Source organism: Thunnus albacares, chromosome 23 (assembly GCF_914725855.1).
Source record: "Thunnus albacares chromosome 23, fThuAlb1.1, whole genome shotgun sequence".
NCBI classification, from domain to species: domain Eukaryota; kingdom Metazoa; phylum Chordata; class Actinopteri; order Scombriformes; family Scombridae; genus Thunnus; species Thunnus albacares.
In genome coordinates, this window is record NC_058128.1 from 946,438 (window position 1) to 1,085,000 (window position 138,563).

Here is a 138,563-nt window from a genome sequence, read left to right on the forward strand (position 1 = left end):
TAATGACTGCAGCTCTATTTACAACCAACATTCATGTTCCTCAGAGGATGAATTCCTGCTAATGATCCTCTGACTCTTCATCTAGCGCCACCATCTGGTCGAAATACACTTTGACTTATTAATCCAGACATTCATTGATCCAGTTGACCTGAATATATTATGGGATGCAAACACCTGCATAACTAATGACGTTTCCTTCCACTGTATGAATGAATGAATCGTTTATTATTACGACTTTCTTTCCAGTAATATGTCGTTGGACATGCCCATAAACAGCCATCTGTTCTGTTGCCTTGGTTGGTAAGATTGCTGCTACGGTGGTTGCTAAGGTGGTTGCTAAGGCGGTTGCTAAGGTGTTTCCATGTGTTGATCAGCTCCAACATGTACGGATGGATTTGAGAAGTTGACATTTGGAGTAAAGAAGGAGAAAAAGAAGTGAAATCCTGCTACTATAGTTTGTTTACGTAACCTCCGGAGCCCGAGGAAGCTTCCTGAAGCTGACCAATCAGAACAGAGCGGGCTCATCAGGAGGCGGGGCCTTAAAGAGACAGGAGCTAAAACGGCCTGTTTCAGACAGAGGCTGAACTGAGGGGCTGCATAAAGGACCAGTAGAAGATAAATAAGGAGTTTTTAACTGGAAATCATGTGAAGATATTCCAGTAGAGCCCCAGAATATAAATATAGAGCTGGAAATGTGCAGAATATGTCCTTCATAAGTGTCCAGTCATACGATGAACCATCCCTCATGGGATTATAAGACACCAAACATCATCATCCCATCAGCCTCAGCTGTACTTTGTGTTTAATGCTAATTAGCAAATGTTAGCATGCTAACAAGCATAAACCGACATGGTGAACATAGTAGACATTACTGTCCTGGTCGGCCCTTTGTCAGCACGCCGCTCAGAATGAAGATTTAATGCAGATTTCAGATAGATTTGATGGAGCAGAGGCTCTAGTGTCAGGTCTTTGTTGGAGCAGCTGATAAAAAGTCCAACCTGGAATATTTAATTTGTAGATTAGAACCTTTATTTATGTGTTACTGCAGACATCAGGGAGTTAGACGCAGGTTTACAGTGACGGAGGTTTGTTTACTGCCACCGACGACGATTCATCTGTATGTTGAATTTGTAATAAATATATTAATAAGTAGCAGCAAAAATCTAAAAATAGCTACAAAAATGTGGCGTGTATGAATCTCCTTTTGTGATCAGACAACCCAAATATCAACACCAGTATCGACCTCTGTATTCCAGTATCGGTGGAGCTGTGTTGCTGTCGCAGTTCCCTCTCTGACCCCCCCCCCCCCCCCCCCCCCTCCTCTGTTTCCTCCTCTCCTCGTCTCTCGTCTCTCAGCTCCAGGATGATGAAGGGGCTGCAGCGGCTCAGTCTGCCCGGAGCGTGAGGAGCCTTCCTGGGCTGCGTGTGCCTCGTCCTCCCCCCCTCCCTCACCGCTCTGTGTGGAGCTTTTGATCCTGCGTCTGTGTCTCTGCAGCAGATCCTCCTTCCCTATCAGCAGGAACATGGACGGACTCCGCCTGCCGCCCGTCATAGAGGAGGTCCTGGATCCATCCGGTCAGTGTGATGTGTTTACATGCAGAGAAATCCTTCTTATGTACATATTTAAATGATTGTGTGTTGTAATTTATGAATGCAGCTTCACATCTGATCACACATTAAAACTGCGGGTGCAGTCTGTATAAAGAAAAACTGATAAGACATAAATGACCTGATCTGTTCTCTATTGTTCCTGTTCATGAAACCAAACACTTCCTGCAGATATTTTACAATGAAAGCCTTCAGGAAAAGAGCAGGTTTTACAATCTGAACAACATACAACGCCCTCGATCCACAGACGCTCTATTAGTAACACAAACCCCCCCCAAAAAAACCTTCAACACACTTCCAACACTGTTTTTAAGCAGTTTATTTTCTTTAGTTGTGAAGAAACTAAACATTCTGACTGTTGCTTTAACTGACTGTGAACTTTTCCTCTTCGCTTCCTCTGATGTACAATTTGTGATATTTAAGCAAAGAAACAGCAGTTTTGTGTTCAAGTCCGGGCTGAGGCGCAGAGCATTACAAGGTTAAGGTCATGATCATCATCATCATCATCATCATCATCTGTTTGAACCGAAAACGTGCAACAACAAATGACTGCGATGCGCGTTCTGGTGGAGCAGCCAATCACTGATTTTTGTGGTTTATTTGAACAAGAGACTAGAGTGGGGAGTGTCGGATGATTGATGATGGGAGTGACTCTTATCTTATGTTTTGAGGAAAAATATGTGTAATATCTGGAGTGTATATCCAAAATGCTACCCAATAAACACAAATTAGCAAAAAGAAGGTTGAGTGGATCAATGTGCCACGAATAATGCTCATTTCATCATCTGTTAGAGAATCAATAAACAATAATTGCTAACTTGCAGCTCTAGTTTTGTGATAGCAAATTCTTTGTTTACACTTTAGCAGACACTATATTGAGTGGTAGCCATGCTAACTGTTAGCATACACTGTGTTCAGTAATAGTACATGCTAACCATGCTGACATGTGATATTAGATTCAATGCTAACATTTTACTTTACATTATGTCCAGTAATAGTATAGTGATAAACATTTTTGAGTGATAGTAGAGTATTGTTGTGGACATATTTCCCTGCTGGTGGACAGAGGAGGTGATTGTTGAGGAGGAAGTGAAGAGTGAAGGAGAGGAGATTTATTTTTAGACTCGGTGGTGACGACAAACAGGATGAAGGTCAACAGCAGGAGGGATGATGGGAGGTTTCATTAGTCTGTTCAGTGACAGACTCACAGACAAATGACTGAAAACAATATGAAATGTACATATTCACAACAAAAAATATATTAATTTATCTATTTAGAAACATGTTAGGATGGTTAGTTTTCGTATATTGAAAGCATCTACAGCAGATCATAATCACAGTCACCTGTAACAGTTAATTATTTGACATTTAGGTGACATTTTTATCTCATCAACTTAATTTTGATGTGACTTCTCAGAAAATCACACATCATTTTAATAATTCTCATAAGGGGAAACCACAGCTGAGAGAAATAAAAAAATCTAAAAATACATATTATATACAGTAAAAGAGGAAAATTGTAAGAATATATGTTCATATGTGCATTAAAAACAGGCACTTTTAATGCTACATGTAGTAATGTATCAGTGAAAACAAAAAAATAAGAATTACATGTTATTTTTGCAACATTACACAGATTGAGATTCATGTGTTTTTTTATTTTACAGTTGAAATGACACGTTTACAAATATGTTTTTGACTAAGACGACTAAGATCAGCTGAACAAAAATGTGGGATCATTTTCCAGTGAAAAGTATGAGTATAATTTAATTTGATAAAGTATATCTTAAAGCACAAGTGCTATTTTGCTCTGTCAGCTGAAAGTGCATCATAAATGTGATTAATGTTTAATTATTTACTCAAAGATTTTTTGCCACTTTTAGCTCCCAGTTTTGTTTTTGTGTTTGGGGGTGTTAAAATTGGGTTTAATAATTCTGTATTATAGATATCTTTTGCTTATATTTCCGTCTATTTTTTTAAAATTTTCATATTTTCTTCCTCCTTTTTTACAAGATTTAATTCTAAGAAAATGAATGTTTTCTTGCATAATTTCTTTATTTTTAAAATATGTTTCTGCAAAAATATAATAAACAATCACAAATTCTCTATTTTCATGTTCGTAGTAAAACTGGTAAAATCTGTTTTTCTTCATCATCACCAGCAGATGGAGCCACAGACTTACAGCAGGTTTATTATGATGACGTTCTGGTCCACAACAAATTGAGAAATACTGCAGTTTAACACTGTTATTACATTAAACAGGTATAATTACAGTTGTAAAATATTTAGAAGTTAGTGTTTTGTGAGATTTCACTCTCAGCAGTGCTGCTACAGTGCAGACAAATCAATACAATACTATATTGATTATTCTCATTTAAGAAAAAATGTGTATTTGTTGAATAACCGACATTTCACATATTTGCATTTATATTATGAAAAAAGAGCCTAAAATAACATTTTTTATTAAATTTTTGTTTTAATAAAAAAGACCAGAAACAGTGGTCCTCACTTGGTTGGTGTGGGATGATAGTCCCCTCTTTGCAACATAGACCTGTGTGTGTGTGTGTGTGTGTGTGTGTGTGTGTGTGTGTGTGTGTGTGTGTGTGTTTAAATGTGTGGGAAAAAAAGTGTTTGAGTCTTTTATATGAGTTTAGATACTATAATCAACAGCGCTAAAGTTCAGCACATAGTTTAGCCCAGACTGACGTTTGTTAAGTGATAGAAGAGTCCATGCTAATATGTTAGCGTACGCTACTTTTGACAATTTTAGAGTTTGACCTCTCTTAGAGTTGCACTTTAAGGGAGGTCTGTGCTAATATGGCAGCACACACACAGTTATTTTTTGTTGGTATAAGCTAAATTTGACAAATGCACAATGCTAACACAAACACTTAAGACTGTGTTGAGAGATTTATTTCGTTAGCTTACACTGTTTTAGAGAATTGTAAAGTTTGTAGCAGCACGTAAGCATATACACTGTTGAATGATAGTAGCGTCCGCGCTAACACGTTAGTGGACACTGTTTTCATCGTTAGTATACAGCCGTACTCTTTTTCAGTTTGGTATGGACTGTATGTTGAGTGGAAGTAGAAGAGTCCATGCTAATATATTAACATTCACATTTCTTTCTTCTTTAACAGAGGTCAGAGGTTTAACAAACTGCTGAGTGGCAGTGGTCCATGCTAATAAGGCGGCACACACAGTCACAGAATACGCTATGTTAGATATTTAAAACTTTGTGCTTACACTTAGGTATATACTCTGAGTGATAGCATAGTCCATGCTAATATGTTAGCATACTGTTAACATGTTTCTGTAAAAATCAGTGATTTGAGAAGCAACGGTTGCCAAAATATTTTTTTTGCTTGTGTCTCCTACAACTTCTAGGATTATTTTTGCTACAATACTGTTTATACAGGATTCATAAATGTTTGGAACTAAACCCCATTACGCCATTAGGATTTATGAATTCTCTGTTTTTTACTGTATTTTTTCAGCAGGTGTATGAGTGGATTGTGGTTGAATCATCATCTCTGTGCTGGTGAGACATTTTCATAGAAAAAGATGGTAAATCATCTAAAACTGAGTTGTTTCTTTGCAGATGATCTTTGTGAGCTGAAGGTGGAGAAGCCGATCATGTTGGCAGAAACTCTGACGGCCAAAGAGAGAGAGTCCATGGAGGAGAACGACAAGGAGGAGGAGACGGTGGGAAACGGAGAGAAGGGTCAGCAGGAGGAAGAGAAGGAGAAGGAGGTGAAGGAGGAGAAGGGGAAGGAGGAAGAGCGAGGAGGAGGAGGAGGAGGGAAAGATGAAGACGAGGAGCTGGAAGAGCTGAGAGCTCAGATGCTGCAGCTGCTGCTGGAGCTGGAGGAGACTCGAGAGGTTTCCCAGAGACACGAGGAGAGCTTCCTCGAGCTGCAAGGTCAGTAAATACATCACACTACACCCGAAGCCTGTGTTTTTATATCAAACTCTCAGAAGACGTCAGAGGTTATTTAAAAAGTTTATTGTATTTTATTGTATTTTGTCTGTTTCTTCCTCTCTGCTCTCAGGTCTGTTAGAAGAAGAGCGACTGGCGAGCGCTCACCAGGCCGAGAGTTTCACCAGACAGATCCAGAGACTGCAAGGTACAGAATGAACCTAACCTGAAACTAAACTTAATTCTAATCTTTGCCTTAAAGGTATAATATGTAATTATTCCACATTAAAATGTGTAAAAACAACTAGACCTGTGTTATATATGTTGTTGAGTTGTGTACTTACATTATCCCAAATGTTTCCAACAATGTTCAAACTCAGAGAAATCTGTAATTTAATCAAAGTAACGGACCGTTTCATTTGGTCGCCTGTCGATGGCGTCATACCTCCTCTACCAAAGAGTAAACACGCACCAGATGCATACGGCGGCGCTGTGTTTGTCCGCTACAATGGCGTCTACCAAAGAGTAACTTACACACATACAAGATAATACATCGGCGTTGTGGTTGTTCCACACAAACTGTTATAAATGGACTTTTATTCAGTTTTAAGACACATTTTCATGATAAATTTAGGTTGTTTTTAACTTTATCTTTTAGCCGGAAGAAGGATTTTAGTCATTGGACGTCTGGATCTTAAGTTATCAGAGAAATAAACTGGACAAACGTTAGCAGCAGCTCGGCTAACAGCCCCTCCAGGAAGTCCGGTGGTCACCAAACATCGTCGGAGAAACATTGATTTTTTTTAGGTGAAACAGCTTTAATTAGTATTTTAATGATTTTAATCTCCGGGTCTGTCTGTTCTGGAGAGGAGGAGACCTCTGCTGGTAAAAACATCCTGAATGATGAACACTGGAGTAATCCTATCCCGCTGAAGCTGGTTATTTAACGACGAAGACAACAACTCCCATGATCCCTTGCTACTTCACACCGTCATCACACTCCGTCTGTTGTTGTTGTTTTGATTGAGACGCCTAGCGGCTGAAATTACATGTTGTGCGTTTAAAACCAAATCCTAACCATCAGACTGTGTTTTGAAGATGTCCAACATAAAGACGGTTGAAATGTCCTCTTTCCAAAATGACTGTACTTTCTGAAACATCTTCACTTTCCAAAATTGTCCTGACTTTCCTAAAATGTTTCCACTTTTCCTAATTGTTCACACTTTCAAAAAACTTACACAACACTTAACGCAAATGCCTTCACTTTCCCGAAAACGTCCCAACTTTCTAAAAATGTTGTCACTGTCCAATAAAGCCCCCACGTATCAAAATTGTCCAATATTGTGACTTTCCTAAAATATTTCAATGTTTCCTAAATGTCCAAACTGCCTCAATGAAATGTTTCCACTTTTGAAAAATGTTGTTTCTTTACCAAAAGGTCCTCACTTACCGACAACGTCCTCGGTGTCTGAATTGTTTTTACTTAAATTATTGTCACTTTGCAGAAATGTCTTCTAAAAGTGTCTCTGAAAATAACCTAACTTTACCAAAAATATCCTCAGTTTCTAAAAATGTTCTCACTTTACAAAATAATATTGATTGTAAATTGTATTTACTCTCAAAAAACACATTTCTGAATGTTGATTCCTTCCTGTCCTCCTGCAGCTCAGCTGCGTTCGGTGCAGGAGGAGATGGACAGTCTGGAGGAAGAGAAGGAGAGCGAGCTGGAGGAGGTGCAGGAGGAGCTCCGCTCGGCTCAGGAGGAGGTGCTGGTGCTGCAGCAGGCGGCTGAGGAGGCGGCGGCGGAGAGAGAGAACGACATCGCCTCCCTGCAGGAGGAGCTGTGTCGGCTGCGGGCGGAGCTGCAGCGCCTCCACGCCACAGCGCAGGAGTACGAGCTGGAGGTGACATCGCTGAGAGCCGAGATCAGCATGAAGAGCCACAACACAGACTCTCACACTCACGGTAACTCACAGATTTATTATATTCATTTTATATTTAGCATTATGTGCTCAAACGCCAGTATCTTATAGTTTTTATAATTTTACATTTAATCTTTTGGAAGTTCTCTTATTTCTGAGAGTGAAATGTTCAGGTGGATGTTCAGTACAGAGCTGGAGTCAGACTTGATTAGCTTAGCTTAGCATAAAGCATGCAGACAGGGGAAACAGCTAGCCTCTAAAACTCAATAATTTACATGTTTTACCTCATTTTAATCTTTACACAAACAAAAAAAGATAGATAATAAACTTTTTCATTACAAAAGTACATTTCATACGAGACATAGTTCAGTACGGGGTCCTGACCTCGATTAGACTGCTGACCTTTTAAATGTTCATAGAAGATGTAAATCTCCGTTTCAAAGTGTATAATAAACATGACAAATGATATTTGATGCAGAGCTGTCTTTGTTCCTCATTATTCACCAACAGCAGGAAAAAGGAAGGAGTCGGACTCCCCGAGGCCGACCGAGTATTTAAATTTACAGCCTTGTTAAAATGAGACTAAACAGTGAAGCTGGAAACGGTTCTGATGACTGAAATCAGTAGTTGAGAAGCAGAAAGAATCCGACTGAACCTTGTTACTCCAACGAAAGTGAAAACAACCAGAGCTGCGAGTCTTAATGAGATTCGTGTGAACAGCAGACGTGTTAATAACAAAGTAAATATCTGATGATTTAAGACAACTCATCTGTTCTCTGTGATCTGAACCAAACTGGAGAAGTTGACTCTGTGGTGCGTTCAGGTTCATGTTGAAGTCACAAACAGCTACTGGCCTGATCTCTAGCGCCACCCTCAGGACGATCTTTAACTCCACTACTGACAAGACTCAGAGAAAATATAAATCATCAAGATGTTTGTTCTGTTTAATACCTTCATATTTATTTTGTATATGTATTGAATATTCCTTTGAATATTTCATATTCATGGCACCGACTTACTGCCGCCAGCTGTTTATCTTCTAATATTCACACAGCAGGAGTGGATGGAAACAAGGATTCACAACATTTGACCTTGATCATTTTCTGGATATTCAGTTAAATTTGAGGTACATTTGGATGAAACTTCAGTGACAGTAAAGGAAACATACTTTACAGCAACATAAGACAAAAAATATCAGACTTTTCTGTTCCTGTCAGGGGTTGAACGTTCAGGGGCTGGTTTCTCTCAGCCAGCAGCTACAAACAAATGTTAAGATATGTGGCAAACTCAGACAAACAGTTAGTCTACATACAGCTTTGTGTCATTAGCTTAACCAGCACAATGTGGTTGCGTGAAACATACCAGCAGTGGATGGGACACTGCGGCAAAGCAATCTCTTTTCTACATGATTATACTTGTAAAGTACTTATTAGCTTTTTACTAGTGAATTACAGTAATGAGTATAGTTGTCGTCAACTCAAGTAAAACGTTATCTTTTACCACCACCCCCCCAAATAAATAATAATAATAGTAGTAATAATAATTAAAGGGGAAAAAAGGAAGAGGCAAAGTTAAACAGAAGTAAAATGAATGTAAATGTGTTGATTTCGTGTCATTAATATTTTGTGTTACTGTGTGTTTGTTCAGAGATGATTCAGCTGAAGGAGGAGTTCATCTCTCTGACTGATGAGCGTCAGTCGCTGACCGACGACAACAAAGAACTGAGCAGAAAAGTGGAGAAACTGCAGCAGCAACGAGACGCGTGAGTGGTCCAACCAGCTGTCAATCAAACCTGCTGGAAAAATGTCCATTTATACTCATTACACATCCTGTTGGAGATGATAGACTCTGATCTGTGAGAAGATCTTAACTACAGTAAAGGAAAATAACTTTATTAACATTGAAATTTATTATATATTCATTTGGTTGTAATCTGCAACTTCACCACTAGATGCCACTAAATCTTACACACTGGTCCTTTAAATGGTAGAACCGTCCTTTCTTTTGGTTTTGTGTTCTTGGAAGATGTCCTATTATATATTTGAGGTTTAATAAATACTAGTGTGTCTTGTAATCACATCTGGAACAGAAATAAAAAAAATAAAAATACTAATGAATTCACTAAGATGTCACATGAGTTTAACTGAACTGGAAAAGCCATCAGAAACCATCAGATACCATCAGAAACCATCAGATACCATCAGATACCATCAGATACCATCAGATACCATCAGAAACCATCAGATACCATCAGATACCATCAGATACCATCAGAAACCATCAGATACCATCAGATACCATCAGAAACCATCAGATACCATCAGATACCATCAGATACCATCAGATACCATCAGATACCATCAGATACTATGGACATGAAGAAAAGTGTCCTGCATGTTTTGCACAGATATGTAGCTGCAACAAGACTAAAGCTTAATCTACCGACTCTTTTCTGGGTTAATAATAAATTGTTTAGACTATGAAATGTCAAAATTTGTCAGATGCCACGTTGAGGTCTTCAAATTGCTTGTTTTGACTGACAGTTAACTATTCAATTAACTGTTCTATATGAAAAGGGAAAAACAGCAAATCTTCACATTTGAGAAGCTGGAACCATCAAATTCTGGCATTTTTGCAATTTTACGATTATTCAGTTATTAAAATAGTTGATTCATTTTCCGCTGATCGACTAATCGAATAATCGACTGATCGTTGCAGCTCTAAACCAGTCAGCAGAGTTGCTCTCTACTTGAAAAGCAAATTAGTCACATTTGGATGTCAGAAGTAGTAGACTGAGCTCCGTAAAAACAAAAGAAGTGGTGTGAACAAACCAGTGCATAATATAAATCATTTAAACTCTCTTCTATCTTCATCAGGTGTGACGACGTGTACCTGGCAGTCAGAGCGGAGGGCAACACTAAGCGCGTGCAGGACGATCAGGTGAAGAACGACGCTTACATCACTCTGTCCCAGTCTGATCCTGAACACCTGGAGGATGTAGACTCCTCGTCAGTCCAGGAGGACGTCGGCAGCTCAGAAGAAGTCAACGTCCTGAAGGTCCAACTGAGACAAGCTGAGGAGACGGCCCACAAGGTTCAGAGAGAGGTAACAGGACAACATCCGCCCTGATGTGTACTGACCTGAAGCACAACACAAAGCTCAAATATATGTTTTTCTAACATATGCTGTAGAATGACGTTTGACTGACTGATGTTGAATCCTTTCAGGCTAAAAAGAATTTATTTTTTGGGATAATAAAGTAGAAGTTGAAATGAACATCAAGGGGTCACAAGTAAGGCTTCAGATTGTTAGGAAACTGGCATGTCTACACATGGGAAATTTTATAATAATATAATAATAATTATCATTATTTATTGAGAAATTAAAATTAAAATTAAAAACTTTTTAAAATTTTAATTATAAACTGCAAACTATGCAGGATTTTCTTTAAAGACAATGTGTAGACTCGTACAGAAATAATCCCTCTCAATCATCACTTATGACCCACTAGAAGTGTGTGCTGGTGTCTGTATATGCAGAGACTCTTCCTTCTGCCTGTATTTTCTTATTTTTTTTATTATTCTGCTGTGTTTTCGACATTTCTGGGCGTCAACCTTTGGGCAGCGGGTGTGTAGCGCCCAGCCAACAACAGTGCTGGGGGCTACACACCCACAGGACTCTATGAAAACGTAGCAACTAGAAGAGGAAGCTACGGAAATGGCGGACACATCGCTGATGTTCTGCTTATTGAACAGTTGGTTGATATATTTTGTTGCACTCACAGCAGCGAGCAGTCGTAGTCGACTTGAGTCTCGTAAAACCTAAAGTCTGTTTCGTTCTGTCAGCTCTGTGTGTGTGTGTGTGTGTGTGTGTGTGTGTGGAGCTAGGCCTCGCCCTCGTGCATACAGGCAAAATGGTCAACTGACAGTCAACATGCTAGCAGATTAGCTAGGGTAGCCCTGTCGGTCACATGACCCTCGCCTTGCAGATCATAGTGCTCGCCAGCCACAGTTACAACTATGTAACCAAGCTGAGGCCGTGAGAATGATTTTCTTTACTGTCTGGTGTATCTGGAAACTTACTCTTGTTATACAACACATAGAAACAACAGTGGATAGAAAATGACATAATTAGTCCCAAAAATGTTTATTTTTCTTTACACAGCAGTTTGAAATCACTTTGGACCATCTGTAGTATTGTATATAAAGCTGTGATCAACATTGCAGGAGGCTCCATGGTGGTTGTATGAAAACCATGAAGATAATTTCTGTTTTTTATTTTAAGACCAAACAATGAAATGACGTGAGATATGAATTGAGACTTTACTTACTTGACTTGGGACATAAAATTTGACATGGGACTTGTCTAAGCTTGAGACTAGAATTTTACTTTCTACACTTGGGAGCTGACATGTGATGTGATGAGACTCAACTTAGTACTTGAGTGTAAACACTTGAGACTAGACGTGCGACTTGCTTGTCTGAGACATGACTTGAGACTTGCTCGTTGTGACTTGGGACTTGATTTCGTACTTGTCATGTCAACCCTTCAAACTAGATGTGGGACTTAACTTTCTTGACTTGGGACTTGACTTGCAAATTGACAAGAGACTTTAAGAGTCATAACTTGCTTATCTGAGACTTGATTTGAAACTTGAACCAAACACTTGAACCTACACTTAGTACTTGACTGCCGAAACTCAACGCAAAATATGCAACTTTCTTGACTGAACCCTCACCTAAACAGAAGAAAGATCAAAACTGTACAACACATAGAAGCAACGGTGGATATATAATGATGTAATTAACCCCCAAAATTTATTTGGGCCGTCTGCAGTGTTGCCTGCGTGAAATATTGCTGTAATGTTCTTGTCTTTCTTCCTGTCAGTGCGACGGTCTGAAGGGAGAGTTGGCGGACTTGCAGCAGTTGTACGACAGCAGCCAGCGGGAGCGAGCAGCACTTGAGCAGGAGCTGCAGCGCTGCAAGGCCGAGCTGCAGAAACTGGTGGGCAGGAAGTCACAGGTGAGAGTGCAAAAGTCTTGGTTTTGCTCAATCTCGCAGAGTACGCCTAATAGTCGGGTCGGATTGAGAACGGATCATGTTCCCACCACAAACAAATCACTCAAGAGTCCGTTTGGGACCAAGACCACCTCCTGCAAAGGGTCTCAGTACAGTTGTTTTCATCCTCACCTGCGTACAATTACTGTGTTCAGACCTGCCCAAATGAACCAAAGTCTAATTCATCCAGACAAAAAGTTGCAAGTCTGAAAAAGCCCTTAATCAATTTATTGATTAAAACTTTGAATATGTTAAAATGTCACAATGGCTTTCTTAGTCAAATTGGTTCATTAGTACCAGTTAGCATCAAGGTAGCAGTGAGAGACCTGAGAAAGAAATACAGCTTCGAGTTAAAACTTTTGAAGAGGAGGAACGTTAATGCGGTCCGACCCTCCTGTGAAGATGAAGGGTAAGCTACAATGTTGGTGTGAAAGAACTAAAACCTAAAGGTAAGAAGCAATGTACACATGAAAACATGTCTCCTAACACACACTACAACCCAAACGACGGTCTTCTTCAGATCCATGCTCTGTCCATTCAGTCTGTCCTTCTGTACTGTGTGCTTGCGGGTTGATACCAGCTTAGCCAAAACACTCTCTGGATGCCTCATTGGTCATTTTGCTTCCTGGTTTGCAGCAGCTGCAGCTCGGCTTGTGCAGCCGGTTTCTGAGCGTTTTGTTTTCTAGCTTCTCGCCAACGTCTGTTGCCACCGGGCAGTTTGTTTTTGTCAAAGCAGTCATCTGTCTGTTTCTGCTTCTGCTCAACTTACCGCCTCCTCTTCACAGCCTTCAGGACGCGTCTGAACATCAGAGGTTTATTCACCTGTCACATGAAAACAATTAGAAAACATACTGACGTGTACCGACAGTCAGGGTCTATCTGATTGGCTGAAAACGTACCGTGTGTTGAACATCTCTTCAAAGACAAATGAATCCAAACATACAGATCTGGATTCTGTTTGGCGCCCAGTCTCACTACCCTCCAGAGGTGTGGAATCGTGTCTTAGTCGTAAACAGTAACTAAGACTTGATTCTGACTCAAGTCATGAATTCGATGACTGACTTAACTGCTCAACATTAAAAAGGACTCAACTTTGACTTTAACTTTAATCTCCCCATGCTCAAAGCAGAGGAGTGTTAGTATCAAACTGAACTTGACTCAAGACTTGAATGTCAACACTTGGACCTGGACTTATGATATGTCAATTTTGACTTAGGAGTTACTTGGCAGGGGACTTGAGTGCCAACACTTGAAACTAAATTTGATCCGCTAGACTTGAGACTTAATTTAGGACTTGATTTGTGATTTGAGTTTCAAGACTTGTTCCTACACTTGACAGTTGAGAGTCTTAACTTGGGAGTTGCCTGTCTTTGAGACTTGACTTGAGATATAAATGTCAACAATCAAGACCAGATGTTAGACCTGACTTTGGACTTGTCAAACAACAACTTGGTCCCACCTCTGCTCCTCTCCATCATATCATTCACGTACATTCTCGTACTCCATATTTGTAGTTTAACTCATGGTTAAACCTTGTAACGGCAGCACTTCATCGTGTCGGCAGAGATCTTTAAATGACAAGATGGTGATAAAAACGCTCCCCTTCTTGTCTTTAACCATCTTTGAAGTCGTTCTCTAATGGCTTGCTCTTTCTGTTTCCTCCCTTTTCCCTTCATTGTCATGTTTTTTATCTGATCACTTTTGTTTCACATGAATTTTACTCAACGGACTCAATCAAATTCTCTGTAAATCTGATATTTTTGATGCCTGCCTGTCAATCACTTCCTTTTTGTTTTCTTTTTGTATCTGTTTGCTTGCCGGTCTCCCTCACACCCTCTGACTTTATTATTCTGATTATTTTATGGTTTTATTTCCTCTCACCACACTCCCTCCACTCCTTCCTTTTGTCTTCTCCCCAGAACTGCACTCCTCCGTCCGAGCCCCCTGTTCTCTCCATCCCCTTCATAGGAATGATTGTTATAGTGGCCTTGATTTGGTGCTGGTGGGAGGAACTGGCATCCTAGAGGGGACCAGGTATGGCCATGCCCTTCTTTCTCTACCAGACACTCTGCTTTTTTTTAGCATCTGAGAGTGGCTGAACAATGGGGTTACATCCAAGATGTGTGTGTTTCTGACTTTACCGTGTTTGAACAAGATGAGTATCACCGAATCTGCTGTCTGTAATCTACCACAAAGCAATGACCATGTTTCTATTAAAGTATAATTCTGGTGATTTTCTATATTTTTCTTCTTCATGTTTGGATCCAAACCAACAATGAACTGATCTATTAACAAGTATTGTGTGTGTATCAAAGCTTGTTTGTGTGAAGAACGAAAGCTTGACAGAGTGATTCTGCTTTTGGAAATTGAATTTCACAGTTTGTTTGAAGCAGACTGAAGCCTTAAAAGTCATCTGATAATAGTCCTGTGTAAATCAGGATCCCTGTATTCTGGATGTTGGGATCTTTTGTTTCCACAGATGTTTTTTTTCTTGTTTTATTGTTGTTTTTTTACTTACCTTAAAACTTTAAAACATTTCCAGCTCTATATTTATATTCTGGGGCTCTACTGGAATATCTTGACATGATTTCTAGTTAAAAACTCCTTATTTATCTTCTACTGGTCCTTTATGCAGCCATCAGTTCAGCCTCTGTCTGAAACAGGCCGTTTTAGCTCCTGTCTCTTTAAGCCCCGCCTCCTGATGAGCCCACTCTGTTCTGATTGGTCAGCTTTCAGGAAGCTTCCTCCGGCTCCGGAGGCTACGTAAACAAACTATAGTAGCAGGATTTCACTTCTTTTTCTCCCTCAACAACACATAGAAACACCTTAGCAACAACCCTAGCAACCACCTTAGTGAGTGACTCGGCCCTGATTTTTGACTTGCAGGCAGCATTTCTAAATACATTTTGGAACTTTGACCATGTTTAACATTTGACATCAGACCAGGATATAAATAACTTCACAAAAAGCAGATTATGATCCCTTTAATAAGTTTTGTCACTGTGTCTTTACTTGACCTCATTAATGAATTTTGATCACCTGGCAGCCGGCTGTGGTATCACTCAGCTCTGACAGGAACGGTTGTAATTACGAGCTTCCAGCAGACGTTTCGTGACTCATGTGTTTGAACGCAGCATCGTGGCCTCCTGGCAGCTGTGCAGCTCTACAGAGAGAGAAGCATGTTAAAGACATTTAGTCTCGGGCTGTGGGGTCTGACAGTGCGGTGGAGAGAGGAGTGTGAGTGACTCGGTCACGGTGTTTTTGTGGTGAGTGTGTGAATGTGGTCAGTCATGACTGAAGCTCGGGGAGTGAAAGGATCTGTTTACAGGGTTACTTCAACATGACATCACTGCTAAAATCTCACACACACACACACACACGACTCTGTTCAGTTATAGTGTGACAGTGGTGTATGGAAGCTCATTTGTGCCAAAAAAATAAATAAATAAACATACATATGGAATCTGTAATGATAAAAGGATCTCAAAAATGTGACTTATTAAGCCAAATATAATTTAAAAAGCAACTGAGTTTAGATTTTACAAACACAATCATCAATATTAACATTCCTTGACAAGAAGATAAGTTATGGAAAGAAAAATTTAAATAATAATGTCAGTAATTTTTAATAAAAAAAACAGCCAAGTATAATCATGACTTCATTATTTTGACTTACTGAGTCATATTTATGAGATATTATATCACGTTTGATGTACGATGTCAATTATCAAAATATTAACTTCCAATTCTGACTTTCTATGTCAAAATTATTATGTGACAGTTTTGTATTTTGACATAGAAAACACACACAGTCATAACCCCGGGTTCCTGCAGGTATTCTTCCTGGGAAACGGGTAAATAATAAATGATGTATGTAATATAATATAATATGCAATTTCTGTTTTTTCACATATTTATTTTTGCTTTTTATTCTTGATAAGTATGCATCCTTTTCAAAAAGCTGTTTTCCCCGTCGACGCCACCGTATGACATCAGCATTTTGTTCTGACCTTTTCCTGTTCATTCATGTTTGTTTTCCTTTTCCCGCTCTTCTGACATGTTTTTGCCTCTTTCTCAGCAGAGTGACACTGAAGGCTGGAACCTGGCGGTGGCGGCGGTTGCCGTGGCAGCCATTGTAGTTCTGGTCGTGCCCAGCTTCACCCGGGCCTGAGGACTCTACACAGACAGGAAGTGACCCTCACGGTGACCCTGGGAACTCTGGGATTGTGGGATTGCCGTCACCCATCCAGCGCTGACCTCATACATATTGCTGTCCTGATGTCTGCTTGTCGCATTGCTCCGTGTAGCCGGACGGCACCGCCAAAAACGTTTGGACCTGAACGCCACAGACGTCAGTGAGTGCTGGAGGGAAAAGCAATAAGATCGTTAATTAACAAAGTCGTCCATAAAGACTCGTAACTCTTCCTGCAGGTCGTCATTGTTCAGTATAACAGACGATTTATTGATCGGCTCTGTGGTTTTCAAACATCCACCGTCATGATCCAAATATCATCATATAATCATTTAAAACTCTTTTCACCTGGATTTTATATTCACAAACACGTCAGAGTTGTTGTGTTGCAGTTTGCAGTAAACAAGGTCCTGCAGTAGCGAGCACGGGACACAAACTGATACCACGGATAGAAAACAAAGAGATAAAACACAAAAAGAGCTGCTGATCTTAAAAACGAGTTGTTAAAAACATAAAATGCTGAAAGTACAGAATCTTTACATTGCAATTTGTACTTTTATGATCAGATTTTCACCAGTTTTTTTGTGATATTCATTACATCAAAAATCTACCAGTTTAATATTCAAATATAATAAAAAGTAATAACAATTCAAAATAAAAATAATGATGTGGCCATAGAGCAGTATAATAGTGAATATTTATTTAATGAACATAATAGTTTATGTAGTAGTAATAGTTTGTGTAGCAAAGTCTAGGCAGCCTTAGAATTAAAGCTGTGTCAAGTGATTTTTCACCACTAGATGGTGGAAAGTTGACTCCAAAACAAACTAGCTAGTTCTTCATTCATGTTGTGTTTGTGTCCTCCTGATGAATCTAAGTCTGATATTCACTCTCCTCTTAGCTCTGTTTTGGTCTCCACCAACTCCTGAGGAAAACATCTGGTTCTTTGGCGTGTTAGCATACAGTTAGCTTGTGTTAGCTTGTGAGTAAAACTGAGTGGATCGGCAGTATTAGCGGCTGTTTCACTTTACACTGAGACATTTCATTCAGTGTCAAATATCAGAAATATTGAAATATATGAATGCAGCTTTGATTCAGACGCTGCCTCTTTGTCAGTCAATGAAGAAGTAATCAATATACTGATCTGCGACAGTTTGTGTTTATGAATGAAAACCTGCAACATAATTCTGGCTCATGACGGCAGCTGTTTGAGAATCACCAGATGAGTTTATTGACAAAACATGAATTCTTTAGAGCTGCAACTAAAAGTTAGTTTTATTCTTTATCAATGAAATGATTAATTCTTTGGTCTGTAAGACGTCAAAATAAGGAAGCATAACAATGTTCAAACTGCTCACTTAGTCCGACCAAAAACCAAAAACTGATTCATTTATAAAAATATCAGAAATAATAGGGAATTCTTTATTTTATTATTATGATGTATCTCATTGTATTATTTTATTATGTATTTATTATTCATATTTTTTTTATAGTTTAAAAACAGCAAATGTTTGGGATTTTTACTTTATTAGTGACTATCAATCAATATGTTTTTGTTGATCGACAAATAGTTTCAGCTCTAAAGCTCTTTGCCTTATTTTTCCGTCCTGGATTAAAAGAATATTTTGCACTTGCTGAATTACACTGATGACGGAGAAAACGGTAGCAGATCAAATGTATTTGTTTAGTGTTTTTAATACATTATAACGCTGCTTTAGTCCTGCTTACTGCTCATCTTATCATGTGTTTGTCCAAAAAATTACAACTACGGTTTATTCAACAGGTTCATTTTGTAGCATGAAAAAAAAGCAGATTAAAGAAAAAAATGAGTTCAATCAGCTTTATTTTACATACTAACCCTTTATAGATCAATTTAAAATGTCTGTATTTGTATATTTACAGTGAGACATCTACAGAAGTTAAAAAGCACTTTTTATTAGATATTTGTTGGAGATTAATCGTTTCCAAGGAGAGATTATTTGTGTCGACTGATTTCACTGTGCCAGTTTTAAGCTCAGATTGAGTTCCTTTAAATTTCAGAGGGATATTTTTGCACAGTGGGATGTTTTTTCTTGTTTGTTCTTGTTTTTTGGGGAAAGCAGAGAGAGCAGTTTATTAGGGAAAGTGATGTCACAGCTGTCATTACTAAAAATGTAAATGTTATTATTATTTATCTAGAATTGAAAAATGAGCACATAGAAAGACTTGAACAAAATACAAAAAAATTGAAAATTAAAATTGTTTTTAGCCCAATTTGGAAAGGATTAATATTCTAGAGAAAGGAGGGTAATAAAATATTTGCCTTGGTCCTCACTAATTAAATTAAATACAATGATATTCTGCAGGAAAATCATGTGACCTTCATTTCCAGCAGGTTTATTAAATGATTTAATATAACTATTAATAGTATTAAATTATTTCCTGGTAATTTATTTACAGTTAAACTGCTCAAATTGGTCTCTCTGAATGTCACCAGCTTTTACAGTGAGAACAGGACTTGTATCTGTAGGGCTGGTCAGTAGTCAGTTAATTCAAAAGTTAGTTCATTCCTCTTATTTAAACAGGTTTTCTCATTGACATCTGTGCTCAAGGAAGAAATGCTGTAATAGAGATTTAATCTATGAAAATAGTAGAAGAGGACCAAGAATAGAGCCTTGTGGGACACCAGTACAAACCCTAAATTGAGATTATGTGATGATAAATTTCCCTTCATTTCCCATTTCACATTTTCAAGTCAGTTGCTTTAAAGACTCGAACTAAGCTAAAACGTTGTGTAACAGTAGCACAAGTAGTGAAATTTTGTAAAAAAAAAAAAAAAAGAATACCAGTTCAAAAAGTAAGAAATTAGTTTTGATATCAATTTGGATGTTGACTAAATAATCATTAATTAAAATCTGTCAAGTAGTGTCAAGAGGGATCTATGTACAAAACTGTGCAGTGGCGTTATTTTTTAAATAGAGTGAATAGAAAAGGACCAAGAATAGAGCCTTGCGGGACACCTTTACTAACAGTTCCTTGATTTGCCGCCACAAATTACCGATTAAGTTTTACCTGAAAAATATTTATACAACCATTTAATGGACCAATCATCTAATCTAATCCTAAAACAGATAAATATAAATAAATAGTGTGAAGACACAGTGCTAATTATATCTAATCCCCAAACCACAACAGCAGAAAAGACGTCTCAGATCTTTATTTACTGTGACAAGTCGGAACGACACATTTTCTTATTTTTTCATATTTTATAGTTTTATAGGTAACTTTTTATTCAGGGTGATAAAATTCCCCCGTCCTCTTTTTTTTGCACATAAACGAGTTTCCATCTTTAAATGGATCTTGGTAGATTTATGTTTACATTTAAACGGTGACCAAATAATCATAAATGTTCAGATAATAGATAATCAGATGTTCAAATGACTGTGATCCTGTTTAGTTTGGAATCAGAGCAAAAACTGTTTGTGTTTGTCTTGATTTGTGATTATGTTTGTGACCTTTACCAAATAACGCGTAGCTTCAAAATAAGACATTCCAGTTTATGTACAAGAGTCGGCGATATGACACTGTTTTAGAATTTAGATAAATAACACAATCAGCATGGACAAAATATCTGAAACACTGTACTGAATGAGAAAAGACTGAACTGTCTACAAATGAAGAGGTATTAACATGACAACAACTGTAACAAACTGTAGGAATTAAATAAATTAGGTCATTATTTAGTATTTTATGATTAAGTGATATATATTGTGGTTAATAGCAGGACTGTAATTGGGATGTAGCAGGTCCTGTATTGTTCTAAATAATTAATGGTATATACTGTTTGTCATTAAGAGATTTGTATGGTTTTGCATGACATTTAAACATGTGGCTACTTTAATCAGATTATCATTGAAAGACAAACAGTCAAATAAATTCTGTAAATAATGTCACACCGTGTTCGGTGTTTTGGTAGAGAAGTAATTGGCTGAAGCTGTACTTTGTGTTTCGTTGGGGGATTTTCTTTGTATGTACGGAAACCAACACCCACCAGGAAAATAAAACAAATCAGATGAAAAGTTAAAATTATTTTAAAAAACAAACATAAAAAAAAAACAGGTGGTAAGTCAAAACTGTAAGATTCTGATTTTCTAAGTCAAACTTTTGAGATAAGTCAAGATCTTTACTTACTATATCAAAATGTATGGAAGCCCTTTCCTGCCAGAAAAGATGGATAGAAATTAGGTAAGATAAAAATAGAAAAAATGCTCAAGTCAGACTTCTGACTTTTAAAGTAGATATATTATTATTAAGTGATAATTTTGAGATACTGAGTAAAAGTTATACGATAAAAAGTAAAAAATTGGATCTACCTACTGGAACTTTAAAGGTATTCAGTCAATATCCTCACTTGTTAAGTTGAAATTTATGAGATGGACAAAATATTGACTGATGTACTATCCTAAAATTTGAGTAAATCTTATTTTATATCATAATTTTGACTTGAAAAGTCATAATTTTGACTTTCCATGTTGTTTTTGAATTACTGTATCTCATTTTTGACTTCGTAAATGAAAAAATGTAGTTAGCATCTCATTCTTTTGTCAAGTTATAACCCAACTTTAACTTACTGTTACTATTTCATTTATGTCTTTTCGAATATTTAATCATTTTTGTTTTTGTTGTTGTTTTCGTTGTACGTCTGGGCTTCTGTAAAATTGACACTCCAGTTTGCTGTTGTCTTTACTGTTTTGTCTCTATACTGTGTGTCTTGATGTGATGATAATGTGTCAAAATGTGTTTTTTTTTTGTATTTTATTTGTGTATTGAATTACTTCCTCTGACACTGAACACCACAGTGTCATCTTGTGAAATTTTGTAAAATGTGAATGTCAGTTCAAAAACTGAGGAATGAGTTTTGGCAGAAAGTCTGGATGTTGACTAAATTATCAATAATCAGCCAGTTATGTTTTGTTTTTCTTACAGTTTATCATTAAAAACAAACAATCTTCCTGAAAGCTGCATGCTAATGTTACTCTGTACAAAATCTGTACTTATGTATGTTTTTTAATTAATATGTGGTCTGATTTGTACTGTATTGTACATCAAATAGTTCCAGTTTGAATCCTAGTTGGTGCTCGTTTTATAGGAGTTTATTTCATACAGCTGATTAAACTGCTGTGAAGAACTTCTGTCAAATGTTTGCAAAATAATGTAGCAGTATTAAGAGAGTGGGGATAGACTGATTATTGGTTTATTGATATCTACCAGCTGATGATGAATCAGTATCTGTGATTTTTTCTCAAAAATATCCCAAAATGCATATTTATGTGTAAAAGAAGTATAATTATTCGGTAGCATTTTGTTTTTGTGTAAACATTCTTACAGTCTTTAAGGGAATGTTTTGTATTTCTATCACATATGATATCATTCCTATCAATTTTTTAAAGATTAACAAGGAAAGTCCCAGCGAATATGTAACGTTCCCCTCAGGTTAACGTCTTTTAATATTTTCCTGAACCCTTCAGAGAATATTCCAGGAATGTTCCTGTTCGGTTCATTAACTTCACGGACGTTCCCAAGGTTTCTACGTAACTCTCCTACATAAATAACGCAGTTAACAGATGACAAACCAGCGATGCAACAGTCAGTTTTTGATTATTTATTTACTTTCAGTGTCTGTGAGAGGCGACCAAACTGGCACCACATGTAGACATTACAGTTACGTCGCGGGTTTGTAATTCTGATAATGTTCAAGGAGCGTTTGTAGGAGCCACATATTTTTACAACGCAGGAACAGAGTAGATATATTAGAAAAACTATGAACAATCGTTCTCCTAATCTCAAAAAACATTCCCATAATGTTCGTCAAACACAAATATCTGCTAGTCTTTGAAACCAAAGTAGTTATTTTATTTGATCCTTGATTTTCTTTGTAGCTAATTCTCTCTTCATGATGTACCGAATAAAAATAAACTCAAACAGAAAGTGATTTTTTTTGTTATTGGAGAGTCAAATTCTGAATAATTGATACTGATATTGGAAACCTCCATCAGTCTGTCCTTAGCTGTGTTTTGGTGAATGTTAGCTACTGTGTACAGCTCAGTGTTGCATGTTAGATTTACAGAAGTAGTGAATTTGCATGAAAATAGATGAGTAGACACTGTATGACAGTGGTAGCATGAGTGCTGTAATCCAATTCTTCCACTAGTTCTTTTACTCAACAGACTGTTTTATCAATATTTTTGTAGCAAAAAGTTAAAAACTGTCACATAATATGTGAAATCCTCACATGAATCAGGTGTTTTATTGTGTTAAATATGTCCAGGACATGTTTAGCTTAGCTTAGCACAAAGACTGGAAGACGGGGAAACTGCTAGCCTAGCTCCATCCAACATCCAACAACTGTCTGATTTACATGTTGTATTTTGTTGTTGTGGCTAGTTGGTGTACAGCTAACGTAATCAATGTTACGTTAGGCATTTATAGTGTTAGTTCGTTTAGGTTGTGGTAGCTACAAACACTTAAATCTGATGTTTTTTCATCAGTTAGATCTAGTATATGTACTTGTACTTAAACTCATGCAATGGTAGCAACAGACAGTTAGCATATACGACATTATGCTATCATTTGTAGCCAGATTTTGATATGGTAGCTAAAACACTTAATGTATATCTGTTTTATTTTTTGTTGCTAACTGGTGTTAAACTGGGACGTGTTTAGTTTAGGAAACTGCTAGTGAAGCCACAGCAGGCATAATATTTGACAGCATATCTTTATATCTGATGTTATGGTAGTTGGTTAAAGCTAAGCAGTGTTACGCTAGATGTTTAGCCTAACTTAGCAAAACAATTGTTAGCCTAGTTTGATCCAACATGTTGAATGTTGTTTACTGAACAGAAACAGAAATGTGAAAAGGAGACATTTGGGGTTTTAGCAGCAGTTATGTTTGTTGACCGACAACCGCTGCTACGCTAGCAATTTCCCCTGCCTCCAGTGTTTGTGCTAAACTAGGCTAAACAGTCCTCTCTTTGTACTGGACACACAGAAACTGATATCAGACTCTGGGGAAGAACAAGAGGATTTCACAAAATGTCTGACTGTTTTTAAATCTTCAGATTGGGCTATTGTTGCGCTGGATTCTGTAACGTTGTGTGTTGTTTTGTGTTTTTGTGTTTTGACTGTTGGACTCTGTGTTATTAACTGTCAGGTCTGAACTTAGCTTTTAGTTCGACGTCCAAACTTTGAGTCACAGAAAACTGGCATGATGTCGTCTGGCTGCTGTTTGATGTTCTGCTTCTGTTTGATTATTCACTTCCTGTTTCTGTGTTTCTGTATCTCTTCTTTAAAGGACTGAACATTAAACTGTATAACTGATGTCTTTGCATCATGATAACTTTTTTTTGTGATGATTTTATTAAATGGGCCTGTACATTTTGTAAATGAGCTGACTAATAAAAAGTAGTTTGTCCTACTTTAAGTGTATGTTTACTATGTGTTTTTGTTCATAAAGTTCGATTTAAAAATGGATTAATAATTTACACCTGTCCTGTATATTGTCACTAAATCTTATACAGTACAGGTGCAAATTATGGGCAGATTTTATGATAATGGTGATTTGTGTTTAATAATTGTTGTGTTAAGCTGCATTGCATTATGCTACCTTACTCTACATTATATTATGCTGTTACGTTATGACAGATTAGGTTGTTGAAAGGGGACACTACGCTATTGTTACACTACACTTTGTTATGTTAGGTTACATAACTTCACATTGTGTGTTAACTCTTGTGTGTTAAATAAAGTTACATAACACGTGGCCATGTTAAGTTATGTAACTTAACGTTACTTTATGCTACATTACACTACATTCATCATGGCTTTTTATGTTATGCTACCTTAGGCTACATTATGTTATGTTACTTCATGTTATGTTATATTAGTAACTTTACCTTGCATTGGATTACTTTATGTTTCATTGTTTTGTTTCATTATCATTGTCTATGTTACGTTACATTAAGCTAACCTAGGCTACGTTATGTTATGCTACGCTGTGTAATGTTATGTTACATTGTCAATTTGTATAGATAAAATATTTGATACAAATCTACGAAGCAAGTTATTGTTTTATACACAGAAGATATAAAAAATGTAAATCATCTTTCGGGACGAACGTTAGAAGTGAAATGTTATTATTGTTGTTTTGAATCCCTCTCAGAACAGCTAACCTCTCTTTAAACTGACTTTACTGCACAGTTGCAGCGTATGAAAGAAAGTTGTTCACAAGCTTGTTGGAAAAAGTAAACATATCAAGTTAATACTGAATAATTCTGTGCTAAAGTCAGTCTGACGTTTGTATACGATGTGACTGATGGAGGAGACCGCTCCGCGCAGTAAAAGGAGAAAACTGAAAACAGTGACATGAATGTTATCTTGGCAGAACTCGGGTCGCACCATGATGAGTTTACGACACTTAAATCACAGATTAATGAGGTTTATGTAAAGTGGAACATCTTGAGCGACTAAGCTGAGATGGACAATAAAGTAAATTCAAGATAACCTTGATTTAGATATTCGACAGCTTTCTGCTAGAATAGACGGGATGGATGAAGCAAAGTCTGATGTGTCGTTATTGTGGGCCATCTGTTTGTTGAAGGAGAAATCCCTTCGGAGAGAGTGAATTCTTTACTATTTGAGGGGTTACATCGTGATCCTAGCTGGAGATCGTTAATGTGGAGCTGATGAGGCCTAGAGGACCAGGACCAGGTGTAGTCAAGGTGGAACTTGGAGCCCAGTCAGCATTGAATAAATGTGTTAAGGGGAAAAATAATAGCCATAAAGGTTTTAGAAAAACTTACAAACCCTACTGGAATCGAGATTAGCAGACTTTAAGAATAGTAGAAAAAAATGAGGGAAGGGCTGATGAGGTTACACACTGTGAAACATAGTTTTAATAGAGGTCTTTCAGTGCATATTGATCACCTTCACACTCATAATGCCCAACAGTTCTGGAGTGAAATTAATAGATTGAGTCCCAGAAAGTTTAGAGGAATACTCATGAAGGTAAAACCAGTGAATGTAACTCTGATTTAAGGGTTGTATTATAAAAATGGGAAAAGGATTTTGCAGATTTGTTTTCTGGTTGCAACAATTATTTAATTGTAGGAAACTAGTTCAGAGGAGGTCATGGAAACTGAAATGAATGCTGATGTTTTTGAGTGCAAATCTTTTTTTATAGAAGAGGTAAAAAAACAAACAAACAGATAAATGCTGAACGGACGAAATCTCCAATGAAGTGTTGAACTGGCACAAGAGCCTTTTAATATTAAACCTGTTATTAAATCTTCATAAAATGATCCTCTTATTAGCTGTGTGTATAAATTAACCTGCAGACTTGTCGACCACCTTCAGAGGACAGTTTGTGAATGAGCATGTATTGATTATATATATGCAGTCACTTCTATTATATGTGCAAGAACGAATAATAATAATAATGATAATAAACTTTATTTGTACATCACATCACATACATAAAACGCAGCTCAAAGTGCTTCACAGGAGAAAATAAAATCAGAGACAGAAGACACGATGAGGTGATTTTATAAATAAAAAAACACAATATGGGTATAAAAAGTATAAAAGAAGTATCAAATAAAAACAGTGATGTTAAAAAAATATTAATTAAAAGCAAGATCATAAATATAGATGTTCAGCTGTTTCTTAAAACTATTAACAGAAGTTGCTCGTCTAGTTTGTGGTGCGTAAAAACAGAAGGCTGCTTCATCAGACTTTTTGTAGTTCATTTTTGGAACATTTAGCAAGTCTGTACGAGCTAAAGGGGAACGTATGAAGGTGTTGAACCATTAAGAGCCTTTTAAACCAGTAGAAGCATTTTAATATCCATCCTGAGCGACAAGCAGCCGGTGGAACGATGCTAAAACTGGAGTAATGTGATCGTTTCTTCTGTACGAGCTGCAGACTATCAGTGTTTGTTTTTTTTAGATAATCCTGAATAAAGTGAATAATAATAACAATAATCCAGGCGAGAAAATACAAAAGCATCTTCCAGTGTTAGACAGCGTCTAACTCTACAATATTATATTATATTTCATAGCTGATAAAAGTTAAACTTCATAACATGTTAATGTGTGAATTAAACTCATTCAGAATGAAGAATAACAGGTTCTTTATTTCTGATTTGTTCTGGAGTCAAACTAAAAGTTGCTAAAAGTCTTTTGTCTTTATTTAATTTAAGAAAATGATTGTTCATCCACTGTTTCACACTGAAGACGCAGTTTATGAAGGGATTCAGTGCAGGTGAGGACAGAAGGTCTACATTTGTTTGTTTGGATTAACAGGAAACTTAAAGGCAGTTAAATTCTGGTGTCACTGGGAAGTTTTATTACGTCATTAAGTCTCCGTATGGAGCACCTGTGTTCAGGTTAATGAACATATTACTGGACAGTTTGGTGTCTGGCTGAGGAGTTAAAGCTGATGATCAGATTGTGGTTATATTATCATATGTGGAGGACAGACTGTGAGTGAGAATGAGGTTCATGTTTTGTTTTACTGTCCTGTCTATGAGGATGTGAGTGATGTACTTTTTAGTCAAATATTTGAGCTGGATGATTATTGAAACCTTTGGTAGCAGATTTTATTTGCTAAATTTGGGAGAGAAGTCAGAATATTTAGTTTAAGAGCGAGCTGTGAAATAATCTGTAATTTTGTAATGAAATGAAATATACTTTCAGTGTCTTGTAAACCCGCGAGGACGCTCCACGTGCATGAAAACTTCACACACTGTATTTAAACCCTGTGATGATGAACATGATGATGAACTTTATTTAGTTGTCTCTATAATTACAGATCAGAGCTGCTGTTTTACTCTCATGATGACAGAAACCTGAGACCCTCCAGCGGGGGGGTGCAGATTATTAGGGGGGGGGGGGGTGGGGTATTTCTAGTATTTCTAAATTCCTGGCTCCCTCTAATTGGCCGGCCACTGATGACGACATGTTTTATGCTTCTTTACTCACGGGCCCCCGGTGTCTCTCCCCAGTTTGGAGACTCTAAAAATATCCGGAGGTGTCACTGAGCAGCGGAGCCCCGCGGGTCCTGAGAGGAGAAGAGGGGGGCGGAGGGGGGGCTGGGTGGGGGGTCCGGACTGAACCCGCCCCCCTGATCCGCCGCCTCCAATGAGCTGCGGCCTCCATATCTCCGTCGTATTAGAGGATGCCCGGGCTGCGGGTGTATATGGTCATGGAGGGGGCATTCCTGGAAGTCCAGCAGAGTGACGCCGAGCTTTTTAAACCTCAGCTTCACTTCTCCTCCACCCGCAGTCCTGCTCTCTCCGCGCCGCCGCCTGCGCGTCATTACCCGGACCAAAGACCCAGACGTCTGTCCGGAGGAACAAAACACTCCTTATTCTACTTTTCTGTCTTCTTCTGCTGCTTTTCTTCATATTTGATCCCCACAGGAGCTCATGACTCACCCAGGAGCGGATTAACTGATCTGCTTTCTAACTTCAGTGAAGTGTGTCACTCCCAGCAGGCTTGGCACTGCCCCTCCGCTCCGCCGTTTCTCCTTCTTTTCCTTTTTTTTCTGCCTTTTCTTCTCTCCCACTCCGCTTTGTGCTATAAAAGGGGGGCACCATGATGAGCAACAGCAGCTACTTGGAGCCGCAGCTGCCGCCGCAGTTTTACCAGAACACCGACATCTGCGAGGAGGAGGAGGAGATGCCGGCCACCGAGAAGGACCTGGCCGAGGACGCTCCGTGGAAGAAGATCCAGCAGAACACCTTCACCAGGTGGTGCAACGAGCACCTCAAGTGCCTCAACAAGCGGATCAACGACCTGCAGAAGGACCTGAGCGACGGGCTGAAGCTGATCGGGCTCCTGGAGGTGCTGAGCCAGAAGAAGATGTACAGGAAGTATCACTCCAGACCCAACTTCAGACAGATGAAGCTGGAGAACGTGTCCGTGGCTCTGGAGTTCCTGGAGAGAGAACACATCAAGCTGGTTTCCATCGGTGAGTCCGTGACGCACGTTTGGAGAGTTTTTACGCAAACTTTTACGCAGCGCAGAGACACAGAAGTCAGAGTGAGTGAATGTTAGAGGGTGTGTGAGCTGAGTGACAGACTTTCACTTTGTAAAACATCATGAATAATAACAAACAGTCTCAGTGTTTGTTCATGTTGAATCTTTCTGACTGAGGTTGTTCAGGTGAGTCTGAGCTCCAGGTGTTAACAGCATCTCTGAACAGCTGCTGATTGGTCCTCAGGTTGTGTGACTGTGTGTTTCTTGCTCACAATCATCACATCAGCTGGAAAATATAAAATCATTTTCTCTTATTTAACCTTAAAATATCTTTCATTTACCCTTCAATGCCGTGAAGGTGTTATATTAAGATTTTATGAAGATATATTACATAGATTACCTTATTAATGCCATTTAAAGGTACAATTCTAGAGATGGTTCTCAAGCTAGCTGATTATATTTTTAAGGGTTTTTATATTTCAAGAAGCCCTTTGATACTGCAAAAGAAAAAATATGGTTTTTAATCCATGCTGGAAACCTATTAAAACATATTATTAATATATCACGCTGTATTATTATTGTCCTCTTAAAGTCCATCAAAAGTACATTTATTACCTTAATTTACTACATAGCATTAAAAAAAAGAGGAAACTTTATACCTGAAGTGTCTTATCTTCTCAGCTAATGTGAACGTTAAGAAATGGCTTTAATGCTGTTTTAGTTTTATCACTTAAAATAGTTTAAATAAACTATAATTCATTAATTATCCATTAGTTAAATTGGGGTCAACTCTATAAAGCTGTTTTCACAGAATCAGGTCTGGATATTTACTCTTTCACACATGTAGCACACAGCAGGAGATGTCAGCCGTGTTCTCACCGTGGATGTATAATACGAGCCGATACGCCGCCGCCGCCGCCGCTCAGCCTTGCAGCCAGTTTCTCCCAGTGGTCACTCTCAGTATTACAGCAAGAAATCCCGTCGTCAAAGAGACGTCTGTAAAACTGTTGACAGCAAACAACGTTAATTACGACTCTTTCTGTGATGAATTTTTGATCCATGGAGGTTTTATATTTGTGAAACTTAAAATTTATGTGACATCATCACAATGTAAAGTCTGTGGGCGGAGCCAGAAACAGTACTGTGTACATATTCAGCAGGCTGCACAACGCGGAAGCTGGAAACCTTTTTTGGCGCCAGCTGAGCAGTTCTTACTGGACTGAATGGGCGCCATTTTTGGTTTGGTATCCAGTTCTTATAATACATCCAGTAGGTCTCACCTACTGGAAATACTCTGTTTGGTTCAGCTGAGGGGTGCAGGAGGCAGGACATGACGCAGGAAGTACACTGCGGTTGAAATTCAGTGTTTTTAAGCTTTTCATCAGAAATAAAACAGCTTTTATTTTTATAAGAAATCACCAGAAGTTCTCTGTCCCATTAGCGTTAGCTTCACAGCGGAGCGTTCAGTCAAGCTTAGCTGCTTGTCATCGAGGAAATTGTTGAGAGCCTTTAAGAGCTTGCAAATGTCCCTGTGGTGGATGTTTTGGAGGTCTTGAAGAAGTTCCAGGAGTGCTTGAAGATGGTAAAGAGGGTCTTGTGAAGTTGTGGAGATCCTTGAGGAGGTTATAGAGGCCCTGAAGAGATTCCAGGAGTTCTTAATGACGTTTTAGAGGTTCCTGAGGAAGTTGTAAAAGTCAGTGAAGAAGGTAAAAATGTGTCTGTGGAGGTTTTAGAGCTCTTGAAGAAGTTCCAGGAGTCTTTAAAGGATCATTCTGGTGTTTTTCTTCTTGTCAACAAATCTCATATTTGGATCCAAACCAACGATGCCAAATCCTTTAAGCGAGTTCAGTGGTACCTTAATGTGAAGCATCAGTACTGTTGCTATGGTTACCAGCACTTTAATAAACCTTGAGTTGTGATTTAGGACAGACGTTAAACTGGTGACTGTTTTTCTTTTGCCTGCTCCAGTTTCTAAAGTTTCAGTGTGTTTCAGGAGACGGTTCAACAACTGCAAACAAATACAATCATGAATGAAGAGAAAGTTGGTAAAAACTTACCCAAATGACGCTGGACTTAAAGGAATAGTTCAACATTTTGGGAAATCCTCTTATTGTCAGAGACTCTGGTGTTCAGATTGATGGTGATCTCGTCTTTTACAGATGCTACAAGAGGTTTCAGAGGTCTTGATGAAGTTGGAGGTTATTTAGGGGTTTTTAGAGGTCAAAGTTAACCAGGTTCTGTCCAAAGGCAACAAAATAAGCCTGTAAAGCTCACTGATCTTTTTTGATCATCTTGTTTGTTTAATTTAGACACAGTGTGTTGTCTGGCAGCAGAGTTTTTGAACAGTTTCCTGCAGAGTGTGTGTGCATCTTCCTAAAGTCTCGTCGTCACGGCGAGGTTGCCAGGTAACCAGCAGAGATGCTGCACAGGAAGCCTTGGTGGACAGATACACTCAGAAAGAAACGCTGCATTCAAGTCATACAAGATTTATGGTAATTATCAGTTTTCCAACATGTAAATATGGTTCAACATCCAGGGAAACTTCTTTTAAGCTCTGATATATCTGACGTTTTCCCAAAATGTCGAACTATTCCTTTAATATTCTTTAGCTGAGTTTGAGACTGAATTCTGCTAACTTGTGATTAAAATTTTTAATTGATTACAAACTCGCCTTTTACGGCTCACTGCTCCTCCCGCAGCAGCCAGACTGCAGGTGTGATATGATTTGATTTATTTATGGATTACAGACACAAAAACAAAGACCTGAGAGATCACATGTTAAAGTTAAAACGCTTGTTTCCAACATGGTCACGAGATGTTAAACGACAAAGAAACAATCCTGAAACCCAAAAACACATCATCACAATTTAAGAAATAAAAATAATAACTCTCACATTTAAAATACAAAGGATAATATGAAAGGTAAAGTAACGATGTTATTGCAGATTTCATTATAAATCTAAAAGTCTTGTTTGTTTTTGAGGTCTGTAACAGCCAATAATAACAACAGGTTTAGTCTTTATGCCGTTTCCACCTAACATGGAAAGTTACATACATGAATATGAACATGTGACGTGTATTGAAAGATAAACATTGTGACGTTTAACTAATCCAGGAGTTTACAACATTACAACCTTAAAAATCTGTTGGTCCAACAGCGTCACAAACTTTTATCACAGTCAAAACATCTGATTGTTTTTAATTCAGTGGGTGTTAAAAGATTAAGCATAAAACCAATAGATTAATCGATGCAATTATAAAAATAGTGCTGAATATTTCTTTTGACTTAAAACTGAAATAAAATGAAATAATTTCTAGAAACAGTGAGGACTGTTGTGAAGGGAAAACAGATAATGTGTGAAATCAAAAACGTCTTTAAACGATCACATGAACGAACAAACGCTGAACTCAGTCAAACCCGAAAGACAGCAGGACTCCTGTGGAGGAGTGTTGGGGGTCTGAGAGGCCTGCGGTGGGGGATGTAGGGGGTGGGGAGGGTCTCGTTGGTTGGTGGTGTTGTTGGTGTAGGAGCTGATTGATGCAGGACAGCTGAGCTCTGCTCTCGCTCCACCGACAGCTGCTGAAAATAGATCCAGAGAGGAAACAGACGGAGGATTTCAGTCCAGACGTTCCTCAACAGACACAAAGTAGAACTCTGATACCAGAACAGCCTTCATATATTAAATCCACTCATTCATACGTTAATTAACCTCTAATTAGAGTGAGCTTCTGGATTTACAATTAAAAGACCCCAAATAAGGGGATCCTGTCATGCTATTTTGTACATTTTAAGGATTATTTTACCCCTTAAAAACCTCTTAATCCATACAGGAAATACATTAAAAATCATAGAGAGAACAAACCTTCTCAGTAGAATATTGCTTATAGTGTTAATATAGTTTTAAATAAAGAACTTTGCTTAGTAAAGGTCTTCCAAAATTAGAAGTTTTCTGATTTAAATCTGGAACGTCTGAATTTATTTGCGAGATGTTCACAACAAGCCAGGAAGGTATTTTAATCCTCGTGTATTCTTGCTTCTTGCAAACCAGAGATGTAACGTTTAGCGTTTTGGAAACGTACGAATTTGTGTTGAAGTGTTTCTGACAGAGATGAACGTCTCTTCTCAGTCAGACAACAGAAAGTTGAGAGTCTACAGGCTAACATTAGCATGCTAACATGCTCATAGCAATAACGCTAGCATGTTTAGCAGGTATAATGTTTGCCATGTTGGTTTAGCATGGTAGCATGCCAGTTTGCTAGTTAGCAGTAAACACAGAGTAGAACTAAGGCTGATAATGTCTTTAGCTTTGTACATAATCTCACAACAATCTATCTGATAGTTATTGAGATATTTCAATCTGTCAGTTGTTAGCTTTGCAGCTAGCAGCTAGCTTACCGCCAGACTGCAAAGTAAAATATCATCATCTCTGGTGGAGCTCTGATCTTCGCTGAGCAGTTACACAAAAAAAAAAACTTGTGTGCAAAACTAAATCTTTTTCCTTTGCATTATTAAACGGGTTTGGACCAGAGGTTGTATTTATCTTCTCAGAATCACTCCCAGAAATCATGTTGAAAGTTACTAAAAATACTCCGACCTCAGAGTCGCCCTGAGACTCGTTTATGAAGCATCTGACTGTCAGGAAGGAGGACGAGTTTTATGACGCTCAGAGCCACAAAGTAGAAACTAGGATGACGTGTCGTAGTTCTCTTACAGAGATATATACACTCACCATGCAGCCTTCACAGACTGTAAACAAACACACTCACATGGGTTAAAAAATAAATGTAGCCTGTTAAGTTAATAAGTTTTAGTTGCTCTCACATGTGTCATATCTGTACGATCGATCCAAGTCTGATTCATCACTGTTGCAAAGCTGCATGTTCCCTGTTAGAGCTTTTGTTTTGTGTAAAAACAATCTGTCAATGAGGTTATTTTCATCAAGCTTTCATAAAACATCTCTTCTCTCTGAGTATTTCTGCATGAACGTCTCCTGACAGGTCAGAACTCTGCAGCTCCTAAATATCAGCAGAGATAAGATGCTTTTATTTCTCGTTCCTAATGCGTCACTGATCATTTTTGGGAGTAATTTAGGAGCAATTTCCTGCTCTGAGGAGCTCGATAATTACGGCCCTTGGCGTCCTTTTTCAGCTCTCAGATTGTTCTCCCTTTATTCCCTAAAGTTCACGTCTTCTACCAACATGTACATATCATGTTATAAATAAAGGTAAATAATAAAAAGAATCACTGAAGCGTTCCCCAGTTCTTGTTCTCGTCTTGTCCACATGTTCTTCTGATTCTCTGCACACAGAGCTCATGATGTGACCCTGATCGGTTCAATAAGATCTAAAAGGCTGTGAGTCGCTGTAGGTCTGATGTTCAGGTGTGTTGCAGTGAATGTGTGTCAGTGTGGTTCATTCTTAAACTGGTTGTTCCTGACCGAATCTCTCCGTCTGTAATGATTTCCATGTGTGTTGCAGTCAGCAGAGAGGAATGTTCAGCTGGAGCCAGGACCCCCCCCCCCCCCCATCACCTCCCCACCCCCCCACCCCCCCAACCCCCTCCTCTACACATTATTATAGAGTCATGCATCAGTCTGTCACTGTGTTTGCATCATATGAACCTTTTATATCAAAAATCTGATTTATATCAGAGGCATAAAGACCTAAAAAATGATAATTCTCCATTAAGTTTTCTGGAAAGAATGTGAATGAAATTTGTCCCTAAATAAAGGAAACAAGTTAAAAGATGAAACAAGATAGAAAACAAGAAGAAAAATAATGCTGCAGTGGAAAAAACTGAAAAACGATCAAGTGGTTTGACGCACTTTTGTACCATCGATGGGCTCATGATTCAAAGAAAATCCAGATCAGTCTCCTCCTCTGAACTTTTAACCTCGTTTCAAACATTCAGGGGAAGCTTTTAATGGTATTTAGTGAATTTCAAGGTTTTTAAAATAATATATGTATATATATGTAATTATTCCACATTAAAATGTCTAAAAACAACTAGACCTGTGTTATATATGTTGTTGAGTTGTGTATTTTCAAACTCAGAGAAATCTGTAATTTAATCAAAGTAACGGACCGTTTCATTTGGTCGCCTGTCGATGGCGTCATACCTCCTCTACCAAAGAGTAAACACGCACCAGATGCATACGGCGGCGCTGTGTTTGTCCGCTACAATGGCGTCTACCAAAGAGTAACTTACACACATACAAGATAATACATCGGTGTTGTGGTTGTTCCACACAAACTGTTATAAATGGACTTTTATTCAGTTTTAAGCCACATTTTCATGATAAATTTAGGTGGTTTTTAACTTTATCTTTTAGCTGGAAGAAGGATTTTAGTCATTGGACGTCTGGATCTTAAGTTATCAGAGAAATAAACTGGACAAACGTTAGCAGCAGCTCGGCTAACAGCCCCTCCAGGAAGTCCGGTGGTCACCAAACATCGTCGGAGAAATATTGATTTTTTTAGGTAAAACAGCTTTAATTAGTATTTTAATGATTTTAATCTGCGGGTCCGTTTGTTCTGGTGAGGAGGAGACCTCTGCGGGTAAAAACATCCTGAATGATGAACACTGGAGTAATCCTATCCTGCTGAACCTGGTTATTTAACGACGAAGACAACAACTCCCATGATCCCTTGCTACTTCACACCGTCATCACACTCCGTCTGTTGTTGTTGTTTTGATTGAGACCCCTAGCGGCTGAAATTACATATTGTCTGTTTAATGTGAGTGTTGTGTTTTGGAGGGTGAGTTAAGGATTAATGAAGGGTGTTTTAGGGCTTTTTGTTTCAGGGTGTGTGAAGTTCTCTGAGGTTCAGTAGTAGAACTGTGTGCCTGTTCAAATGATGCCAGCAGAAGCAAAGAGTCTGCAGAACATCAGAAACAAAAACAACAGATGAGAGTTAGGTTTTTTCCTCTGGTTCCAGTTGTTAAGTTGGACCTGTCGGTGTGTTTCTCAGTGTAAAGTCTCTCTGGATGAATGCAGGTCAGCAGGAGGGTTGCCAGATTATCCTCCCCCCTCTATCTCAGCTCAAACAGACTGGATGACTTCATGTTTCCTGCAGGAGAAGCCATGTGGCTCTGAGGATTACACTCTGACTATCAACCAGAGAGAGAAAGAACAGACAGACGATCTGCTTTATCCTGCTCAGTTAGCTCACAGGCTACAAGCTAATGTTGCAGCATGATCGTCATTCATGTCCAAAGACGACTTAACGACACCAACAGATGAAATGATGAAATGATGAAATATGTGTCAGTGATACAATTATTCTCTGTAAGTCAGAATAACGACTTTTAAGTCAAAATTATTACATAAATCAAAGTTTTGATACAAAGTTGAGATAAAAAGTTTTTAGATAATTACTCGAATTATAATGTAATAAGTTAAAGTGTCGACTCTATTTATATTTAAACATTTTGACTCTCTTCCATATTTTAATGTTTTGTCCGATGTTTGAAATCTGTCTGAGAATATAAAAACTAAAACCAGCAGTTCTGTTTACAACTCTGAGTCTGAAGCAGCCGAGACATGAAGAGTGGATTTCCCCCCTCTGAGTGTGTGTGTGTTAGTGTGTGTGTGTGTGTGTGTGTGTGTGTGTGTGTGTGTGTGTGTGTGTGTGTGTTAGAGTGTGTGTGTGTGTGTGTGTGTGTGTGTGTGTGTGTGTGTGTTAGAGTGTGTGTGTGTGTGTGTGTGTGTGTGTGTGTGTGTGTGTGTGTGTGTGATCTGCTGACTGTCACACTGCTGCTGCCGCCTCATCATTAGCGTTCGGAGCAGTTTGACTCTAAACAACAAACGTTCAGTCTCGTTACTGCCAACCCCCCCCCCCCCAGTCTAACAGACCACATGACATGGTGGTGGTTGAGGAGGGGGGGGGGGGTGGAGGATGGTTGAGAAAGTGTGTGTGTGTGTGTGTGTGTGTGTGTGTGAGGATCTGTTGACCCTCCAGCTGTTGGTTGAAATGCCTCAGAACAACTGTGACGACAGCTGACACACACACACACACACACACACACACACACACACTAACACACACACTAACACACACACACTCACACTCATCACTGTAAGTTTCATAAAAAATTCATGTGGAGTAAACTTTGGTAACTTATATGATACTTGTTTCTTCAATCCACCGAACCTACAATTATAAGAAACATATGATTACTATAATAATAATAATAATAATAATAATTATTATTATTATTATTATTATTATTATTATTATTATTATTATTATTATTATTATTATTATTAGTTGTGTTCATTGATATCTACTGCTTGTGATCAGCTCGTGTCAACATTTGTGGGAAACATGTGACCTGTTTTATAAAATAATTTATTGATTTATACTGAAAAATCAGCTTTCAGACAACAACGTAATAAAACATCTGCTGTAGTGAACATTTGTAAACCGGTTCAACGTAAAAGATGGTTTCATGAAAATAAGTTATCAAGTTATTAAATTTAAGTTTGTACTTATCAAAGACAAGATGAAAAAGTTTGTGTTTATGTAGTTTAATGGTTGATAGTGTATAAATGTGTATATTGTGTTTATGTAGTTTAATGGTTGATAGTGTATAAATGTGTATATTGTGTTTATGTAGTTTAATGGTTGATAGTGTATAAATGTGTATATTGTGTTTATATGTAGTTTAATGGTTGATAGTGAATAAATGTGTATATAGTGTTTATATGTAGTTTAATGGTTGATAGTGTATAAATGTGTATATAGTGTAAATACAGTCAGATGTGTAGCTCTCTATAGAACGTACTACAGTGTATCTACAGGAACGAGTCATAGAAACGCAAAAAAAGAGAAATACAAAGTGTGGGTCTGGTCACAGTATCTCATTTAAAACTAGTTAAGCTTCACTAATATAACCGTCAACATCTAAAGTGCAAAAGCTGATTATTTAAACCTACAGATGAGTAAAACAGAGGAGCTGATTATGGACTTCAGGAAGATCACAGAGATGTTTGGATAAGAAACTAAACTGGGAGGAAAATCCCAACATGGTCCTTTGATGTAAACAGAGAACTACTTCTGTTTTTTAACCAGAGCATCGTAGCGAGTGTCCCTTTTTATGCTGTTGTTTGTTGGTTGCTACAGTATTAAACGGCCTGTATGATTATTTATTGCTGCTGTTAGGTCTTTTGTATTCTTTATTTGCTTCGTGTCGGCACTTCAGGGAGGTTTTATTGCTTTGGTTTGTTGTCAAGCGCACATTACTGCTCCATGTGTCCGCCGTCTCTCAGACTGTTTAAAATGTTTTATACTGGCTTTGATTGTCTTTGTTTTTATGTGTTTTGCTCTTGTTGTGTGTGTGTGTGTGTGTGTGTGTTGGCGTGTGGTGACTGTTGTAGTTTCCCCTTTGGGGATCAATAAAGTATATCTATCTATCTATAAAGAGCCGCTGTAACAGTGATATCTGTAACCATGAATGTTATTGTCAGTACTTTTGGTTTCAAAGTAACATGCAGCAGGTTTCTAGTGAAATTAGCAAAGCCTCATGGGAACTGTAGTTTCATCTACAGACTGTTCAGTACATAGATTGCATATAAACTGTTCTTTCATAATAAAGTAACATTAAACTTAGTGAAATATTGCAACAACAGTCCGACTCAGTGTGAGTCTCAGAGCCAACTGTCAATCACAGCTGTCAATCAACGACCACACAGCAACATCAAAGCCGCTATAAGTCTTCAAATCTTATTAACTGAGCAATCATTTCCAAAATGACCTCCAGCAAGTTTATTAGAGGGTCTGAATTTAGAGACTGAGACCAGAAGGACTCACTGAAAACAATGATTGACTCAGTATTTGCAGAGAGAAGTCGATTCTTTCTGAATGGGAGCAGCTGGCGGCCGTCGGTGGCACTTCAAGGTGCTTCGGCTTTAAGACGTGAAGCTGCTGATTGGTCCAGTAGCAGTTTGTACGGCACTCTCGAGGATTTCGACCTTCCAGCTGCTGGCTGGAAATGCTCCCAACAGGCTTTTATAGGTCACAGGTGTGTGTGTGTGTGTCTTTAAATAGCTGCGGGTCTTTGTGAAGCTGAACACTCTCGACAGGATAAACAACAACACACACATTTATACAGCTGCTGCCCACCTGCTGTGTGTGTGTGTGTGTGTGTGTGTGTGTGTGTGTCTAATGAGATCTGTGTTACATTTCCTAAAACTAAATACATGTGAGGGCTTTTCTCTGTGTTTTCACCACCAGAGTCCAAATCTCTCAGTCCAGTCCAACACAATCTGTACAAGATACAACACACTGATTATAAGACGACTCCCTCGTTTTACAGCAGCTGTTTCAGTAAAAAAGCCTTTTTGAAGATGAACACTGACAGTCGACACGTCTGAGATACTTTAAATCCAAGAACAGCAGTGGAAGAAATATTCAGATCCTTTACTGCAGTAAAAGTACCAATACATCAATGTACAAGTACTCCATTACAAGTAAAAGTACATAAGTATTATGAGCTTGATGTAGTTAAAGTATCGCAGTAAAAGTACATAAGTATTATGAGCTTGATGTAGTTAAAGTATTGCAGTAAAAGTACATAAGTATTATGAGCTTGATGTAGTTAAAGTATTGCAGTAAAAGTACATAAGTATTATGAGCTTGATGTAGTTAAAGTATTGCAGTAAAAGTACATAAGTATTATGAGCTTGATGTAGTTAAAGTATTGCAGTAAAAGTACATAAGTATTATGAGCTTGATGTAGTTAAAGTATTGCAGTAAAAGTAGTGGTTTGGTCCCTCTGACTGATATATTATTATATATGACATCATTAGATTATTAATAGTGAAGCATCAGTGTTAGAGCAGCATGTTACTGTTGTAGCTGCTGGAGGTGGAGCTAGTTTACACTACTTTATATACAGTTAGCTAGTTTAGTCCAGTGGTTCCCAACCTAGGGGTCGGGCCCCTCCAAAGGGTCAGCAGATAAATCTGAGGGGTGGTGAGATGATTAATGGGAGAGGAAAGAAGAAAAAACAAAGTTCTGATACACAAATCTGTTTTCAGTTTTTGGACTTTTTCTCTAATCTTTGATTTTTGCTGAAATATTGGATCATTTGAACATTTATTGAAATGAAAGCATGTGAGAAGTTTAGAGGGAAAAATCACTATTTGGTGGAGCTGTTAACAACTCACAGGCCGAATGCTGTTGTAATTTTTGGTGTAGGACTGTTAATATATCACTTTATGAAGTTTTAATATTTTTTCAGGCAAAAAAGTAGCAATTTAGATTCCCAGTATGATCTCAGTTTATCCAAATAAGCGTTATTTGGATAAACTGAGATCATATCGGCTGCACCAACCTTGCTGGAGCAGCCGGCTGCAGACATCAGCTGATCTGATGCACCGGCTGTGTAAAAGCTGACATGAGCCGTTTGGCATCGTAGCACATCGTAATAAGCTGGATCGATATTGAAATATCATATCAATAAATCAGGTCTCTGCTGGATTGTTGCAAAACGGCAGCAAGTAATGAAAAAATGATGCTGGACAATTATTAGCACGCCTACCGACCACACCTCTCAACACCAGGGACAGCACGTCCACCGAGGAATTCATCAGTTTGCATTTAAACAAAACAATGTACAAATGTCTTTGTTGCCTATAAATAACTTTATAGGCGAGAACATAACAATAAATTTAACTTGCATCATCACAACACGATGCTACGAGCTGGTCAACAGTTTACAAAGATTAAAACGTCAAAATATTAAATCACAATTACACTTTGTTAATAACAAAAAGAAGATTGTCGGGTATTTTACACTTTGCAGTTTTTCTTCTAAGTTAGAGTTTCTTTTCTGGAGCTTTCAGCTGAATATTATGCAAGCTTATCATTGATTGATTGATTGATTGATTGATTGATTGGGGGGGTTGATATACTGCCCCCTATTTGTTTGGATTAGTTGGCCAATTCTTACACACTGAACCTTTATAATCATCAGCCTGTAAACACGTTCCTGTTGCGGGGGTGTCGTGAACATTTCAGCCTGCAGGGGGCCACCTGCAGAGAATAATAATAATAATAATAATAATAATTCTTTCCCTCCATCGTCATGATTCCGTTTTCCTCTTTCCACTCTCACTCTATCACTTCCTCTCATAAAGCTTCTCTTTCAAAATGTCAGCATTACACAGTTTCTCCGTCACCCTCGGGGCTGCACAGATCAGGGGTGTGTGTGTGTGTGTGGGGGGGGGGGTTGGGGTTTCCTCAGACACTGTAGTCTTTCTATCAGGACTCTATTGTTTCTCTGCAGCAGGACCTTTCACTTGTTTGTTTGGTAACCCTTGGTGACCAAGTGTCAGACGTTAACGGCTAAACAGGACGTGTTATTGTGCAGCTCAGAACAGCAGAGTCCATTCAGACTTAACAGCTTTCTGCTGCAGAGTGAGAGAGAGGCGTCTCTGCTGCGACAAAAAACACACACTCGGACTTTTAGTTTTACTTTATGAAAATTTGTTTGTTTGTTTTCCGTGCGAACACCGAGCAGCAGCATACAGCCAGATACAAGACATGACTTTACCCAGAGCTGAACCCTTAAACATCTGAATCAACCTTCATCTGTAATCTCTTCATCATCATGTTAGACATCATGTGACCAACTTCACACCCACTCAGCATACTTCCATCCATCCCACCTGTCAGAGGACTCCTGACATAAATTAATTTGAAGAATTATTCAACAATAGAGCTCCTGTAACTGTTTTAGTCTCATCAGATATTATCGTAACCAGGCAACACAAGCTAGTTTAACTACAGTTTTTCCCTTTATGTTCAAGACTTCAGGAACTCGACTTTAAGAACATAAATGATTATAAACTACTTGAAATCATAAAGTGGATTTCATATATTTTATTCATTGTATTGTCAGGAGTTTGTCTTGTCTGTGTGTGTTTTATTTTGCGATGCAATGTGTGATGATGTAAGTTGTTATGGTTGAATTGTCACAATGCGAAGCTTCTTTGTGGATAAGTGCTGCAATGCTGTAGCTAATGGGGGGAAAATATATTTGTATACACCACTGCAGCTCTGTGGACTTTCTGGTTGATAAAGCGTCAATCATAAGTCTGTTTTATTTGTTCCGTTGCTGATGTAACGAAGTGGAGCCAAATGCTTGCAGCCCAGCTGGGAACCACTGATTTACAACTCCGTTCTTATTAAAAGGTTATTCACTATTACTACAGTCAAAGGTTTAATGCAATCCTGCAAAACGCACCAACATGAATAAATATTAAATACGTTTCTTCATAATGTGACAAAAAGTTAATTGATTCAACAGTTAAACGTGACAGCATGAAGGCTGGACTGCAGGTACCAAATGTGTCCAAAGGATCCAATCCGTAGCCAGGATTTTATAAACAGTCCAAACCTGCTAAATGACAGAACTGTGACGTAATCAGACTGCTGTTAAATTACTTTATGTTCATCAAATGAGTTCAGAGTTCATCTGAGCTGAAGAGAAAAGAAGAACAAACACATCAGCCCCTGTTTCCTGGGGAAAGATTACAGCGACGCTCCGACCAAAACACTTCCTCTCCGGACCCGACTAATCTCTGGACACAGAGTTTCCTGAGTGTGTGTGTGTGTGTGTGTGTGTGTGTGTGTGTGTGTGTGTGTGTGTGTGAATAACAGTCATCTGACCTCAGAGGAAAATTTGATTTCATGATTGTATCCACAAGACAACGGAAACACACGTTTGTACATCTATCTTTGTGAGGACCCTCGCTGATATCATGTATTCCCAAACCTCCCAAACCCTGAAATGAACCTGATTCTAACCTGAACTCTAAAACCAGGTCTGAACCCTAAAACAGTCCTTTGAAGGTTTGTGTCAAATTGAAAAATGTCCTCTATACAAAGGTTTTAAACTCAGATTGGTCCTCACAAAGATAGACAGGTAAACCCACACACACACACACACACCTTCTCCACAGGGATTTAGTCAGTACAACCAGGTCCAAATATTAACACACACATAAATACACAGCTGGAGAAAAGTTTATGAGTCAGTTCAAGTTCACCCGCTGAAAGAAGTTAAAGTGTCAGTTCAAATAAAAGTCTAAAAAGTGTTGAAGAGTCAGATAAAGTTCAAGCACTGAAACAAAGTTAAACTGTCAGTTGATGTAAAAGTGCTGAAAGGAGTTGAAGGGAGAGTTGATTTAAGAGTTTAAGGGTTTAAAGGAGTTCAGGAGTCAAGCGCTTAAACAAATTTAAGCATCAGTTGAAGTGAAAGTGCTGAAAGACGTGTCAGTTCAAGTAAAAGTATTAATTCATATTTGGGCCCGACTCTGGAAATCTGTTGGCGACGACGACATTGTGTCAAAATCCGACTGAATTCATGTTGTCGGATCAGTTGAGGAGTCGAGCCAATGAGAATCAGTTGAAGTGAAAATTGCTGAAAGGAGTTGAAGATTCAGCCAATGTCCCGACATTTATATGAATTCAAGAATTTATGTGAAAGTGTTGAAAGGAGTTGAAGAGTTATTTGACGTCCAAGCACTGAAAGGAGTTTAAGTGTCAGTTAAAGTCAAATCACTGAAGGAAGTTGAAGAGCCGATTGGTGTTAAAGCACTAATTGAAGTGAAAGTGCTGAAAGTCACTTGAAATGACAGTGAGAGCGCTGAAAGTTGATGTAGAGTCTGTTGACGTTAAAGCACAGAGAGAAATGTATCGTCTGCTGAAGTGACAGTACTGAAAGGAGTCGAAAACAATTAAAACAATTAAGCGAATTTGCAAATGAGGGAAACCTCGATGATATTCTAGACTTAAATAAAGGTTCGAATTAATGAATGAATGAAGATACTGAACAAGGTCGGTTCTTCAAATCGACAGTTCGTATAGAAATGAAACCATTAGCCTGATTTTTCGCTTGTCCGTCTAAAAAAATATGTCTGTCCTGTCAAGTTGATAACAACAGTTTTTAGTTTTGCTGCTCGACATGATGGAGCTCAGGATCTATCAGGACGCTGCTTTGGACGTGTAAAAGAACATTAATTAACATTAGATCCTGACCGACGCTGTTGGCGTGTCGGAGATTTAAATAAGCTGTGTCTTGTGTGTAAATGCACGTTTTGGACGGAGCAGACCCCCGGTTCGGTTAATAACAAACAAATTTGGTCTTTGAAAATGGAAATGATGTCTGTGTTTATTTGCATATAGAGCAGGGAAGTGAGGTCACTCAGGATGCATATTAATACCAGGTGTAAACGGGGCCTTATTTAAGGGTCAGACACTAAAAAAGTGTCAACTGAAGAGAAAGTGCTGAAAATGATTTAGAGATACTTGAACTGAAAGGAGTTAAAATGTCAAAGAGAGATGTAAAAAATGTTAAAAGGAGCTGAAGAGTCAACTGGAGTTTAAGCACAGAAAGTTTTTTTTAACTTTGAGTTCAAATGAAAATGTTGAAAGGAGATGAAGAGTCTGGTTGAAGCCGAAGCAGTGAAATGCTGGTTCATCCTGACACAGTTTGAACTCTGCTCCTTCATCTTGTGAGCTCTTCATGAACTCTAAGCATGTTATAAATGCTAAGCGGTGTTAGCATGCAGCCAACGGTCTGCCAGGAACATGTTTGATTTATGAACTTATTTTCTGTTTCCTGATGGGTGACGATGGATCAGAAACTTCAACTGTGTTTCTCCAACGCGCCTCACAGGGGGAACATGAGGTTTTCATCCCGACTGTTTAAAGACGACACACGTTCACGCGGTGAAAACACGATGACCTCGATCCAGAGCTGAAATAAAAATAAAAACACAGATTCAGGGAGGCAGAACTGTGAGTCATCTGTGGTCTCGTTGCAGAGTTTTGGCTGAGATGCAAAGTGTTTCAGAAAGAAAGAGTCGTCAGACTGAAAGCTGGTCAAAGAATTAGTTTTCAGTTTATTCGGGAACGACTGTGGGTGACGGCGTTCTCCCCGCTGCCTCAGATTCCTGGATGTTAGCGTGTATTTGTGTGTGTGTTAGTGTGTGTGTGGGCATGTGTTTCTTATTTAAACTGACCTCATTCCTCGGACTCGGGGTTGAATGACATCATCCTGCAGCAGCTCTGCTCGCTGCTGTCGATGGATGAAACCTTCAGAGAGAGAAAATAAAAGCCTCCTGACATTAAATGAAGATAAACAACGTGAAAGCCAAGAGCTTTGATTTTGGACACAGGAACAGATTTATTGATTTGTTGAAACAAAGCTGTGATAGTTAGAAAACAAATGTTGTGACAGTCAGTTAGGATGTGATTAAGTCTACATCAAAACTGCTTTGTATCAGAGCTTAGGGTCTGTTAAATCGCTGGTAACCATGGCAACAATAAGCTAAGTTAATAAAACAAACTTAACCAACAATGACAATGAATCTGACCAACACAAATAATAGACTTGAGTCCCGGGAGCTTGTTAAAGTTATATTGTAGAGAATCAGGAAACCAGAGATTTCTACCACAGACTGTAAAAATTATTTTGGACAAGAGTTGCTAGCTTGGTTAGCACGGTGCATGTACAGTCTATGGTTTACTGTAATAATGCTAATGCTAATGCTAATTTTCGCTCACGAAAAAAAAAGGCTTAAAACCATTAAAACAAAATGTACTTACTGGAAAACTAAAGATCCAACTCTTTAGAGGGTCTTTTAGTACAACCAAACACTGAACAAGACTTTTTAGGCGACCAAAATGTTACATTTAACTTTCATGATCTGAAAACTATCTGAAAGCTACGCCTCTACTCTGTGAATCTGGAGTTACGACATGATTACGTTACCTAACCAACGTTGTTGCCGTGGTAGCGACTTGCCTGTGACCGCGCAACCCCCCCCCCCCGTCATTTAAAGCAGTCACAACCTTAATTATGCATAACTTCAAGGCTTAATAAAATTTAAATTTATTTCTGCTGTAACGTTGAGCATTTTAACATGGGGGTTTATGGGGATTGACTTGCTTTTGGAGCCTCAAGTGGCCATTGGAGGAACTGCAGTTTTTGACACTTTGCGTTGCCGTTTGATTTCTACAACCAGTTTCAACAACTTTTTGCTTCTGTTTCACAAAAGAATCAGAACAAACGTGTATATTTGTCTCTCCTGTGCGTCAGAGGACATTTACATCAGGTGCAACTCTCCCAGGTCTCCCAGGTGATGCTGCACATCAGTTACAGGTGCACTGGACATCGATATGCATGTCACACCATGTTTGTATTTTCATGCATTTATGGATGCTGTTGAAATGAAGAAACAGTAAGATTTCCATTCATGATGAATACTGAAAATTGTGCACTTAATTTCATTCAGCAGCTGTCATTCTCAGATTTTATCCTACATCTATGAATATATATTGAACCATTATGAAGCTGGTTCCTGTACTTCCTGTACTTGAAGATCATTTAGACTTAAATCTATCTTTAATTTATACTTACATTTCATATTACAGTATAATCTGGGCGAGTACATTTCCCTCAACTCCTCACACAATCTTTTGAAGCTCAAATCTTTTCTCCTCATCAGCGTCTTTATTTCAACAAACTCAACTTCTCACAGTCGATATGATACTTTTATATTTGAGCTACAAGTCAAGGAGAGAAATATTCCAGATAATTTCAGGTCATATTTTGAAACTAACTCTCAGATTCACTCTGAGTCAACCAGACAATCATCTGATCTTCATCTTCACAAACATCTGACTACAGATTTCAGTCAAATACAGGGATCCAAATTTATGGAACTACTTTTCTGAGTCCTTTAGAGCAGATTTAAAAAGGATTTAATTTTGGTTTTATAATTTTATTTGTTTTTCTTAATTGTCTCATTTTGTTTTTCTTGTATATTTATGTATGTATTATTTAGATAGAGGTAATCAATAAGTCTCATAGGCTTCTTTCCTATTTGCTTGATTTTAATCTGCACAAAGAAATAAAATCATAACTCAAATATTATAAATAAATAAACTAGCAGGAAGTGAGACAGTTTGCAGGAGTATTTTGTCCTTGAATGTTACACGTTCAGGTGTACTGAGATGGTTTTTTAATATTTTCTCAGACGTGTCGCAGTGGAATTACAGACTTTCCAGTTTTTCAAGTGTCTGATTCTGATTTTAAAAAAAACCCACATTAACTTTTTCTATTTTGCTGTAAACGTCTCAGTGCTGCAGAAGGTGACAACAGGCTGAAAGTCACAGATTTCAGCTTCATATAAATAAAAAACATCTGCTGACTTGTATATTTTATGAAAGTATTGATACCGTGAGTGTAATGAAAATCTCAGACAGTCTCATATGAAACCTGATGACACTAAACACCAACCTGTCCCTTCGTCCCTCCTTCTGTCCTCCAGACTCTAAAGCCATCGTGGACGGGAACCTGAAGCTGATCCTGGGTCTGATCTGGACCCTGATCCTGCACTACTCTATCTCCATGCCCATGTGGGAGGACGAGGACGACGAAGACGCCAAGAAGCTAACGCCCAAGCAGCGTCTGCTGGGCTGGATCCAGAACAAGGTGCCCCAGCTGCCCATCACCAACTTCCACCGAGACTGGAGGGACGGCAAGGCACTGGGAGCTCTGGTGGACAACTGCGCCCCAGGTAGGACCAGGACTGATGTCCCAGACTCTAATCGATAATCAATAATCCTTATAGTCAACTACATGAAAAAGCTGAAAAGGCTTCATTTTTGATTAGATGCTTGTTTCATTTTAAAGCTATTATATGTAATTATTCCACATTAAAATGTGTAAAAACAACTAGACCTCTGTTATATATGTTGTTGAGTTGTGTACTTACATTATCCCAAATGTTTCCAACAATGTTCAAACCCAGAGAAATCTGTAATTTAATCAAAGTAACGGACCGTTTCATTTGGTCGCCTGTCGATGGCGTCATACCTCCTCTACCAAAGAGTAAACACGCACCAGATGCATACGGCGGCGCTGTGTTTGTCCGCTACAATGGCGTCTACCAAAGAGTAACTTACACACATACAAGATAATACATCGGCGTTGTGGTTGTTCCACACAAACTGTTATAAATGGACTTTTATTCAGTTTTAAGACACATTTTCATGATAAATTTAGGTGGTTTTTAACTATATCTTTTAGCTGGAAGAAGGATTTTAGTCATTGGACGTCTGGATCTTAAGTTATCAGAGAAATAAACTGGACAAACGTTAGCAGCAGCTCGGCTAACAGCCCCTCCAGGAAGTCCGGTGGTCACCAAACATCGTCAGAGAAATATTGATTTTTTTTAGGTGAAACAGCTTTAATTAGTATTTTAATGATTTTAATCTGCGTGTATATTTGTTTCTGGAGAGGAGGAGACCTCTGCGGATAATTCGGCTCCCGGGAGAAACCGGCCGAACGTCTGGATCTTAAGTTATCAGAGAAATAAACCGAACAAGTGTTAGCAGCAGCTCGGCTAACAGCCCGTACCGGACGTCCGGTGGTCGCCGTACATCGTCGGAGAAACACTGATTTTTTAGGTGAAACAGCTTTATTCAGTGTTTTTACCTGTAATCTGCGGGTCCGTTTGTTCTGGAGAGGAGGAGACCTCTGCAGGTAAAAACATCCTGAATGATGAACACTGGAGTAATCCTATCCCACTGAAGCTGCTTATTTAACAACGAAGACAACAACTCCCATGATCCCTTGCTGCTTCACACCGTCATCACACTCCGTCTGTTGTTATTGTTTTGATTGAGACGCCTAGCGGCTGAAATTACATATTATGCGTTAAAGTATTATCATGAAGCTGAAGTGTCAGAGTAACTGAAGGGAAAGTTGTTGAAAGGAGTTGAAGAGTCAGTTGAAATTTAAGCAGTGAAAGGACTTAATGTGTTTGAATTTCATCTTGAAGTGAGTTGAAGTGAAAGTGCTATTACGAACAGAAGTTCAAGTTCAAGCACTGAAAGTTTAAAGATTAATTGGTGTGAAAGCACTGAAAGAAGTTGAAGTGGCAGTTGAAATTCAAACAGTGATTGATTTTACAGCAAGAACAACTTAAAGACTAAAGAACAACTTTAATGTCAGACTGAGAGCTTTGATCAGGGTAGCGGAAATACTAAAGGGGGTTGAAGTGTCAGTTGAAATTCAAACAGTGAAAGGACTTAAAGTGTTTAAATTTCAACTGACACTTTAGGTGAGTTGAAGTGAAAGTGCTATGCGGAGTTGAAGTTAGCTCAAGCACTAAAGGAGGTTTGAGTATCAGTTGATGTGAAAACCTTGAAAGGAGTTGAAGCGTCAGTTTTAGTTTAAGTGCTCAAAGTGTTTGAATTGGTTGACAGAGTCGAACCACTGAATGGTGTTAAAGTGCAATTTCTCATGTGAAACAGATAAACAGATAATAGCTTAGCTGAAACATTTAAATGACTTTTCATGTTGAGTCTTCGGAGCTTTTAAAATGTCTTTGAATGACAGTAATAGAAAGGAACTGAGGTGTGAAAAATGTCCCCACTACACTTCACTCTCTGAACTGTCCTCACTCGACCCGGTCCTCACAGAGGTAGAAGTACAGCAGCACACACACATGTTCCTCCTGTCAGTTCAGTTAAATCCTCTTAGCAGCTTTATCACAGACGAGTGTCAGTGTTTATTTATTCTTCATGTCGGCAGGAAATGATTCACGGCTGCCTGTTTCCTCTGAAAAGGTAAAAACATCAGCTGGATATGAACTATAGTCTTAATTATAATTAATTATAGTCTTCATCAGTTGGTGATTAGAAGGTTTGTGATCAGATTCTCAATGTTTTCTACTCTGATTAAACATCTGAAGAGATAAAGACGTGTGTTTTTATTATTGAGGGTTAATAAATTAATCTTTAACTGAATTCTGTTTTTCAAAAATGATAAAATACTGAGAACTGCGAGAAAATGTTTGGTCTTATTTACGCATTTCTTGTTTAACTGATAATCAGACAGCATTAATATTCAGGTAACTTACTGACTCCAGGTCTTATAAAGAGATGAACCGTACAAGAAGTCACAGACTGCGTGTACGTACCTTCTGTAGTTGCAGTTTGTATTGCAGTGACACTAGAACTGTGCTAAAGCTAAGCTAGCGACCTTTAGCTATGTTTGAAAAAATTGACTTGTGAGGAAACTTGGACACGATCTCCTCGTCCTGAAACTTCCTGTTGAGTCTCAGCTGTGCAGCAGCAGCTTCAGACTCTGCTTCGTTTATACTGTCTTACATCTGCAGCTGCACACGTTACTGCAGGTAAACACGCTGCTGCTCTCATTAGGTCCTATTCTGATTGGTTGGAGGTGAAGGTGGGGGCCACACCTCCAGCCAATCAGAGTAGGGGCTCATTAATAATGTAGATTTTATGTAAATAGCTTCAGAAACATCCTGCAACAGCCTCCATAGCAACGGCAGCCGAGGCTCGTGGGTATTGTAGTAGTAAACTAGTGTCAGGATATAAACCTGTCGCATTATTCAGAGTCTTGAGTTTCTATGTTCTGTAACATCGAGGAGATCAATTAAAGCAATATTTGAAATGAGAATACAGAACAACTCTATTAACTTTATTGATCTGTTAGATCTTTAGACTGACGGGGCTTCACATCCGCGTGTTTCTTTATGAATCTTTATTTAACCAAAGGTTTTATGTTGTTTCATAAAACAAGAAGTAAATCAGTCAGTAATGTTGGTAATGTAATATTTATCCAAATCTTTACAACTAAACAGAACATCAAGTTTCTATAAAACATCAGCCAATCAGCTCGTTGATCAGGTGACAGCCAGGCATTTCCCATCATGCTCTTGATCATCACTGTGAGGTTGCTGTTGTTACGTTTGTATGACGTCAGACACAAATCTAACCGGCTGCATTGTGTGTTGATCGCCAGCGATCGATTCTGCGCCTGAAAATCAGCCTGTTAACTGACTTTATGGAACATTGTTGATGTTTCTGAACATCTATTTTGGTGTTTTTAGTGTCTCATGTGTGTAATTAACCACTCTGCTGTGTTTGTGCTGCCTTCAGGTCTCTGTCCAGACTGGGAAACATGGGATCCTAGTCAGCCAGTGGAGAACGCCAGAGAGGCCATGCAGCAGGCTGACGACTGGCTCGGAGTGCCACAGGTGACTTTTTATCTTTTATTTTGTTTGTTTTCGTCCACTGAGAAGCAGCTGAAGCTCTGTGCTGTGAAGATCTTCTTTTACTCTTTGTAACATCTGTATGAATGAAGATGAACTATAAACGGAGCGAAATGCACCTTCTTATCAACAGGTGACATATGTTATGACATGTGACATGTTATTGTATAACAAAACAAGCAGTGAATCAGACCTGGAACACTCGTAGGAACAAAGCAGCATCATAAAATACTCATAACATCATTTTGACAACCATAAAATATTTCAGGGGAAAAAGGCAAAAAAATTGTATAAACTGTGGAAGCTCTGCAGATTAAAGCAATAAAACAGTTTGAAGTCACCAGGCTGTTCCCTCACGCTGTGTTTATAAAGTATATGTTGTATGTTTTTGTGTCAGCTGTGATCCTGCAGGCAGCTGTGTGTTAAATACTGACCGAACGTCACTTAGCAGCAGAGACGCTGAACACAGTGAGTCAGTGAAAACAAACCGATGATGAACGATCGTAGTTAAAGTCATATTTTCCATCTTTAGAGGACGTGCCTGAAGATGTGTTTTTTAAAAGCTGCAACCAGCAGCAGATGTTTTTAGTGTTAATGAGCAGCAGCGGAGAGTTCCTGATAGATCACAGCTGGATTTGAGTTCAGGCTGCTTTTGTGTTTTTTTTGTTTTTTTTTACCTGCTTCATGTCTGAAGGTCGCTGCTGAGACGAGGCAGGAAGTCACAGAAAAGAACGAGTTTTAAAACTCAACTATGGAGACTTTCGGTTTCTGTTCATGTTCTTCTTCAGTCTCTCTGAAAGGGATTTAAAAACTTGTGAAAAACGTGTGATTAAACTTTGTTTTAAAAACTCTTTATCTTACATTTAATGTGCTCTTCTGAATATTTATTTTTGTTGCTATAGATTAAAAAGCAGGTCAATTTAATCAACTCAATTAGTTAATTAACGTATCATTATTCTCCCTCAGTGGTGGAATGTAACAGAGTACATTTACTCAAGTACTGTATTTAAGTACAGTTTAGAGGTACTTGTACTTTACTTGAGTATTTCCATGTGATGCTACTTTCTACATTTCAGAGGGAAATATTGTACTTTCTACTCCACTACATTTATTTGACAGCTTTAGTTACTTTTCAGATGAAGATTTGACACAATGGATAATATAACAAGCTTTTAAAATACAACACATTGTTAAAGATGAAACCAGTGGTTTCCAACCTTTTTGTCTTTTGACATCTTACAAAAAGCAGTGTGTAGTCGGGGTCACATTTCACATGTCTATGAGTTGTTAACAGCTCCACCAAATAGTGATTTTTCCCTCTAAACTTCTCACATGCTTTCATTTCAATAAATGTTCAAATGATCCAATATTTCAGCAAAAATCAAAGATTAGAGAAAAAGTCCAAAAACTGAAAACAGATTTGTGTATCAGAACTTTGTTTTTTCTTCTTTCCTCTCCCATTAATCATCTCACCACCCCTCAGATTTATCTGCTGACGCTTTGGAGGGGCCCGACCCCTAGGTTGGGAACCACTGGACTAAACTAGCTAACTGTATATAAAGTAGTGTAAACTAGCTCCACCTCCAGCAGCTACAACAGTAACATGCTGCTCTAACACTGATGCTTCACTATTAATAATCTAATGATGTCATATATAATAATATATCAGTCAGAGGGACCAAACCACTACTTTTACTGCAATACTTTAACTACATCAAGCTCATAATACTTATGTACTTTTACTGCAATACTTTAACTACATCAAGCTCATAATACTTATGTACTTTTACTGCAATACTTTAACTACATCAAGCTCATAATACTTATGTACTTTTACATGTAATGGAGTACTTGTACATTGATGTATTGGTACTTTTACTTCAGTAAAGGATCTGAATATTTCTTCCACTGCTGTTCTTGGATTTAAAGTATCTGAATTGTGTGAGAAATGTATCCTCAAAAATTCACATGATGGTTTATTAAGCTACAGGTAACCATGGCAACAACACTGATGCTTCAGGCTCAGGAACACGATGAGTTTATAAAATTTGATGCACTGTTGGACATTTTTCTTTAATACTTGTACTTCCTCTGTGCTTTTACTGAAATATAATTTAAATGCAGGTCTTCCTCCTGCTCCGCTAATGAACGACAGGATCTGTTAAAGGAGCAGCTGTTTAACATTTAACAGACATTTAATGTGTTCAACAGCTGCACACAGACACACAACCACAGATAGCAGATTTTCTCTTTCGTCTCCAGTTTCTCGTCCTTTTATGATTTTGGACACAACACAATCAGATCTGATGTATTTCTTCATTTTAAATGTTTTATTTCCCCTCTTTGATGTGTTTTTGGCAGAAAGTCTCTTTTTAAATTGTTCCGAATCGTTTGATTTGCAGTCATTGATCTGATCTGAACGTCATGTCCACAGGTGATCGCTCCTGAAGAGATAGTCGACCCCAACGTGGACGAGCACTCGGTGATGACCTACCTGTCTCAGTTCCCCAAAGCCAAGCTGAAGCCCGGTGCCCCCCTCAGGGCGAAGACGCTGCACCCAAAGAGGGCCAAAGCCTTTGGACCAGGTGAGGACAAAAACATAAAAAAACACACACAGCACCAAACTCCGTCCAAAAAAAACAATCATTTTTAATCAAGTTTTATTAACTACATGTGAAAACCAGCTGTGTTTTTTAAGTGTTTGCCAGCTGGGACGGTTTGAAATTTCCTAAAAGCAACATGCACCAATAACACACTGAAAGGAACAGTACAGCTTTTGGGTGAATTGTTATTTTTACATTACAGATTTTTAAAATTTTGGACATTTTAGGAAAAGATATAATAATCTGCTTTTCCACGGTCAGATGAGAATTTAAGATTAGTCATTCTCGACGTTTTCAACGATTATTTACTTACCTGAGTAACTGATATGCAAGTTTTTCTGGAAAAATGCAGATTTTTTTTTTTGAGGTTGTTATTTTTTTTTAAATGGCAGAAAAAGAAATCAGCACATTTTGTTATTTTGTAAGAATTATCCTCATAATTATTTATATTTATATAAGTCTGAGTGCAGTTGCTGCTCTTTAAAAAACAACTGAGTTTGTTTATAAAGATAAACATGCAAGGTTTAGTTAACGTACATGTTGCTTAATGTTATTTTCATATCTTTATATATTTTGACACAGGCTTGATTGAAGCTTTTGCGCCTGAGGGACTCGATTTGAGTCGAGATTTGTTCCCTTTAATCTGAACATCATAACTGTGTGAAACCAGAACGCACTGATATCATCCACACACTAAAAAAACCTTTACAAAGACGTGTGTGTTTCTCTGTGTTGTGTTCAGGATCAGCACCAATAAATCCACTCTGACATCAGAGGAACAAGATGCTCCTTTTAAGTTGACATCTTGATTCAGAATCTTTAGTAAAAGTTTTTACAGCTTCATCTACTTGGACAAAGATGGTTTGTCAGAGAGAGAAATGCAACTCTGTTGTTGTGAGACTGAAAAAGTTAGCAAGGATTGTGTCATTGTTTTCTGTTCAAAGAAACCACCAGAGTGAGAAATATATACATGTCTGTAAATATGAGGTGATGTTAGCTGATTCTGCACATCACTTCAATATTTTAATAACCTTTATGGGGACTCCTGGACATTCAGTGTCTAGTAGTCTAGTACTGATGAATCCATCGGACTCCCGGCTCAAACGCTGCTCACAGTCTTGAAATCGTTATAATAATACCATGAAAAGCATATTTGTACTTCTTCTTCTTTGTCTGTCTCTCAGGTATTGAGCCTCGAGGTAATGTTGTTCTGAAGCCGGCAGAGTTCCTGGTGGAGACAGTTGAGGCCGGACTGGGCGAGGTTCTGGTTTATGTAGAGGATCCAGAGGGACACACAGAGGAGGTGAGAAGACAGACGTGTTAACTTTAAATAAATATGACTTAAAGTGAAATAAAGTGAATTTCACGGTGCTCTCCTTTTTTTTGTCTCCATCAGGCCCGAGTGATCCCCAACAACGACAAGAACAGAACCTACTCAGTGGTCTACCTGCCCAAAGTGGAGGGGCTTCATAAAGTAAGTAAGAAATCACTCTGGAAGAAATATCTTGAATTATACAGTAAAATATCTACTTACTAGCTTTCTGAGCTTTCAGCCACATCTCATGGTCTTTTTTAGAAAATAGGTCAGGATCAGTTATCGTCACGATGAAGTTTTCATCCACACTTTGGCCTAATTTGCTGATCTTCATGGTTTTGTTACTGCTGTGCTACTTATGAGTCCTAAAGCCCAATAAGTTGAAACTGACGTTCATCTGAACTTGTAATTTCTACGGAGATGGTTGTGCTTTCATGTTGTGCTGCAGCCCGCAATGTACGGTACTAGTTGCCACATCTTATCTGTAAGTCTTGCCTGGACTGGTTCTTTGAATCCAGCTTCAGACAAGTGAGTGTTTGTGAAGGAAACCATATCTTTCAAATCATGCAGTATCTCCTCTGGGTATTCCCCTTTTGCTCCATGAAGACCAAAACTTCTTCAAGTGTTCTTCAAGAGCACATGAACGCTCAATCAGCTGTTTGTTTGCAGCTTTCTTGCAACCACACAATCGCATGTTTGGTAAAAGAAGCCTTAAAGTTACATATTCTACAAATGTAATGAATACAGAAACTTTGACAGGCGGGTGTGTTCTTGTTGCTCCCAGGTGAAGGTGCTGTTTGCTGGGCAGGACATCGACAGAAGTCCCTTCATGGTGAATGTTTCGAAGGCCATGGGCGACCCCAGCAGAGTTCAGGCCCGTGGGCCGGGACTGCAGCCGACGGGAAATGTGGCCAACAAGCCTACATACTTTGATATTTACACTGCAGGTAACTCAAACTGAAACTCTGATTACTGAACATCATGAGTTAAAATCAAAACATTTTACTATTTAGACAAAGCAATGACTACTTCATTTAAGTTGATTCAAGTAAAATTTATATACACGTAACTGTAGCTAAAGGAGAGCTTTATTGCAAAGTTGTGTTTATGGCATATATCACAAATATGCATATGTATGTAACAGCAACTCAAGGACAAAGTATATATTGCAAATTTGCACACATTGTGTGTATTTATGTCTGTACATACCAGAAACTCAAGAGAGCAACATATCAAAAGTCTCTGCACATTTGAATAGGGGACTTTTGAAAAAATATGAGAAAACTCCAGCACATCGTCTTGAGTTTTCACAAATTTTCGATAACAAAACATTGTAAACTAATACAGTAAATTAATGTCAAACTAATAAACTAATAAATACTCAAGCAGTAAGTGAGACAGTGTGCTGGAGTTTTCTCATTTTTATTCAAGTGATCTTTAAATACAAATTTGCACCAAAAACCAGAATCTGTAGGTCACACTAGTAAGACTCTAGGATTACTGTTTTTTCTTTAAATGTTCATACCTTCATCTGTTTTGTTAGTATCCTTTTGTAATCAGTGACAAGGATCAATACCTTTACTTCCATTTTATCATGGATAGAGAATTTCTCACTTTCTTACGATATATCTCTGCAAGCTAAGCTGCAAAGTTTCCATCTGTCTGATATGACTGTCACATTCTTCCTTCAGTCTGAGAGTCTCGTTGTCTGTCTGTCTGTCCATTAGGGGCGGGTGCTGGAGACGTGGGCGTCATCATTGTGGACTCAAATGGCCGGAGGGACACAGTGGAGATTGTCCTGGAGAACAAAGGCGACAGTATTTTCCGCTGCACCTATGTTCCCGTCCTGGAGGGGCCTCACACAGTTTATGTGACCTTTGCTGGGCAACAGATTCCCAGAAGCCCTTTCACTGTCAACATCTCTGAGGGTAGGTTTGATAAGTTTATGTCTACCACAATGGACACTGTCAGTTCTACCTTTTTGTTTATTCAGATGGTGTCTGTGGTTACTTAAAATGTTTTAAAATCTAAATCAAAGCCAGAATTTTCTTATAAATTAATTTCCAGGTAACAATAAAATGATCTTGAAATGTTATAAAGTTATTCTGTATTCATTCTGTACATCAACTAATACAATTATAATGAACTTTTTGTCCTTCCCCCTAGTAACCACCATCATCCGCTCCTCAGCATCTCTTTCTAATCAGAGTGTATGTCATCATGAACTCTGATGTCCAGACTGACCAATTAAAGAACTAAAAGTCTTTGATTCCCATAACAGTCCAGTCTGGGTCCAGGTCTGATAGGAAAGTTGGTTCTTGCTCCTCAGTTCTGGAAACTGGATGCTCTCATGGTTTTGGGCTATGCTGTTCAAATCTTCTAGCAGAGGTGTGGCCTCCAGTCACATGACTCGGACTTGACTGAGTGATTTGCAACTTAAATCTGGTAGCGACCCTTTACTTGAGTTGAATGTCTTGATATCCTGCCCCAGATCCAAAAACTCCAGAGTCCTGGCTGGATTCAGATGTTCAGGGTAGTATAATTGTCTTTGGGACAATAATTTGAGTTGCTTTTCTAGATTTGGGACTTGCCCTCAGACTTGGGAATCTTGACTTGGGACTTGCCTGTCTCAGTTTGCGACTTGATCCTGGGTCTACCTGTTGACTGCCTGTGACATGACTTTGTCTGCCTTTCCAGACTTGACAGACTCAGAACATGAATCGGGACTTATCTATTTTTGTTTTGGGACATGACCTAGGACTTGTCTCTCTTCATTTGGGACTCATCTTTGGACATGCCTATTTTGACTTGACTTGGAACTTGCTGTCTTGATTTGGAACTTGACTTGATTTGGAACTTGGATTGGAACTAACAGTACTTTTGGCTTGGGACTTGATTTGGGAATTGCCAGACTTCACATGGGACTTGTCTAAAGACATGATTTAGGACTTGTCTGTCTCGATTTGGAACTTGACTTTGATCCTGCTGTTGTGACATGACTTGGGGATTACCGATCTTGACTTGGGACTTAACTTAGGACATGATCTGGGTCTTGACCCTGGATCTGCATGTTGTGACATGACCTGAGACTTGTTGACTTGATTTAGAACTTGCTTTTGTTGACTTGCGCCTTGACCCCAGAGCTACCTTTTTTAATTCGGTTTAGAATATGACTTGGGGCTTTTCCATCTTTGACTTGGGACTTGCTTGTCTCAACTTGAGACTAACTTGTGACTTGCAGAACCAGTCTTGGTCCTGCCTCTACCTGCTGCTCCTGCTGCCTGCAGGTCTGCAGGTCTGGTGGTCTCTGTCCTCTCTGCTTGTGTTCATTTGTATCATCACTGTTGTTCCCTCCTTCAGTTCCACAGAGCGTCCCACCTCCTGGGTCTCCGGTGCAGATTGTACCTCAGACCATACGCACCCCACCCTCAGACAAGACCAGGAGAGCCCCCCCTCCAACTCCGCCCAAACCCAGGCGACCAAGTTAGTACAGGCCGGGGGGGCGGGGGTGTGACTAGAGCCTGCCTGCGCTCGCCTGGTCCCTTCCACCTCAACTCAAAACCATCCCCGCCTCGACCCCTCTGGAAGGGGTTTCTAGCTTTACAGCATGTGCAGCCCCTGCTTCGTCCTGAGCAGCTTTTTCTTCTTCTACAACCTAAAAAACTGTGTGAATGTGGATGCGTGGAGCCCTCTCTGGACGGAGTCAGTTACCTCAGGTCCACTGCGATTTTATCTCGCCCGGAATGAGTCAGATACTTTTTTCAATCTACATCTTAGCTTAACCTACATACTGTTCATTTTTACATTTGAGAGCAGAAAAAACAAACTTTTCTTCTAGCCTGAAATTGTATGATTTCTACCACAACCCAGAGTATACAAAAATGGAAATATTTAAACTTTTTAAAAACATTTTTGTGCAGCTGATACACATTTTTGTAGTCTTTGACCCATATTTATTAAAAAATTCAAAAATCACCATTCAAAAATATTGTTGTATTGTTGACATTTAATATAATTTATTGAAATCATCATGTTCTCCTGTTTTATGTAACATAGGACTATAATATAGTGTGATTGTGAATGTTTTAAGCGTAAAAACTAAAAAAGTAAACTCTGACTTCTCTCTGAAAGCTACATTAAGGATTAATCACCATTTATCTGTGACTGATGAGGTATTCATGAATGTTTTGTGGTTCAGTATTGAAGGGTTAAATGACACATATTCAGATTAATTCAGTTGTTGTAGGGCAGGTTTTTTAAGACAAAACATTTCTGTCCTCTGAGCTTGATTTTAAGTTTGAAAATTCCCTTCAGAGCATGTCGTGAATACAGTATATGTTTGTTTTTTATCTTCAAGAGAAGGGGGGAAGCTCTGAATCAATTATATGGACGTTGTTGTCAAACTTTTTTATTGTTACTACAATTCATAAAAACCCCTTGGACACATCTGGTTAACTGTACAAGTTGCAGATAAAAGCTAACAAAGATGCTAAGTAAGCTATGTAGCCTAGCATTTCTTTGATTGTTGATCATTTCTCATGAATAAAACTACAAACTGCGGCTATGAACTAAACCAATTCAGTTTATTCTGTATTTTAGATAAAACAACTCATTATCAATATATAACTCAAGACTTCAAGGCAGAAAAACTCGTTCCTCCAATGATTTTAACCCGGATAACCAAACCTGGATTTCCAAATCAACACCCAGGTCAGGTTATATTTTTTGAATAATTTTTTGATATTAGTGCCAAAACAATACGAGTCTTATGGTGTGTTCAGACAGAACGCGAAGCGAGTTTTTGCCTCGGTCATTCATGCCTATTTGACCGCTGGACCGTTTGCATTTATTCTCCCCAAACACCCAAAAGTGTAGGTAACTGTATGTTAGCTGTAAGCTAGCTAGCAACAGACTAGCTCTGTATTTTTATGAAGTAGATTCATTAAGCTCCAAGATACACACAAAGTTTTCACTCAACATCTATGCATCTAATCACATCTTTGCATTGATTTTGTATGTAATTGTGTTGCGTCTAAAATTTGCTTTGCAATCTGTCTGAACACACAGTTAGCATTAATACCTCAACGATACTTTTCCAACACCTTGTTTTTTCTAACAATTGCTTTTTAAATGTAATAAAATAAATCAAGTTGTCATTTAATGTAAATGTCTAAACACAAACAGCCACACAACAGCTTTGCCTGATTGTAATACCATCTACAACAGGAGAAATTATGATCAGTAATAATAAGGTTTTACTTCAAACTATCCAACAGATATACAAATCAGCAATGTGCACCAAGTTACTGATATTTTATCATCAACCAGAGAGGGTGTGTTAATGTGTGTGTTTCTTGTCAACATCTGGAGGCAGAATCAACCCTTTTGGAGGGTTTGGATCGACATCTTTACAAACAATCCAGTGTTGCTTTTATTCTTTAAACCAGATATTTTTGTTGGTGAAAATAAACAAAACATGAAAATCTGTGTTCCCTCCATTAAATTAATTCTGTAATTAGAGAAACTATTAATGAGAGAAGATAAAAATGTTGACAAAACAAAACTGACAAATGTCCAATAATACATACATATATAATTCTAAATTTACTTAACTACATATCAACTGATCGGAGAACTATGTGACTCTTTTATTTTCTTTCTTTATTCTTTTATTTATCCTTTGATGAGTGTGAATGTGACCATATAGATCTTTTTGACACATGTGCCTTCATCATCCTCATCATCTACACGACCTTCCCTCCTCCTCTTAACTTAAATACATACTGTAGCTCTCCTTCTCTGTTCCCACGCTGCATCAAAAAACTGTTCATTCAGCTTTTTCTGTGTAATTTTATCTGTAAACAAAACACCAAATTATTCCATATGATTAAATAGTTGTGGTTATTTAAAAAAGGGTATCAGAAGCTCACTGCCTTTAAACGTTTTTTAACAGTTTCTATATGTTTCACGTCTTGATTTTCATTCTTTTTTCACGTGTTGAAGTCCTGAAGCTGCAATCTGAACTGAAAAATCTGTTTTTTGTTTTCATCCTGTCTTCATCTTTGCTGCTTTTCCCTTCCAGCCTCAGCAAACTGCTTCTCTCAGTCAGCTGACTAACAGTGTTACTCCTGCAGCCGTTTCTGTGTCTGTTTGTGTTTGTGTGTTAAATTTTAGTCTGTTGACATTTTGAGACATGAGGTCATTTTGGTAAATATCACATTTACAAGGGATTTAGTTGGGGATTAAAGTGTTGGTTTTAAAAGCCCATTATGAGTAATTAGGGTGTAAATACAGATTGTGAGGTTGTTAAAAGACAAAACATTTCCAGAAATGACACTGATGACAGTTATAAAGTCTTTGCCTTCACATCATGTTGTGCTCCTCAAAATGGAGCCCAGTCTCTCATGAGAAACGTTCTAGTTTTATGTTCGACTTCAGGTTTAGATTTACTGAAAGATAGAAAAACAAGAGTGTATGTTTGTGTGAGCTTTTCTGTTAGGCTCATGATAATTTTATCATCACCTCTCAGTCTAACCAGAGTGTCCCATCTCTGCTTCTGATTGGTCCACACAGCCTGTAACCCCAACGTCTGCAGAGCGTCGGGGAGAGGTCTGCAGCCGAAGGGTCTGAGGGTGAAAGAAGTGGCTGATTTTAAAGTTTACACCAAAGGAGCCGGCAGCGGGGAGCTCAAAGTCACCGTGAAGGGACCAAGTATGAAGCTACATCATTTAAAAGACACGTACACATCTGAAATATGTTTTTCTATTGACTGTTTTAAATTTTTATATCAGTATTTTAGTTTGAGACTTTGGATGATGTTTTGGTTTTGAATCTAGAGGGCCTGGAGGAGCCAGTGAAGGTGCTTGAGATGGAGAACGGCGTGTTTGAGTGTAACTATTACCCTATTATGACGGGGAAATACACCATCTCCATCACCTGGGGAGGACACAGCATCCCACGCAGGTGAGGCAAAAACCTGCTGCGACGTTCAGCTCAGTTCATCCAAACAGGATACAGAGAAACAAACACATGTATTTGTGTTTCAGTACTTCTTATGTTGGATATATATGTGTATGTGTGTGTATGTGTGTGTATGTGTGTGTATGTGTGCGCTCAGCCCATTTGAGGTGCAGGTGAGCGAGGAGGCGGGGCCTCAGAAGGTGAGGGCGTGGGGTCCAGGTCTGGAGACCGGGATGGTGGGGAAGAGCGCTGACTTTGTGGTGGAGGCCATCGGAACGGAGGTGGGAACGCTCGGTACGTCAATAGACACAAATGTCTGCTCACACAGCTGACAGGTGGCTGGGGGTGGAGTTTGAAGATGCTGTCTCTTTGGTCCAAACATTCAGTATTTCAACAGCTAGAGTCCAGATTTTTGTAGATTTACTGTTAATATTCATTTGTCAAAGGAGGATGAATCCTACATTTACATTTATTCATTCGGCTTTTACATGAGGTAAAATCATGTCGCAGTAGACCAGTGCCACAAAACTCCTTCTGACACAAGAGCCACAAGTCACAAGGGTGCATGAAGTAACATAAATCTTGTAATAAGAGAGACAGAGAACATGTTACATCAGTACGTACTCTTGCAAGAATTAGATCTCCAAGTGTTTTGAAGTGAAGTCAGAAGGATTCTGCTACAGCAAAGGAGAACACAGGAGAGATTGAGATTTCCTGCCTCGCAGTGACGAGTCGTCGTTTTTTTGCAGACAGTGATTAATGAGCTCATGAACCGAAGTGAGGGAGTTCAAGTAGGCGGCTGCTATGCTGGTGGTTGTTCTGTAGGCGAGCGTTAGTAACTTCAAGCGGTTTGGCCAAAAAATAAAATGTTACAAATATTTCAAGCTTGAGGTTTGATCACGATTTGAATCGATTTTTGTTTGGCTGCAAAAAGCAGGTGAACATGTAGTGTAAATAATCACGTCACATGACAGGACTGTCGTGACTCAAAGCAGCTAATGTAGCAGCTACTTTTTGTGAATGTTATAATTACTAGACAGTTTACACATCATACAGAACAAAATTGATTTAATCAAAGTAATGTGATATATCACTGTGACCTACCAGTGGAGAGTCATGAAAGTGGAGTGATATGAGCTGTTTTTGGCTGTTGGCTGGAGGTTTTACAGTGCATGCTGGCAATCTCAGTAAAATCACTGCAAATCATCTCTCAGCTTGACTTACAGTGCATGATTGCCAGCAGATCAATGCTTCTACAAGGAGCTCAGTGGCAAAGTCAGTCAGATCTGAGGATATGATCTTTCTGATATTATATAATGTGAAGCGACATGAGTAATGCAACATGTTGTGAAAGTTAGTTGGTTGAGAGATGAGTTGTAGAATGAACACAAGGAAGTCAGAGACTAAAACCAACAGACTCTAAAACTGTGAACAGGAAAAGTTCTGGTGAGTTATAGTGAGACCAGTAAAGTGGTAACCTGAGTCTGATTGAGTGTGAGGAATAACAATTCAAATGTTTATGCATCTGTCTGCAGGTTTCTCCATCGAGGGTCCATCGCAGGCTAAGATCGAGTGTGATGATAAAGGTGATGGGTCATGTGATGTGAGATACTGGCCAACTGAACCTGGCGACTACGCCGTCCACGTCATATGTGATGACGAGGACATCAAGGACAGTCCCTTCATGGCTCACATTCTTCCTGCTGCCGATGATGTCTTCCCAGAGAAGGTCAGAACACAACCTGAAACTGACTGAATTCAACTTTATGATATTGTTATTTATTATTAAACATAATGTGTTGAATTGTCTTCCCTCCTCAGGTGAAATGTTTCGGTCCAGGTCTGGAGCCGATTGGCTGCATCGTGAACAAACCTGCTGATTTCACCATCGATACCCACGGAGCCGGAAGAGGAGAGTTGAAGCTCTATGCTCAGGTTTCACATCTTATAATGAAATAATATGAATCTCTTATTTTGTATAATGATAAGTTTGCATGTATAGTGATAAGTTTTTTATAGCAACTAAGTGAATCTTGTGTTTGTGTTTGCAGGACGCGGAGGGCTTCCCGATCGACATTCAGATCACAGATAACGGAGACAGCACCTTCTTCTGTGTTTACATTCCCACAAAACCCATAAAACACACCATCATCGTCACGTGGGGGGAGGTCAACGTCCCCAACAGCCCCTTCAGGGTACACAACCCACGCACTTCACTTTCATTTGTTTGAGTCTTGAAAATCACCTTGTTTCTTAGGAACAGTACTTGATTTGGGAAAATGATTCAGACACGGAAGAAATCTTAATCTTAAAAGAAGCATTTATCTGACAGCTGTTCTGTTCTTGTTATTTAATAAGATATGCTGTTTCACAGGAACATTTAGCTTCACATCAGTTTTGGAATGGAAAAATAAGATGAGATATTTGGTTTGGTTTATTTGGCCAAACTGTATCATGTAAAAGCAGAACTATAGGGGACCCACTGTTGAACCTTGAGGTACTCCACAAACACATGACTTTCTTTTTCTTCTTTAGAAAAGATTGATGATAGTTTTAACATTTTTTAAATATAGGTTCTATAAGATGATTATGTATTATGTATACAGCTGAAAGAAAACAAAAACAAAACTCTGCGTGGTGTGACCAGCGGCTTATGGTGGCTAATGTTAGTTAGATTAATCTTTCTCTTTGTGGTACTGTTTCACTCTGTTAAAGCATTTATCGTTATCCCTTAATCATTCATTGTGGCTGCGATGGTCGCTGTTTAATATTTTGCAAAATTACACAAATTAATGTATTTAGAAAACAAAGAACAAATGACTATCTAAGCTGTTTGCAAACATATATAAAAAGTAAAAGGATACTGGCAATCAGTTGTGACAGCACTGTAGTAACAAAAGTCGCTGTTGGGTTAAAATAAAACAGGGAAAGAAACACAAGAATTTGGACGATCTGATCTGATCTGGTTTTAAAGAAACACTTTTGCTGCATCTATAGGTCAAGCCAAAATGTGAACGCACTTCAAACGTTACTAATAATCCATCATTTCACAGAAAAAACTGTGTGGACACAGCTACAGTAACTACAGTAGTGGATCTGTAGACTGTGGTGGATGTTTACAACAGACTTTTGGGTCACAATTTGACTGTTCGCCTTCATTTTCTCTTCTAAATATGTTTCACTAATAACGTCATTGAAACCAGCAGAACAGAAAACATAAGCAAAGTTGTAATAAATTATAGTTTTTGCCTTTTGCCCTAGTATCTATAAACGTTTGCATTTGTGGATCAGGTGACCATTGGAGAGGGCAGCCATCCAGAGAACGTGAAGGTTTACGGTCCTGGTGTGGAGAAGACCGGACTGAAGGCCAATGAGCCGACGTACTTTACTGTGGACTGCAGCGAGGCCGGACAGGGTAACACACCTTCAATCAAAATCACACCTGTCTCATGTCTTTATCCTGTTATTTTAATTATTACATCACTTTAATTCTGTTGTTTTTTTCTTGTTTCAAACCACTTTCTGACACATCTGACTACTTTCCAAACTACTCTAAAAAGTGGTAAAGTCTGACAAAAATACTATTTATTTTGACTCCCAGGTGACGTCAGCATCGGGATCAAGTGTGCTCCAGGTGTGGTCGGTCCTGCAGAGGCCGACATCGACTTTGACATCATCAAAAACGACAACGACACGTTCACAGTGAAGTACACGCCTCCGGGCGCTGGCCAGTACACCATCATGGTGCTGTTTGCTGATCAGGTGAGTCAACTCAGCTGGAAGAAGGTTTCTGAAAATGTTTTCTCTTGAAAACAAGACATTTAAAAAAAAAACAAAAACCTTTTAATGTTCAAACAGGAAATCCCCATCAGCCCCTTCAGAATAAAAGTGGACCCTTCTCATGATGCAGCTAAAGTCAGAGCAGAGGGACCCGGGCTCAACAAGACAGGTGAGCTGACTGAACATCATCATATTCATGTGAAACAGTTCAAAGAGAAGAATATAAAGTTAAAAACATTGTTTTTTAAAGTTTTTACTCTGGATTGCTTTATTTATACGCACTTTTAATACACTTTTGATCATTTGTGCTAGAATTAATTTGTGCATATGTAAAATTTCTAAATTTGTTGATTTTTGTACATTGATTTATATTCATAGCAACAACTATATTAATGAATCATGATGAGACAATTAGTTCTCTGGAAATAATTTATGTGCTCCTGAATTATTAGATTTGGTGCATAAAATTTTGGTGTTCTGAGCTCTAAAATCATCTTATTAGTGCATATAATATATATATATATGTAGATTCTGCCCTGTAATGAAATTTGTACTCCTGAATTATGTGATTAGTGAATAAATTAATTATAATCTAAAGGAACTGCTAATTGGGTTTAATATGGGTAAAATTTTTAGAGATAGAAATCATCTTTGACATCCTTTAACCACAACAAAACTATTTGTTTTGTTCACTAATTCATTTACACTAATTAATATTTCTCCCTTGGATTTATCTGGCTCTGTACAGAACTTACAGATATAGGAAAACATACTTTTTTTTTTTGAAGTTTAAAAAAAAATAATAAATAAAAAAAGTCAAATGAAAGCTGAATTATCAGACACCTTAGCTGGATGAAAAGTATTCAGAACGAGTAAATAGCTAAAATATAACACTTATTAAGCATTATTTTTTTTGTGTTTTTAAAGCTGAGTTTCACATACAAAGAGTTTATTTTGCCATAACTGAATTATTTTGTGAAAGTAAACAAAACTGCAGAACCTAGAGCTCATTTTTTAAAAGACAACCTGACAGAATTGAAAATATAAAACCAAGTTTGAATGTTGTCGTAATGTCAAATCATTTCTAGAGTTTTATTTTTTGTCCTCTTTGCTTCCTGTCCGAACAGTTGTGTTTCATGATTATTAGTTTTTTTTAATATATTTTATTTCTGATTACCTCTGAAGGTGTTGAAGTTGGTAAACCGACTCACTTCACCATCTACACAAAGGGAGCCGGTAAAGCCAAACCTGAGGTCCTCTTCACTGGAGGAGCTAAAGGAGAAGCCGTCCGAGACTTTGAGATCATCGACAACCACGACTACTCGTATACCGTCCGCTACACCGCCATCCAACAGGTGAAATAAACTTAATCTGTCAGATCAATGATCAATCAGCTGTTTGATGAACCTGAGTTAACTGTAGTTTGTGTCTCTCTCAGGGAAACATGTCCATCACTGTGTGTCACGGAGGAGACCCCATCCCTAAAAGTCCGTTTAACATCAGTGTGGCGCCGCCGCTGGACCTCAGCAAGGTCAAAGTTCAGGGGCTCAATAACAGTGAGTACATCTGAGGCTTTTATTTAGTAACAAGCTTCTCAAATATGATGATTTGAAGCTTTTATGTGTCATACATGATAAAAAACTGAATATGTTTGTGTTTTGATTGATTGATTGTGTTGATTAGACAAAACGTCACCTTGAACTCCACGAAATTATAACAGACATTTTTCATTATTTTCTTAGAGTTGGTAGGTGATAGGTGGAGTTTTAACTTTTCAGAGCTACATGACTCCTTCAAATTATCCCACATCACAGGTTATGACCTCAGTGTAGACATGAGTTTAATTAAAAAGTCATTTTTCTTTTTCTGATTGTTTAAATTGAAAGATTTTTTAGAAGCCTGAGGACGTGAACGTATCCAGTATTTCATGAGAAAAGAAAGCTTAAATTAGAGAAAACTCTGGAAAAATAAACAGAACTTTGTGCAAAACATCATTTGGCTGACTTACTTCAGATTTATTTTGTGGAACGAACTCCAGGTCAGGACCAATCAGCAGCGACTACGTCTTGAGGTTGAGGTATCTTAAAGTGCCATCGATGGTTGATAGCTGCTCCAACTGACTCTCATTCGAAAAGCCTCAACTTCTGTCCAGAAATACTGAGTCAATCATTGTTTTCAGTGAGTCTAAATGTAGTGTGCTGTCGTTCATTTTGGAAATTATTGCTCCCTTAATAAGATTTGAAGACTTATAGTAGCTTTGATGTCTGCCATGTGGGTGCCCTGCTCTCCATGGCTCTGGGACTCACAGAGTCAGACTATTGTTGAAATATTTCACTAAGTTTAATGTTACTCGATAACTATGGGCTTCAAACTGGCTCCAATGCAAACCAATGGTGTAGACCAGTAGAATAATGCTTCATATTATTTCCAAAACATCTCATTTAAATTTTGTTTTTGAGTTTTGAGAAGCAGCAAGTTCGTCCACACAAATCTAGTCAAGCTTAGACTGTAGCTGGCCTCCTACAGAAAGCAGACCCTTTTAGTGAAGCTGCCTATCTAACCCACACTGAGACTCTCCAAACACGGTGTCACACTAGCCAGCTAGAAATCAATGTGGCTAAGACAAAAGAGTTAATTATCCATACAAAACAAGATTTAAAAACAGCCAATTTCACTTGACGGCCAACATGTTGAAACTGTGGAAAGCTATAAATATCTTGGTACAGTTCCTGACTTCCAGGTGAGCTTCTCTGGAAATACAGAATATATTTTCAAGAAATGCTCACAGCGACTTCATCTTCTCAGCAGCGTCGGTGTTAGTCAGCAAATTTTAGAACTAGTGTATAAAACTCTTGTTGAAAGTGTTTTAACCTCTCCAGGAATGTTTTAATGGCCAAACCCCAAAAGTCCTTCATTCATTTTTTATGGGAAGGATGAGGAAGATGGTGAAGAGCATCCTGGCAGAGAGCTTTCATCCTCTACTTAGTCAGTTTGAGCCTTTGAGCTCCCAGAGACGCTGTAAACATGGATTTAAGAAGTCATTCATCCCAAGTGCCGTCAGTATACTTCACTCTGCAGAGTGACTGATGATGAACTGTTTTCAATGTGTAATGTGACTTTGTCTCTGTGTTTGTTATACTGACTGCTTCACTGCAAGAATCATGTTTTGGTGAGCCAAAGACAATTTTCCGCCCCGGTAGACAATAGAAATCTGTTTTATTCTATTCTGTTGATCATTTATCCAAAGGTTTTTTACAGACGAAAATCAATAATATGACATGAAAAAAGTTTTATTTGAAATATCTGTGTAATGATTGGACACATTGTTTGTGTTTGTTTGTGTGCCAATCACAGAGGTGGATGTTGGGAAGGACCAGGAGTTCACCATCAGTACTCGCGGCGCCGGAGGTCAGGGCAAACTGGATGTGAAGATTACGTCTCCGTCACGTCGACCAATCCCCTGCAAGCTAGAGTCAGACACGGCCAATGAGGTGCACACAGTGAAGTACATTCCCCCTGAGGAGGGACCCTACAGGGTGGACGTCAGCTATGATGGAAACCCCATCCCAGGAAGTCCGTTCACTGTGGAGGGCGTCATGCCCCCCGACCCCTCCAAGGTGAGTCTGAATGAGCCTTTAATAGTCTGGTCTATCTTTGTACGTAGTTACAGGTTTTTTAGGGTTAAATACCTCTTAAAATGTACAAAATAGTATCACAATCACAATTAAGCTACTTAATTTAAACCTTAAAAGGGTTTTTTCAATTAAAGTGAAAATTCAGAGGTGGCTCTTGATGCTATTTAGTACATCTTACCCTTTAAATATATTTTATTTTATATATTTTAATCCATTAATTTGACATTTTTTTCGCCCAGATTTGTGGGTGAACCCCTGAATTTGTACCCTTATTGAAAAATTAAGGCACAACTTCGATGTTATGTGGGAGTTAGGACAAGGATTTGACGAAATCTTTCTACCCAGCAACAGGGGGTTTTGAGGGGTAAATACCCCTTAAAATTTACAAAACAGCATTACAGTTACAGTTCTTACCTTAAAAAGACCTTTATTTTTCATTTAAGGTACAAATTCTAGGGTCACAGACAAATTTGTGGTTGATAACTGGTTAAATTAATGGATTATAATTACATTGCATGGTTTTAAGGGCTCTTAAAGGGTAGAAATCTCTTTAAAAACCTTTAGTGGTTTCATTAAACTTTTCTGTGTCAAGGTGCGAGCCTTTGGTCCAGGTCTCCAGGGAGGCGTGGTGGGTAAACCAGCCCCATTTGCCATCGACACAAAGGGAGCGGGGACCGGTGGTTTGGGTCTGACAGTGGAGGGTCCCTGCGAGGCCAAGATTGAGTGCCAAGACAATGGGGATGGGTCCTGCTCCGTGTCCTACCTCCCTACTGAGCCCGGAGAGTACGCCATCAACATCCTGTTTGCGGACCAGCACATCCCCGGGTCCCCCTTCAAGGCAGCAGTGCAGTCAGCATTCGACCCCGGCAAGGTGACGGCTAGTGGCCCTGGTCTAGAGCGGGGCAAGGTCAATGAGGCCGGGTCCTTCACGGTGGACTGCACTAAAGCCGGGGAGGCCGAGCTCACCATCGAGATCCTTTCTGAGTCCGGATCCAAAGCCGAAGTCCACATCCAGAACAACAGTGATGGGACTTATTCCATCACCTACATCCCATCGCTGCACGGCATGTACACCATCACCATCAATTACGGAGGCCACGCGGTGCCCAAGTTCCCTGTCCACCTGCAGGTGGAGCCGGCTGTCGACACCAGCGGGGTCAAAGTCTACGGACCAGGAGTGGAACCCAGAGGTGAGGGTCTAAAGATATCTTTGTATGCAGTTACAGGGTTTTCTTAGGGTTAAATACTCCTTAAAATTTACAAAATAGCATCACAAGAACTTCATTGTTCAACTAGAATATTTTCATTGTCTACCAAACGTTTCATCTTCGCCTCACCGTTTATAAGTTATTGGCTAAAACACAAAGTTCTTTATAATTGGCCACAAGGTGGGGCTGTTGGTTCCATGCTTCAATATGTTGTGCACATGCTCAGGGAGAAACTGTGTACCAAGTTTCATTTTATTAAATTAAGGTTCAAATTCAGGGGTTCACCCACAAATTTTGGGTCAATATGATTATATTAATGGGTTGTAAGTTTTTACAGGCTACAAATTAAGGGATATTTGTTCATTTGTTAAGGGGTTTTTAATCTCTGACAAAGCTGTTGAGTTATTTGGTAAATTAAATCAGTTAAATTAAATTTATTTCCAATAACACCCCCTGTAAAGGGGTTTAAAAATTTATTATTGTTGTTGGAATTTTAAGGTAAAAACTAAATGATTTGTCTGATGTGTATAAACTCATCATAGACATGTAGCCTAGTCGAAAGTCACAAGAAGCTTGAGATCGAGAGTTTTTCAGACTCTCTGCTGTTCTGAGGTCAGTTTTTTGGGAATTGAGTGTGTACACAGCTATTCTGTGTATTCAGGGTTTGGAGTCTGAACAGTGTGAGTCAGCTCTCAGTGGTTTATTTATTGGCCTCTTGGACGTCTCCAGAGTCAATTATGACAGTTAATAAACTTGCAGATGTACACGTGAGTTTTGTAGCCTAAACTTTGCTCATTATGTTTTTTTGCCCTGCATTGAATCTGCTAATGTCCAGGTTACTAATTGTTATTTTTTAACTACATTATACAACTTACACTCGCATGTGTTAAACAGCTGAACACTTCATTGAAAACTATCACCTGCTTCATACTTCCCGTGAAGAATTCCTATAATATTTTGACTTTCTTCAGCATCAGTAACATACTGTTGTTTTGTACCAACAGAAGCAGTTCAGAGGTGTGCTTCGCCTACAAAACTTCACTAAAATGAATGCTAAATATCTGCTTTTAAAAGCCAAAGCAGGTGTCACATTGCTCACTGTTTCTCTCATATTATTAATTGAAACTGCTAAATGAAGCACACTGATGTGACTCTGCTTTGGCATGTAAAAGTCAGACTTTATAAAAAGCTTTATGATAATAATAATAATAAATTTTATTTATACAGCACCTTCACAAAGGAAAAAAAAATAAAACAAATCAATGCCACAGTGAAGTGAAATCCAGCGTTTACAGGTATAAAGAATAAAACAGAATAAAATACCCAAAACATAATGAAACAAGAACAGTAAAAATAAACAAAACATTGTGGAACTGGAAACATAAAACTATAAAGTTACGTTTTAAGAAATAATTTAGAGGTAAAGTTCTGTTCTTGTGTTAATTTTCATGTTTGTTTCTCCTCTACAGGACTCCTGAGAGAAGTCACAACACATTTCATTGTAGACGCTCGAGCTCACTATAAGAGCGGCGGCAGTCAGATCAAAGCATGCGTTGCCAATCCATCGGGCGCCAACACAGACGTCTACATCACGGACAAGGGCGACGGGACATACAGAGTGGAGTACACGCCATACGAGGACGGTGAGGCTTTCCTCTGTTGTGATGTTTTGATTCTCTGACAGTGACACAATCTGCTGGACTGTTGACGTGTTTCAGCTGAAAGTGCTTCAGTCAGCAAACTGCAGGAATCAGTCAGTCTTGCCAGCAGGAGGTCTGCTGCTGTTAATGGATGTTTTTCCAAAGCAACACATCATAATGCTAAAATAAAGTCCTCTGTGGCCTGAATAAAGCTTCTGTTTTCTCTCCAACACAGTAAAAGGAAAGAGGCGAAACACTTAATTGTGAAGCTGCAGAGTGATGTCATCATGTTTACGACTGTTAAAGCAGTGAACTGCTAATGACAGACGCTGCTAACAGTGTTTTAGGAACAATTTGAATTTAAACTTTAGTGTTTCCCAGCCATCAAAATTAAAAACACAGACTCATACCTGCTTTCACTGACAAGTTGATCAAGACTTTAAATTAACTGTTTGTGATACTGCAAATATCTGTTAAATAAATAATGATGGCAAACCCTGAAGGAAATATATTTTTATATTAAATATATATTTAATATATAAATGTATATATTTACCATTATAACTACTGCAGCATGTTAACTTAAGTAAGCTATCATGCTAAATACTGTATGGTAGAAATCAGCATGTTAATATCCAATATTAGATACTAAACATTAGCCACCATGAGCTACAGGTCATACCAGACAAATAAGACTGTAGATGCAACACCCCTGAATTTATTTAAATGATAAAAGCTGTTTTAATAGTATTTAATTAAATATTTTGTTAGATTTTCTTCTTTCAAAAGTTAAATAATTTTGCTTCAACTGCCACGTGTCACATGTTAAAATGCTAACTTACTATGCTAAACACCACATGGTAGACGTCAACATGTTAACATCTATTAATGTGCTTGTTAACTCTCAGACATACTTGATGTGGGAATGTTAGCATGCTAATGAAAGCACACTAACAGACTAACCTTAGCATGCTAACATGCAGCTCAAAGCTCAGCTGAGCGCAATTAAACTCTGTAAAAACTAAAGTAAAACATTTCAGCTATGATAACATGCTGATTCAAGCATGCCGATATGCTAAGTACATCAGCATGTTAACATGATAGTGCACACTGACAAGCTAACCTTAGTAGCTTCCAAACCATTCAGTATAAAGCAAAACTGAAGCTAACACACAGATTAAACTGACAGAAATTGAACCAATATGACAAGTGACCGTAGATAGGAGTTATATCCAAAACTATCTAAATGAGATAAAACATTAACACCTCACACCAGTTTTTACACCAACACATGTCAGAGTCACTGTTTAAATTAGACCACCTTGATTTATGGAAGACACATGAAATGCTGATAATACAGTAGTGACTCTGGAGAAGTGCTGTAACATATACTGCATATAAATTTGTTTATTTACTTGTTTATGTGGATCTCTTTTAGCTCAAGGCTAATCTCCCCAAAGTCCATCTTAAAATCACAATAAAACAATACCAGAATACTATCAGCCTACATCACACACACATGTACAACACACGTATTCACACTATATACTGTATACACATGATTATAATACACTCAGTTAAGCTTAGTCATCCATAAACATACAGTGTGCACATGCATACTTCATCTACACCAACACATCTGCATATTACTAAACTAATGCACAAATTCTGACTGCATATTAACAACCACCATAAGAATTTACAGTCTACAATACGTCAAGGGTTGCCAAAGCTTCATGGGGGGTTGCGAGGCTTTCTTGATTTAAAGGGGTGTAAGAAAACTATACATATACATGTATATATATGTATATGTGTGTATATATATGACTAAATGTAATTGTGATTTTTTAAAGTTATATTGTTATTTAAGATATAAACAGGGATAAGGACGTGGTGAAGACATGAACACAAGCTATATTTACAGAACTTCACTTTGCTAACAGCTTTGTCCTGCATTAGAAAAGTTAAAACAACCAAAGAGCTAATAGAACAATGACTAAGCTTCAGGGAGAAGAAAACAACAAATTTGTTGGAAAGAAGCCTATTAAGAATGTATGATAGTTAAATATATATATATATATATATATATAATAAAATATATATATATGTGTATATATATATATATATATAAAATACAGACAGAGAATTGTATTAAAACTTTAAAAAATCAGGAAAGTTCATCTCTGATGCAGTATTCATAGGGAAAGGTTTTGAACTTACACAAGCTTTCTGCAGTTATTGCATCACTATTTAGATTCATTGTACAGTTTATCAGTTGTTCTGTGCTGTTATTGTTATTCTTTGAATATAATATTAAATACCCATAAATATATCACTTCACCAGCAGTCATCAGTTTACTCAGGTATAGAAAAAGGGTCCCTTAAGGAAAAAGGTCGGGAACCACAGGTGTAGAGGGAAGTTAATGAGTGCGGTCAGTCTTCTAAATGCTCAGCGAGGAACAGAGCAGCAGAGTGAGGAGGGAGGATGTTATTATTAGCTGCAGCTTGTCTGCTCACAGCAGATGGTTTTCCACTGATAGTAATGTGTGACATGTGGGAGCCCATTGCATTGTGGGACAGAAATACTCAGTCGAACAGGAATTTTAATGAAACACACTCACAAACAATTTTAACAAACACACTCTATGAGTTTGTGACTGAAAGGTTGCTGGTTCAAATCCCTGCACAGCGGGGAGGGAAGATGAGTAAACATGTAATATTCTTAACAGCTGACCAGCCACAAACAGGCAATCTCAGCAGTGTCCTTTAAAAGCTAAGCTGAACACGTATCTCTTTAGCTGGCTTTTAATTAGCACATCAGTTTTTTGTTTTCTTTTGTTTGTTTTGTTTGTTTTGTTTTCTTTTTTCTCTTTAATTGCTGTTTTTTCTCTTCATTCTTAATTTATTCCTGTATTTTATCAGTGTATTAATCTGTTTTTATGTGAAGCACTTTGAATTGGTTCCATTGTATGAACTGTGCTACATAAATACATTTTCATAACTGTGGTTATGATGGGAAACTCAAAGTGTGAATGTCTAAAAGTGAAATGAGGTGTTTTTGTAACGTACTTAGTATCAGCTTTCCACTGATAAATAAAGCATTACATAATGCAGCCTCAAAAGTGCCTAATCGGTTCAGTAAGTGACAAAGTAGAATTTATTCTAAATAATTGTGACTGTAAATGTAGTGACTGCTTTCCGAACAACCCAACATGCTACCCTAACCCTAACTTTTAAAATAGATTTTTAAAAGCTGGTTTTGATTTTTTTTTCTTAAATATCTTAAAATTTGACAGTTTTATGCAAACAGACAAACATAAAAAAAGCAAGGTAAATTGCAAACATACTGACTGGCGCTACAGAGAAACAACATTTAGACTATAGCGGAGATTTGCAGAAGAAGTTTTTGGACTCATGACCAAGTGTTTTTTAAAATCCTGGCAATGACACAGATTTGCTCTTCAAGTTGGACTCTACGAGAAAACACTGCCAAACTTGTCATGAGGGAATGCAAAGATAGCAGCAACTCCACTGAAATTTACTGATTTTATTCCAAAAGCCAACCATCATAATTGCAGATCTGATCAGACTAGCTTTAAAGCTAGCTCTCAACAATTTTGTTTAACTAGTGGTCCAAATAATGCTAAATGTTTCATGTTAAACCAACCATATGTAGGCACAATTGTGCTCTGAGCCGAATGCTAACATTTGTATGTTTATGCTAAATGCTGATGTCAGCATGAATGCTAGCGTGTTTATCCATGCTGTTAGCTTGGCTGAAAAGTAAAGCTTACAATAGTTATATTAACTGAGACTGAAATCTTCCTTTTCTCTTAATCTGTTTACTGGAGGAAAGTCTTACATGCGTGTTGCATTGAACTTTTCTCTTATTTATGGTGACGTCTCTCTCTGTCTCATTGTAGGTTTGCATCTGATTGAAGTGTTGTATGATGAGGTCGCCGTGCCAAAGAGTCCGTTCAAGGTGTCAGTGACAGAAGGTTGTGATCCCAGTCGAGTTCGAGCTTATGGTCCTGGTCTGGAGGAAGGACTGGTCAACAAACCGAACCGTTTTACTGTGGAGACCAGGTGATTTATAACATGACTGGATTCAGTTTTAGAGCTGAATGTTTCAGATAGTTTTGCATTTAATGCAGTCCATTCATACTTATGTCCCTCTCTTCTCAGGGGTGCTGGCACTGGGGGTCTTGGCCTGGCCATTGAGGGTCCATCAGAGGCAAAGATGTCATGTAAGGATAACAAAGATGGCAGCTGCAGTGTGGAGTACATCCCCTTCACTTCTGGAGAGTATGACGTCAACATCACCTTTGGAGGCCTGCCGATCCCAGGTGCTGGATCTAAACCCTCCAATCATGACAAATCATTAAAGACCATTACACCAAACAAACGAAAAACAAACCCAACACCCAGGGCTCTGATATGCAGGGTTAGATTTGATTAGTTCTGTATCTATTTCACGTACAAATAACTGAAAAAACGAATGTCTGTCCACCTCTGAATGTGCAGGAAGTCCATTCCGGGTTCCAGTGAGAGAGCTGGTGGATCCCAGTAAAGTGAAGTGTTCAGGTCCTGGCCTGGGAAGTGGAGTCCGAGCTCATGTCCCTCAGACCTTCACTGTGGACAGCAGCAAGGCTGGAGTGGCCCCCCTGGAGGTCCAGCTCTACGGCCCTACAGGTGAGAACAGAGAACATATGACCAAAATGTACTTACCCTGATCTGTCTTCATATAATTTGGTATTCAGTTATTTCCAAATGTGTGTACAGGTAAATGTTAATACTCTGATCCAAAGTGCTAGCTTTGCTAATAGTAACCTCATACAATATATATGTTTATTGTAGTTTAGGGTCAGTCCTGTGTTTGTTTGTTTATTGCGGAGCGACCCACATTTGCTGAAGCAGTGAGTACATCATAAGCAAGTCATACACCTTTATGGAACAAAAATACATACATTAACAAAAAGGCAACACATTTAAGATGTGAGGCTGTTATCAGACGCCCCCATTTTTGTGCACAAGCCCACACTACTTTCATTCCACCAAACACATGATCAATCACTCTGCAAAGTGGGCATGACTGTTGTATTGTTTGTTTTGGAAAGTTCCAAAAATTTTCAAACGTTGTTGGACAGTTGGTTAGATGGCAACTGTACAGAGTATAAACCATTTTGTTTTGGCTAACAGCATGGAAAGCATGTCCACAACTATTAATCAAACATACTTGCGTCCTTATCCATGCAGGAGTTGCCTTTGCATTTTGGCACCGTAGTTTGCTATTTGGACAAATCTGCAAAAAGCAGATAAAAGCCATGCAAAAACAGGTATACCTGCAGATTCCTTTGAACATTGCTGATCATTTGGCTCCATGAAGAGTTCTTTAGATTGCCATCCTATTCTGCCATCAGCAAGGAGGGTTCAGACGCTGTTGGGCAATCCAGCAAGAACTTTGTTTGAAGCATACTGAGATCTTAACTTAATATATACTCACTATACATACACACACTAATTCTGAACCAGTTCCTTGCAGAAGTGGAGGACCGACTAAATGTTCTTCACTTGGTAACTTCAGTCTAAAAGTCTGAAACTCAAACTTGCTCTGATAAAACTTCAGTTGAAACTCTTCTGGTTGATTCTCAGGTGTGGCTGAGCCTGTCAGCATTACCGACAATGGTGACGGTACTCACACAGTCAACTATACTCCTGCCAACGATGGCCCGTATACAGTGTGTGTGAAGTACGCCGACCAGGAGGTTCCTCGCAGGTAAGAGCTAAAGAGATAAGCGCACAAGAAAGTCATGATCATCAAAGTTGATGTTGTCTAACTTTTCAAACCTTTCAGTCCCTTTAAGATCAAGACGTTACCGGCTCATGATGCCAGTAAGGTTCGAGCCAGTGGTCCAGGTCTGAATGCATCTGGGGTTCCCGCCAGTTTGCCGGTGGAGTTCACCATCGATGCCAGAGACGCTGGAGAGGGACTGCTCACTGTTCAGATACTGGTGAGTCACACATTCAAGACTCACAAATATTAGCTTAGGGTTAGACTTTGAATTTGACAGTTCTCTGGCTGTTACTGATGATGTTAAGTTAGCTTGGTAGCTAGCTAACTGGTAGTTAACTAACTGGAAGCAAGCCAGCTATCTTGGCAAGCTATTTTGGCAGGCTAAGAACAGGATGTTACTAGCTACCTATAGCATGTTCCTGGTCAGTCTGATGGCCAAAGTGGTTTGCCAACAATGGTGGAAGAACTGTTCAGATCCTTTACTTAAGTAAAAGTACCAATACAGAAATGTAGAAAATACTATAAAATATATAAAATACTAATACTATTGCAGTAAATATTTATACTTTATTTTATTTATACATGACATCATTGGATTATTAATAGTGAAGCATCAGTGTTAGAGCAGCATGTTACTGTTGTAGCTGCTGGAGGTGGAGCTAGTTTACACTACTTTATATACAGTAAACTAGTCTAGTCCAGAGGTTCCCAACCTAGGGGTCGGGGCCCCTCCAAAGGGTCAGCAGATAAATCTGAGGGGTGGTGAGATGATTAATGGGAGAGGAAAGAAGAAAAAACAAAGTTCTGATACACAAATCTGTTTTCAGTTTTTGGACTTTTTCTCTAATCTTTGATTTTTGCTGAAATATTGGATCATTTGAACATTTATTGAAATGAAAGCATGTGAGAAGTTTAGAGGGAAAAATCACTATTTGGTGGAGCTGTTAACAACTCATAGACATGTGAAATGTGACCCCGACTACACACTGCTTTTTGTAAGACGTCAAAAGCCAAAAAGGTTGGAAACCACTGGTTTCATCTTTAACAATGTGTTGTATTTTAAAAGCTTGTTATATTATCCATTGTGTCAAATCTTCATCTGAAAAGTTACTAAAGCTGTCAAATAAATGTAGTGGAGTAGAAAGTACAATATTTGCCAATTATTCCAAAAAGTATTAAAGCTTCCAGCACATAATGTATCACAGGGACTTTCAGGTTTCTGTTTCTGTCTTACTGACTCTTTTAACCCCTGAAACAAACTCTCCATGTGACTTCCTGTGCCACCCATGAGGCTTGTTGCTGTTGCTGCAGGGTCCAGATGGGTGCAGGCGCGAGGCCTCTGTGTTTGTGGAGGACTGGGGCAGGAGGGTTTGGGAGACTCATATAGTAAAGGGAACCATCCCCTTCCGTATTCTTAAGAGAGGCTGTGTAAGGCCTGCACTGTTTCTTCTCCCACCTCCCTCCTTCACCTCGTCTCATGTCTCCCCTCTCCCTCTTGTTACCTTCCTTTAATTATTCTAGTCCTGCTTTCACATAGATTTGAATAATGACTTTCAGAGGGAATAACCACAGAACTGTGAGCCTCGTCCCGTTTATCTGCATCGTCCTCCCTGTAAATCTCATATAGGAAATAGATTTTTCAGGGAATAAATTCTGGGTAATACTTTATTTTCAGAGGTGGAAAATAACTAAAAGGCCTAAACATCAAGTACCAAATGTCACCAAATACCAAATGTTGGTGTTGTCAGAGTGTAAATGATGAAATCTAATATCAGCTGGTAAAAATCATTAAGCACATTTGTCTGTCTCTACTGTAAATGCACACGCCTATACTGTAAGTGTGAATTAAACTGGAAAAAGAGCAGATTTAAATGTTTTACAGTATAACCCCCCCCCCCTCCTCCCCTCTCCCCCCCCTTCTACCTGGTCTACACGTGGACTGACCTCCATTCAGTTTGGCTAATAATGAGCTAACAGGCACATGTGGTTTTCAGTTCTACTAGTTCCTACCCTCCATCCATCCCTCCTCTGCTGCAGTGAGTAGAGTTAGATCCTGTGTGATTCATGTAGAACAGATCAGATCAGATGATCAGAACATGTGAGTGCTGTGAACACCACTGGTCTCAAACCTTAGGTGGAGAATGTTCTTCCTTATCTCGACAAAACCACATTTTTGTCAAGGTGGAAGCATAGTTTGCAGTATTAAATGCCACAGAGCACAAGCTGAACAACATGCCGGGCCGTTATGTGCAAACCAAATATTAGTACATTATCTCCTTCGTCAATAAACCTCCATAAATCCACTTAGAAATCAGAGGAAAAAGATGCTGCAGAACCTGCCTGAGAATCATCACATTTTTTAGTTTTCTTCATTATCAAAGTAATTGAGTGATAGTTGTCTGTACATCCTAACAGCTGATTCACATGACTGTTATTGGAGACTACTAATGATTATTTTCATTTTTGATGAATCTGCTGATTATCGTCTTGATTATTTTGTCTATAAATTGTTGGAAAATAGTAAAAAATGTAATAATTTCCTAAAACTCCAGGCGATGTCTTCAAATATCTTTTGTTGTCTGACCGACAGTCCAAAATATCAGACGAGACATTTAGTTCATTATTATGTATGATTACAAAAAGCTTCAGATTCTCATATTTGAGAAGCAAATTTTCTGCATTTTTGCTTCAAAAATGTCTTTCTGGAAAACAGTTTATGATTATGACAGTTTTTGACTTCCTTTTCACTCAAAAGTCAACTATGAGCTGAAGAAAAAAACTCAGATCCACTTTAAAATAGTAAAGATGACGCCTGGTAGGAGACCTGTGGTGTGCAGTTCTTTAATACTTAGCAGGATATGTTGACGTACATGTGAACACAAACTGGAACATGCCTCTTATCTTGTGTCCACGTGCTTGCAGGATCCCGAAGGAAAACCCAAGAAGGCAAACATCCGGGACAACCGGGACGGGACGTACACGGTGTCCTACGTCCCCGACATGACGGGACGCTACACCATCACCATCAAGTACGGAGGAGACGAGATCCCGTACTCTCCCTACCGCATCCACGCCCTGCCCTCTGGAGACGCCAGCAAGTGTCTGGTCACAGGTCAGACTCCGCCCACCACTCCTCTTTTGACCAATCAGACGAAAAACTGTGATCACCCAAAATTTCTCTTTCTGTTTTCTTACAGTATCGATAGGAGGACATGGACTAGGTGAGTGAACTTAACCTCTGATTATACTGAAGCAGCGGAAGAAAGTAACTAAGTACATTTACTCAAGTACTGTACTTAAGTACAATTTTGAGGCACTTGTACTTTACATGAGTACTTCCAATTGATGCTACTTTATACTTCCACTCCACTACATTTCAGAGGAAAATATATAATAATATATCAGTCAGAGGGACCAAACCACTACTTTTACTGTAACACTTTAGCTACATCAAGCTCATAATACTTATGTACTTTAACTGTAGCAGGACTTTTACTTGTAATGGAGTACTTTTACTTTGCTGTACTGGTACTTTTACTAAAGTAAATGATCTGAGTACTTCTTCCACTACTGTTTATATCTGCTGACAGCTACTTTATAGTTAGTTACAAACATTTATTAACTTGTTGTTCATCTTGTCAGGATCAGGTCTCGGCCCGACCATCCAGATCGGAGAGGAGACGGTCATCACCGTCGACGCAAAGGCTGCTGGGAAAGGTAAAGTCACCTGCAAGGTGTCGACCCCTGATGGAGCGGAGCTGGACGTGGACGTGGTGGAGAACGCCGACGGCACGTTTGATATTTACTACACGGCTCCAGAGCCGGGGAAGTACGTGATCACCATCCGGTTTGGAGGGGAACACATTCCCAACAGCCCGTTCCACGTGGTGGTGAGTGACGACGCGGCACGGTGACTGGTTTAGTTTGTAGTGGAGGTCAGTGGTTCCCAACCTGTTCACTTTCCTCCAATATTTGCATTATTAGGGATACTTTAACCTCTTCAGTTCTTTAAAAATCAATAAAACTGGAAACAAATCAGTCTTCAGTTGATCAGTTCATTGGGCCAGCCAGACAAGCCAGAGGGGCTGGGAACCATTAGATCAATACGCTAATCAAAGAATTAACAACAAATGTTTAACAGCATTATAATTTATTACATGCACATTGTAAAGCTTGGTGTGTTTCTCATTATAACTGAAAATTAGCAGAATGTCAGTTTCATGTCTGCCAGTCGTCACTATCAAACATCAGTCAGTTAAAATACCTTCAATTGATCCTTAATTTACCCCTGAAAAAACACAAAATGCTTCCATCTGAAATCAAACTGTTTGGTTGTTTTTGCCAAATATCCGCTAATTTCTCTATCAATTTGAAACTCCTTCAAAGCACCTTTATTTCAAAGCCATTAATTAATGGATTTTTGGTTTATGTGAAATATTTTCATTTGCAACAAGATTTTAAGAGATTCTTATTCAGTATTGAGATATTTTTAAATAGATTTAGGATGAATTAATGGATAATTATATATTAAGGGTTTTTTAAAGGGCATTGCTATTTAATTATAGTAATAAAGTTTATTTCTATGGTACAGTTCATACATAAAATGCAAAGTTCTTAACATAAAAAACAAAGTCTTATTTACAGTAAAACAGTAAAATAAGGATGAATACAAAAATAGGATAAAATATGAAAATAGAATAATAAAATCAAATAAGCAAAAACACTTAAGAACAAAGAAATGGTAAAAAGACAAGATTTTGTTTTATAGAAGCAGATAGAGACACAACATACCCCTTAATCTGTCCCAGAGGTTCATCAAAAGTTTTGAGGTAAATTAATGAATACGCTGATGGTTTATGGGGATTTTTGGGTAATTGCTTCTTAAAATTCATAAAATATGGTGGCATGAATATCTTTATGTATGAATATGGAATAACTTATAAAATGTGATTGCTGCAGACGTTCCTGCCCACCCACCATGTTTGTGTAGCTGCAGCACACCTCAGACTCTCTGATTGCTCTCAGATGGAGGGAATATTTATTTACTTTATTTATTTGTTTATTTATAGTGGACAGTGCACGTTAATCAACACTGACATTTTATCAATGTCAGTATAAATTTGTAAAACAACTAATTTAAAGTAAAACACTATAAAACAATTAGAGTTAATCAATAAAAAACCTTATTTATGACCACATATCTGAGTAGATTTTAACGAAAATGCAATATGTAGCTCAGGAAGAGTATTGCAAACATTTGCTGTTGCCTTTGTTTTCCTGGAGGTGCTGTTGAAGACATCTGATGACACAGATGTCTGTTTGATTCCTGACCTGGATTTATTAAATTAAATAATTTACGTGAATCTACGTTAGCCAACAAAAAGTGTGATACAGTCAAAAAACTGAAGAAACTGCAGAGACTGTGTTTCTTCTGGCAGACATGAAAAGCTTCATTACATTAATAGTAAGACATATGAATTGTGTTTGTGCATGGAGTTGTGTGTGTGTTTGTGTGTTCCCTAAAGGTTGTACCTTCTCCCCTGTCAGGCCACTGATACCGTCCCAATAATAGAGGAACCATGTGACAAGCTTCAGTTACAGCAGCCGTACACCCCCTATGTGGGCTTCTCCCCTCACTGGGTATACATGTTAAACACCTGTATCACACTAAATACATATTACTGTTAATGTGCTGCTCTGCACACCATCACTCTGTCCTCTTTTCACTCTTTATCACTCGAATACTTGATTGCAGCTTTAACAGACCTACAAAGTCAATTACAACCCAGATTCACTCATTGATTTTCTATCTGCTGCATGTTTCATCTGCACTGTCTGCTCACTTTTACCAACTAACAGCTCACACCAGTTTTATCCTCAGTGGTCATTATGGGATGGCATGAATTTGATATGATTCAACTCTGGAACAGATTTGTGAGTTTGGCTGAACAGCAGCTCAGTAGGAAGATGTTGAACTGGGACATTTTGCGTGAACGTCCACGGATTAGTGAGGTGAAATCTTTATTTCTTATTTCGCAAAATAGATTACAGTTTAATATTTATGCTGCTCAGCACAAGTTGTTCATTACTGTGTAGATATTAGGAAAGATGGTTTGTTGATGGTTGGTACAAACCTAAATTACATGCTGTGTTTTAGCAAGGGAACCTTTCTTATGGCAGATTTGATAAGTCGAGTTTGGGACAGACATGTGTCACCACTGCTGGTATGCTCTCCATGTGTTATGGACACTTGTATGTGCATGACACAATAAATAATATAACCAACAGTCAGATTTCAGATAAATGTTTATCATCTACACAGTATCATCTAGTTTTTGAATATCTGAAGTAATGTGTGCTGATCTTGAAGTAAATGAAGCTTAGTTTAAACCAAAAAAATTGTTAACAACATTAAAACAAACATGTTGCTGTTTGATGTGATATCCAGAGATAGAGATAGTTAGAAAAGATGTTTTTATGAGCCAAGATTCATTGTGAAACAAAAAATGACACTAAAACTTGCAGGGTAAAACACATTAAATATCTGCAACTGCAGAAATATTTGTTTCTGTGCTGGAAAGGAGTGCTCTTATGATAATATGATATTTATAAATGCTGATTTATAACTCCACTGTATGACGAGTTGTGCAAAGTGTCAAGTCAGTTTCTATTTACTGTATATACTGTAACCCAAAATCACACATCACTGACATCCTCACAATCAACAGGATGGAGAAAATGTACAGTAATAACAATAATAAAATTAAATTTTTTATTAAGAGAATAAGGAATGACAAAAGGTTAAAAGGGGACATGTCCTATATTTATACAGTGCTTTGTAACATGGGTTTTGAAAAGTGCTTTATATTATTATTATTATTATTATTATTATTATTATTATTATTATTATTATTATTATTATTATTATTATTATTATGTTAAGTAAATAGTAAGTGAAAAGAGTGTCAGGCAGTGATTCAAACCTGGCAGCTGTTACTGGACTTGTTTCAGGGTGTTTTCCTGTCTGTGTAGTTCAGTGGGTTTGATGGAACTTTGGTTGGTTTTGGTTGGTCCGACTTGTAACATGTGATCATTTCCTTTTGTGTTAATTTTAAGTCACTTAACTTAACAAAAGAAACACCAGATTTGCGACTCATGAACAGAGTGCGAGGGGACCACAGGACTCACAAATGTATCTGCAATTTGAGAGTGACGAACATTTGCGAAACAGGACATTTTGTGATCTGTGTTCGCAAATCACTTTCATGGAGTGGGCCTCTGAACACAGCAATTGTAGTCGGACCAAAAACAACTGTAACCCTAAATAGGAAACGGTGGGCAAATAGCAGCCAAATCCGACCCTCCAGCAAAGATATTTTGCATTCTTATGAAAGCTGAATTTTTTTACTTTCATCATTTACATCAAAACTTCTAAATCATTTATCACAAATCTAATGTAGATAACAAAATAAACTAAAGGCTCACGTATATCACAATGAATATACACCAGGAGAGGCATTAAAACCATGGTTGTATCATGCTATTTGAACAGTGCATGATGTAGAAACCAAGTCTAATAAACCTACCAGAAATGACATTTTCAAGTGTGAATCCTTAATTCTTAATTCTTTTAGCTTGTTGAACCAGAACAGACTTGTTTTTCACAAACACAAATAGGTGACGGTCCAACAGAGATGGTGTGTCGATGCCATTTTCTTCTAACGCAACAACAGAACTTTGAATCAACCATAAATGAAGCAGGCCGCTGTTGATCCTGTGTGGATAAACAATAAAATACATTTCATAGACATATGTTCTGCAACACAGAACACATATTCACTTATGTGTCATTTTTAGCTGAATGAGTGTTAAAAAAAGTTGTAACTCTGTTAGCACTTGATGAAACATCAGATACAATGAATTAAAAGAAAGCATATAGGCCTGAGCTTCCACTGTGCTGTTTAAGACTGGTTTAAATCCTCAGTAGAACAGTGTATCATCTGTCTCTGTCTTCATCATGCTGTGATTCCTCCTCTTCCTCCCTCCTCTCTCTGGCACGTCTACCAGCATGAGGACACTAACACTCCTCCTCTCTGGCTCTGGTTTCAGGCCACCGATGATCCCATCAGCCCCGTGGACGGGATGGATCCTGTGCTCCGCCCCTTCAGTCTGGTCATTCCCTTCACTGTGCAGAAAGGAGAGATCACAGGTGAGTTTGTTTGTCTTTCAGAGAAACGTTCACAGATGAAAACTCGACTAAGCTCTGAGTTAAGTTGGTTGGTTATTTTCCTCCAGGAATCAGACAGCTGTGTTAGTGTGATTTATTTTTTTACAATAAAGAGTTAAACGCCTATATATGATAAAATAGATTATATAATAAAATAACAATAAGACTAAATGAACCAGAGAACATGGAAAGTATGATATTTTACAGAAGATCTGCCATTTAAAAACATGTATCAAAGTTTGTATCATTAGTGTAAATTGTATAAAATATCTCCTGCTGCAGTAAAGGAGTGTCGTCTGTAACCACGGTAACATGCTAGCCAATCATGGATACTGTCCAATTCAAGACTTCATCCAAGATTAACAAAAATAAACCTTTACTGTGTTTAAACCAAGAATCAAGCTAACTGTGTGACAGGATCGTTTTTAGCCTGATAATGTTATCGATGATTAGTTAAAGCCCCCGTCCATCCAAAAAATGTGTTGTTCTACTTGTTCCCTCAGTTGGATTTTTGAGCCACTGGAGATTTTATTGTTATTATTAATATTTTAATCTGTTTTAATAATTTGATATGTACACAAACACATTCCCATATTATAAAAACACACATTTAGCTACATATAGTATACATCAATTCAAACACTTCTGCAGGAGAGGCAGGAAGATAAAAGCTGATACAAAGAACTCTCCTATGGATCATTTTGCATTGTCTCACCTGTACCTTAAACTATACGTCTCCACTAAAGCTTTAAAGCAGGGCTGTGTCCACTCTGAATCTCTCCTCTGTCTTTGTGCTGCAGGTGAAGTGCGAATGCCCTCTGGTCGAACTGCCTGTCCTCATATTACCGACAACAAGGACGGCACCGTCACTGTGAAATACTCTCCGACTGAAAGAGGTCTGCATGAGATGGACATCAAATATGATGGCAACCACATCCCAGGTAACACCCCAACATGTATTCACATCATATGGTTTTATTTTTGTTTTGGCTTGACTGCAACATCAAGGTTTAATCCACATTTAAGGTCTTTTGAAGCAGAAAGTAGAGTGTCATCAGCAAAAAGTTTGACTTCAGGATGAATCAGCTCCTGTGTTGAACCCAGCTGTGCTTTATCAAACTCCTCTGTTACAGGAAGTCCTCTCCAGTTCTACGTTGATGCCATCAACAGTGGTCATGTGACAGCATATGGTCCTGGTCTGAGCCATGGCACGGTGAACAGACCAGCTACCTTCACTATCGTTACTAAAGACGCCGGAGAAGGTATCGATTCCACAAAACATACTCTGACTGGTAGTAATTTATAACACAGTCAGGAAGCTTTTAGCTCTCTGTCACTTAAATTAAATTACATTCATTGTTGTTTCTTTTATAGTGGAAAAAATGTATTTTTTAAAATGTTTTTTTTTTAATTTTTTCCTGTATTTATATTTAATATTTCAAAGGAACACAGTCATTGCTGCATACATTTTCTGTATTTTCCTAAACCAAAAAAAAGGAAGTAAAACATGTTTACAAAAAACAGTACACAGCATTATGAATTGTCTGAATACTTTGAGAACACTATACGTCAATACTAGTTTCAGTATCATCCAACAAAAAGTAAACATAACATTTCATTTTTAAAGTACAATATCAAACAACATGCATTTCATTTTCAATTAAATTTTTTATTTTGATTCACTCAAATAAAAAAGTAATGCCTATTTTGATCATCGATACCAATTTACAGGGGCCTTTGGGCAGGTTGAATGCACAAACATTTTTTCAGTATTAAATTGAGTTTGATTTCCTATTTCCAAAACTCATTAGCCATTTGCAGTTCAATTTAGGAAAATAAAGCATATTATGTTGAATCATCTCATCCCCCAATATTTTCAACCTTTACCTGTATTAATTTGTTCACTACGGTGGACGTGAAACATGAAAGGCCCTCTTTGGAGCCAGTGTTTGGTTGTCCATTCTGGGCTAAATGAATGAAAACACAACGATTCTTATTCTCAGGTGATTAAACACAAATTAAAACATACTTCTCAATATTATATTTTCATTTCTGCGAAGTCCGTTATGCTAGATGCCACTAAAGTCTACACACTGCACCTTTAATATTTGAATATGAGCTTTTATTTTACAATAGAGTAAATAGTTAATACAGTAAATATATAAAGAATAGTGTCACACAGAACAAGAGAATGAAAAAACCAGTACTGATTACACATGTAGTCAGTCAGAACCACAAAAATAAAGAGGGAAACTTCTTTATAAAAGCTATGAACAAAGTTACAGTATATTTATTTGTCTCTGTAGGCGGTCTATCTCTGGCTGTCGAAGGTCCCTCTAAAGCAGAGATCAGCTGTAAGGACAACAAGGATGGGACGTGCACCGTGTCCTACCTGCCCACTGCACCTGGAGACTACAACATCATCGTCAAGTTTGATGACAAACACATCCCCGGCAGCCCATTTACCGCCAAGATCACTGGTAATAAAACTGTGTATGTGTTTGTGTGTGCGCTGGTGTACTGTCTTTGTGAGGACCAAATAGAGTTCTAGACCAGAAAAATGGCGACATTTTTGTAAACATCTGTAATTACGGTCCTGTTTCCAACCCCCCAGCCATAATGAACAGTATTGTTAAATACTGTTCATTATGGCTGTTTTGTAGCCCTGAAAGGTTACTATCTTCAAGCAATCAATTAATGAAACCACTTCTCAGGGTCTGAGTTTTTGTCTCAATTAATAATAGCGTTTCCTCTTCTGCCCCTACAACCCTCTGGAGTCCCCCTGGGTTCAATCTTTGGACCATTATTATTTTCATTATAAGGGCTTCTCCTCTGTGGCTTTATTTGTATGCCTAGCATTTTATTTTACTTTAAATGGCAGATGGCACTCAGTTTTATCCTTCTGACACCCAAAAACCCCTGATTGATCTGTCTTTTTAGCCAACTAAAAGATGATGAAAAAGACTGGATGTCCAATCAATGTCCAACCAATTTACATTTGTGTTATTTTAACAAAAAGTTATTCATGCATATGAAAGGTTTGGTCTTAACGTCAACTTTTAACATTTCTTTTTAGTATTGAGCAAATTGAATCTAAGTTTGAAATTCTACCTTGTCGTTCCTTTTCCACTTTAATAAACTTAATATGATTTTCAGTATGTTTTAGTTTTCTCTAAACCCAGCAGCTGCTTTGTCACCATGTTATATAATTTTATAAATACATTATCTAAGACTATAAAATAATTACTTGTAACATCTCTACACCAAAACGCTGACACACTGAGCAGCCTCTTACTTGTTTTGTTCTGTTTAATCTCCAGGTGATGACTCCATGAGGACATCCCAGCTTAATGTCGGCACGGCAACAGATGTTTCCTTAAAGATCACAGAGACGGACCTGAGCAGCCTGACAGCGACCATCAGAGCGCCGTCTGGCAACGAGGAGCCCTGCCTGCTGAAGAGGCTCCCCAACAGGCACATCGGTCCGTTTGTAACTGATCAAAGTTCCACTTAAAGTTCAAGTTTTAGTTTAGAAAAGGGATTTTCTTTCTATTCTTGTAAATCTTCTAAAGGAGCTTTGGTGACAAAAATTGTTATGTTTAAAACTGATGACAACATGACCACGAGGCTGTTTTAGTTAGAAGATGTAATTTCTGTATTTTGCTATTTAGAAAATCAAAATCATGGGTTTTGTAAATTTAGTCACCTCAGCAATAATTAGTGGTTTTATGAATGCACAAGTTCAGATTTTTATACAGCTATTTCAGGGGATTCCTTAAGAAACAAAACAAATTCTTAAATGTAAAAGTATCTATATGTATGTGGTATGAAATCACATGACTTGGACTGGAGTCAGATTTGAATGACTTAAGACTTGTGACTTCACTTGGACTTTAGGTTTTTGACTTGGAATAACATGGTTTCCTCCCCAAGACCAAAAATGAAAAATAATGTAATAAAAAGATGAATACAGATCATAATCATTGGATATAAAGACAAAAAATGAATGTCAACATGAAAAACATTCGACATTCGAAGCTGCTGTAACAACGCTAGGTTGAGGTTAGAGTTTATGTTCTTTGGCCACCCATGAAAACTAACTTAATGCTAACATTAAGTAAATGCTAGCATTAAGTACGTAACTATGCATACAATAAAAAATACAGTAGCTATCAAAGATGCATCCAAGATTTGATAGCCTAAATGTTGTCTTTCAAAATCAATAAACAATTACTAATAACTAATGTTAGCTTATCTGTCATTGATGAGAGATGAGAGTAAATTTGCCACTGACTTTTTAGGACTTAAAACCCAAGTTTCAACTCAAGACTTGAGACATACTTACTACTTTGTCCCACATCTGCCAACTCTGTTTCAGAAAATCTTAACAGCATATTGAAGTAAAATCTCCATTAATCAGTCTTACTATGTGTTCAGACAGAAAGCAAAGCAAAATCATTGAATTTGACCACTGGACAAATGTTCCAGTCTCTCTCCTTTTTCCTGTCATGTCTGTACATTTACAAGATAGATTCATGAAGTCATGTTAACAGTTTTTGCTCAAGTTGAAATATTGTGAAGTGACCCGGACGTGTCTTGGTGTCTTTCCCTGGATGAATTTGTGTCAAACTGTCTTTCCATTGACTTTGTATAAAATTGTGCTTCCTCTAAAGTTCACTTTGTGATCTGTCTGAACACACAGTAGCAGAGGACTGTCAAACAATCAAACGAGGGAATAAAATGAATTCCAGTTCACGTTTCTGAAGCTGCAGTGTTGCTCCTGTTGCAGGGATCTCGTTCACGCCAAAGGAAGTCGGTGAACACGTGGTGAGCGTGAAGAAGAACGGGAAGCATGTGACCAACAGCCCGTTTAAGATCATGGTGGGTCAGTCGGAGATCGGAGACGCCAGCAAGGTGAAGGTGTACGGTCAGGGTCTGGTGGAGGGACACACCTTCGAGGTGGCCGAGTTCATCGTCGACACCAGGAACGCAGGTGAGTTAAACTTTAATGTCCACCAGCTGTTAGTTCATGTCTGTACTCTACAAGTGAATTTGAATCTGAGTGTTTCTGCTCTCAGGTTATGGAGGTCTGGGTCTGTCCATCGAGGGTCCCAGTAAAGTGGACATTAACTGTGAGGATGTGGAGGATGGGACGTGTAAAGTCACTTACTGTCCCACAGAACCTGGAAACTACATCATCAACATCAAGTTTGCTGACCAACACGTTCCAGGTACAAACTTGGACTGTTTATCTTCTAATATTCAGACAAGAACAGTGGACGGAAACAAACATTTGGTTGAAATTTGCCCTAAATTTGGATGAAATTTGACTAATGCCTGAAAAACCAAACTGTTGGTTATGTCAACTGTTAACTTTCATGGTGAAGCGTTCTGTAGGTGTTCAGCGTACATTATTTATCTATTTATTCATGTATTTATTATTATTTTCTGACCAGTTGGTGTGTCTCTATAATATCACCACTCTTTAATTTGTATTAGGACGATATATACAGTTTATGTAAAATTATATATATAATGTAATCTTAATAAAAAATGAATACAAAATAAATAAAAGATAATGAATTAAAAAAATCATACAGCTTATATATCAACCAATAAAAACCAAATATAATAATTAAATCAAACCAATAAAGATTTTTAAAAAAAAATTAAAAATGTTAGAAAAAATGTTGTAGAAAAAATGTAATTGAACTGAAAAAGAAAAAAGGTTAACACTTTACTTTACATCTCCCTATTTATCATTAATAATCAGTATATAAGCAGTTAATAAATGGTTTATAACTCACTATAATGCAGCTGTCAGCAGATATAAGTGTTTATTAATGTGTTAACAACTATAACTATAAAAATACTGATAATACTACACTTACAAATGTCCTTAGATCTGTTTATAACTACATGATAGTGAGGGGGAGTCTAAGTAAAATGTCTTGTTTTGTTTGACCAAGAGTCCAGAACTCATAAATATTCAGTTTACTGTGACATAAAACAGAGAAAAGCAGAAAATTGATTTATTATTTGAGTAATCTGTGTAGAACAGTCAACAGCTTGGATTTCTGTTCTTCTTCTTCAGCATTGTTTGATGTTTTTGTCCCGACAGGAAGTCCGTTCACAGTGAAGGTGTTTGGCGAGGGCAGGATGAAGGAGAGCATCACCAGGAAACGTCAGGCTCCCTCTATCGCTACTGTGGGCAGCACCTGCGACCTCAACCTCAAGATACCAGGTGAGCTGTGACATCACTCTGTCGCCTCCACCTGCTTCATCTGTCCGCTCTGCTTTCTCCATTTCCCAGTATGATCTTCACCTCCTCCTCTGTCCCCCTCTCTGGCTGCTTCTTCTTTTCCTCCTCGCTGTAGGAAACTGGTTTCAGATGGTGTCAGCTCAGGAGCGTCTGACGCGTACGTTCACGCGCAGCAGCCACACGTACACACGCACCGAGCGGACCGAGATCAGTAAGACCCGCGCAGGAGAGACCAAACGGGAAGTCCGTGTGGAGGAGAGCACGCAGGTTGGAGGAGACCCGTTCAGAGACATGTTCGGAGACTTCCTGGGACGAGAGTGTCTCAGCGGATTCAGCGGCATGCCGGCCGGCAGCCGACCGCCGCTGCAGGAGGGTGTGTGTGTGTGTCTGTGTGTGAGTGTGAAGATGAGTTTGTGTTGTGTGTCTTACTTTTTAAAGCTGTTTTTAGTGTGTTTGTTCTGATCTGAATCTGTTCTTTACCATCCCACAAGAGGAAATGCTTTTTGCAGCATAAAAACATAAATAATAATTATAATAATAACATTTATTTATATAGCGCAATGCACATCCTGAATCTGATGCAGGTTTTCAGTGTGTGTGCATGTGTGTGTGTGTGTCATGGTAGAAAGCTCTGGAAATGTCTAACCTCACTGTTAAATCTAACCTGTTTTTGTATTGATGCATGTCAGTGTGATAACAGGGTTTGATTGAACACAAACCTGGATTATAATACTGAACTGTTGTTGGACAGGTTTCTTTTATTTTGACATTTCAGAAGGTCACTTTAAATTTCCTCTTACTGAAAATTGTTTGGAGCTTTCAGCCACTGAGTAAATCTTGGATCTTGCAAAGGATTTTTCGTGACATTTTTTTAAAGGTTTGATTGACTAATTGTTATAATGTTGATCAATTATTAATTAGAAACATTAACTGTTTGTTCCCTGTTACATAAATAGCTGTTAGTAAAGTGATATTAAATGTCAAGCAGTTGTTAATAACCAGTTAATTAAATGCAATTAACTCTAATTATGAAAAAAAAAAAAAAAATTATCACATGCTACAAAATGTCATCTGCAATGCTGCAGTATGTACTTTCGACTGGGTTGTTTTAGGGGTTAGGAATAGATATGGTTAAGGTTGGGAGAGGGGGTTACATTAAAGTTTTCTTTTTAGGTGGTTTAGAGTGGTCCAGATATACGTATTTGTTTTTGTATGTTTATTTTTATACCTCTTGCAAGGATGCTGTGGTGTTTTTCTTCATATATAAAATCTAAAATTCTGGTTGATGTTTCAGAGCCTTGAAAGAGACATAAGAAAAACAGTTCTCCAGGATTTTTCAAGAACTCTTCTGAACTTTTGTGATAGTTTCCAGTGAACATATATGTTTTTAGGTCTCTTTAGGATCAAGCATCTTGAAAGTATAAACCACTAAAACTGTACACAAATTCATATGAAAACTTACCATCTCCAACTACTCGGGTCAGAAAAGGTTTGAGAATATGTGCTCATCTCCTTCCTCTCTGTCCGGCAGGTGAGACAGGTAACCAGGAGATGACGGCTCAGGTGACGAGTCCCGGCGGGAAGACGGAGGACGCAGAGATCATCAGAGGAGAGGACAGCACCTACAGCGTCCGCTTCATCCCTCAGGAGATGGGACCTCACATCGTGAACGTTAAATACCGGGGCCAGCATGTCCCCGGGAGCCCCTTCCAGTTCACTGTGGGGCCCCTTGGAGAGGGAGGGGCCCATAAGGTCCGAGCAGGAGGCACCGGGCTGGACCGAGGAGTGGCAGGGATCCCAGGTGGGCTGGAAATATCTGATTCTTCTTATCTTCTTTCCTTTATTCCCATTCCTTCAACCTTCCTTCTGGTTCCTTTTTTCCTCGACCTTTCCCTTCTTCCTTAATTTTATTCCTTCTTCTTTCTTCACCTCCTTTTCTTTATTTTTCCTTTCGGCTTCATTTTGCAGCTGAGTTCAGTATCTGGACCAGGGAGGCTGGAGCTGGAGGTCTGTCCATCGCTGTGGAAGGACCCAGCAAGGCCGAGATCACCTTTGAAGACAGGAAGGACGGGTCCTGTGGAGTCGCCTACGTGGTTCAAGAACCTGGTGAGATTTAACACAGACTCTACATAGTAATAATAATGATAACAATAATATTAATTTGTACCACATGAAGATGATTACAAATAAAATCATCCATAAAGTAAAATAAGAAAACTTAAAATCTGCCAGTAAACAAATAATTCCAGTGGTCAGACAAGAAAGTGAGTTTATAAAACTGGATTTAAAAGCTGAGACAGTGTCTGCAGATCTAAGAGACTTCTAAAGAAATTAGTAAAGAGCACAAAAAGGTGTGACGATATAAAAGCATAAATAATTTCTTTAAGTATTGCTAAATGACAACATTGCTCAGAGTTTGTAGAAACACGATTAGACTTTTTTTTTTAGACTCGCTGTCAAAAATAACACTCAAGGTCTTGACGATAATTAATTAATATTTGGAATAAGGGGACCAAACAGTGGTTGGATTAGACAGAGCTGCTCAGGGCCCATGATAAGGACCTCTAAGTTTAACTGCAAAAAAGTTTTATAACTTTGTGTTGTCAGCATAACAGTTAAATTATATATTACGGTGATGAATGATATGACCTAATGCCGGCATGTAGGTCCCTGTATTATGTGCATGGTTTTTATGTAAAAAATAGTTATAAGCGTGGCTTGTAAAAGAGAAAAGTTTCCCATTCAGAGGGAATACTACATGTGGAGAACCACAAGCCTCAGCCTTGGGTCCACTACTTTTCATTTTTATGGTGTCTCTAACAGCCAGTCCACATGGAGAGCATTTTTAGAAGTTAGTTTGTTTTTGATGTCTTTCACTTAAGCATCTCATAAAACACAGACACACTGCCATTTAATTAAATGTATCAATCCACACAGGGCCCCCCAAGTTTTTAATGGTAAGGGTCTATTTTTCTCTCCTCTGTCATGTTTAGTGAAGCATAATCTGCACAGACAGCTGTTTAAATCGCACAAATCTCCTGACAAATCTCCCACAATTTATATGTTTTTAACTTATTAACGGTACCTATATTGATTCATAAAGGCTCCCAGTCTGCCTGTGAGCTGTCTGTTTCACTACAGGCAGATTCCCCCTGATTGGCAGGGAAAAAAATTCAATGAATCAATAAATACAAACACTGCCGATTTCTTCCTGTGGAGCCAACATGAAAACTCTTTTAGTTCAGTAACTTGCTGCTGTCAGTCAGTTTAGCCGGCTGCCATCCTCTCAGCTGCTGCTGACAGATGGCTGGTTCTGTGTATTGAGACGCTGAACACAGGTTGGAGTTGGTGTGGATTGGACGGATAGAATGCATTTACCCACTGCTCACTTCTCGCTTTCTATGTGGATTCCCAGTAAGATTCAATCTATTATCAGAACTCTGGTATTCACCGATATGCAGACGACACTCAGCTCTATGTTGCTGTTGATCCTGATAATCTGAACCTTCTTTACTGCTGTGAAAACTGAAACTCTGACATCTGTGAGTGACCCAGAATTTTCTTCAACTCAATCATCTTACCATATATATTGTCATGATTTCTTGCCCCTCCTATTTTCTGTATCTCATTTTCTTGTCTATATATATATTTTTTTTTTTCTTTATGGTGTCTACCTATAAGCATCATTTTCACTGTGCTTCTTAAGCACTTTGTAAGACTCAACTTAAAGCTGCCATATAAATAAAAGTGATTAAATTATCAGTTTAACACTTTTCTCATGTCTTCTCCAGGTGATTATGAAGTTTCCATTAAATTTAACGATGAGCACATCCCCGACTCTCCCTTCATCGTCCCCATTGCCACGCTGTCTGACGATGCTCGTCGCCTCACCATCACCAGTCTGCAGGTGAGAACACCTCATCTAAATCTTCATTACATTACAGTTACAGTTTATATAGAGCCAGCTGAGCTCACGGCTATATGAAGAGTGTCTATAAATTCCCCATATTAAACCCTCTGATGTGTCATCTTCTATATTAAAAAGGTGACATTTTAATTTTCCATGAATAGATTTATTATTAGCAGATGTGTCTGGCTGCTCTTTACTTTCTGTGTAAATATATCTTCACCACCTTCCTGGTATAAGTGAAGCTCTGTATATTTAGACATGTGACCTTTGTGGTTAAGAGTGGAGTAAAAGTATCACCTCATGCACCATTTTTACACTAATGCAGATTTGTTTAATATGACTATAAGTTAATATCAATAGTTAGTTAAGCTTATTTTCTGTCATAAATAACAGGACACACAAAAAAAACTCATAATGCATTAAGGATTAAATAAGGATTTTACTGGTGAGATGTAAAAACTCCCCCAAAGGAGACATCTCTAAATGGCAAAAATAACACTATAAAAATAACATCTAAAATTAAAGTATATCAAAGAAAAAACACTACATTAGCTCAACATACAGAAGAAAATAGAAAAACCACAAAACTAGAAAAAAGCTTTTCAGAAACACTCTACAAAGAAGCTAAAGAAGTTTTTGTAGCTATAAACGAATGCATGAGTATAAATTTTGATGGAGGGTCTGCTGCTGCTGGCTTTACTTGACCCTTTGACCAAATTAAAGACAGATACAGTCCATTTTTTTCTGTCTTTTTCATATCTTCAGCATTTCTGTGTAGATGGCAGACTTTTAAAAAATTATTTTAACATATTTTTTGAAAAGTTTGGACTCTCAAAAAATGTTTTCAGATTTACCCATGTGGTTTTAAATGCTCACTGTAGGGAGAAATTCTTAAGAAGTCTTAATCGTAGCTGTAGCCACATATCTTTATATACAGTACATGGACTTGGCAAAACCAGCTGAATCAGTGAATTCAAAGTTGCCAAAGTTAAAGCCACATCACATCATAATATTCCACGTAAAGATTGTTAATTATTGTCTAATCATAGGGTGAGAAGCTACTTAATCTTTTTGGACAAAATGCCTCTTCAATTTTGACATGACACATGAATGCGCTGAAATGCTGGACATCTGAGTTTTCCCCCAGCACTTACACACAGCATACATTTGTGGATCAGAGAGGGTGAAAAGAGTCTCAAAACTCCATACACTAATGTTACTTGATCTACACGTTTCAGGCGATACACACACATTTAACAATCTGTAAATAAATTAAATAAATGCAGAACAAAAACAATTTTTAGATGCTTATCTGCACATGGAGCTTTTCAAAGGCAACTTTGATCAGATCTATTAACTTGAAGTTGGATATACCATATATATATATATGTACTATTTTTATTTATATATAAATATAATCATACCGGTACTGAAGTAGAAACTATTACTGAAACAGTTCAGCTGTGCTGCAGTGGAAAAGGAAAACAACCTTTCTGTTTCTTGCAAGGAGTCAGGACATCTGCTGACAGCTTTTTATGCTGATTTATGGTCTAACTGTAAGTAGTTGAAACTAGCTCCACCTCCAACCGTTACAACAATAACATGCTGCTCTAACACTGATGCTTCAGTATCAATAATCTTATGATGACATATATAATAATATATCAATGATCAGAGGTACCAAACCACTACTTTTACTGCAATACTTTTTAATATTTTTCTCTCTCAGAACTGCTTCTTACAACACGCTGTCTCACCACATCAGAGATCAAATATTTTTAACGTTGTCCTGAATGGCTTCATTCAAAGCCAACTGTCAAAAAGAGGGGAAGGAGACAAGGAGACACTGTATTGTTTCACTATGTAGATAATGCAGCATATTTTAACAATAGTGTTGCATTCAGTCAGTGTTATGGGTGTCTTGTTTGTCATTTGGACGGCAGCAACACTACAGGGTAACCATGGTAACCAAGCTACCTTTCCTAAACCGACAAGCATACATCCATGAGTATGTTACAGCTAAGTGGTGTGCTGCCACAACCTTCCAGAATTATTGCACCGCACATCGAAGTTGGTGGATTATTAAATGGAGCGTATTCTTTGTACGACTGCACCGTATTGTAATGTCAGTATCGTGATGGTCCGAGAAGAATATACATACTGAAAATATATATATATGTGTGTATATATATGTACACACATATATGTGTGTGTGTGTATACATATATAAATATATATAATGCATTTTTCACACAAATCGTCATACACATTTTTAAATCTTTATTGGTAGATCATGTAACACAATTTTCTCACCATTAATGAGACTAATTTCTTTAACATACAGTTAAACTAACGGATAGAATCCCTTTCTCTTCCTCTGTTCTTCATCAGGAGATGGGTCTGAAGGTGGGACAGGAGGCCTCCTTTGCTGTGCAGCTGAACGGAGCCAGAGGGCTGATTGATGCCAAGATCCACACGCCATCAGGAGCCGTAGAGGAGTGTTACATCACCGAGCTGGACAGTGGTAAGATCAGGCAACGATCAGTGGGTGTTAAAACTGTACAGTGGCAGGATTTTAAGTAAAACTAAAGCTGTAATAGCAGCCGCAGTAACAAGTTGGGTCTGGAAAAGAAAAGAGCGTGAACATTACATATGGAGTACCACAAGGCTCCATTCTGGACCCCCTAATTTTCTGTGTTCTTGAAGTTAACATTACAAAGTACCACAAGACTCAAGTCTTGGTCCATTACTTTTTATTTTATATACAGTATTTAAGAATAATACTAGTGTAATCGTTATGCAGATGATGCCTAACTCTATTTTTCCCCTTTTACAGCAGTGAAAAGAAACATATTATGAGTGTTATTTGTAATCCTTGTGTTGCTACAGATCAGCATGCTATCAGGTTCATCCCGAGGGAAAACGGAGTTCATTCTATTGATGTTCGTTTCAACGGCAGCCACGTTCCTGGCAGCCCCTTCAAGATCCGAGTGGGAGAACCGGGACAGGTGGGAGATCCTGGCATGGTGTCTGCCTTTGGACCAGGTCTGGAGGGAGGAACCACAGGTACACAAGAAAAATAAACACCTTAAAAACATCAAAATTCTAAGCTCTTAATAGACAAGTTAAGTAAGTTTTAATGAGTGTCGGTCTTGCCTGTCTCCTCCTTTAGGTGTGGCATCAGAGTTTATTGTGAACACGTGTAACGCCGGCGCAGGAGCTCTGTCTGTTACCATTGACGGACCATCGAAAGTGAAGATGGACTGTCAAGATTGCCCTGATGGCTACAAGGTCTCCTACACACCCATGGCTCCTGGAAACTACCTGATCTCCATCAAGTATGGAGGACCCCAACACATTGTAGGCAGCCCCTTCAAGGCCAAAGTCTCAGGTGGGTCATTGTCCTCAAAACCACACTGATGTACTGGGGTTTGGACCAGAATCAATGTTATAAAAATAATTGATAAAACAACTAATCAACCACTAGTTCTAAGCATGTAGCATTTTTGACGACTGCAAGCCCACTTCAGATCCCATCAAACAATTTTCAAACCTTTCCAGAATATTGCAGGTTTTTTGTAATTAATCTGCTTTTCAAAACATTGTGATTGAAATTTTCTAATGTCATTTGTGTTTTTTTTTAATATAAAAAACATTTTTTGGAAAAGTTTGAAAAACTCATTAGCCATAAAATTGTAATTGTGGTTTGCAAAGGTCCCCATAGAACCTTCTCAATGATTATTAGAATCACCTGAAAGAGAAGAATCTTCTAAATGACCACTAGAAACCCTAAACACACCTAAATCATGACAAGAGCCACCCAAATGATCCCTAGAACCACCTTAATGACTACAATATTCACAAAAAGGACCCCTAGAAAAATATATTTCCATATCAGACTGCAGTGGAAAGGCCCCTGATTCTGTTGGTTGCATATCTCAGCGGAACTAACTGATAGCAGAAACATTTGATATAAAACCCCACAAACACATGACAAATGATTTAATAAAAGTACTTTTTACTATTTAAGGATGACGACATTCCCCAAAAACTGGTGTCTCGTTGCCAAGATGTAATTTTCTCTCTTGGTGGTAAAAGTGTAAGAAAACACTCCAAAACATAATTGTGTCTCAGCTGATGTTCTTTAAATTTCTCTGCAGGTCCTCGTCTGTCCGGAGGCCACAGTCTGCATGAGACGTCATCGGTTCTCGTGGAAACTGTCACCAAGACATCAGCGATGGGCGGAGCCTTCGCCTCTTTGCCCAAATTCTCTTCAGATGCCAGTAAAGTCATCTCCAGGGGCGCCGGCCTATCAAAAGCTTTCGTTGGCCAGAAAAACACGTTCACAGTCGACTGCAGCAAAGCAGGTGAGAAACGATGTGAGAAATCACACAAAGATGGAAAAACTAGAAATTACAGGAGCAGTTTGACCCTCAACCTGTTTTGCTGTCAAGAGTCAGATGTCACAGATGGATATCAGTTTTATGTCTGTGTATCCAGTACGAAGTGTTTATAAATAATGATGTAATTAAGGTATTTTAAGGATAATTAATGGATTTTTTGATGGGTGGCAAGATCCTTTTGCAATTAGTTTTAAGTGGTGAAAAACCCTTAAAATTTACCAATAAACATTGAAAAAACGTTAAATTTGTTCCTTAAAATTACCATAATTTTTTAAATATGTTTTTTTGGTAGCTTGTTACTTATAATTATTACTAAGTTTGACCCAGAATTTTGAGTCAATGAATGGTTAATGACTGGGTTCTAATATATTAAAGGGTTTTTTTTTATGCCTTTATTTATCAATTAAGGTAGACTATTCAACTATTAAAAACACTCAATCTATGCAGAGAGCCCATTAAAACACATAAATGTATCAGAATTTATTAGTTATTTATTAAATAACCCAAAAAAGTGGTTTCAATCCTACCAAAAATTTAAAAGCAAAAGTTTTCTGTACCGATATTTCTTGTTAGTTCTTGGCCAACATTTACAAATACACAAATATATCTGTGATATGCTCATTTCTGCAGATATATTGTCCCGCTCTAACTTTGAGGTACAAGTTAATTCAGAGGTTCTTTTCATGGTAATTGGTAAAACTATTATAACCTGACCCTCTGTGTCTTCGCAGGAACCAACATGTTGATGGTGGGCGTCCACGGGCCGAAGACGCCCTGTGAGGAGGTGTACGTCAAACACATGGGCAACAGGATGTACAACGTCACGTACACGGTCAAAGAACAGGGCAGCTACATCCTCATCGTGAAGTGGGGGGACGAGAACGTCCCCGGCAGTCCCTTCCACGTCACCGTCCCTTAAAACTGAACTCTTCATCTCAATGTCCGTCCCTCCTCTGCAGTTCCACACCCTCCTCATCCTCCATGTTGCACTGAAGACTTTTCACTTCCCGCTCCAGGGGACAGTTTTCACACTTTGTGCCAAAGTTCTCATTTATGTCGATATATTTCTTGTTTCTCTCTGTGACACTTTCTGCCTGCCAGCACAGCGGTTAACTTGTTGCCACAAGTTAGTATCTTGTTTGAAAAGTTAGGATCTTGTTTCACAAGTTAGGATCTTGTTTCACAAGTTTATCTTGTTTTAGATCTTGTCTAAATATGATCACTTGTACCAAGATAGCGTCCTGTTCAGGTGAGTTAGTATTTTGTAGGGACAAGTTAATAACTTGTTGGCGTGAGTTAGTATCTTGTTGTGACAAGTCAGTAACTTGTTTGGAGAAGATTGTAACTTGTCACAAAAATGAGTATCTTGTGCAAACAAGATATTAATTTGGATGCCAATGATAAAAGTAAATCACTTTTAGGACTTTTGGGCTAAGGTACTCAACACTTGAAAACCTGACTTGCCTCAAACTACTTTTATTGATCCATATTTAGGTCAGTTAAAGACAATCTTCCCTTGATGATTTTAATCATCTGGACAGGATCTTTGTACTATCAAGATTTCTTCTGGGTCTTTCTGAGTTTTGCAAAAACTGGGGGGTTCAAAAACCTGGAAATTTGAAAAAAAAAATGTATTTTTAAATTTTTACAGTAAAATTGTACAACCAGGAATAGAAACATTTAGTTTCATATCCTGTCTGGTCAAACCTGTGTAATATTATAAAGGTGTTGTCCCACAAAGCTGAAGAAAGCTGAAGATATATCAGAGGATCAGGACGAGCTGTATTGTGACTCTGCTTTGATTTTATTTATTCTCAGACCTTTTGTTTTTATTTTCTTTGACAGAAAATGGTCTTATTGTTGAGAAAGAGCAGGTGATAAGGTTGATCTCTTTTCCTGGATTATGTGTTCAGGGAAAGACAGATGTGACGATTTAGATTTTTTTTTTAACGACAGGAGGGAAGTGCGGTGAAACAATCAGTTTTTTTTGTGAATGTTAAAAACACAGATGATGTTGCAATGACACAATATTACAGAGTGACATTTTATAGTGATTTTGTATGTATGAATGAAATGAATTTTAACTGTTTGATATGTTAACCTTAATTCTGGCAAGATTGTGCAGGCATAATAAAAGTTTATTCGCTAACTTGCCATTAAGAACTGTTCCTGCTCATCTGATGTCTTTTTAAGTGATTTGAATGAAACTGACACAACTAGCGTCCCATAGAGACTGCAGTGTTCATTTTAACCACAGTTGCTTAAAAACATCATCATTACTAGAGCTAAAAATGAGGAAAGGTCATGGGCTCATTAAAATCTAAAGGGTTCATCCTCTGGAGAGCAGGAATGAGATCAGATGTTTCAAAGTAATCGGACGATGAGAGTTTGATATTTTGTAAAAATGAAAAGTTGTGATATAGTTGCAGTTACAAATTTGCGATACATGTGATGCGAAATATGCAATGTACACTGCTGAATTTTGGTTACGTATGTACATAGATTTTTGATGTATTCAAATTTGAAATATATGCTCCTTTATTTGCAGTTACACATGCATTTAAACACATACATTTGCAATATATGCTTCTCTTCAGTTGTGCCTAAATATGTAAATTTGCGATATGTGCCATACGGGTGAATTCAGAGTACACATCCTTTAGTTGCAGTCAAATATGCAAACAAACGTTTTAAGCGCAAATGCAGGATTCATCAATATGTTCTTACCTGAATTTGTTATTATTCAACAAACAAATTTAGAACTATTTTAGAACATGCATATGCACAAATCATAAATGTCCCACAGTCTTAAAAAACAATATAGTCAATATCTATTCAATGTAAACAATATATTAGAACCACGATTATACAAAAAATGATGAGGCCTAAATAAACAACATTTAAGGGTGAAATTACTAATAATATACAATTTGCTAATTATAAAATTAATAGCTAAGACCTTGTAATCCATAAATCATTATTATCAATGTAATGAAATTGTTCATATATTAAAATTCCTGTTCCCGCTTTTAGATGACAATAGTTTATATATCAGACTTTCCATATTGGAACGTGATGGCGTCAGATTTAGCTGTGATATATGCAGCTGGTTAACCAGCAGCCTGTTCAAGGTCCTCACAGCCTGACAGTTCAGTAGTGACACAGTGAGGGGCACTCTGCTTTCACTACATCACGGCCTGTTGTGGACAGAAACAAAACACAATGTGCACCTGGTGCAGCAGTAGAGATCAATTCCACAGATCTTCACATTTACCAACTTTTTATTTTGTTACGGATGTACTCATGCGTGGTAGTGGTGCAACAGGTATGCAGGCTGTATACAGGATTTGCAATCGGTCTCCAAATGGTTGTGCCATGATATGTTTGCCAGCCAAATCTGTCTTTTCTGGCTTCTACTTCTAGAAGTGTTTGTATTTCACTAGCAGTAAAGTTTTTTCTACATTTTTACCCTCACAGCTCTCTTTGCAATGAGTGAGAGCTCTCTGCACTGCTGCACCACTCCAACAAAGCTTTCTTTATATAGAGAAATGGGGGCATGGTAGTATTCTAATTACCAATTTGGAATGATTCTGTTTCATGGTGATGAGAACAAAATTGGCTGGTGTCATGAATACAACTGTAATTTTGCATGCACACGCACTTTGTGTGCAAAGTAAGAACATTTCTACGCACATATTACTAAATGAGACCCATTGAGTTGTGCTTATGAGTATACGAAATATACATGATGAATAAAATTGCGACACTCCCACTTATGTACCATCCATGCAGTATATAAAGTCTAGATAAAAGACAATGTACACAAATTTTGTTGTGTAAGTTGTGGTTATGTACATATGTATGTAAATTAGCAAAATATACTCTCCTTTAGTTACAGTTGCATTAGTACGTAAATGCGAATGATAAATGTTATATACATGTAATTTTGCACTATATGCTTTTCTTTTGCTCGAGTGACATAAATATGTAACTTTCCGTTATATGGAATATCTACATATTTGCAATATACGCTCTCTTTTAGTTGTGGTTAGATAGATAAAATCATTTGACAACAATAAAAGTACAAAGACTGCAGTCACTCAGTCCTAGCATAAAATTAGATTATGGAGGATAAAAACACAATAAAGCTAAAAGCTTATTTCTATTGTGGTCCTCTAAGGGAGAAAAGGGGTAAGATGGCTGATATTCAAGTCAGATAAGATGGTTAAAACACAAGCAATAACAAAACACATAATCACACAAACCGACAGACAGACAAAGACATAGTCTTGTGTAACATAGTCTTGTTTTTAAGTCTTTCTTATATTTTGTTGCTCACAGAAAGAAACTCTGAGGTGTTTTCTATTTTGTTGGTGTAGAGAAGAGTAGTAGCAGGAAATGCACAGAAGCATGCAAGTAATTGCAACGGCTGACCGCTCGAACCCCCCCTCCCTAAAATTGTCATCCACCGATATAGGTTCAAGCCCATGAAACACTATTGTCAGTTACTTTGTACTTAGTGGCGTACCACAAAGAAACAAAAGAAGATACTCAGTGTGCATGCGTGTGTGTATATTAGAGATGTGCAGAGAGCCCAGTATTTATATTTGTATCTATATTTGTTGAGGCAGCAAAATTATTTATATTTGTATTTGTATTAGAATAAAATAGTTTTTGGTTTTATTTCACTTTTAATTTTAGGATACTAGGATAAGTGTTAAAATAAGTGTTTATGAATAAACCATCTTACAAAGGAGGTCCCAACAGCAGATTTTGAAGTCAAGTCTCCCAGTATAATTAATTAGTATAATTTAATGTTTCAAAACTTAGTACCTCCAGACCACCATTCCTTTTTACATTGCATAAGATATCTTTTCTTAATATAACATTTGTTCCTCCAAATGAAATTAAATGAAATCTTACCTAATTTTTGTGTATATTTTAGCAGGCGTTTCTGTTGTCCTCTTAAAACAGGGAAAATAGTGAGGAAAGAGAGATGAAGAAACCCACACACTGCTCACTCGTCTGCATTGAGTCTTAATTATATACAGTACAATATATATACAGTACACTCAGTCACTCAGTCTCAGGACCACCGTTTCCACAACTAAGTTATTCTCCATTGTTTTTCTAAATAATGTAAATTATATTTTTAATCAGTGTTCAACATAGACTGTAACTTACATGAAATAAATTTACCTTTTTAACTTTGGTATTTTAGCTAATAGATGAACTGATGAACAAAATTTGCTCTGAAATTTAAAAGAATCATAAAGTAAATTAACTAGAAGTATTTCTGAGGAAAAGTGTGTGACTGCTGTAAGGACTGATGATAACTAGCATATATTTAGAGTATCCAACTCTTCATCATTTACACCTAAATTATATGTTTGTTAGCTTTGATTGTTGCTTATGCAGTCAGATTTGCTCTTTATTCCAACAAATCCTGGTATAATGTGGATTTATGTGTCTGTTAACTTCCTGCATGTTCTGCTCTCGCCTCTCAGACAAGAATCATAATGAAAATAAAGTTTGTCTTCGCTTTTAGGGGAAATATAGACCTCTAAAAATAATGATGAGGTGACAGAGGCGGGAAGTACAACATGTACTAAACATTTCTTCATGTGTGGTCAACACCTGCAGAAACTCTTGTGAGAAAGTTTCACTCTGCAAAATGAAAGTTACATCTATCTCTGCACATCAGCATCAGTCGTGTGGTTTCCACAGCGTGCTGTAGTTGACTTTTTGACCTCAAGAATGAGATGTAGGAATAAAAATTAGATGAACTTTCTAACTTTTTGCTTCTATAATTGTAGTAATAACAGTTAAAGTTGTTAAAATTATGCTTTGTGTCTGTGCTCACGTAGATTAACCTGAATGTGGAAACTGAGGTGTGGGAGGGGGGGCGGCTGTACAGAACTGATGACGAGAAGAGGTGGTTTGTGTGAAATATGCACATAGCAATTAACAGGGTGTGTGTGTGTGTGTGTGTGTGGTTGGGGGGGAGGGGGGGGGGGGGGGGGGTCTGATGGAGGTTAGCGATCAAGAAGAAAGCGAGTGGGAGTTGTTTAAGCTTTCAGTTAAAATTAAGACTGAATTTTATGATATAAGCCTATTACTCATACTAGTCTCTGAGCAGCACTGTTCGGTATGTGAGTCAATGTAATAGGTTGGAAATGCCACATGTTAAGTTTTTATGTAAACAGACACCCCCTAATTTTTTGTTAATTATTTGAACTGAACTAACTCTTACTCATAAATTATCCTAAATGATTGACACATCAAACATCAGTGAGTTTATGAATAACATACTTAGGACCTGAAACTTATCTAAGAGAGAGGAGATAACATTCCTTGACTTCAATGCCTTTGTTTGATCTGTTCCTGTTGTAAGTGGATGGAAAGCATTTAAGTCATATTAGATCCATTCCTAATATAAACTATGAAGAGACAGATCTATTGTGTTGATTTTACACCTGTTGCTACTCTAAAAATTCATGACAGACAGACATTTTGGGGCCATTTGAAAAAAAAATCCTCCCCCTCTCTCTAGTGACGCCCCTGGATGTGATAAACATTACAATATTTATCAAAGACTCAACACAGTTTGTAGTTTTTCACTGTGCACTCAGAAGAAGAGTGAAACAAATATGTTCAATGATGAAGTCAACATGATGTCCTGAATATATGTATTACATTTATGTGAGTGATCACAATGTGCACTTAAAAAATAATAATCACAATATAACATTATGTTGTAATTACTCTATGCATGATTATACTCAAACAGACATGGCAGGATCTGCTTCAGCATGAACAGATGTTCTTTATATGTACTAAAATAGACGATATGAGACCGATGACATCTGGTCACCAGAATAAAATGTTGGCATTGTACGTTTCTGCAAACCACAGATACGTTGAATATGTACATTTCAACACTTGTAATACGGAGCATATTAACATTTCAACAATACGTATCATATCAACATTTCTGAAATGATGTACTTCACATGACATCTATATAAGCTGACTGTCTTATTAGGAGGAGGGTTGGTGGCTTGTAATGTTGGCAGAAAAGTTTGAAATCAGCACAGAGCACGGTTAGAGACCACCTTAACAACTTTCCCTGACCCTAACCAAGTGGTTTTTGTGCCTAAACCTAACCAGACCTTAACCACCTCATTTTAACACCACAAAATATAATTATTTTTTAACATTGACTTCCATGATATTTGTCACAGCCCGGCTCATAGGCTGTGACAAATATGGGAGACCAGATGAGTTTGCAACTTAGGATGAGTCTGTTTATTTACAAAATAACACATAAGAACGGAAAAAACAAAGTCAGTAATCAGTAGTGTAGGTACGTGTGGATGTGTGTGTGTGTGTGTGTCAGCAAACAAAAGACTTAAGAATAAGAAGGCGACAAAGACAAAACAGTTGTCTTTGTCGCCTCTTCCTCTCAGAGGAAGAGGCGAGATGAAGGGGGAGAGAGAAGCTCTGTGGAAGGCCAAGCTTTATACTCGAGACCACACTGGGCCCAGGTGTGGCTCATGATGGCGATGACAAACCTCCGCCCTGCCCCAGATCCTGCAAAACAAGAAGGAAACCAGCAAACGAAACACAGGAGCACCTAGTGGAGCAGAGGGATTGTCACATACTGCACTTTAAAAAATGACACTAAAGGCTAACCCCATGCATTAAACAGTGGTCAAGACTACGGGGTCCTGACCAAACTTCAATGTGTGACGAGCTGGGAGTGAGAACATGTTAATATTCTGTATTAAAATGTCACAACAACAACAACAACATTAAGATGTTTTATTTACTGAATGTTTGAGCTGCTGCTGTTGTCATGTTGTGGCAGAGTGAACACATGAACTCATGACGTCACTCAGGTGCAGTCTTAGCATTATGGGCTTGGCGGCCCCGGGGGGCCAGACCCACCCATCCAGGAATTTGGCTCTCCTAGGACAAATCAGCATCAACACCCTTTTAATGCACAGGCTTACCACAAGGATGTCTAAAGAGAACTGGATACAGTGTCAGAGGCAGGGCCCCTGAGTAAAATAAATATATGTTAAAAAGTACATATTCACAATGATGTATAATCAGTCCATATGAAATTTATCAAAACACAGTTTTCATTGGCTTCTTATTCTTAAGTCCTCTTATCATGGTGCCATATTGATGCAGTTCTTGATAAAAATGTCCAAAATTTGGTTGGAAGTCTTTCCATCTTTTCTTGTGAATGTGGAATTTTCCAAATAATAAAATTATCTGTACAAAGAAAATAATTTCTTTTTCCTTCTCATTATCTTCAAAACACAAATGTCCTTATCCTGAAATTACAATTTTACAATTTTAAAGAAAACCTCTTTAACTATATTATTAAGCCGATTAATTCTGCTGATTAATTTCTCCATAAAGTGAAGCCCAAAAGAATCTTCCTGGGGGCAGGGTTACAGCTTGTGTGTAATTCCTTATCTGAGCATTTATTCTTGGTAATGTCAACCTCTCCCAGGAATATACCACTACTGAAAGGATCAATCACTGATACATCAATTACTATACCACTACTATAGTGGGGATAAAACAATTCAATCGTCTTGCTCTCACCCAATTCTGTGAAAACACACGTGTCTGATGGCGGATAAGGAAAGACAAAGCGAAGCTTTGTCCGACGTTATCTGACCATCAGATGTGCAAAAGATGCTGGTGCGTGTATGTGTGTGTGTGTGTGCGTGTGTATGTGTTAGTCGGAAGAGAGGGAAGAAGGAGAGAAAGCGATCGTGAGAGAAAGAGAAGCGGTTCCTTTGTCCACAGACAGCATGCGTATGGACGGCAGTCTGTAACGCAGGTTGTCTGGTTTCTGACCGACAACGCAACTTACTTCCTGACTCACGATGGCACAAACACAGCAGTAGTCCCGAGTGGGACAAACACAAGATAACAAGAATACAAACATGCTAAACAAAGACAAAACTTAATGCACAGAAAGTGTCAAATGAAAAATGAACCTGATCTCCAGAAGGTTTTAACACAGAAATAAAAAATTAAATAATAAGTTTAATTTTACGTTTTTTCTCTCATCTGTTGTTGCAGCTGAAAAGTCAGCCTGTCTAGTGAGGAGATAAAGGTGATTAAATACCAGAGACACAGTGTTTAACTGCAGTTCAGCTGCCTTTAATAAATCACTAAAGCATATGCATACGGGCTGAGCTCTGCAGAAAGAGAGGAACACATTAAACAGCTCACACAAACATTTTATATTCTCCGCCTAACACAACCATCAGCACAAGCACCTCTTGTGCATTCACACATCTCTGTGTGCAGAAACCTGTTTCTTGTAAGATAATCAATAACAACTGCATGGTGTCAAGCCTGTCTGTTCAGTTTCCAGTTCTTGTATTTAGGTTCCCTTTCTGACTCACACTTCTTTAGAATCAGGGTCACTATGTATCATGCGCTTCGGATAAAGTTTTCTGTCTTCTTTCCTAACAGACGAGATACTAATTTCAAAAATGAGGTGCGTGAAATCTCAGCGAAACATCTGACCTAAAAGAGAACATGTGGTTACTGCATATAAAAGGTTATATATAACGTCAAGAGTGCATCATGTTCTTTTAAAGGCAAAATTGATCAGTTGAATATACTTCTACACTAGATTAATGATCATCAAAGTATTAATACAATAATATAGTAATTTCTCAAACAGTACACTTCTCATATCATTTTCCTCCACACTGTAATCAACAATAATCAGAAGGCAGAAACTCTGAACACCGAAAAAGAAGAAAAAACTCACAGGGACATAATAACATGTAAATCACATGAGTCAGCTTACAGTTTATAAATTCCCTAATGGGAATTTTCCTCCCAGTGTGGGGATGACTGAACGATTTCATATTCGTTGTATTGTTGCAGCAGGCAGTTACCACTTCTTTACATACCAGTTGTGGTCAGCTATGTGGTTTTGTTATGAGTCATATTTTTGTACATGACAGTGTTTTTAATTGTAGGTGCTCTCCTGAGAAAAGGTGTGGGGATTTGCAGAAGTCCTTCAAAGATTGTTCTGCTTGAAGCACATGCCAGTGTCTCTTGAGTGTCTCTTTTATTTGTGAAACACGATTATATTCAGTGAAGAAACAAGCCTGGCTTGGTTTTTTTGTTTTGCATGTATTAGACAGGATGTCAGAGCAAGAGGTGGTATTAAACTTGTATACTCAAAATGCTCTGAAGAGGGCTCTGTGCTGAAAGGCACAAGTGCTTTCTACTGTGATGTGCTATTTTTGGAACTGATGTATTTACCGTGCAGCTCTTCTAGACTGTTGAAATGTGATCAGACCGAATGGATCAAATTCTTTTGATGGGGGTTTGACACTGAGGAAATGTATCCTCAGACGTCTCTTTCACAATGTGAGTCTATGGGAAAAAGTCTTTTTGGCCCAATAGCATCTCATGACGTTGTAATTACATGGTTTGGCCACTATGTCAAATCGGCTTCAGAACCCAGCACTCTTCCTGTATCCGGATCTCTTTATGCATCCATGGCTTCTCGGGGCTCAAGATCTAGAACTGAGTCAGTTTTTTTTGTTTTGTTTTGTTTATCCTTTTGTGGTGTCTCGATTTAGAACAAAGTGAGACATCATCTTGTGTTTAGTATCTCTGCTGCTCCTAAGTGGAAACCAGAAGAGACGTGTTTGTTTTATTGTTAGCAACAGTTTCTAGTTTGATTAACCCTCTGATCTTCAGTTCATGGTATTTACTGTTATTCAGAGTTTTTGTAGTCATGTCACACTGGAGCAGGAAGTTAAAGCAGCTAGCTGAGGTTAGCATGTCGGCCACTGTTTCGGTTTAACCAGTGACCGTGTTATCTGGTGACTTTCAGGGGAATGCGTCATGGTTGTCGTAGTGATGGCAGCTGTTGAGAACATGAACATTTGGAGCCAGAGTCTGCATGGTAACGGTTCGTTGGACACGCCCACTCAGAGGGTGGCTTTCATATCTGTCAATCATGATGTTACACCCCCTTTTTATATCGTCAAATAACTATTTAAAAGCAAACACATCAGAAAAATGAGCACTTGAACAAACTCTGATTATTGGCAGCTCCATAGTCAGAAATGTGAAGTTAGCGACACCAGCAGCTATAGTTAAATGTATTCCTGGGGCCAGAGCGGGCGACATTGAGTCAAATTTAAAACTGCTGGCTAAGAATAAGCGTAAATATGGTACGATCGTCATCCATGTCGGCGGCAACGACTCCCGATTACGCCAATCAGAAGTCACCAAAATTAATGTTGAGTCGGTGTGTACATTTGCTAAAACAATGTCGGACTCCGTAATTTTCTCTGGACCGCTGCCTAATCTGACCAGTGATGACATGTATAGCCGCATGTCACAATTCAACCGCTGGTTGTCGAGGTGGTGTCCAGCAAACGATGTGGGCTTCATAGATAATTGGCAGACTTTCTGGGGAAGACCTGGTCTGATTAGGAGAGACGACATACATCCCACTCTGGATGGAGCTGCTCTCATATCCAGAAATATGGCCAAGTTTATTAGTAAACCAAAACCATGACAACCCAGAGTTGAGACCAGGAGGCAGAGCTGCAGTCCTACACGCTTCTCTGCGCTTCCATTAGAGCAGTTACCCACCCAAAACCACATAGAGACTGTGTCTGTCCCCCGACCACATAAATCAATTAAATCCAAAGTATATAAAAGAAGAGTCATTCATGAAAATCTAGTAAAAATTAAAACCACTGCTGCAATAGTACAACAAAATAAGATAATTAAATGTGGACTCTTGAACATTAGATCTCTTTCATCTAAAGCAGTTTTAGTAAACGATTTAATTTCAGATCATCGTATTGATTTATTTTGTCTCACTGAAACCTGGCTGTGTCATGAAGAATATGTCAGCCTTAATGAATCCACTCCCCCCAGTCATATTAATACTCACATTCCTCCAGACACTGGCCGAGGAGGAGGAGTTGCAGCCATTTTCAACTCAAGCCTAATCATCAACCCTAGACCTAAATTTAATTATAACTCATTCGAAAGCCTTGTTCTTAGTCTCTCTCAGCCAACCTGGAAAACTTTACAGCCAGTTCTATTTGTTATAGTGTACCGTCCTCCTGGCCCGTACTCTGAATTCCTATCTGAATTCTCAGAGTTTTTGTCGTATTTAGTCCTTAGTACAGATAAAGTAATTATAGTAGGTGATTTTAATATTCATGTGGACGTTGATAATGACAGTCTCAGCACTGCATTTCTCTCATTATTAGACTCAATTGGCTTCTCTCAGTGTGTAAATAATCCCACTCACCGTTTTAACCACACCCTAGACCTTGTTCTAACTTATGGGATTGAAATTGAACATTTAATAATTTTTCCACAAAATCCTATTTTATCAGATCATTTTTTAATAACTTTTGAATTCCTATTACTGGATTACACACCATTTGATAAAAATGTCCTCACTAGATGTCTATCTGATAGTGTTGTAGATAAATTTAAGGAAGCAATTCCGTCAATACTGAATTCACTGCCATGTCTCAATACTACAGAGGACTCTTATGTTAACTTTAGTCCCTCCCAAATTGATAATCTTATTGATAGTGCTGCAGGCTCACTAAGACAAACACTCGACTCCATCGCCCCCTTAAAAAAGAAGATAATAAAACATAAGAGGTTAGCTCCATGGTATAACTCCCAAACCTGCAAATTAAAGCAAACATCGCGAAAATTGGAAAGGATTTGGCGTTCCACCAAAGTAGAAGATTCTCGCTTAGTCTGGCAAGATAGTCTTAAAACATATAGGAAGGCCCTCTGTAATGCCAGAGCCGCCTATTACTCAGCATTAATAAAAGAGAATAAAAACTGCCCTAGGTTCCTTTTCAGCACTTTGGCTGACAAAGAGTCATAACTCTACTGATCCATGTATTCCTATAGCTCTCAGTAGTAACGACTTTATGAGCTTCTTTAATGATAAAATTCTAACTATTAGAGACAAAATTAACCATCTCCTGCCCTCAACAGGCACCGTTCTCTCCCCAAACACAGGAACCTTGGTAACGGCAGTAAATCCTGACATATATTTGGACTGTTTTTCTCCAGTAGACTTGTCTGAACTAACTTCAATGATTTGTTCAGCTAAACCATCAACCTGTCTCTTAGATCCCATCCCAACTAGGCTGCTTAAGGAAGCCTTACCCTTAGTGAGCACTTCTTTACTAGATATGATCAATCTGTCTTTAGTAACAGGCTATGTACCACAGTCTTTTAAAGTAGCTGTAATTAAACCTCTTCTTAAAAAGCCTACTCTTGATTCAGGTGTTTTAGCCAATTATAGACCTATATCTAACCTTCCATTTCTATCCAAGATCCTTGAGAAAGCAGTCTCTAATCAGTTATGTGACTTTCTACATAACAATAGTTTATTTGAGGATTTTCAGTCAGGATTTAGAGCGCATCATAGCACAGAAACAGCACTGGTGAAAGTCACAAATGACCTCCTAACTGCATCAGACAAAGGATTTGTCTCTATACTTGTCCTGTTAGATCTTAGTGCCGCATTTGACACAATTGACCATCAAATCCTTTTGCAGAGACTGGAACATTTAATTGGCATTAAAGGAACTGCATTAAGCTGGTTTAAGTCCTATTTATCAGACCGATTTCAGTTTGTACATGTTAATGATGAATCCTCCATGAAGGCAAAAGTTAGACACGGAGTTCCACAAGGTTCTGTACTTGGACCAATTCTATTCACCTTATATATGCTTCCTTTAGGTAATATTATTAGGAAACACTCCATAAATTTTCATTGTTACGCAGATGACACCCAATTATATTTATCAATGAAGCCAGATGAACCCAATCAGTTAAACAAACTCCAAACATGCCTTAACGACATAAAGACCTGGATGACCTGCAATTTTCTACTACTAAATTCAGATAAAACTGAAGTTATTGTGCTTGGCCCTAAACACCTTAGAAACACATTATCTAATGATAAAGCTGCTCTGGATGGCATTACCCTGGCCTCCAGCACCACCGTAAGGAATCTGGGAGTTATCTTTGATCAGGATATGTCCTTTAACTCCCACATAAATCAAATCTCAAGGACTGCCTTTTTTCACTTACGTAATATCTCAAAAATCAGGCACATCCTGTCCCAAAAAGATGCAGAAAAACTAGTTCACGCATTTGTTACTTCTAGGCTGGATTATTGCAATTCCTTATTATCAGGCTGCCCTAACAAGTCTCTAAAGACTCTCCAGCTGGTCCAGAACGCAGCTGCACGTGTATTGACTAAAACTAGAAAAAGAGATCACATTTCTCCCATTTTAGCTTCACTACATTGGCTTCCTGTAAAATCTAGAATAGAATTTAAAATCCTTCTCCTAACTTACAAAGCCCTTAATGGTCAGACACCATCATATCTTGAAGAGCTCATAATACCGTATTATCCCACTAGAACACTGTGCTCCCAGTATGCAGCTTACTGGTGGTTCCTACAGTCTTTAAAAGTAGAATGGGAGGCAGAGCCTTCAGCTATCAGGCTCCTCTTCTATGGAACCATCTACTGGATTCAGTCCGGGGTGCAGACACCCTCTCTATGTTTAAGAGTAGGCTTAAAACTTTCCTTTTTGATAAAGCTTATAGTTAGGGCCGACCAGGCTCGCCTTGGATCAGCCCTTAGTTATGCTGCTATAGGCCTAGACTACTGGGGGACTTCCCATGATGCACTGAGCTCCTCTCTCCTCCTCCTCCTCTCCATCTGTATGCATTCATGTAACATCAATGCATGTCACTAACTTTGCTTCTTCCCCGGAGTTTTTTGTGCTTTCTCATCTCACAGGAAAACCTGACTCCCGGGCCGAACCTTCGCGGTCCTTCACAGTCCTGATGGCATCCTTCCCTGTCTGTCGATGCTTGTGCTTGTTGTTGTTTGTTGTTGTCATTGCTTTTCTTCTGTCCCCCCTCCCCCTTTCCCTCTCTCTTTCTCTCTCTCAACCCAACCGGTCAAAGCAGATGGCTGCCCACCAAGAGCCGGGGTCTGTTTGAGGTTTCTACCCGTTAAAGGGGAGTTTTTCCTTACCGCTGTCGCCAAGTGCTGCTCATGGGGGAACTGTTGGGTCTCTGTAAATTAAAGAGTACGGTCTTGACCTGCTCTATGTGAAAAGTGCCTTGAGATGACTTCTGTTGTGATATGGCGCTATATAAATAAAGATTGATTGATTGATTGATTGATTGACATCAGCGTGGTGAGAACGACCCAAAATAACAGAAACCATCTTTGGGAAAATTTATTTGACGTGTACTTTGATTTTTTAGTTTGGCTCATGTCCCATCCACTAACATGGGTGGGAAATGAGCCTATACTGTCGCCAGCCAGCAGGGGGCGAACCAGATGTTTTGGCTTGTCTTTTGTGGAGCTGTCATGACGTCCATATAAATTATCGTATGTTCAACACAGTATATATTCATCTGGTCCTTTTTGAATTACATCATGTAAATTAAATGGTGTCACCAACAGGAAGCATTAATGTTTCCTTGCTTATTTTTCTAAAATTAATGTTTTTAAATAGCTTGCTTGAGATGAAATGCTGAATCTCATTGCACTATCACACTGATGGTCATTGCATTGCCAACTTACAGGCTAAATTCGTTTCCCACATTTTAATAAACATTACAAGGTGAGTGCTTCTTGCAGAGCACAGTTTAACTTATGTAAATGGCTGGCCTAGATAATAAACACATTGACTGATTGATTAAAGTAATATTGATAAGGCTTTTAGGAGCCAGCTGCCGTCACTATGAGCAACCAGGATGTATTCCACTCAAAGTGACCTGTTAACACGGTCGTGATTAAACAGAAACAGCTTCGGTTTAACCAGCGACCGTGTTACCTGGTGATATTCAGCTGAATGTTTCATGGTTGTCGTGGTGACGGCAGCTGTTGAAAACACCAACAGAACATGTAGGTGTCCTATCAAAAGTCTTAAATGTGGGTGCGGGCCCGGCACCAGGACTGCTCAGGTGTGATCAGAAACATGAAGGAAGAATTCATGTTTTTCATCCTTTAATATTGATCTGTGAACACACTGAACATGTTTTATTTATATTAATATAACTTTATTTAATTATATAGATACAAATCGATGATCATTTATAATAATAATTCATTATAAAATTATTTTTTAATTAAGAAAAAATAATACACGCTATATAAGTATTATTGTATAATGTATACAATTAATTGATTGAATAAAATACATTTTTAATTGTGAATTATTAATATTTTCACATACTGTAAAAGGCACAAAAAACAATTTAAAATGACATCTTTCTGCTGTATTTGTGTGTAAGAACAGTAAAACTATATTTTTTACAACCTTTAATTGTTCTGTAATAATATTTTCGGTGATTATCACTTAAGATTTGTAAATGTTTATTGGCAACTGTGTCATTTTTCTTGTTGTTTGGGTTCCTGGTGGCTTTAAACTTTGTTAAATTGACAAAATGATGAGTTGTACTTATAGCTGAGTTTGTGCTGATGACAAGAATACAAACATGCTAAACAAAGACAAAACTTAATGCACAGAAAGTCTCAAATGAAAAATGAGGATTTAAACACAGAAATAAAAAATTAAATAATAAGTTTAATTTCACCTTTTTTTATCTCATCTGTTGTTGTTGCAGCTGAAAAGTCAGCCTGTCTAGTGAGGAGATAAAGGTGATTAAATACCAGAGACACAGTGTTTTATTGCAGTCCAACTGCCTTTAACAAATCACTAAAGTGTATGCATACGGGCTGAGCTCTGCAGAAAGAGAGGAGCACATACTAAACCGCTTTCACAAACATTTTATACTTTCAGCCTCCACCCAACACAACCGTCAAGTCTATGCTGTCAACACAAGCACCTCTTGTGCTGAGACCTGTTTCCTGTAAGATAATCAATAACAACTCCATATATGGTGTCAAAGCCTGTTTCAGTTCTTGTATTTAGTTTTGCCTAGTCCCTTGGAGTTGTCTTCCTGGTTTGTGACCCCTGCTTGTTTTTTTGGACTAATTAAAGAATATTGGACTCTGCTCCTGTCTCTGAGGTTGTGCTTTTGGGTTCTGAGGTTCTGAGTCATTACACAGGGTCACTATGTAACATACACTTCAAATAACGTTTCCTGTTTCTTCTTTCCTAACAGACAAGACACTCAAAAACAGGATGTGAGACATCTGACTTAAAACAGAACAATGTGGTTACTGCATATAAAAGGTTATAGATAACGTCAAGAGTGCATCATGTTCTTTTAAAGGCAAAATTGATCAGTTGAATATACTTCTACACTAGATTAATGACCATCAAAGTATTCATACAATAATATAGTAATTTCTCAAACAGTACACTTCTCATATCATTTTCCTCCACACTGTAATCAACAATAATCAGAAGGCAGAAACTCTGAACACCGAAAAAGAAGAAAAAACTCACAAGGACACAATAACATGTAAATCACATGAGTCAGCTTACAGTTGAACTGGAAGTTGTTCCTGATGCACCATTTTGACAGGCGTCCCAAGTCTCTTATTCCTGCTCTGGGGAGCGAGGAAACATAAAATAAGAGACTTGAGATGTACCCACAGTCTCTCCTGTGCTTCTCTACCACGGTCTGGACGCTGAAGCAGGAAAGGTTAACATGTTGTTAAAATATGACACAAAGTCCATCAATTCCCCCTGCATCCCAAAATAACAGGATGTCATCAATATACCGTTTATATAGTTTTATGATTGAGAGATATACATTACTGGGATCATTTATAACAGTTTCTTCCCATTTTCCGACTACCAGTCCAGCCACAGAGGGTGTTGTCCCCATTGCAGTCCCAGCTTGTTGGAGATACCAGTTAGATTCATATTGAATATAGTTGTGACTCAGAAAAAGGTGTAGCAGTTCTAAGCAGGAGGACGTTGTGTTGTTTCTCTCTTGGATAGGTGATAGGCAGCAGAGTTTATATTCTCTTCATGGGGAATGCAACCATAGAAGTTTTCAACATCAAGGGAAACCAGTATTGTGTTGTGATTCGAAGTACAATCATTTCCCATAATGCACTGAGCTCCTCTCTCCTCCTCCTCCTCTCCATCTGTATGCATTCATGTACCATCAATGCATGTTACTAACTTGGCTTCTTCCCCAGAGTTTTTTTTTGCTTTCTCGTCTCGCAGGAATCTTCGGGATCTGAACTGCGGTCCTGTTGGTGTCCAGCCTTGAAGTCTTCTCTGGCTATTACTACTATTATTATTACTAGGCATATCTCTATATTTACTATTGCTGTTATCCTTATTATCGTTGTTATTATGCTTCTATGTGTCTCTCCCTCTCTCCCCTTCCTTTCTTTCTCTCTCAACCCAACCGGTCAAAGTAGATGGCTTCCCACCTAGAGTCCGGTTCTGCTTGAGGTTTCTTCCCATTAAAGGGGAGTTTTTCCTGCTGCTGTGACCAAGTGCTGCTCATGGGGGAATTGTTGGATCTCTCTAAATCTAAGAGTACAGTCCTGACCTGCTCTATGTGAAAAGTGCCCTGAGACGACTTTTTGAATTGAATTGAACTGAATTGAATTTAACACCAGAGCTGAGAGCCTCAGAGCTCAGAGCTGAAAACACAGTCACTCTGCATTGCTGCTTTCCTCTGCTTCCTTCATCTCATACCAATTAATTTTTAAAGAGCAATGGCCAATGAGGAAACTCCAACACTGCTGGCTGACCAATGGTGTAACTTCATCACTCAATGACTCAATCAATCAGTCAGAGACATTCAGGGTTAGAGGGCTGGTCTGTGGTGGTCCAGCCAAACATGTATTACTGTTCTCACAAATGGGACGCAAAAATCATGAAAAGTATGTTATCATTTTCTGTTAGAATGAATTTTGGATGAATCTCATTCTGTCATGTGTTTGTCATTTAAACATAAGTAATTAAATCAAATTAATAAACACACAAACACTAAAATATAAAATGTGAGTTGACACTTAACCTTCAGGGCCCTATCTCACGCCTGGTGCAAAGCAGCACCAAACACAATGAGAGTGTCTTTGCTAGTTTAAGAATGACGCAGTTGTCATTTTCCCATCCAACGCCCACATTGTTTAAATAGAAAATGCATTTGTGCCCATCTGAGCACCCATGGGTGTGTTGGTCTTAAAATGAGGTGTGGTCAGGCACATTGTTGGTCATTTCTGTCTTGAGGCAGCGGAAAGCGGTTGCACCAACAAAAACCTGGTCTGACGTCAATGGTGCAGTGTTTCGCTGTTTTTTAAGGGCGCATTATCAGCGGCTAAATAGGCAGGTGCACAACACGCACACACCCTGCTTGTTACACACACGAATGCGCAGCAGTGCACAAACACGCAAAAGATTACAAATAAAAGGATTACAATGTGACAAATTATTACTGTGTATTTTTAAAAATACGTCATACTGGTTAGTCATAATATTTATCAGAATTAACTAATCGCAGTATACGGATGAAATTGTCTAATTATTTGACTAAATCGTGGCAAAACACATCAGTATTTAAACAGACCCGTCAGGTTGAGGTTGTCTGACAAGACCCAGCAAATGGATTTCATCAACGGATCAGACACAGATAGACTTTCCTGATACATCAATATATGAAGACATGAGGAACACGAGGAGAAATAAATTAGGTGAGAACAATGATTAAACTAGAGAAGGAAAGAACTCTGGGCAGCTCCTTACTGCACCTTGGAGAGCTGATCAAGTCCTGACAACAGTGTATGTAACTGTGTATTTAGGCACAAATGTCAAAAGACTAAGTCCCTGTGGACAGCCACGAAGCTGGAAGTACACAGACTGCATCTCAAAGAACTCATGGGTACCCTCAACAACATGGTGAAGGCTGAGAGATCTTATTTCGCTAATCTAATTTCTGCCAGCAAGAGAAACCCTAAAGTCTTGTTTGATACTGTAACTATATTGTCTCTCCCAACATCCCTAAACTTCCAATCTTATCAAACAGTGACTGTAATAACTTTCTTAAATATTTTTATAGACAAGTTTGTAAATGTTGTCAAATATCTCACCCATGACTCTTTTGTCCAGTGTCAATGGATGATATAGCAGCCCTGTTAGGACAAATTAAACCCTCCTCGAGCCCAGTAGATGTCCAACCAATCTCTATGTTTTTAAAGGTTTTTAACTATATCGGCCCTTGCATAGCTTATACTATAAACCACTCTCTTCTATCAGGGAGTGCCCAGCTACTTTAAGTAACTACTTAAACAGCCTACTGCAATTCTCTTTTTACTTGCCTTAATAAATCTTCCTTACACCACTTACAAATTGTCCAAAATGCTGCTGCTAGGCTCTTAACCCGATCCAACAGATGGTCACATATTACCCCTATTTTATAGAGCCTTACATGACCAGGCTTCACAGTATATTACAGACCTTCTGCACCCCCACACCACAAACTGAGCTCTTAGATCCTCGACCCAGGGCTTTCTAAGTGTACCTCGAACACATTTTAAGACTCGAGGAGATCGTGCTTTCCAGTCAGCAGCCCCTAAACTTTGGATTAGTCTCCCAATAAGCTTAAGGTCCATGGTTACTGTAGACTCTTAAAAAGCAGCTAAAAACCCATTTGTTCAGACGGGCATTTGGGTAGTATGTGGCATTTTATATTGTTATTTGTCTATTGTGTCTGCTCTCCTTGTATATTTTATCTGGTGTCTATTTTTATTTATTCTGATTGTATTTGATTTTATTTCTTTGTGAAGCACTTTGTGACTGGTGTCTTTGAAAGGTGCTATATAAATAAACTTTGCTTGCTTGTGTGCTTGATGATTTTTTACATGGTTAAAATTAATGATTTATTCCTCAACAATATTTAACAAATACTCTTTAACATTTTTGAGATTACAGTGATCAGGTTTCCATACTTTCAGCTATTAAAACCCTGCTGATTTTACCTGTTACTCCATGACTGAACAAAGTGATTTTGAAATAAACCAAAGATGTAATTAAAAAAAAGAAATTTGCAACAAATTCATGAAAAGGATCTTGAACTGGTGTTCTGGGGCCACGGGGGGGGGGGGGGGGGGGGGGGGGGGTCCAGGAGCAGCAGGGGCTCGTAAAGGATCATGTGCACGAGCAGATCTGTTTCCTCTGCAGAGAAGCTTCCTTCTTACTACTTGGCAAATGTGCCATTATAATAGCAATCCGCCGAGGTGCAAGCACACCTGGCTCTTAAAGGGAATGGGAGATGACACTGTGATTTGTTTATTGCATGTTGAACCATGCACCTGGCACTGTGACTATTTTTCCACTGTTAAACTAGCAGAAGTGGATTTGGACACAAACTAAATGCACTTGCACCAGACTGTTAAAATAGAGCCCACAGTGCATCATTGATAAGAGTTTACATCACAGCTTGCACCTCTTGTAACTTTATTAACAATGAGACACTGGATGCATTATGTACAAATTACAATAAAGATTTTTAGAAGTTTGTCTTTCAAAATTAAATTTATGTTCTTGTTTTTCTATAAAAAAAAAAATAGCCTAAACTCCTCAGATTGACACATCAACACTGATTTTGTCTAATAAATATATTAAATAAAACAATTACAGAGTAGGACATGTTTATGTTTGGAGGGTTTCCTGTTAAAACTGAAATTTTCTCTGAACTTAAAGAGTTGATAACAGTTTTACTGATCTGTTGAATTTGCTTTTAAAATAAAATGTTACAAATTGATCATTTATTTCATAAATGTACTCCTTTTTATTATTATTAACTGGCATCATTTATTAAATGACCCCATAGTCATATGAAACAAATTGATTGGTAGATGTCAGACATGTCTGCATGTTCTGCTCTCGCCTCTCAGACAAGAATCATAATAAAAATAAAGTTTATCTTTGCTTTTAAGGGAAATATAGCCCCCTAAAAATAATGATGAGATGACAGAGGTGGAAGTACAACATGTACTAAACATTTCTTCATGTGTGGTAAAGACCTGCAGAAATTCTCATGAGGAAGTTTCACTCTGCAAAAGGGAAGTCAGATCTTTCCCTGAACATTATCAGCATCAGTCGTGTGGTTTCCACAGTGTGCTGTAGTTGACTTTTAACTATCAAGGATGAGATGTGGCATAAAAATTAGATGAACTTTCTAACTGTTTGCTTCTATAATTGTAGTAATAACTAAGTTAAAGAAGGTTTACGTTGCTGAAGCAGAAGGAAGCACATCTCCCACCATACATGTCAATTATGTTCTGTTTTGTTTTTTACTTTATATCTTTCTGGAGGAGGTTTGATGCTTTGTGTATGTGCTCACATAGACTGTCCCTGAATGAGAAAGTAAGCAACGTGGGGGCCTGTACAAAACAGAAAGATAACAAGAAGCGGTGGTGGTTTGTGAAATATGCACGTAGCTTTTTTAGAGTGGAGGGGAGTTCAACAGGGAGGAGAAAGAAGAAGTTAAGGTCAGAACAGCGTCTATCTCTCTGTGACTAAACAACGGAAACTCAAAAACAAGTTTAAGACGGAATAATTTAACTGTATCGTTCATCTTTCTACATCTGAAGAATCCTGCTTGGTGAGTTTTAAATATAAATATAAAAACATATTTTTCTGTGCTCAAGTATAAAATCCCTCCATGTTGATGGTCTTTAAATTATATACGTGATTCTCTTTGTCTCTGCATTCTGGTGAGGTTGAATTTGGGAAGATGACTTTTTCCAGTCTTGTCTGATTAATCCTTGCTGTTCATCACTTCTGAAGTTTATTTGAAATTATTATTCCGGTTATTACTACTGACCCAATATCTGAAACTAGGGCCTTCTTTGTTGAAACTTTGCACACAAAACCAAGAACATTTCCACAAAATACAAATATATATATATATATAAAACACTTCATTCAAAACTACATAAACTCATCTAAATATTATATTTTTGTATCACAACTTAACACATACACACCAGACAAATAGCTCTTTCCACATGCCAACTGCAAACTTGAATCCTATTAACAGTGTTCAAGCTCTGATTTCTAAGTGATCTAATTGGTTGCAGGTGTTTTCACCTTTTCATTCTGGGTGCAGGTGATTGATAATTGAGTTGGGTATTTTCATTGGCAGAGTTTACTAAACGACACACAGGCTTTTAATGATGTGTCTAATGTAGATAACCGTGTGTAGTTCTTTACAAACAGTGTGTTTTAGAATTTCAAGCTTAGTGTTAGGCAGACAATGTGTTTATGGTTTAGATTAACTGGTCAACAGACAGGTTACATGAGTTAGTGGTTTCAGTAATTGCGCCACATGTACCAGTTTTTGTGTCTTGGCAATTAGAAAAAACTGTAATATCTACGGAAGCGTATTGCTGCCACGCAGGAAAAAGTTTCACATTATAACGTTAAAAGTTTATTGTTATAAGAAGATATTTTCATGTTATTATAACATACAAACTTATCACATTATAACAAGATACTATTGATCTTGTTATAATGTGAAACTCATATTTGAATGAGGAAACTGTGTGTGGTGAACGGATAGGAAAATGACTCATTTATATGATTTGAATAAGCTCTACTTCATGCTTGGGTTGAGTCATGATGAGATTCTGATTCTGTTATTGAGCACGGATGATAATACTGTTATGACTATGCCTAAACTAAGAATGATTTTAAAATGCATGGCGCTGTACAGAAGGACCCACTGGAGGTAGCTGATATAGTGCAGACAATCATGTCTGCATTGGGCTTTAGTTCATTACTGTAAATAACTCAAACACTGTTCATGTCATCATAATGAGTTTATGAGCTGTTGATCAGAATTAAACACAGTTTATCACACAGATCATCTTGGTAGCTTCATGTAGGACGAGATACAAATCAAAGTGTCTTTAAAGGCCCAACAACCAAGTTTCTCAGTTATGATTGATGTGATTCTACATGAACACAATTTTCTGTCAAAGTTTAGAACAGTTTTGATTATTTTACACAAGAGATTTCTGTACTTCTGTTTTTCACTCATACAGTCCTTCTGAGTGAGAAGCTTTTAGAGTTTAGAGTATCCAACTCTTCATCATTTACACCTAAATTATATTTGTTAGCTTTGATTGTTGCTTATGCAGTCAGATTTGCTCTTTATTCCTACAAATCCTGGTATAATGTGGATTTATGTGTCTGTTAACTTCCTGCATGTTCTGCTCTCGCCTCTCAGACAAGAATCATAATGAAAATAAAGTTTATCTTTGCTTTTAAGGGAAATATAGACCCCTAACAATAATGATCAGGTGACAGAGGCAGGAAGTACAACATGTACTAAACATTTCTTCATGTGCGGTAAACACCTGCAGAAATTCTCATGAGAAAGTTTCACTCTGCAAAATGAAAGTCAGATCTTTCTCTGAACATTAACAGCATCAGTCGTGTGGTTTCCACAGTGTGCTGTAGTTGACTTTTAACTATCAAGGATGAGATGTGGCATAAAAATTAGATGAACTTTCTAACTGTTTGCTTCTATAATTGTAGTAATAACTAAGTTGAAGAAGGTTTATGTTGCTGAAGCAGAAGGAAGCACATCTCCCACCATACATGTCAATTATGCTCTATTTTGTTTTCTACTTTATATCTTTCTGAAGGTGGTTTGATACTTCGTGTCTGTGCTCACATAGACTTAACCTCAATGAGAGAACTAAGCAAAACAGAAAGATAACAAGAAGCGGTGGTGGTTTGTGAAATATGCACGTAGCTTTTTTAGGGTGGAGGGGAATTCAACAGGAAGGAGAAAGAAGAAGTCGAGGTGGTTTGATACTTCGTGTCTGTGCTCACATAGACTGTCTAAGCGAGAGAGAAGGGGGCGGGGGGGCCTGTACAGAACTGAAAGATGACAAGAAGTGGCAGTTTGTGAAATGTGCACACAGCTTTTTAAGGGGGATGGAGGGGGTTTCAACAGGAGGAAGAAAGAGTGACTACAGAGCAGAAACTTCATCTGGAAACTCAGAAGCAACCTTTAGTTGAAGTGTCAGATGGAATAATTGTTCATCTTTCTACTTTCTTTATGAAAGGTTGCACGTAGTGATGAACCCACAGTGAATTATTAGCAGACTCTGCAGTTCCCCTCAGCTCCAATCAGCCTTTTACACTGTTTGAACTTATTGTTTTGGTTTCACACATTTAGAGACTTGCTGGTGAATAAAGTGGAACAGCTAAAGAGATTCATATTTGTAGACATGAACAAAGACACCACTCCACACTGAAGCTAATGTTGCTCAGTGGCTGCTATGTAAAACAAGACCAGATCAAACTTTGTATATGTCTGGACCGTGTAGGTTAATGTGATACAGTGATAGTCAGAGGTCGTGTCTATAATATGAATTCCTGGATATTAAATGTTCAGTTTTCTGTACTGGTCCCAGTAATATTTACTGAAGTAATATCACATGACTGGTTAAGCTACGTTTGAGTAAAAAAAAGGCTATGAATGCAGTTGGAAGAACAAAACTTTCCACTGATATCTTGGGATGTTTGATTTGAAAGAGAATCTTATTTTAAATCTAATTATAACTATTCTAATGATCTGTTAACTCCTCCTGATCTTTCATCTGTTTCACTCTCTCGTTTTTCTGCATTGAGTGTTTTGTCAGTGATGGTTATTTGGTGTTTTAACTGTGTTCTCTCCTTCAGGCCTCTATGAGAACTTTTTTCTGCCTCTTTACTGGTTGATGATCATGGAGGCTGTGGTGGAAATTGTGAATTAAAGTTTTAGCATCATTTTGGTTGCAAATTCAGGAGGTTTATCTCCACCCAGTTACTGCAGTTACAGTCAAATCAAGCGCACCTGCAGAGCAGCCGCCCCACACTAAACTGATAAAACAGCTACATGAGTCTCATGTTTTAGCTGCAAGACTCGTGTTTTAATGCTGTTGTTCATCGTTTGTGATGTGAAAACATCAGAGAAATAAAAAGCTTGTGTCCTGCTATCAGTTCAGTTATAAAATCCAAACACACCAGCTGTGTTTCCCCTCTGAGTTTTTCAGGTTGGTGGTAAACCACCGAAACTACTAGTGGGCATGCAGGGTTTTCCTGCTGTAGGTTCATTGTAATTGTATCATTACAATATTCATCAAACCTTCAACACAGGTTGTAGTTTTTCACTGTGCACTCAGAAGAAAAGTGAATGTTAACTGATAAAGTGAGCACGATGTCCTAAAGTTATTCTTTATATTTTCACTGTGCAGCATAAAAAATAATAATTACAACATAACGTTCTGTTGTAATCACTCTATGCATGATTATACCCAAACAAACATGGCAGGATCTGCTTCAGCATGAACAGATGTTCTTTATTCTCTTTCACACAGAAACAAACTGTTCAGACACACAAACATGGTTTCTATGACTGTCACTGAGTTCACACAGGCATTTATACACATTCGTACAATAATTTCCCTCACATGTGTTTGTAGTACAGTGGAAACTGCTTACAGTCATCACGGTTACAGTGATCAACTGCTTATATGGATCAAAAAGCTCCGAACAGAATCAGTGAGCTGTTTAAATAATTAGCCTGTAGTAATCAATAGTCCACTTACAGTGTTCATTTTGGGAAAAACATTTTAAAACTACAGTAATTACTCCCATGATACAGTATGATATGCAATTAGCGGTTGTGCAACATTATCAGGTATATCACTGCTCGCTCTACTCATCCACTGTTTCTCTCTCTCTGACATTTACTTGTAACGTTATCAGACGGAGAGAAATGTTCTCCCATCTTCCTAGTAAAGTTTTATCCTCCTTCATGGCAGAGTTACAGCTCTATCAGTCTGATCTGTGATTGGCCACCGTGTTGATTGTGGTTCAGCTGCGGCCTTCTTCCCCGCAGTTTCATTTATAGTCCAGAGTGGACGCGCACACGGACCCACAACCCGTCTGCTGCCAGCTGGTGACCTGAGGCTGCTGCTGCCTGCACATTGAGATCATGACGGGAAAAACGTCGTCTCCTTAAAACTTATGACAAACCAAAAACGAGCCGAGATGCAACAACGAAATAACAAACAGTTGAAACAGCTGTGCTATATTTTGAAATGGTCAATACACTTCAGTAAATACAGAATCTGCCTGTTTATTACTTTATATTCATGTAATAAATATACAAATGTCAATTAGATGGTATTCTGCATAAGAAATAAGGAAAAAGATTTTTTTTTAATCCGTAATAATAATATAATTATGACATATGCTAATGTTTTATTTTGTAACATTCTTTAGTTTGACACTTAAAATCAAAATGTCAGATCATTGCTTTTCCTTCACTTAATACCATAACCACACAGGTACACGTCTACCTGTTCACTAACAGGAGAGTTCAGGCTGGATCACATGGTAGCAGTGAAATAGAAATTAAATTATAAACACTGAATTACAAGGTATTACACTGATACATGGAATATTCCCCAGAACAAAGTCATTCATTAACAAAGTATTAGACTCTTACAGAATACATCTCAATAGAGAAAGTGGTTGCTTCCTACAAAAGCAATAGATCAACCTTTAATTAATTTAAGTTATATAACTCTTATAATGGTGTTATACTATTATTATTATATTTTAGAATATGAAAACCAATATAAAAGTGATTTTCTGCATTATTATTATTTTAATTTGTGTGTTAAAATGTGTAGTATTGAGTACATGTGGGTATATGTATGAGGTAAAACTTGTGTGTCCCTATTGTGTTCTGTACACTCACTTGTTTACTTCTTTATCTATATTTAAGCTGGAAAAAACCGTTTGTGGGGGGAGGAGACCCACTCAGCTTCCTAGAACAAGAGGTGGAGTTGATGGAATCGAGGGCAGTTTATCCACCTTTCTCTGACTGAGTATCAAAACCTTAAAATGGCCAATAACAACATGAATTCTTCTGGGTGAGTTTTTGTTTAGTATTTTAACAAATCAGATAACGTATTTTTCTGTGTTAAAGTATTTACAGTTTGATATTACATGTTTAGTACCTGGTGGTCTCTAAGGTGGACACTTAGTCTTCCATGTCTCTGCTTCTCCTCTTTCAGTGAAGTTGTTTTTTCTGTATTTTGAGAAGATTACTTTTTTCAGTTGTCTCTGTCCAGGAACCAGCAGTGTAAAATCAATCCAGCCTACAAACCTGCAGTACTGTACCATTGCATGAGGAAGATATGTGAAAGTCAGAATCAGTTTAGAGTGAAAACTTCAAGTTTTAAGATGGATAAAATCTGGGTGTGTGGAGTTAGAAAGAAGTGAAGTTAGCAGACATCTGTAGCTTCTCATCTCTGCTGGACGCAGCAGCTCCAGGCTACATTAGCTGCTACTAGCATAACACAGCTGAATCTGTATAGTGGAGTGAATCAAGTAGTGTTGCATTTTGGGTAATGTAGACACCAGGTTTTGACAGAAAAGAAGAACATGTGGAATAAAAAGATATCTCTGGTTCTGCTGCATTGATTTCAATCCTGTTTTTTTAAACTATCCAACATGGTGCTGGAGAACTTGATGACACCTGTTGCCACAGCAGATACCAACACATCAGCAGGCTGAACAGTGATGATGTGCAGGTGGTGTCAGTACTGGTTGTGGTAGTAGAAACCTTGTTTAATCACTGATTTTTTGGTTACAATTAGGGATGCACGATATTATCGGCATGTCATCGGTATCAGTTGATATAAGCTCTAAAATGAAATATCGGCATTGGCCATAATGAACATTTTCTGCCGATTATGAGAGGCCGATTTGTTGCCTTCTCCTTTGCCGCATAACTGTGGCTCCACTTCACTCAGCTGCTTGTCAGACCAGCTGCTTCTTCTGGCTATGCTTCCCTCCGGCCATACCAAGCCACAGTCAGGTAGACCAACAAAGATTTCAGCCACAAAGAAAAATTGTTCAGGTTGCAAAGAAAAACCCACATAGAACTTCAGCTGAAAGTTGCATGTGGCTGTTTCAAGATGAACAATAAGGAGGTACTTGAACAAAAATGGGCTACACGGTCAAGTTGCCAGAAAAAAGCCGTTACTGCGCCAACGCCACAAAACAGCCTGCTTACAATATGCCAAACAGCAACTACACAAGCCTCAAAACTTCTGGAACAAAGTTATTTGGAGTGATGAGACCAAAATTGAACTTTATGGTCACAAGTATAGACACTATGAATGGTACATATCTCACAGATTCTGCCAGGGTATGTAAACTAATGAGCACAACTGTACCTCCTTATTGTTCATCTTGAAACAGCCGCATATAACTTTGAAATCTTTGTTGGTCTACCTGACTGTGGCTTGGTATCAACAGGACCCTTAATTTTCCACTTCTACTGATTGGCATTTTCAAATCTTTGGATATCTTGTTATATCCTTTTACTGGTTTATTAAGTTTAACCCTTTTCTTGCAGGTCCTTTGACAGTTCTTTTGCTTTCCTCATGGCTCAGTATCCAGTAAAGTCAGAGCAGCCCTGGATGAAATGTGCAGAAACTCATTGACTATTTACGCAGACACTAATTACAATCAAACAAATCACAGGTGTGGAAACTTTCCCTTCATAGCCATTTAAACCTGTGTGTGTCAACTTGTGTGTTTATTATCAGGTCAAACATTCAGGGGTGTGTAAACTTTTGATCAGGGCCATTTGGGTGATTTCAGTCATCATTATGATATAAAAAGGGCAAATACAATTATGTGAAAATAAATGGCTTCACCTGACCACTATCCCTAAATAAACAAAAGTTTTCAGCATGATCAGTCATTTTTTCCAAAATATGGCCGATATTTCACAAATTCTATCAGGGTATGTAAACTTATGAGCACAACTGTATATGAGCTGACTTTCCAATTTGGAGGAGGAGGGGCTAGTGGATGGTTATTAAGTTGGAAAACAGCTGAGAGTAGGTTCAAGACCACCCTGAAACCAATGCCTGCTTTCCGTTTCAACAGGTGGCAGAAACTTCAGGACATTTGCAGATGTTTTTTATTTTATTTTTTATTTTATTTTAATCCAGACCATGATCTTCCCCTAACCCTGACCTAGTGGTCTTTGTGTCTAAACCTAACCAGACCTCAACCACAGCATTGTCACACCATAAAACATCATTATCAACAGAAATGTTAATATGCTACGTTTGTAGAAATGGTGATATGATATGTATTACACATGTTGAAACATATACATTCAACATTTCTGTGGTTTGCAGAAACGTTCAATGCCAAGGTTTTGTTCTGGCGACTGGGTTGCAGTGACACACTGCTGCAGTTAAAATAAAGAGAAGTCACAGTTAAGAACCACACAGATGTTTATCTGAGGTCTGTTTGTTGGATTTAAAGCAGTCAAAGTTTATCTTTGTGATGGCTGGAAAACACACATGGTTGTAGTTAAAGTCATGTTAACTAATAAGAAGCTACTAAGTTGAGAGGAAGGACTGAGTTTATTATACTGTGTATGTGTGTGTGTCTCCAGTGTTACTGGTTTACCTCTCAGACTCTAGAAGATGAAGGATTTGGAGAAAGATTAGGATGGAGCAGAGTCTCTAATATCCAGCTGTCTGTCTATGAAGAGCCACTGGTCTAACTATAATCCTCCAAACAGGAGCAGAGGCATTTCTTTTTTTTTTACTAGTCCTGTAACTTTATTCTTAACACTCACAGTCACCATCATTCTCAGCTCAGCTGCCTGTTCCACCAGTAGACACTGACCTCTGGTGGCCGTGCTGTGCACTACGATACATCACCTTAATACAGCATCTCTGTATCAGTTTATAATAGTATGAGGAGCCTCTTTATTTATGAAGGTATTGAAAATCATACCTTCGAGATTTCTAAATACCTTGTTATAATGTAATATCTTGATACTGCCTAAACCTAACCTGGTGTCACAAAGAGCTCAAAGAAAAATAACTTACTAGAATTATCATTAGTCAGGACTGGAACATTGCCTGCTTCTTATTCTATTGTGTTAGTATGTGACTGTGTGTGTGTGTATATATATATATATATATATATATATATATATATATATATATATATATATATATATATATATATATATATATATATATATATATATATATACGTGTGTGTGTAAATGTGAAATGAGAGAAAGCAGGAAATTACAGCACCAAAATATTTTAGCTCTTTTTTTTTTGCTGGCTTGTCAAAAATGTTTACAGGATTGGATTATGCTGAGGGACATGAACTCTTCAGTATTTATAAAAAATTTTTAGTCTTTTTTCTAGGAGTACCGCTAAAGATACTGTAGTACTAGCACTGGCAGTAACCTGGTTTAATTACTCATATGTGTTTTGGTAACAATAGTAACCTAAAACTAAGACTGTTATATATATTATTACTGCTAAAGAACTAAATAATGATGTCTTAATAGATGTTTTCTTTTTGTTTATGTAAATTGAGGTGAGGAATTGGACCAGATGCAACCTGAGTGTTACAGTATTATGATCATCATTTCACTGTCAGAGGGTCTAGTTTAGTCTCCCTCCCCACACACACACACACACACACACACACACACACACACACACACACACACACACACACACACACACACACACACACACACACACACACACACACGCACACATACACACTCGTGACTTACAGTAAAGAAGAAGGTGGGAGGAAAAAACAGGGAGGAACATTGAAAGTGAAAGTATTCAGTCAGACTCCATTTTAAAGTCAACAGAGCAGAAGGAGGAAAACAGTCTGAGGCAGGGTGAGTGTTAATATTAGAGCTGAACATATTGATTACTGTCATTATTGATCAATCTGATGATTATTTTTCTGATTAATTGTTTACTTGATTAAACAGTATCAGAAAAATATGAAATCACAGCGTTGACGTCTTCAAACGTTGTTTCCTTTGTTCGTTTCCTGGTTTCTGCGTCCTCACAGTGATGAAAATAGAGAGAAGTCACAGTTAAGAACCACACAGAAGTTTATCTGAAGTCTGTTTGTTGGATTTAAATCAGAGTCAAAGTTTATCTTTGTGATGGATGGAAAACACACATGGTTGTAGTTAAAGTCATGTAAACTAATAAGAAGCTACTAAGTTGAGAGGAAGGACTGGGTTTATTCTACTGTGTATGTGTGTGTGTCTCCAGTGTTACTGGTTTAACTCTCAGACTCCAGAAGATGAATTATTTGGAGGAAGAGGAGGACGGAGCAGAGTCTCCAGTATCCAGCCGTCTGTCTATGAAGAGTGACTGGTCTAACTATAATCCTCCAGACTTCAGTAATGAACCTGGACCCTCAGACACAAAGTAAGAGACTGTTCCTACTGTAAACTGAAGATGATTCAGTTTTTTAAATTCGAACATCATTTGATAACCTACATTACAACATTATTCTTATACATGAACAAGTTAATCTGACAGCCCAGCATCAGGCAGTAGTGCCTTTAGTTAAACTGTTAGTAAATAAACTATTATATAAAACTCAGAAGGAGACATGAACATAACTATTTGTTGTCATTATTGAATCATGACCCTGAGCCATGTTTCATGTTAAATCTGCTCTTTACGAGAACTAATGATATGTGTAAAACAATTGTTGTTTCCACAGACAGAGAGCAGAGTCTCTGATATCCAGCTGTCTGTCTATGAAGAGTGACTGGTCCAACTATAATCCTCCAGACTTCAGTCATGAACCTGGACCCTCAGACACAAAGTAAGAGACTGTTTCTACTGTAAACTGACCTGAAGATGATTCCGCTTTTTAATGTCATTTGGTAACATACATTACAACACTATTCTTTTATAATTCTGTGTTTTTTAAATTTTTGGTTTTTGAGCATCAACTGCAGTATTTCGTCATTTATAGCTTTAATTTGAATAAAATAATAATTATATTTAATACCAGTTAAATTGCAGAGGACAGATTGTTTTGTTTGCTTTCTATACATGAACAAGTTAATCTGACAGCCCAGCATCAGGCAGCAGTGCCTTTAGTTTAACTGTTACTAAATTGTTATATAAAAATAATTTTTGTCATTTGGCATTTTCACATCCTAAATGTCAGACAAACATGTAGATGTTGAAAACTCTTCAGTGAAATATATCCAGTTTGCAGCTGTAGATAAAATGTTTAGAACATGCAGAAGGAGACATGAACATAACTATTTGTTGTCATTATTGAATCATGATTCTGAGCCATGTTTCATCTTACATCTGCTCTTTACAAGAACTAATATGTGTAAAACAATTGTTGTTTCCACAGACAGAGAGCAGAGTCTCCAGTATCCAGCTGTCTGTCTATGAACTGGTCCAACTATAATCCTCCAGACTTCAGTGATGAACCTGGACCCTCAGACACAAAGTAAGAGACTGTTTCTACTGTAAACTGACCTGAAGATGATTCAGTTTTTTAAATTCAAACATCATTTGATAACCTACATTACAACATTATTCTTATACATGAACAAGTTAATCTGACAGCCCAGCATCAGGCAGTAGTGCCTTTAGTTAAACTGTTAGTAAATAAACTATTATATAAAACTCAGAAGGAGACATGAACATAACTATTTGTTGTCATTATTGAATCATGACCCTGAGCTATGTTTCATGTTACATCTGCTCTTTACGAGAACTAATGATGTGTGTAAAACAATTGTTGTTTCCACAGACAGAGAGCAGAGTCTCTGATATCCAGCTGTCTGTCTATGAAGAGTGACTGGTCCAACTATAATCCTCCAGACTTCAGTAATGAACCTGGACCCTCAGACACAAAGTAAGAGACTGTTTCTACTGTAAACTGACCTGAAGATGATTCAGTGAGACGGTTTCATTAAGGTTGTTGTGTAGATATGAAGGAAACACAGTGGAAAGAAATAATGAACTAGCTTCCATTCAGCTGTAATCTAGAACAGATCTTCATGTACATGTTAACCAGAGACAGAGACAGGGCTGCTGTTGCTATTTGATTTTCCAGTCTAACAATCTAAAGTAGTAGCAGGTAACCCGGGGTGATATTTACTAAGGATTTACTAACAAGTCACATTGTGTCTCCTTCTTTACTAAAGGAATGCACCGGGGTTTTGTGCAGGTAAAATGTGTCTTAACGTGTTCCTGTTCAAAGACACAAAATATGGGAGGAAATAATGTAAATGTATACAAACAGCCTGCTGCAGCTGATTTATCACTGCAGACTGACCACTGCAGCAGAGGAAACTGAGTCTGACATTTAACGTTTGGGAAAAGTCAAATGTGTAAAACTGTTGTATGACACTGACACAGAGGGAGAGAGATTATAGCAGAAACAGTGAGAGAGAGAAACACAAATGAAAAGATGCATTATGAAGATATTTAGCAGAGCTCTCTGTTCAGCACCACAACACAAGACTAAAGAGCAGCAGTCTGTTATTTTTCACAAGTGGACTTTTCTGTTCTGCTCAGTTGCCTCCTGCTTATTTTTCCTGACTTTTAATGTCTCATAGAAGCTTAAAGGAGCCAAAACACATGATCAGCAGGAAGGATCTGGTGCAGCGTTTACAAAAAAAAGCAAAAGGTAAGTTAGTGGAAGGAATCTGAAAAGCAGTGTCACATGCATTTCATATATTACTACATGAGTTATGAGTTACAGTGTTCTATTAATAGTAATGTGTTAAAAAAATATGTAGAAATAATGTTAGATATTGATTTGTCATTCTTTATGGTACCACCTTCACCAAAAAGAAAAAGTAGCAGGATAAAGAATATTTCTTAAATGTCTCACAAGCTGAAATAAATTTGGTTAACTGGTTCACAACATGAAAAAACAACAACTCTGTTCCTATTTTTACCTGCAACATCCTTGTTGCTGCTGCAACCAGTCATCTGTTAGTCTCACTCTCCATCTTAACCTTACTGGGAAGCAAAACCCCAAGATACTTGAACCTCCTCACTGATGAAACCCCAGACCTAGAAGAGATACTTTAACTTTTTACAGCCTCTTGGACTCTAAACTGCTTCACACTTACAAATAAGATGAGATAAGACTTTATTGTCCCAGAGAGAATTTTGCCTTGGACACACAAAGCTGCTGCTGTACAGTACCAAATAATTCAACATTACTACACATCATACATCTAATAAATACTGTGAACTCTTGTCAGGTGGGCAGTAATATATAATTTCTGACGAGTGGTCCTACAAAGTAACTGTTATTTGTTACTGTAATCGAGGTTGTAAATCAGAGAAACTTTGAGTTTCACTATGAATTAAAAGTGTGGTACAAATTAAATTATTATTTTATTAAATTTATTATTTCCCCGGGTAGATTTGTCCTGGAGAAAGTAATTTTCTCCGCCATGTATATACACACAGGCGACTGGACAATAGTGGCAGGTGGTGACATGAAATGATGTTATCAATTTTCAAATTTGCATCTGCTATAATTTATTATCTATGAATAAAGCATCTTCATTTAGTTCATTTCCTACGGTGGCCGGCGTGAACGTGGGGCTAGCCTCTCTCTCACAATGCAATGTGTATTGAACGCGGGAAAATATGAATACGCATGCTCAGAGTGTTCAAGTGGGGCAGACAGCCGGTAGCCCCACTAAAGCGTCATTTCATATTTCAACATTGATTGGCTCTCTGTCTGACAGCGAGCCAATCAACTGTGGCATATTTAAAATGACGTTGCAGTGAGGCTACAGCGCGAGCTTGGAATTTACAGTCGGCAAAAAGAGGGGAGACTTTCTTAGCTAACGCCAGCTAACTTGGAAAAAATAAAGTGGATTTCATACTCGAGCACAGGGTCTAAATCCTTTATTTGGAGGAGAAACTGGAATTAAAGCGCCTCGGAGCCCACCAGCCACGGAATACTGTCATCACTCAAACGGCTGGTAAAATTAACCGCGGGTTTAACTTGGTGAAGTTTGCCGGGAGGAAAAACCGCCATGCTGCCCTTTTCTGAGCCGTCAGCTGGTGAGTGAAAGCATATTTGATCATCCTGCCTTGGTGGTTCTGGTCCGTGCATTAGTCATATTGTTGTGCTGGATCGATTGATATAGATGGTGACGAGTGTCAGTGTGTCCATGCTTATCTATTGAGGTTGTTGTCATAAAGTTGTTGTCACTGAATGGATTAGTATCCTCCTCTTTGCTGTTCGCTTATGGTCCTGTAGGCTCATTTGTTCTGAGCTTGGTTGTGTCGGCTTATGACGATAGAATATCGCTCTCTTAATTAATCAATATTACACGAGAGGGTGTGATTTACCGGCATTGTGGGTACTGAAGTCGATTATACAACATTTACCAACAAAATAAAAGATAAAAACAAAATGTATTCATATTTTGAGGCAGTTCGCTCTAAAAACAAAAAAACTTTTTGCTAGTGTTATCTCCGTTTCCATGGAAATACATGGAGTATGACTAATATCTGGAAACAATCACTCACGTCAGTAGACTCCTATGTAATGAAACCAAGTTTACTTCTCCAGCAAGTAGACCGATCCTTAGTAACGACCAAGCAACAGAGGCGATTTCTAGTCCCTGCTGACTCAGCCAGCCGACTTCAGCTAATGCTTTCTAGAGATCACGACATTTCCCAAACTGAATAAATACCTCACATATAGACACAAAACTGCTTTGCTAGCTCAATCTTGTTGTAACTAAGACATCCACTTAAAAAATATTTTTTCATGGACAGATTTAGCTGCTACGTCCGCAAACTTCACAGACATCTTTAAGCTAGTAGCTCCGTGTCACCGACTCACCGGCACAGCTGATGGAGGATGCCGGAGTGGGAGCTGAGATTCTGGGTGCTTTTCATTACACTAATGTGTCTCCTCGTTTCCTTCACTCACGTCTCTTCCCAGCGAGGATGAGAGACGTGAGGAAGGAGGAACTTAATTTATCAAACGGGACGTCCTCGGTCACTCCAGCGTCATTTTGAGGTTGTCATGACGCACTTCACCCTATATGTCAAATATGAATAAGTCAGCAATATAATTACTAAGAAACAGTTTAAATTCTAAAGTTTGTAATTAAAATTCATATAAAATTCATGAACACTTCACACTGTTACTTAATAATTTCTACATATTGAAAGCTGGAAGGAAAACAGCTGATAACTGCTCCAATGTTTTATCATCATCATCTGTCTGTCACAGAATAAGACACAAATAGACAATTTAAATCTGTTAATTACTGAAAGAACAGAACCGACATAAAGGAACAATAGAAACAGCTGCAGCCTGCAGAATATGTTTAAATAAAATGTTGCTTATTTAGTTTGTGAAAGTCTGACGTGCTTTTCAGGCTCAGGATGGTTTTATAGGAGACGCAGCTGTGTGACGTCATGTTTTCCTGAAGGAGCTGAGACGCTCAGAAACAGAGAAGAAGAAAGGAGAAGCCTTTTGGCTCATGAAGAAAAATAGTGTTTTTGATTGATTCATGATTCAGTAATCTTTATTTTATAAATAAATACGCTATGAGAAGCTGCTGTTGGTGCTTTCATTCCTTCTCCACAGGTAGTTTTCCTGATCTGCTGTATTACAACAACAGCCCGACTGTTTACTGTCCCGTCAGATCAGCTGATCAATCAATACACATTTTGGATCAAAGGGGTGTTGCTGTCCGTTAAAACACTTCCGCTAGGATACACCTGTGTTTCCTGGCTCCTCTCTCCTCGTCTCCTCCAGGAGCATTTAAAGGATTAGAAGATCCTTCATGATGGGTCACGGACGAGAGAGGACGCGAGGAAGCATAGAATTAGCGTATTGAAAAGCACTCATACTCTCAACTGAAGCGAAATGGTTAAGTTTAGCTGTGTATGGGGGAGCCGGATAACGATAAAGAGTGGAGAAGGGTTCGGCTTTTTCAGTGTGTGTGAGTCTAACTCGTCTCAGTCAGAGTTCAGTCCACTCAGTAAAGGGTCCGTTTTGTTTTCCCACAACTCCTAATCAGTTCAGTTCAATCCAGTTTCACAAACATGAAAGAAAGACAACTCAA

General features: G+C 38.2%; 3 protein-coding genes and 1 long non-coding RNA gene across 14 annotated transcripts in view; 3 read left to right on the forward strand and 1 right to left on the reverse strand.

Annotated features, from left to right (window-relative positions):
• Window positions 1-5,403: 5,403 nt before the first annotated feature.
• On the forward strand, window positions 5,404-16,681 carry LOC122974983 (coiled-coil domain-containing protein 136-like). 3 transcript variants are annotated; one of them, XM_044343134.1, is made up of 8 exons: window positions 5,404-5,530; window positions 5,661-5,735; window positions 7,193-7,492; window positions 9,097-9,211; window positions 10,326-10,554; window positions 12,337-12,471; window positions 14,427-14,541; window positions 16,589-16,666. In XM_044343134.1, the coding sequence occupies exons 1-7, from the start codon at window positions 5,452-5,454 to the stop codon at window positions 14,529-14,531; spliced, it is 1,038 nt and encodes a 345-aa protein (XP_044199069.1). In that variant the 5' UTR covers window positions 5,404-5,451; the 3' UTR covers window positions 14,532-14,541; window positions 16,589-16,666. The 3 variants fall into 3 exon arrangements, with proteins under 3 accessions (XP_044199069.1, XP_044199068.1, XP_044199070.1); XM_044343133.1 differs by having other exon boundaries at window positions 16,586-16,665; XM_044343135.1 differs by lacking the exon at window positions 14,427-14,541 and having other exon boundaries at window positions 16,586-16,681.
• An 11,227-nt stretch (window positions 16,682-27,908) lies between these two features.
• On the forward strand, window positions 27,909-102,713 carry LOC122974961 (filamin-C-like). Of its 9 annotated transcripts, XM_044343062.1 has the most exons (50): window positions 27,909-28,705; window positions 47,061-47,309; window positions 50,704-50,801; window positions 53,251-53,401; window positions 54,604-54,722; window positions 54,816-54,893; window positions 55,519-55,681; window positions 56,462-56,662; window positions 58,095-58,217; window positions 61,308-61,445; window positions 61,571-61,697; window positions 61,852-61,988; window positions 63,230-63,423; window positions 63,516-63,629; window positions 63,746-63,889; window positions 64,986-65,109; window positions 65,296-65,456; window positions 65,553-65,643; window positions 66,660-66,829; window positions 66,913-67,030; window positions 68,829-69,091; window positions 69,702-70,299; window positions 71,787-71,960; window positions 75,881-76,043; window positions 76,143-76,303; window positions 76,482-76,649; window positions 77,610-77,733; window positions 77,812-77,968; window positions 79,063-79,179; window positions 80,674-80,863; window positions 80,949-80,972; window positions 81,394-81,641; window positions 83,299-83,391; window positions 85,861-85,960; window positions 86,779-86,919; window positions 87,112-87,240; window positions 88,285-88,458; window positions 89,299-89,460; window positions 90,768-90,971; window positions 91,057-91,209; window positions 92,100-92,222; window positions 92,356-92,613; window positions 93,772-94,041; window positions 94,209-94,346; window positions 96,032-96,147; window positions 98,542-98,674; window positions 99,040-99,216; window positions 99,323-99,541; window positions 100,311-100,517; window positions 101,285-102,713. In XM_044343062.1, the coding sequence occupies exons 1-50, from the start codon at window positions 28,330-28,332 to the stop codon at window positions 101,470-101,472; spliced, it is 8,448 nt and encodes a 2,815-aa protein (XP_044198997.1). In that variant the 5' UTR covers window positions 27,909-28,329; the 3' UTR covers window positions 101,473-102,713. The 9 variants fall into 9 exon arrangements, with proteins under 9 accessions (XP_044198997.1, XP_044199002.1, XP_044199000.1 ...); XM_044343067.1 differs by lacking the exon at window positions 92,356-92,613; XM_044343065.1 differs by lacking the exon at window positions 58,095-58,217.
• On the reverse strand, window positions 29,298-47,113 carry LOC122974997. The gene is made up of 3 exons (XR_006400527.1): window positions 47,030-47,113; window positions 44,748-44,820; window positions 29,298-32,293 (listed from the first exon to the last, which is right to left on the reverse strand). It is a non-coding gene; the product is annotated as an uncharacterized LOC122974997 (long non-coding RNA).
• A 20,304-nt stretch (window positions 102,714-123,017) lies between the features above and the next one.
• Window positions 123,018-138,563, forward strand: part of LOC122975636 (protein NLRC3-like) — a 26,432-nt gene continuing 10,886 nt past the window's right edge. The window contains exons 1-6 of the mRNA XM_044344161.1: window positions 123,018-123,185; window positions 128,376-128,523; window positions 132,733-132,891; window positions 133,193-133,297; window positions 133,847-133,945; window positions 135,063-135,133. Coding sequence (XP_044200096.1) covers window positions 128,495-128,523; window positions 132,733-132,891; window positions 133,193-133,297; window positions 133,847-133,945; window positions 135,063-135,133 — 463 coding nt within the window. The 5' untranslated portion in view covers window positions 123,018-123,185; window positions 128,376-128,494. The remainder of the gene's footprint in view (window positions 123,186-128,375; window positions 128,524-132,732; window positions 132,892-133,192; window positions 133,298-133,846; window positions 133,946-135,062; window positions 135,134-138,563) is intronic.

Excerpts from the sequence above, each read along its gene's own strand:
- LOC122974983 (XM_044343134.1), top strand. The coding sequence starts at position 5,452 with ATGCTGCAGCTGCTGCTGGAGCTGGAGGAGACTCGAGAGGTTTCCCAG. Across the intron at positions 9,212-10,325 it reads CTGCAGCAGCAACGAGACGC|GTGTGACGACGTGTACCTGG; the intron begins GTGAGTGGTCCA and ends TATCTTCATCAG. Across the intron at positions 10,555-12,336 it reads CCCACAAGGTTCAGAGAGAG|TGCGACGGTCTGAAGGGAGA; the intron begins GTAACAGGACAA and ends TCTTCCTGTCAG.
- LOC122974961 (XM_044343062.1), top strand. The coding sequence starts at position 28,330 with ATGATGAGCAACAGCAGCTACTTGGAGCCGCAGCTGCCGCCGCAGTTT. Across the intron at positions 77,734-77,811 it reads GACCAGGAGGTTCCTCGCAG|TCCCTTTAAGATCAAGACGT; the intron begins GTAAGAGCTAAA and ends CAAACCTTTCAG. Across the intron at positions 99,217-99,322 it reads TCTGGAGGGAGGAACCACAG|GTGTGGCATCAGAGTTTATT; the intron begins GTACACAAGAAA and ends CTCCTCCTTTAG.